The following is a 144,179-nucleotide window of genomic DNA, read 5'->3' as shown; positions in this document are numbered from 1 at the left end:
ATCTGAGGTACTGAACACAATTACATCTTTTCTGACATCTAGCGCGAACACACGGTGAACAGCGCTATTTTTAGCCTTTCATTGATAAAACTAAAGCGGCTGATCTCCGCAGTTTCATTTTGCAAGCATATGAAATGAAAAATCCTATTTCATCAATTGCACTGAAAATTTAGAGAAAGCTCTAACATTTACATGTACAAAACACTGTGCAGCATGTTTACTTAAACACAAGCAGTTTGCGTCCATATAAACTCAACATTACTCCCGCTCGCGTTTAAATGACAGCTGAGAATTATATAATTATATATATATACTGTCAGAAAAAAAGGTACAAAACTGTACCTTTTTTGTCGCTGGGGTGGTACCCCAAGGTACCGTTTTGTACCTTTACAGGTATATAAACATGATACAATGTTGTACCTTTTGGGGTACATTACTGTTCCAGTGCCATTGTGAATGCCTTCCTGATTTACAAGCATATACCTAAAGGTAAAGGGGAGGTGCCAATGCACCAGAAGGCATTTAGTGAGACACTAGTGAGTTGCTGGTAGCAGCTGCTGACATGCCCGCTCCATCGCCCACTTCACACAGAGCACATCACAAGCCTTTGCATATTAGTGGAGACCACAGGTCGTCTAAGGTGCAGGCACTGCCATGCAAAGACAATTGTAAAAAGTTCTTCATGTGATGTGCCTTTGTGCTTTTTGAAAAGCCGTGAGTGTAATAACGAGTGGCATGTTGCCAATAACCTGTAATATTATTGTAAAATTTCTAAATAGTTTTTTATATACATTGATATATTTAGATTGTGTTTTTTCTAATATTAAAAGTATTTTATTACTATAGAACTTGTTTTGTATCTTTATTTTTACAAGTATAGTTTCAAGAATATAGTTTTTTTCAACACTATAAAGTGTTTATGCTTCATTTACTATGTGTCAGCAATTATTGACAGTAAATTTGGACATGAAATAGAGTAGCTCTAAGTGTAACCTTTCATTAGAGCCCAAAAATATGATTGTACATTGAAGCATTCAAGAAAAACAGCATTTTATGTCAATGGTTACGAAGGGCCATTTGGTGTCTCCAAGTGCCCTTTATAGAAGGCCGCCTAGACATAAACTTGGATAAACATGTGAAAAAGACACATTTTCTAAGATATTGTAATCAAATTTGCTTGGTAAAGCTTTGTAAGGCTTCATGCTATGATCTGAATGGGTTTTCCAGCTAAAAGCTCCCCATTATTAGTCATCTGCAGGCAACTGTTTACAAAAAAAAGTAGGCGGAATATTTTTTTCCCCTCTTTCAGTGTGTTTAAAATTCTATTACTTTATAACAGTAAGACTTGCAGTGAATCTGACTGTATAGGAACAAACTTCAGAGTCTTACCTTTCAAAAGACATCAAAATCATGCATATACCCCAAATACTTCAAGAACAGTATGCAATTTACTTTGGGTATGTTTTTTTTAGGCGTTTTTGCAAAATATAGCAGGATTGCAAAGGGGTTAAGGATCTATTTTGTACATTTAAAGGTACAGTTAACTGTTTTGTACCCATAAAATTTAACTGGTACAAAACTGTTCCTTAAGGTACACAATTGGTCCTTATGGGGTACGATATTATGTGCAAGGTTCTAAGGTACAACATTTCAATGTGTTTTATACCCATAAAGGTACAAAAAGGAACAACTTTGTATCTTTTTTTCTGACAGTGTATATTTGTAGGGAACAGCGTACAACAAAGCATTTCAGACCCCTCCCTATAGGGTTAACATAAAGTGTCCAGTTCGATCATATAAGACAACTGACTAACATCTTTTATGGCCGACCTCCGTGCCAAAGCAGAGAAGGAGAGGACGTTTTGATTGGCACACACCATCTTTGCTTCTCATCCTATCAAACCCCCCTTTCCCCATCGGAAGGCAGGTCGATCGTAAATTCCTTAAAGCACACAGCAAGGCTTTACAAGGTATTGGCTAAATCAAAGGACAAATCTGTACATCCTTCCACCACCAAAATGGACTTAAAACCATCACCCATTGACTTCATACTAGTTTAAAGACACTATCATTTTGAATTACATCTCTTTGTTATGAAACTGTTCAAATAATCACAGTTAATAACATATGAATTAATTAATTAATAAATGCATGTTTGATATGGTAACATTTGGCTGTCATGTTTATACTTTTAACACTCAGGACAGTGCCAATGGTATTTCAGAAAGGGTTTGGTAAGTGGAAAATGCATATTTGCATGTTTATAATATGCATAAGAGCAATACTTGATCCCTGATGGTTATTATTTACTGAGGGATGTGCATTCATTTTGACCTTATCATTGGCATTATATCCACTACAATGTAAATCCATTGGTTTCCATATCGCATTAACGTTGTCATTTAGGAGTGTTATCACTCTATTTTTGTCATGGTCCCCACACAGATGTTTGTGCTGGAAAGCGCGCGTGTCATTTCGTGCACGATTGCACGCACATATGAATGCAAATTCACGCACTGCGTGGTTATCGAGCTGCCGTTTATAAACACCACTGCTCTTGGGCGTTTATTCATGCGAATATTCACACAATAAATTGTTGTGTAACAGACAGGCTAAGAGATGCACTGGCAATGCTACACAGCTAATTTAGCAAGTCAGATTGAGAGAGACAGAATCACATCAACTTAACTTTACTGTTTGCTCTTGCTGACATGACATCAAACTTGAAGAGAACACAAGTTTACCTGATTGCTGTTTTCACGTTTAACTCTCATTTTATTTTATTTTAATTTTTCCATGGCCAGATGGATAGCTCCGCTTCATATTGTCATCTCAGTAAACAGTAACACGTGCTGTAAAATGAGTCAGGAGGAGGCAGGGCCTTACGTAATTTGCGGGGCCCTATGCAGTCTGCGTAGTACGCGTATAGGGCCGATCGGCTCTGTGTGTACTTCTAAAACACAATCGATCAAACAATGGCAGAGGTATGACTTTATGAATCATTTGCAAATGTACCTCGCAAATAATGTCAATACGTGAAGACGTTCAACTCTGTGATATAGCAAATGAAAAGTAATTGCAGGCCTCTGTAAAAAAAACTTTAAAATTATCCAGCGATCCTGGCACCATAATCAAAATAAACTATTTTACTGCAGTAATAATATTTTAACAAGTAGCCTACACTTTTAACGTAGATTTGAAAGGAACCACGTATAGTGCTGTGTCAATTATCATTAAAAGCATATGGTAAATGGGAGTCTCCATGCCTCCGCGCACCGCAGCAATTATTCTGGCATATCTTCTTCTCATCTCCTCCTTTTTTCTTCTGTTTCTTGAACTTGGGGCTCGAGTCCGACCTAAGGTTCAAGCTGCCTTTAAGAACAGCAAGCTAAGTTTGTTTACCGTTAATTATTAAGACTAAATGGGCAGGCAAACTCGTGAAACAGTGAAAGTAAAACAATCAGCCATATTGTTATTTTTTAAATATACTATAAATAAAGCAGTTGTTAATTTTCCTAATGCATGGTTGTTTGACCATTACTTTCGTTTAAAACGTTATACATTTCGCAAAGGAGGTTTTTTAGCACTTCGAACAGCAACTCAGCAACACCCCCCTCCGCTAATTTTTTTAAAAAGCTGAAACGGGTCAGCGGTGTAAAAAAAGCAAAGGTGGGTGATCCCTGCTATAGTGGAATGGATTTTGAATAACAGCGCTTTGATACGTGAACAGTCAAATGCGCTAAATTAGAGAAAAAGTGGGTGGGTCCATTATCATTGGTCTTAAAAAGTGGGTGGGTCCTGTCCCACCCACATATAATGGTTCTGACGCCCATAGGCCCGCCATCTACTGGCTAAAAAAATATTGGCCCGCGACCAAAGTTACTTGCTGACCCCTGCTTTAAAGCATATGTAAAATAGTTTTTTGGCTACTCCTTTTACAAATGTTGTCTATTTTATGCCTGGTTAGGGCCCGAGCACACCGGGGTGTGAGGACCCTATTGTTCTTCAAGGAGTTATTAGGGCCCGAGCACACCGGGGTGTGAGGACCCTATTGTTTTTGCTCCATTTATTATTATTATTATTATTAGGGCCCGAGCACCGAGGAGCAGGCCAGAATGGCCTGCACCGAAAGGTTCGAAGCCCTATTGGTTTTGCTCGGATTTATTATTAGGGCCCGAGCACCGAGGAGCAGGCCAGAATGGCCTGCACCGAAAGGTGCGAAGCCCTATTGTTAGGGCCCGAGCATCAGTCATATTGTTATTTTTTAAAATATACTATAAATAAAGCAGTTGTTAATTTTCCTAATGCATGGTTGTTTGACCTTTACTTTCGTTTAAAACGTTATACATTTCGCAAAGGAGGTTTTTTAGCACTTCGAACAGCAACTCAGCAACACCCCCCTCCGCTAATTTTTTTAAAAAGCTGAAACGGGTCAGCGGTGTAAAAAAAGCAAAGGTGGGTGATCCCTGCTATAGTGGAATGGATTTTGACTAACAGCGCTTTGATACGTGAACAGACAAATGCGCTAAATTAGAGAAAAAGTGGGTGGGTCCATTATCATTGGTCTTAAAAAGTGGGTGGGTCCTGTCCCACCCACATATAATGGTTCTGACGCCCATGGGCCCGCCATCTACTGGCTAAAAAAATATTGGCCCGCGACCAAAGTTACTTGCCGACCCCTGCTTTAAAGCATATGTAAAATAGTTTTTTGGCTACTCCTTTTACAAATGTTGTCTATTTTATGCCTGGTTAGGGCCCGAGCACACCGGGGTGTGAGGACCCTATTGTTCTTCAAGGAGTTATTAGGGCCCGAGCACACCGGGGTGTGAGGACCCTATTGTTTTTGCTCCATTTATTATTATTATTATTAGGGCCCGAGCACCGAGGAGCAGGCCAGAATGGCCTGCACAGAAAGGTGCGAAGCCCTATTGGTTTTGCTCGGATTTATTATTAGGGCCCGAGCACCGAGGAGCAGGCCAGAATGGCCTGCACCGAAAGGTGCGAAGCCCTATTGGTTTTGCTCGAATTTATTATTTTTTTATTTTTAGGGCCCAAGCACCGAGGAGCAGGCCAGAATGCGAAGGCCAGAATGGCCTGCACCGGATGGTGCGAAGCCCTATTGTTTTTGCTCGGATTATTTTTTTTTATTTTTAGGGCCCGAGCACCGAGGAGCAGGCCGGAACACTTTTGGCCATTTTGGGTGCCTACACATACTCGAAAACTCTCGTCCGTCAGTGCGACCGGGCAAAGGCTGGAACACGGGCGTGGCACGGGGGCTCTGTAGCGCCCCCTGTAATGCAAAAACAAACAGTGTTGCGCAGATCGGGCAAACATGTACGCACATGTACGAGAGTTGGTACGCATATAGATCTCATCGACCCGAACAACTCTAACAACTCTAACATTTAAGCTCCGCCCAACAGGAAGTCGGCTATTTTGGATTGTTTAAAAAATGCATGCGTTGAACTTTTAAATACTCCTCCTAGAGGATGCATGTGATTGACACCAAACGTGGTGAACATGATGTCGAGACATTGGACTTGCTAAATTGCGAAGGGAATTTTGATATCTCGAACGGTGTTGCCATGGCGAGGCGACAAGTTTATGGCGAATTCAGAGAAACAGGAAGTGTCTAATATCTAAGGCAAAAAATGTCTTATTGTGATGACACACGGGGTGTTTGTTCGTCTGAAGATTCCGATTGCATCGATGTGCCCATTGTGATTCCCGGGTGTAGCGCCACCACCAGGCGCCAGGAAGTGTGTCAGTCACAAAGCTGGATTTTTTTGACAGTTCCATGCGATGTTCTTTTAAATACTCCTTCTAGGATATTCATGCGATTGACACGAGAAGTGGTCAACATGATGCCGAGACATTGTAGATGATAAATTGCGAAGGGATTTTTGATATCTCGAATGCTGTTCCCATGGCAACCTGTCAAACTTTACTTTCAATTTAAAGGCATATTTAAGCCTTTCAGTTGACGCCGATGTTCTTTTAAATACTCCTTCTGAGGAAATAATGTGATTGACTCCAGAAGTGGTCAACATAATGCTGAGACATTGTAGATGATGAATTGCGAAGGGATTTTTGAAATCTCAAACACTGTTCCCATGGCAACGCGTCAAACTTTACTTTCAATTTAAAGGCATATTTAAGCCTTTCAGTTGACGCCGATGTTCTTTTAAATACTCCTTCTAGAATATTCATGCGATTGACACCAGAAGTGGTCTACATGATGCCGAGACATAGTAGATGATAAATTGCGAAGGGATTTTTGATATCTCAAACTCTGTTCCCATGGCAACGCGTCAAACTTTACTTTCATTTTAAAGGCATATTTAAGCCTTTCAGTTGACGCCGATGTTCCTTTAAATACTCCTTCTAGGATATTCATGCGATTAACACCAGAAGTGGTCAACATGATGGTGAGACATTGTAGATGATAAATTGCGAAGGGATTTTTGATATCTCAAACGCTGTTCCCATGGCAAACGCGTCAAACTTTACTTTCATTTTAAAGGCATATTTAAGCCTTTCAGTTGACACCGATGTTCCTTTAAATACTCCTTCTAGGATATTCATGCGATTGACACCAGAAGTGGTCTACATGATGCAGAGACATTGTAGATGATAAATTGCAAAGGGATTTTTGATATCTCGAACGCTGTTCCCATGGCAACGCGTCAAACTTTACTTTCATTTTAAAGGCATATTGAAGCCTTTCAGTTGACGCCGATGTTCTTTTAAATACTCCTTCTAGGATATTCATGCGATTAACACCAGAAGTGGTCAACATGATACAGAGACATAGTAGATGATAAATTGCAAAGGGATTTTTGATATCTCGAACGCTGTTCCCATGGCAACGCGTCAAACTTTACTTTCATTTTAAAGGCATATTGAAGCCTTTCAGTTGACGCCGATGTTCTTTTAAATACTCCTTCTAGGATATTCATGCGATTAACACCAGAAGTGGTCAACATGATACCGAGACATAGTAGATGATAAATTGCGAAGGGATTTTTGATATCTCAAACGCTGTTCCCATGGCAACGCGTCAAACTTTACTTTCATTTTAAAGGCATATTTAAGCCTTTCAGTTGACGCCGATGTTCCTTTAAATACTCCTTCTAGGATATTCATGCGATTAACACCAGAAGTGGTCAACATGATGGTGAGACATTGTAGATGATAAATTGCGAAGGGATTTTTGATATCTCAAACGCTGTTCCCATGGCAAACGCGTCAAACTTTACTTTCATTTTAAAGGCATATTGAAGCCTTTCAGTTGACGCCGATGTTCTTTTAAATACTCCTTCTAGGATATTCATGCGATTAACACCAGAAGTGGTCAACATGATACAGAGACATAGTAGATGATAAATTGCAAAGGGATTTTTGATATCTCGAACGCTGTTCCCATGGCAACGCGTCAAACTTTACTTTCATTTTAAAGGCATATTGAAGCCTTTCAGTTGACGCCGATGTTCTTTTAAATACTCCTTCTAGGATATTCATGCGATTAACACCAGAAGTGGTCAACATGATACCGAGACATAGTAGATGATAAATTGCGAAGGGATTTTTGATATCTCAAACGCTGTTCCCATGGCAACGCGTCAAACTTTACTTTCATTTTAAAGGCATATTTAAGCCTTTCAGTTGACGCCGATGTTCCTTTAAATACTCCTTCTAGGATATTCATGCAATTGAAACAAAAAGTGGTCAACATGATGCTGAGGCATAGTAGATGATAAATTGCAAAGGGATTTTTGATATCTCGAACGCTGTTCCCATGGCAACGTGTCAAACTTTACTTTCATTTTAAAGGCATATTTAAGCCTTAAAGTTGCATGCAGTGAACTTTTATATACTCCTTCTACAATAATCATGCAATTGACACCAAAAGTGGTCAACATGAAGCCGAGATATTGTAGATGATAAATTGCGAAGGGATTTTTGATATCTCCAACGCTGTTCCCATGGCAACGCCGCAAACTTTACTTTAATTTCTGGCATATTTAAGGCTCTTGACGTGCTTAGATTAAACTAAAAATTGGCACACACATCAGAGTTGTCGGCTGTTAAGTGTGCACAAAAAGGTGAGACATAGGCGTGTCTCTTAAGTGGCTCACTAGTGCCCCCTTTTGTCTAAAATGTGGGGTTTCTTTTCCCTACAGTCCCCAAATGGGTCAGTGTTGGACTTTAAGGCGTCCATTTGCATGTTCATAATTTAGATGAAAGGCACAAGATACAAATCTCTAAGTTCAAATATTTATTGATCAGATTTGAAAAAGTTTAACAGCGCTGGGTCCTCTCAAGTAGCGAACAACCAGCTCAGGAAGTAACATGCTTATTTATAAAATATGTGACGTCGATCTTTCTTCAGAAAATCTCCACCCACAAAGGCTGCTCTTCCTCGTGAATCTGACTCCATCACCACACCCAATTTTAGCCTGTAGGCAAAGATGGACACACATAGACAAAGAAAAAAAAACTGTTCTCCTCTCATCCCTGGGAGCCCTGCAGTTCTTCTCCAGTACTCCTCCACTTTGAATAGCATGTTATAATGCTTTCTTAGAAACAAATCATTAATAAAACATTCATTTATAAAAAACATAAGCTGTAAGATGAAAGTGATTATTATGTAAAACATATTTCAATATCATGACATCATTTCATTATTTGTAAAATTGGTTATATGAATATGGCACACATTAACTTCTTTAGATAGATAAACACATATTAAATCTTTTACTGCAATACTACTTCTAAGCAAACACTTTAATCATTATTAAAAACCATCTGTTAGGAAAGAAAACACACACACACACACACACACACACACACACACACACACACACACACACACACACACACACACACACACACACACAGGAGATTCTGTTCTTCAAGGTTGAGCTGCCCTGCCCTCATTAAGTTATTCTGTATGCAACCTTCATTTCATTGGTTAATACACATTTATCAAAGACAACATCTTATATTTATTACATCAATTATTCAATGATTAATACTGATTAAGTAAGAAATACATTGCATATTTTATCCTGTGAATATTAAAGCATTAGTTAATAACATCATTAAATACTTTTCCCCCTCAGACCTCTCTCTTATCTTGATCCATGCCAGATGTAAATTCCTAGTTAATCCTCCTTGCAGCACACACACAAAAGCTGGTAACTTTCCACTCTCAAACACAAACACCTCATTTCTACATAATAGCTCAGTGCATATATAAAACACACAATGTTTATAGAATAAAATGTTTAATTAAAGAAATATAACATGGAACAAAATCAATTTCCACAGTCCTTATTTGGACATCTTTGTAACTTTAACACTTTTAGCAATCAGCATGAAATGTAGGCAGTAAATATGTAAAACATAATTATTCAACAACACAACAGTACTCCATTGTTCATGAATTGGTTAAATGCATTCATTAGTTAAACATACTAATTTTCACTTTCTCTAAATATAACATAGTTATAAAGCAAACAACTTGTTTATTGAAACCATCTGTTCTGCGTGTTTTCTCTTCAGGGCTTTGTTATCAGCGTTTGCTGGTCTCTCCCCCAACCGAAACCACAGCCTCTCAACTTTACACACAGACATTTACTCACATATCTCAGCACAGAAAACCTAATGGTACATATGAATTATAACATAACATACTGATTAATAAAACAACATAAAAATCCCACAATTCCCTCTCTTGACCTCTGAAAGAGGTCACACATTTTCTCCTCATCATCCTCCAGGTTCTGTAGGCCTAATAGCGGCATGCTGTATTTGGGTGGATTTTCTTTTTTCTCTATTGCAGACACTATCAGTCTGTTACACAGGGATCTCCATTGTTTATGCCAAATATTATGGTGATTATAATTGCAGTTATACCTCCTAGGGCCCACAGAACCTTCCAATTTCCATATAGCTTCATCTCTGTGGAAAAAATACACTTATGCCTATTGGCTAATACTCAAATAACAATCGTAAATTCAAAAAGGAAAAGAAAAAATGAAATATGAAATTAATACTGTAGAATTGTATAAGAAACTTAAGAAATTCAAAGATCAAAATTCAAAGGTCAATACGGTATGTAGTTACCCAGGTTATAATGAATATATGGTAATTGTGATATTCAGGTCTCTAAACACTTCTGTCAGGATTTCCAGCACTTTGTGGAAACCAATTTATCCAGGCCACACCCCAGCCGGGGAGTGGATACACTTGTTATGTTTTCTTTCTCACACCACTCTCTCATACATCTGAGGCTGTAGGTAAAATTCTCATATGTTGGTAAATCAGTACAATTTTGTTTTGTTATTAAATGAAAAATCAATCTGCCGTCATCCTCGTGGGTAACTGCACATTCACCTGTGTGTTTGTTCTGTCTTACAACCTTTTGTGTACCGTATTTCGCTTTGAACTGTACGGCTATACCTGCTCCATAGGCACAATCTGTGCTTACACAGTGTGCTAGGGGTTCTGTTACTGGGCTGGAAAAAATGTCACCTTTTTTATGCACAATTTTACAGTGTGTTTATTGACTTTGTTCTTGGTGTTGTGTGAGTGTTACCACTGATGTGTTACCACTTCCTGTTTGTCCTCTCTGTATTCCAGCTGATTCACTTTCACTTTCAACACTCTCCCTCTCTTGGACCTGAGTCCTCAGGTCCACACCTGTGTCTGTTAGAAACCCAACCATCATTTTTAACAGCTGGGTCATTCTCACAATTTCGTTGTTTGGTAGCCTGGCAAGAAAAATGTTCAATCATAGCAGTTAGTTTGTCAGATGAAACGTCATGTGTTATAGGCAGGATGGGATCCTGCACCACGTCATGCCTTGGACCTGGAAACTGTCGACCTGTAAGCAATTCAAAGGTTGTGAAACCAGAAATCCTGTTAACAGAATAACGAATAGACATTAATGCAATTGGTAATGCCTCAAGCCATGTTATTTTTGTCTGTGCACATAGTTTGTCAAGTCAAGTTTTAATGTCAAAGTCAGGTTCATTATTTCATCTTTGCTCTAACATTGGGGTGATAAGCAGCCCCGAAACTATATGTCAATTCCATTGCGTGTTTGTCAGTATGTCAGATCTAACTTTGTCTTGGGAAACCATGGTTGGGGATTTAAGTGGTTTATTAGGCAGTTGACAACAGCCACTTCATTAGGTACCTTCACAGCCTGTAGTATGTGTCAGGCTTTGCTAGCATTTACTATAGGCCGGCCTTTCCTGGTTTCAAACCCACCTATCTGCCATATGGCAGTTCAATATATACTGCACCAATCACATATGCAGATTCACTATAAACAATCACCCTCTCTTCACCAGTGTAGTGCAAGGCTTTGATAACAGCTGTCATTTGAGCTCTCTGTGCTGACTGTTTACCTTTCAATCTACCACTCAGTCGTGTTACAAAATCACCCTCAACTTGCTCAACCACAGCAAAGCCTGCCTTGAATGTGTCATCTGCTGCTCTGAAACAACAACCATCTGTAAACATTGTGATTAACGGTGGGGGAGTTGTCAGTGGTACCGCGAACAAACCATCTCTCAATTTATTTGCTTTTTCAGTCAATGGTATAACAATTATAATTAATTACAATAATAATAATTTGTATATCAGTCAATGGTATCCAATCATTTGGCTCACCCTCAGTGATTAGATCTGCCATGTGAACACCTTCATGCACATATATGATGTCTGGGCTGGCAATTTCCTTAAATACAAAGTTTGTTACAATAATCAGTTATTTTTCTATTGTCACAGCTTTTCTTGTTTACCTTTTATAGTGTTCTATGGTGTTCTTTTTTCTTTTTCAATTTATTTCTTTTATCTATTTTAATATCCTTTCTGCCATAGCTGTTCTATGCCATATATATTTACTTTTTAGCTCAGTACCATCAGTGGAGTTCTGACGTCCTCTGTAGATACCAAATTCAACTATGCATTTCTTCCTGTCAGATTAATAGGAGTCTGATTTGATTTCAGAACAGGTAGTCACACCTAACAACAAAGTTCTTGATCAGCCTTTAAATTTGTCTAGCTGATTTTCTCATAAAGATTGTCTGTGTCCCTATAGTAACAAGGTCTTTACTAAACATTGAACGGCTGTTTACTCTTTCCCCTTTTTCACTCAAAGGCCCGTATGAAGATGAAAAAGTTCAGTGTCCAGTGAAATATTGTCCAGTTTCTCTTGCCTCCAAGAACATTATTGTCTTCGTGAGTCTTTCTGGATTCCACTCAGTCTTTTTGGTGTTTCATCCTTGTAAATGTCTCTGACCATATGCAGTGCCCCCTTCACCGCTTGAGTTCAAGTATAGTCCCATTCAAATAGAATGTGTTCTCAGTCCAGTTTATGAGTTACTTCTCTCTTTGCAACTCCAACACTTTGATGTCACACACAGTTTTTGCCACCGTCTTTTCATTGCCAGCTTTTATTCACTTTCTTGAATGTCAAAGGATGGAAATAATCAGCCCACACGGTTTCAGCTTGACCCATGCAAAATATTGCCTTTCAATTTAAAATAAAATTTATCTTGTGACCACCTTCCATCATCAGATGAAGACTCCTCTTCATTTTGTTAAATATTTTGTCCTATATACAATTAATCTGTGTCATTCACCTTTTAACAATTTTCTGTCCTTTTTCAATTGTTCATCTGTATTTCCACATTTAATAACTTGGTCTCTACTCTTTTCTCTAATTTGTTGTTTTTCTTTCAAAGCTTCGCCTCAGTCTTTCTGCTAGATTTTGCTTAATCCCATTTATGGTTTTAACAGACTCATTATATCACAGACACACTACATTTTCACACAAATAAAATCTGCATCTACATTTAATTCACCACTATTGATTTGAAAAACAGGCTGTTTCATTTGGGCTTTGGCTTTCTCATAAGGAGTAGGTGTGTGCAAGGAGGAGTAGATCGATTTCACTGGGGGTGGAGCTGCAGGAGGAGCCGTAGGTGTCATACTTGAGTCTGGCTGACTGTTTCCTTGTTTAACTTCCTTTGGCTTTGCAGCTGCACCACTGTCAACTTCCCCTAACTAATGCAACCTCTTTCTGTCTTTTCCTAACATCTTTAGGATCAGTTTGGGCCAACATTAATTTGATTATCTTTTGCCATTGCGAATACACCGGTAAACACACATATTCATCACACTCTTTCTGAAATTCAGCCATAATATATATCAACGTTCAATACACGGTACAAATACTATTACAATACAATTTCTCAGACAAAACCACAACAATAACAGTAAGACGTCAATTTTCTTTTCCAGTATTCGTAGGCCTTACACCTCACGGGCTGCTGTACACCCCCTACGGCTACAACCGAGTCGGTATTTTATAACACCTAATGTATTAAAGGAATCCTCAACCTTATATTTAATTCTGTTAACTTACACCGCCATTAACAGTATTTATGGACCTTTCATCCAAGAGCCTTTCACTCCTTACGGCTACAACCGAGTCGGTATTTTATAACGCCTAATGCGTTAAAGGAATCCTCAACCTTATATTTAATATCAAAATTCAAAAATTTCAAAAAGTTTTTCACTCTGATCAATTTTGCAATAAATGTAAATTTGTAATTCAGTTCGGATCTCCTTATCAACACAAGTAATTTGGTATATCCAAATAGCAGAATTCGATAAAACAGGCTTCTGCTTACCTTATTTTAGTAGAGCGCTCATTTTGTGTTGAAATGGAGCCCTCCCTTACTCTGGCTTCTTCAATGTGAAACCCTCCTTCCTCTCACTCTCTCCTTTCCCTCCACAAAACGTCGGCGGTCACCAATTGTTGGACTTTAAGGCGTCCATTTGCATGTTCATAATTTAGAGGAAAGGCACAAGATACAAATCTCTAAGTTCAAATATTTATTGATCAGATATGAAAAAGTTTAACAGCGCTGGGTCCTCTCAAGTAGCGAACAACCAGCTCAGGAAGTAACATGCTTATTTATAAAATATGTGACGTCGATCTTTCTTCAGAAAATCTCCACCCACAAAGGCTGCTCTTCCTCGTGAATCTGACTCCATCACCACACCCAATTTTAGCCTGTAGGCAAAGATGGACACACATAGACAAAGAAAAACAAACTGTTCTCCTCTCATCCCTGGGAGCCCTGCAGTTCTTCTCCAGTACTCCTCCACTTTGAATAGCATGTTATAATGCTTTCTTAGAAACAAATCATTAATAAAACATTCATTTATAAAAAACATAAGCTGTAAGATGAAAGTGATTATTATGTAAAACATATTTCAATATCATGACATCATTTCATTATTTGTAAAATTGGTTATATGAATATGGCACACATTAACTTCTTTAGATGGATAAACACATATTAAATCTTTTACTGCAATACTACTTCTAAGCAAACACTTTAATCATTATTAAAAACCATCTGTTAGGAAAGAAAACACACACACACACATACACACACACACACACATACACACACACACACACACACACACACACACACACACACAGGAGATTCTGTTCTTCAAGGTTGAGCTGCCCTGCCCTCATTAAGTTATTCTGTATGCAACCTTCATTTCATTGGTTAATACACATTTATCAAAGACAACATCTTATATTTATTACATCAATTATTCAATGATTAATACTGATTAAGTAAGAAATACATTGCATATTTTATCCTGTGAATATTAAAGCATTAGTTAATAACATCATTAAATACTTTTCCCCCTCAGACCTCTCTCTTATCTTGATCCATGCCAGATGTAAATTCCTAGTTAATCCTCCTTGCAGCACACACACAAAAGCTGGTAACTTTCCACTCTCAAACACAAACACCTCATTTCTACATAATAGCTCAGTGCATATATAAAACACACAATGTTTATAGAATAAAATGTTTAATTAAAGAAATATAACATGGAACAAAATCAATTTCCACAGTCCTTATTTGGACATCTTTGTAACTTTAACACTTTTAGCAATCAGCATGAAATGTAGGCAGTAAATATGTAAAACATAATTATTCAACAACACAACAGTACTCCATTGTTCATGAATTGGTTAAATGCATTCATTAGTTAAACATACTAATTTTCACTTTCTCTAAATATAACATAGTTATAAAGCAAACAACTTGTTTATTGAAACCATCTGTTCTGCGTGTTTTCTCTTCAGGGCTTTGTTATCAGCGTTTGCTGGTCTCTCCCCCAACCGAAACCACAGCCTCTCAACTTTACACACAGACATTTACTCACATATCTCAGCACAGAAAACCTAATGGCACATATGAATTATAACATAACATACTGATTAATAAAACAACATAAAAATCCCACATCAGTAACAACATTAAATAGCCCACTGATATTTACCCACTTGATGCCCTTGCCCACAGTGCATCGTTTTCTCGGACGCACCGTGTAGCGGTAAAAAAAACGTGCGAGGGCCCGCCATCGCTGCTTGCACCTATATATATATATGTATTTTTTTTTAACACTTTTGGACTTTTTGGGTGCCTTAACATACTCAAAAACTCTTGAAATTTGGCACAGACGTCAGAGTCGTCCGTCATCGCAGAAAACCAAAGGCTGGAACACGGGCATGGCACGGGGGCTCTGAAGCGCCCCCTGTGATGCAAAAAAAACATTGATGCACAGATCGGGCAAAAATGTACGCACATGTACGAGAATTGGTACGCTTATAGATCTCATCGACCCGAACAACTTTCGCCCTCTAAGATTTAAGCTCCGCCCAACAGGAAGTCGGCTATTTTGGATTTTTTTTAAAAATGCATGCGTTGAACTTTTAAATACTCCTCCTAGTGGATTCATGGGATTGACACCAAACGTGGTGATCATGATGCCGAGACATTGTATTTGTTAAATTGCGAAGGGATTTTTGATATCTCAAACGGTTCTGCCATGGCAACGCCGCAAACTTTACTTTTATTTCAGGCATATTTTAGGCTCTTGACGTGCTTAGATTAACCTTAAAGTTAGCACACACATCAGAGTTGTCGGCTGTTAAGTGTGCACAAAAAGGTGAGACATAGGCGTGTCTCTTAAGTGGCTCACTATTGCCCCCGTTTGTCTAAAATGTGGGGTTTTTTTAGCTATAGTCCCCAAATGGCTCAGTAACAACATGAAATAGCCCACTGGTATTTACCCACTTGATGCCCTTGCCCACCGTGCATCGTTTTCTCGAACGCACCGTGTAGCGGTAAAAAAACGTGCGAGGGCCCGCCATTGCTGCTTGCAGCTATATTTAGGGCCCGAGCACCGAGGAGCAGGCCAGAATGGCCTGCACCGACAGGTGCGAAGCCCTATTGTTTTTGCTCGGATTATTATTATTTTTTTATTTTTTATTAGGGCCCGAGCACTGAGGAGCAGGCCAGAATGGCCTGCACCGAATGGTGCGAAGCCCTATTGGTTTTGTTAGAATTTATTATTTTTTTATTAGGGCCCGAGCACCGAGGAGCAGGCCAGAATGGCCTGCACCGAAAGGTGCGAAGCCCTATTGTTTTTGCTCAGATTTATTTATTTATTTATTTTTTTTTTATTTTTTTTTTACGTTTCAGGGCAATTTGGGGGCCTTAACATACTCAAAAACTCTTGAAAATTGTCAGAGATGTCAGAGTCGTCGGCCATTAGGACCCGGCAAAGGCTGGAATTCGGGCGTGGTAAGGGAGCTCTGTAGCGCCCCCTGTAATGCAAAAACAAACATTGGGGCACAGATCGGGCAAAAATTTACGCACATGTACGAGAGTTGGTACGCATATAGATCTCATCGATCCGAACAACTTTCACCCTCTAACATTTAAGCTCCGCCCAACAGGAAGTCGGCTATTTTGGATTGTTTAAAAAATGCATGCATTGAACTTTTAAATACTCCTCCTAGAGGATGCATGCGATTGACACCAAACGTGGTAAACATGATGCTGAGACATTGTACTTGCTAAATTGCGAAGGGATTTTTGATATCTCGAACGGTTCTGCCATGGCGAGGCGACGAATTTATGGCGAATTCAGAGAAACAGGAAGTGTCTAATATCTAAGGCAAAAAATATCTTATTGTGATGCCATGCAGGGTGTTTGTTCGTCTGAAGATTCCGATCGCATCGATGTGCCTATTGTGACTCCCGGGTATAGCGCCACCACCAGGCGCCAGGAAGTGTGTCAGTCACAAAGCTGGATTTTTTTGACAGTTCCATGCGATGTTCTTTTAAATACTCCTTCTAGGATTTTCATGCGATTGACACAAGAAGTGGTCAACATGATGCCGAGACCTTGTAGATGATAAATTGCGAAGGGATTTTTGATATCTCGAACGCTGTTCCCATGGCAACCTGTCAAGCTTTACTTTCATTTTAAAGGCATATTTATGCCTTTCCGTTTCATGCAGTTAACTTTTAAATACTCCTTCTAGGATTTTCATGCGATTGACACAAGAAGTGGTTAACATGATGCCAAGACATTGTAGATGATAAATTGCGAAGGGATTTTTGATATCTTAAACGCTGTTCCCATGACAACGTGTCAAACTTTTTACTTTCATTTTGAAGCCATATTTAAGCCTTTCAGTTGATGCCGATGTTCTTTAAAATACTCCTTCTAGGATATTCATGCGATTGACACCAAACGTGGTGATTATGATGCCAAGACATTGTAGATGATAAATTGCGAAGGGATTTTTGATATCTCAAACGCTGTTCCCATGGCAACGCGTCAAACTTTACTTTCATTTTAAAGGCATTTTTAAGCCTTTCAGTTGATGCCGATGTTCCTTTAAATACTCCTTCTAGGATATTCATGCGATTAACACCAAAAGTGGTCAACATGATGCTGAGGCATAGTAGATGATAAATTGTGAAGGGATTTTTGATATCTCAAACACTGTTCCCATGGCAACGTGTCAAACTTTACTTTCATTTTAAAGGCATATTTAAGCCTTACAGTTGCATGCAGTGAACTTTTATATACTCCTTCTAGAATAATCATGCAATTGACACCAAAAGTGGTCAACATGAAGCCGAGATATTGTAGATGATAAATTGCGAAGGGATTTTTGATATCTCAAACGCTGTTCCCATGACAACGTGTCAAACTTTTTACTTTCATTTTGAAGCCATATTTAAGCCTTTCAGTTGACGCCGATGTTCCTTTAAATACTCCTTCTAGGATATTCATGCGATTAACACCAGAAGTGGTCAACATGATGCCGAGACATTGTAGATGATAAATTGCGAAGGGATTTTTGATATCTCAAACGCTGTTCCCATGGCAACGCGTCAAAGTTTACTTTCATTTTAAAGGCATATTTAAGCCTTTCAGTTGACGCCGATGTTCCTTTAAATACTCCTTCTAGGATATTCATGCGATTAACACCAGAAGTGGTCAACATGATGCCGAGACATTGTAGATGATAAATTGCTAAGGGATTTTTGATATCTTGAACGCTGTTCCCATGGCAACGCCACAAACTTTACTTTCATTTCAGGCATATTTAGGACTCTTGGCGTGCTTAGATTAACCTAAACGTTGGCACACACATCAGAGTTGTCGGATGTTCAGAGTGGACAAATAGGTCAGGCAAAGGCGTGTCTCTTTAGTGGCTCACTAGCGCCCCCATTTGTCTAAAATGTGCGGTTTTCTTTTACCTACAGTCCCCAAATGGCTCAGTAACAACATTAAATAACCCACTGATATTTACCCACTTGATGCCCTTGCCCATTGTGCATCGATTTCTCGGACGCACCGTGTAGCGGTAAAAAAACGTGCGAGGGCCCGCCATTGCTGCTTGCAGCTATATTTTTTTATTTTATTTTTTATTATTTTTTTAACACTTTTGGACTTTTTGGGGGCCTTAACATACTCGAAAACTCTTGAAATTTGGCACAGACGTCAGAGTCGTCCGTCATCACAGAAATCCAAAGGCTGGAACACGGGCGTGGCACGGGGGCTCTGTAGCGCCCCCTGTAATGCAAAAAAAACATTGATGCACAGATCGGGCAAAAATGTACGCACATGTACGAGAATTGGTACGCTTATAGATCTCATCGACCCGAACAACTTTCGCCCTCTAACATTTAAGCTCCGCCCAAAAGGAAGTCGGCTATTTTGTATTGTTTCAAAAATGCATGCGGTGAACTTTTAAATACTCCTCCTAGGGGATACATGCAAATGACACCAAACGTGGTGATCATGATGCCGAGACATTGTACTTGCAAAATTGCGAAGGGATTTTTGATATCTCGAACGGTTCTGCCATGGCGAGGCGACGAATTTATGGCGAATTCAGAGAAACAGGAAGTGTCTAAAATCTAAGGCAAAAAATATCTTATTGTGATGCCATGCGGAGGGTTTGTTCGTCTGAAGATTCCAATCGCATCGTTGTGCCTATTGTGACTCCCGGATATAGCGCCACCACAAGGCGCCAGGAAGTGTGTCAGTCACAAAGCTGGATTTTTTTGACAGTTCCATGCTATGTTCTTTTAAATACTCCTTCTAGAAAAATCATGCAATTGACACCAAAAGTGGTCAACATGATGCCGAGAGATTGTAGATGATAAATTGCGAAGGGATTTTTGATAACTCAAACGCTGTTTCCATGGCAACGCGTCAAACTTTACTTTCATTTTAAAAGCATATTTAAGCCTTTCAGTTGACGCCGATGTTCCTTTAAATACTTCTTCTAGGATATTCATGCGATTGACACCAGAAGTGGTCAACATGATGGCAAGACATTGTAGATGATAAATTGCGAAGGGATTTTTGATATCTCAAACGCTGTTCCCATGGCAACGCTTCAAACTTTACTTTCATTTTAAAGGCATTTTTAAGCCTTTCAGTTGACGCCGATGTTCCTTTAAATACTTCTTCAAGGATATTCATGCGATTGACACCAGAAGTGGTCAACATGATGGCAAGACATTGTAGATGATAAATTGCGAAGGGATTTTTGATATCTCGAACGCTGTTCCCATGGCAACGTGTCAACTTTACTTTCATTTTAAAGGCATATTTAAGTTGACGCCGATGTTCTTTTAAATACTCCTTCTAGACTATTCATGCGATTGACACCAAAAGTGTTCAACATAATGCCGAGACATAGTAGATGATAAATTGCAAAGGGATTTTTGATATCTTGAACGCTGTTCCCATGGCAACGCGTCAAACTTTACTTTAATTTTAGGCATGTTTAAGGCTCTTGGCGTGCTTAGTTGAACTTTAAATGTGGCACACACATTAGAGTTGTTGGCTGTTAAGTGTGCACAAACAGGTCAGACATAGGCGTGTCTCTTAAGTGGCTCACTAGTGCCCCCGTTTGTCTAAAATGTGGAGTTTCTTTTACCTACAGTCCCCAAATTGCTCAGTAACAACATTAAATAGCCCACCGATATTTACCCACTTGAGGCCCTTGCCCACCGTGCATCGTTTTCTCGGACGCACCGTGTAGCGGTAAAAAAACGTGCGAGGGCCCGCCATTGCTGCTTGCAGCTATATTTATTATTATTATTTATTTATTTTTTTTAACACTTTTGGGCATTTTGGGTGCCTTAACATACTCTAAAACTCTTAAAATTTGGCACAGCCGTCAGAGTCGTCCGTCATTGCGAACGGGCAAAGGCTGGAACACGGGCGTGGCACGGGGGCTCTGTAGCGCCCCCTGTAATGCAAGAAAAAACATTGGTGCACAAATCGTGCAAACATGTACGCACATGTACGAGAGTTGGTATGCATATAGATCTCATCGACGCGAACAACTTTCGCCCTCTAACATTTTAGCTCCGCCCAACAGGAAGTCAGCCATTTTGGATTGTTTAAAAAATGCATGCAAAGAACTTTTAAATACGCCTTCTAGGGGATTCATGGGATTGACACCAAACGTGGTGATCATGATGTCGAGACATTGTACTTGCTAAATTTTGATATCTCGAACGGTTCTGCCATGGCGAGGCGACAAAGTCATGGCAAATTCAGAAAAACAGGAAGTGTCTAATCTAAGGTAAAAAATGTCTTATTGTGATGCCATGCGGTGTGTTTGTTCTTCTGAAGATTCCGATCGCATCGATGTGCCTATTGTGACTCCCGCGTATAGCGCCACCACCAGGCGCCAGGAAGTGTGTCAGTCATGAACTTTTAAATACTTCTCCTAGGGAATTCATACGATTGACACCAATCGTGGTGAACATGATGCTGAGACATTGGACTTGCTAAATTGCGAAGGGATTTTTGATATCTCGAACGGTGTTGCCATGGCGAGGCGACAAATTTATGGCGAATTCAGAGAAACAGGAAGTGTCTAATATCTAAAGCAAAAAATGTCTTATTGGGATGAAACGCATTGTGTATGTTCGGCCAAGGATTCCGATCGCATCGATGTGCCTATTGTGAGTCTCGGGTATAGCGCCACCACCAGACACCAGGAAGTGTTGCAGTCACAAAAGGTGGATTTCTTGACAGTTCCATGCGGTGTTCTTTTAAATACTCCTCCTAGGATGTTCATGCAATTGACACCAAAAGTGGTCAACATGATGCTGAGGCATTGTAGATGATAAATTGCGAAGGGATTTTTGATATCTCGAATGCTGCTCCCATGGCAACACGTCAAACTTTACTTTCATTCTCAGGCATATTTAAGCACTTGGCATGCACTTTGGGTGCCTTAACATGCTTGAAAACACTGGGAATTTGGCACAGACCTCAAAGTTGTCGGCCATTAGGACCGGGCAAACGCTGGAACACGGGCGTGGCAGTAGGGCTCTGTAGTGCCCCCTGTAATGCAAACAAAATATTGGTGCACAAATCGGGCAAACATGTACGCACATGTACGAGAGTTGGTACGTATATAGATCCTATCGACCCGAACAACATTCACAATCAAACCTATTAGCTCCGCCCAACAGGAAGTCGGCCATTTTGGATGGTTTCAAAAATGCATACGGTGAACTTTTGAATACTCCTTCTAGAGGATTCATGGGATTGACACCAAACGTGGTGATCATGATGCCGAGACATTGTACTTGCTAAATTGCAAAGGGATTTTTGATATCTCGAACGGTTCTGCCATGGTGAGGCGACAAATTCATGGCGAAATCAGAGAAACAGGAAGTGTCTAATATCTAAGGAAAAATGTGTCTTATTGTGATGACACACTGGGTGTTGGTTCGTCTGAAGATTCTGATTGCATCGATGTGCCTATTGTGAGTCTCGTGTATAGCGCCACCACCAGACGCCAGGAAGTGTTGCATTCACAAAGGTTGATTTTTTTGACAGTTCCATGTGATGTTCTTTTAAATACTCCTCCTAGAATGTTTTTGCGATTGACACCAAAAGTGGTCAACATGATGCTGAGACATTGTAGATGCTAAATTGCGAAGGAATTTTTGACATCTCGAACGCTGTTGCCATGGCAACGCTTCAAACTTTACTTTAATTTCAGGCATATTTATGGCTCTTCGCCTGCTTAGATTAACTTTAAATTTGGCACACACATGAGAGTTGTCGGCTGTTAAGTGTTGACAAAAAGGTCAGATAAAGGCGTGTCTATTTAGTGGCTCACTAGTGCCCCCGTTTGTCTAAAATGTTGGGTTTCTTTTACCTACAGTACCTAAATGGGTCAGTAGCAACATGAAATAGTCCACTGATATTTACCCACTTGATGCCCTTGCCCACCCTGCATCGTTTTCTTGGAGGCACCGTGTAGCGGTAAAAAAACGTGCGAGGGCCCGCCATTGCTGCTTGCAGCTATATTTATTTATTTTATTTATTTATTTATTTTTTTACGTTTCAGGGCAATTTGGGGGCCTTAACATACTCAAAAACTCTTGAAAATTGGCAGAGATGTCAGAGTCGTCGGCCATTAGGACCCGACAAAGGCTGGAATTCGGGCGTGGTAAGGGAGCTCTGTAGCGCCCCCTGTAATGCAAAAACAAACATTGGGGCACAGATTGGGCAAAAATTTACGCACATGTACGAGAGTTGGTACGCATATAGATCTCATCGACCCGAACAACTTTCACCCTCTAACATTTAAGCTCCGCCCAACAGGAAGTCGGCTATTTTGGATTGTTTAAAAAATGCATGCATTGAACTTTTAAATACTCCTCCTAGAGGATGCATGCGATTGACACCAAACGTGGTGATCATGATGCCGAGACATTGTACTTGCTAAATTGCGAAGGGACTTTTGATATCTCGAACGGTTCTGCCATGGCGAGGCGACGAATTTATGGCGAATTCAGAGAAACAGGAAGTGTCTAATATCTAAGGCAAAAAATATCTTATTGTGATGCCATGCTGGGTGTTTGTTCGTCTGAAGATTCCGATCGCATCGATGTGCCTATTGTGAGTCCCGGGTATAGCGGCACCACCAAGCGCCAGGAAGTGTGTCAGTCACAAAGCTGGATTTTTTTTACAGTTCCATGCGATGTTCTTTTAAATACTCCTTCTAGGATTTTCATGCGATTGACACAAGAAGTGGTCAACATGATGCCGAGACATTGTAGATGATAAATTGCGAAGGGATTTTTGATATCTCGAACGCTGTTCCCATGGCAACGCCGCAAACTTTACTTTTATTTTAAAGGCATATTTAAGCCTTTCAGTTGACGCCGATGTTCCTTTAAATACTCCTTCTAGGATTTTCATGCGATTGACACCAAAAGTGGTCAACATGATGCCGAGACATTGTAGATGTTAAATTGCGAAGGGATTTTTGATATGTTGAACGCTGTTCCCATGGCAACGCGTCAAACTTTACTTTCATTTTAAAGGCATATTTAAGCCTTTCAGTTGACGCCGATGTTCTTTTAAATACTCCTTCTAGAATATTCATGCGATTGACTCCAGAAGTGGCGTACATGATGCCGAGACATTGTAGATGATAAATTGGGAAGGGATTTTTGATATCTCGAACGCTGTTCCCATGGCAACGCGTCAAACTTTACTTTCATTTTAAAGGCATATTTAAGCTTTTCAGTTGACGCCGATGTTCTTTTAAATACTCCTTCTAGAATATTCATGCGATTGACTCCAGAAGTGGTCAACATGATGCCGAGACATTGTAGATGATAAATTGCGAAGGGATTTTTGATATCTCGAACACTGTTCCCATGGCAACGCCGCAAACTTTACTTTTATTTCAGACATTTTTAAGGCTCTTGACGTGCTTAGATTAACTTTAAATTTGGCACACACATCAGAGTTGTCGGCTGTTTAGTTTGCACAAAAAGGTCAGACATAAGGGTCTCTCTTAAGTGGCTCACTAGTGCCCCTGTTTGTCTAAAATGTGGGGTTTCTTTTACCTACAGTCCCCAAATGGCTCAGTAACAACATTAAATAGCCCACTGATATTTACCCACTTGATGCCCTTGCCCACCGCGCATCGTTTTCTCGGAGGCACCGTGTAGCGGTAAAAAAACGTGCGAGGGCCCGCCATTGCTGCTTGCAGCTATATTTTTAGGGCCCGAGCACCGAGGAGCAGGCCAGAATGGCCTGCACCGAAAGGTGCGAAGCCCTATTGTTTTTGCTCGGATTTATTATTATTATTATTTTTTTTTTTTTTTTACGTTTCGGGGCAATTTGGGGGCCTTAACATACTCAAAAACTCTTGAAAATTGGCAGAGATGTCAGAGTCGTCGGCCATTAGGACCCGGCAAAGGCTGGAACTCGGGCGTGGCAAGGGAGCTCTGTAGCGCCCCCTGTAATGCAAAAACAAACATTGTTGCACAGATCGGGCAAACATGTACGCACATGTACGAGAGTTGGTACGCATATAGTTCTCATCAACCCGAACAACTTTCGCCCTCTAACATTTAAGCTCCGCCCAACAGGAAGTCGGCTATTTTGGATTGTTTAAAAAATGCATGCGGTGAACTTTTAAATACTCCTCCTAGGGGATTCATGCAAATGACACCAAACGTGGTGATCATGATGTCGAGACATTGGACTTGCTAAATTGCGAAGGGATTTTTGATATCTCGAACGGTTCTGCCATGGCGAGCCGACAAATTTATGGCGACATCAGAGAAACAGGAAGTGTCTAATGTCTAAGGCAAAAAATATCTTATTGTGATGCCATGCGGGGTGTTTGTTCGTCTGAAGATTCCGATCGCATCGATGTGCCTATTGTGACTCCCGGGTATAGCGCCACCACCAGGCGCCAGGAAGTGTGTCAGTCACAAAGCTGGATTTTTTTGACAGTTCCATGCGATGTTCTTTTAAATACTCCTTCTAGGATTTTCATGCGATTGACACAAGAAGTGGTCAACATGATGCCGAGACATTGTAGATAATAAATTGCGAAGGAATTTTTGATATCACGAACGCTGTTCCCATGGCAACCTGTCAAACTTTACTTTCATTTTAAAGGCATATTTAAGCCTTACAGTTCCATGCGATGCTCTTTTAAATACTCCTTCTAGGATTTTCATGCGATTGACTCCAGAAGTTGTCAACATGATGCTGAGACATTGTAGATGATAAATTGCGAAGGGATTTTTGATATCTCAAACGTTGTTCCCATGGCAACGAGTCAAACTTTGCTTTCATTTTCCAGCATATTTAAGGCTGACAGTTACATGCTGTGAACTTTTGAATACTCCTCGTATGGGATTCATGCGATTGACACCAGAAGTGGTCAACATGATGCTGAGACATTGAAGACGTTAAATTGCAAAGGAATTTTTGACACATCGAAAGCTGTTCCCATGGCAACGCGTCAAACTTACTTTTATTTCAGGCATATTTCAGGCTCTTGGCAGCGTAGATTAAGTTTAAATTTGGCACACACATCTGATTTGTCGGCTGTTAAGTATTGACAAAAACGTCAGATAAAGGCGTGTCTATTTAGTGACTGACTAGCGCCCCCGTTTGTCTAAAATATGGGGTTTCTTTTACCTACTGTACCTAAATGGGTCAGTAGCAACATGAAATAGTACACTGATATATACCCACTTGATGCACATGCCCACCGTGCATCGTTTTCTCGGAGGCACCGTGTAGCGGTAAACAAACGTGCGAGGGCCCGCCATCGCTGCTTGCAGCTATATTTTTATTATTTTTTTACGTTTCGGGGCAATTTGGGGGCCTTAACATACTCAAAAACTCGGCAGAGATGGCAGAGATGTCAGAGTCGTCGGCCATTAGGACCTGGCAAAGGCTGGAACTCGGGCGTGGCAAGGGAGCTCTGTAGCGCCCCCTGTAATGCAAAAACAAACATTGTTGCACAGATCGGGCAAACATGTACGCACATGTACGGGAGTTGATACGCATATAGCTCTCATCAACCCGAACAACTTTCATCCTCTAACATTTAAGCTCCGCCCAACAGGAAGTCCGCTATTTTGGATTGTTTAAAAAATGCATTCGTTGAACTTTTAAATACTCCTCCTAGTGGATTCATGGGATTGACACCAAACGTGGTGATCATGATGCCGAGACATTGCACTTGCTAAATTGCGAAGGGATTTTTGATATCTCGAACGGTTCTGCCATGGCGAGGCGACGAATTTATGGGGAATTCAGAGAAACAGGAAGTGTCTAATATCTAAGGCAAAAAATATCTTATTGTAATGCCATGCGGGGGGTTTGTTCGGCTGAAGATTCCGATCGCATCGATGTGCCTATTGTGACTCCCGGATATAGCGCCACCACCAGGCGCCAGGAAGTATGTCAGTCACAAAGCTGGATTTTTTTTGACAGTTCCATGCGATGTTCTTTTAAATACTCCTCCTAGAATGTTTATGCGATTGACACCAAAAGTGGTCAACATGATGCCGAGACATTGTAGATGATAAATTGCGAAGGGATTTTTGATATCTCGAACGCTGTTGCCATGGCAACGCGTCAAACTTTACTTTCATTTTTAAGGCATATTTAAGCCTTTCAGTTGATGCCGATGTTCTTTTAAATACTCCTTCTAGGATATTCATGCGATTGACACCAAAAGTGGTCAACATGATGCTGAGACATTGTAGATGATAAATTGCGAAGGGATTTTTGATATCTCGAACGTTGTTTCTATGGCAACGCCTCAAATTTTACTTTCATTTTAAAGGCTTATTTAAACCTGACAGTTGCATGCGATGTTCTTTTAAATACTCCTTCTAGGGAAATAATGTGATTCACACTAGAAGTGGTCAACATGATGCCGAGACATTGTAGATGCTAAATTGCAAAGGAATTTTTGATATCTCAAACGCTGTTCCCATGGCAACGCCTCAAATTTTACTTTCATTTTAAAGGCTTATTTAAACCTGACAGTTGCATGCGATGTTCTTTTAAATACTCCTTCTAGGATATTCATGCGGTTGACTCCAGAAGTTGTCAACATGATGCCGAGACATTGTAGATGCTAAATTGCAAAGGGATTTTTGATATCTCGAACGCTGTTCCCATGGCAACGCTGCAAACTTTACTTTTATTTCAGGCATATTTAAGGCTCTTGACGTGCTTAGATTAACCTTAAAGTTGGCACACACATCAGAGTTGTCGGCTGTTAAGTGTGCACAAAAAGGTCAGATAAAGGCGTGTCTATTAAGTGGCTCACTAGTGCCCCCGTTTGTCTAAAATGTGGGTTTTCTTTTAGCTACAGTCCCCAAATGGCTCAGTAACAACATTAAATAGCCCACTGATATTTACCCACTTGATGCCCTTGCCCACCGTGCATCGTTTTCTCGGATGCACCGTGTAGCGGTAAAAAATTGTGCGAGGGCCCGCCATTGCTGCTTGCAGCTATATTTATTATTAGGGCCCGAGCACCGAGGAGCAGGCCAGAATGGCCTGCACCGAATGGTGCGAAGCCCTATTGTTTTTGCTCGGATTTATTATTATTATTTTATTTATTTTTATTTTTATTTTTTTTTAACACTTTTGGGCATTTTGGGTGCCTTAACATACTCGAAAACTCTTGAAATTTGGCACAGCCGTCAGAGTCGTCCGTCATTGAGAACGGGCAAAGGCTGGAACACAGGCGTGGCACGGGGGCTCTGTAGCGCCCCCTGTAATGCAAGAAAAAACATTGGTGCCCAGATCGTGCAAACATGTACGCACATGTACGAGAGTTGGTATGCATATAGATCTCATCGACCCGAACAACTTTCGCCCTCCAACATTTTAGCTCCGCCCAACAGGAAGTCAGCCATTTTGGATTGTTTAAATAATGCATGCAGTGAACTTTTAAATACTCCTTCTAGGGGATTCATGGGATTGACACCAAATGTGGTGATCATGATGTCAAGACATTGGACTTGCTAAATTGCGAAGGGATTTTTGATATCTCGAACGGTGTTGCCATGGCGAGGCAACAAATTTATGGCGAAATCAGAGAAACAGGAAGTGTCTAATATCTAAGGTAAAAAGTGTCTTATTGTGATGACACACTGGGTGTTGGTTCATCTGAAGATTCTGATTGCATCGATGTGCCTATTGTGAGTCTCGGGTATAGCGCCACCACCAGACGCAAGGAAGTGTTGCAGTCACAAAGGTTGGTTTTTTTGACAGTTCCATGCTATGTTCTTTTTAATACTCCTTCTAGAAAAATAATGCAATTGACACCAAAAGTGGTCAACATGATGCCGAGAGATTGTAGATGATAAATTGCGAAGGGATTTTTGATATCTCAAACGCTGTTCCCATGGCAACGCGTCAAACTTTACTTTCATTTTAAAGGCATATTTAAGCCTTTCAGTTGACGCCGATGTTCCTTTAAATACTCCTTCTAGGATATTCATGCGATTAACACCAGAAGTGGTCAACATGATGCCGAGACATTGTAGATGATAAATTGCAAAGGGATTTTTGATATCTCAAACGCTGTTCCCATGGCAATGCGTCAGACTTTACTTTCATTTTAAAGGCATATTTAAGCCTTTCAGTTGACGCCGATGTTCTTTTAAATACTCCTTCTAGGATATTCATGCGATTAACACCAGAAGTGGTCAACATGATGCCGAGACATTGTAGATGATAAATTGCGAAGGGATTTTTGATATCTCAAACGCTGTTCCCATGGCAACGCGTCAAACTTTACTTTCATTTTAAAGGCATATTTAAACGTTTCAGTTGACGCCGATGTTCTTTTAAAATTCTCCTTCTAGACTATTCATGCGATTGACACCAGAAGTGGTCAACATGATGCCGATACATAGTAGATGATAAATTGTGAAGGGATTTTTGATATCTCGAACGCTGTTCCCATGGCAACGCCCCAAACTTGACTTTTATTTCAGGCATATATAGGGCTCTTGGCGTGCTTAGATTAACATAAAAGTCGGCACACACATCAGAGTTGTCGGCTGTTAAGTGTGCACAAACAGGTCAGACATAGGCGTGTCTCTTAAGTGGCTCACTAGCGCCCCCATTTGTCTAAAATATGGGGTTTCTTTTACCTACAGTCCCCAAATGGCTCAGTAACAACATTAAATAGCCCACTGATATTTACCCACTTGATGCCCTTGCCCACCGTGCATTGTTTTCTCGGACGCACCGTGTAGTGGTAAAAAAACGTGCGAGGGCCCGCCATTGCTGCTTGCAGCTATATTTATTATTTATTTTTTTTTTTAACACTTTTGGACTTTTTGGGAGCCTTAACATACTCGAAAACTCTTGAAATTTGGCACAGACGTCAGAGTCGCTCGTCATCGCAGAAATCCAAAGGCTGGAACACGGGCGTGGCACGGGGGCTCTATAGCGCCCCCTGTAATGCAAGAAAAAACATTGATGCAGAGATCGGGCAAAAATGTACGCACATGTATGAGAGTTGGTACACATATAGATCTCATCGATCCGAACAACTTTCGCCCTCTAACATTTAAGCTCCGCCCAACAGGAAGTCCGCTATTTTGGATTGTTTAAAAAATGCATTTGTTGAACTTTTAAATACTCCTCCTAGTGGATTCATGGGATTGACACCAAACGTGGTGATCATGATGCCGAGACATTGTACTTGTTAAATTGCGAAGGGATTTTTGATATCTCGAACGGTTCTGCCATGGCGAGGCGACGAATTTATGGCGAATTCAGAGAAACAGGAAGTGTCTAATATCTAAGGCAAAAAATATCTTATTGTGATGCCATGCGGAGGGTTTGTTCGTCTGAAGATTCCGATCGCATCGTTGTGCCTATTGTGACTCCCGGATATAGCGCCACCACCAGGCGCCAGGAAGTGTGTCAGTCACAAAGCTGGATTTTTTTTGACAGTTCCATGCTATGTTCTTTTAAATACTCCTTCTAGAAAAATCATGCAATTGACACCAAAAGTGGTCAACATGATGCCAAGAGATTGTAGATGATAAATTGCGAAGGGATTTTTGATATCTCAAACGCTGTTTCCATGGCAACGCGTCAAACTTTACTTTAATTTTAAAGGCATATTTAAGCCTTTCAGTTGACGCTGATGTTCCTTTAAATACTCCTTCTAGGATATTCATGCGATTAACACCAAAAGTGGTCAACATGATGGCGAGACATTGTAGATGATAAATTGCGAAGGGATTTTTGATATCTCAAACGCTGTTCCCATGGCAACGCTTCAAAATTTACTTTCATTTTAAAGGCATTTTTAAGCCTTTCAGTTGACGCTGATGTTCCTTTAAATACTCCTTCTAGGATATTCATGCGATTGACACCAGAAGTGGTCAACATGATGGCGAGACATTGTAGATGATAAATTGCGATGGGATTTTTGATATCTCGAACGCTGTTCCCATGGCAACGTGTCAAACTTTACTTTCATTTTAAAGGCATATTTAAGCCTTACAGCTGCATGCGGTAAACTTTTAAATACTCCTCCTGAGGAAATAATGCGATTGACACCAAAAGTGGTCAACATAATGCTGAGACATTGTAGATGATAAATTGCAAAGGGATTTTTGATATCTTGAACGCTGTTCCCATGGCAACGTGTCAAACTTTACTTTAATTTTAAAGGCATGTTTAAGCCTTTCAGTTGACGCCGATGTTCTTTTAAATACTCCTTCTAGGATATTCATGCGATTGACTCCAGAAGTGGTCAACATGATGCTGAGGCATAGTAGATGATAAATTGCGAAGGAATTTTTGACATCTTGAACGCTGTTCCCATGGCAACGCGTCAAACTTTACTTTAATTTTAGGCATGTTTAAGGCTCTTGGCGTGCTTAGTTGAACTTTAAATGTGGCACACACATTAGAGTTGTTGGCTGTTAAGTGTGCACAAACAGGTCAGACATAGGCGTGTCTCTTAAGTGGCTCACTAGTGCCCCCGTTTGTCTAAAATGTGGAGTTTCTTTTACCTACAGTCCCCAAATTGCTCAGTAACAACATTAAATAGCCCACTGATATTTACCCACTTGAGGCCCTTGCCCACCGTGCATCGTTTTCTCGGACGCACCGTGTAGCGGTAAAAAAACGTGCGAGGGCCCGCCATTGCTGCTTGCAGCTATATTTTTTTTAACACTTTTGGACTTTTTGGGGGCCTTAACATACTCAAAAACTCTTGAAATTTGGCACAGACGTCAGAGTCGTCCGTCATCGCAGAAATCCAAAGGCTGGAACACGGGCGTGGCACGGGGGCTCTGTAGCGCCCCCTGTAATGCAAAAAAAACCATTGATGCACAGATCGGGCAAAAATGTACGCACATGTATGAGAATTGGTATGCTTATAGATCTCATCGACCCGAACAACTTTCGCCCTCTAACATTTAAGCTCCGCCCAACAGGAAGTCGGCTATTTTGGACTGTTTAAAAAATGCATGCGTTGAACTTTTAAATACTCCTCCTAGGGGATTCATGCGAATGACACCAAACGTGGTGATCATGATGTCGAGACATTGTACTTGCTAAATTGCGAAGGGATTTTTGATATCTCGAACGGTTCTGCCATGGCGAGGCGACAAAGTTGTGGCAAAATCAGAGAAACAGGAAGTGTTTAATACCTAAGGTAAAAAATTTCTTATTGTGATGCCATGCGGGGTGTTTGTACGTCTGAAGATTCCGATCCCATCGATGTGCCTATTGTGACTCCCAGGTATAGCGCCACCACCAGGCGCCAAGAAGTGTGTCAGTCATAAACTTTTAAATGCTAATCCTAGGTAATTCATACGATTGACACCAAACGTGGTGAACATGATACTGAGACATTGGACTTGCTAAATTGCGAAGGGATTTTTGATATCTCAAACGGTGTTGCCATGACGAGGCGACAAATTTATGGCGAATTCAATGAAACAGGAAGTGTCTAATATCTAAAGCAAAAAATGTCTTATTGGGATGAAACGCAGTGTGTATGTTCGGCCAAGGATTCCGATCGCATCGATGTGCCTATTTTGAGTCTCGGGTATAACGCCACCAACAGGCACCAGGAAGTGTGGCAGTCACAAAAGGTGGATTTCTTGACAATTGCATGTGGTGAACTTTTAAATACTCCTCCTAGGATTTTCATGCGATTGACACCAAAAGTGGTCAACATGATGCTGAGACATTGTAGATGATAAAATGCGAAGGGATTTTTGATATCTCGAACGCTGTTCCCATGGCAACACGTCAAACTTTACTTTCATTTTCAGGCATATTTAAGCTCTTGGCGTGCACTTTGGGTGCCTTAACATGCTCGAAAACAACGGACATTTGGCACAGATGTCAAAGTCACGTGCCACTAGGCTCATGCAAATGCTGGAATATGGGCGTGGCAAGGGAGCTCTGTAGCGCCCCCTGTAATGCAAAAACAAACATTGGGGCACAGATCGAGCAAACATGTACGCACAAGTACGAGAGTTGGTACGCATATAGATCGCATCGACCTAAACAACTTTCACACTCAAACATTTTAGCTCCGCCCAACAGGAAGTCGGCTATTTTGGATTGTTTAAAAAATGCATGCGGTTAACTTTTAAATACTCCTCCTAGGGGTTTCGTGCGAATGACACCTAACGTGGTGAACATGATGCCGAGACCTTGTAGATAATAAATTGCGAAGGGATTTTTGATATCTCGAACGGTTCTGCCATGGCATGGCGACAAAGTTGTGGCGAAATCAGAAAAACAGGAAGTGTCTAATATCTAAAGCAAAAAATGTCTTCTTGTGATGCCATGCGGGGTGTTTGTTCGTCTGAAGATTCCGATCGCATCGATGTGCCTATTGTGACTCCCGGGTATAGCGCCACCACCAGGCGCCAGGAAGTGTGTCAGTCAAAAAGGTGGATTTTTTTTTGACAGTTTCATGCTATGTTCTTTTAAATTCTCCTTCTAGAAAAATAATGCAATTGACACCAAAAGTGGTCAACATGAAGCCGGGAGATTGTAGATGATAAATTGCGAAGGGATTTTTGATATCTCAAACGCTGTTCCCATGGCAACGCGTCAAAGTTTACTTTCATTTTAAAGGCATATTTAAGCCTTTCAGTTGACGCTGATGTTCCTTTAAATACTCCTTCTAGGATATTCATGCGGTTAACACCAGAAGTGGTCAACATGATGCTGAGGCATAGTAGATGATAAATTGCGAAGGGATTTTTGATATCTCAAACGCTGTTCCCATGGCAACGCGTCAAACTTTACTTTAATTTTAAAGGCATATTTAAGCCTTTCAGTTGACGCCAATGTTCCTTTAAATACTACTTCTAGAATATTCATGCGATTGACTCCAGAAGTGGTCAACATGATGCTGAGGCATAGTAGATGATAAATTGCAAAGGGATTTTTGATATCTCGAACGCTGTTCCCATGGCAACGTGTCAAACTTTACTTTCATTTTAAAGGCATATTTAAGCCTTTCAGTTGACGCCAATGTTCCTTTAAATACTCCTTCTAGAATATTCATGCGATTGACTCCAGAAGTGGTCAACATGATGCTGAGGCATAGTAGATGATAAATTGCAAAGGGATTTTTGATATCTCGAACGCTGTTCCCATGGCAACGCCGCAAACTTTAATTTTATTTCAGGCATATTTAAGGCTCTTGAAGTGCTTAGATTAACCTTAAATTTGGCACACACATCAGAGTTGTCGGCTGTTAAGTGTGCACAAAAAGGTCAGACATAGGCATGTCTCTTAGGTGGCTCACTAGTGCCCCCGTTTATCAAAAAGAGTGGGGTTTCTTTTACCTACAGTCCCCAAATGGGTCAGTAACAACATTAAATAGCCCACTGATATTTACCCACTTGATGCCCTTGCCAACCGTGCATCGTTTTCTCGGACGCACCGTGTAGCGATAAAAAAAAACGTGCGAGGGCCCGCCATTGCTGCTTGCAGCTATATTTAGGGCCCGAGCACCGAGGAGCAGGCCAGAATGGCCTGCACCGAAAGGTGCGAAGCCCTATTGTTTTTGCTCGGATTTATTATTAGGGCTCGAGCACCGAGGAGCAGGCCAGAATGGCCTGCACCGAAAGGTGCGAAGCCCTATTGGTTTTGCTCGAATTTATTTTTAGGGCCCGAGCACCGAGGAGCAGGCCAGAATGGCCTGCACCGAAAGGTGCGAAGCCCTATTGTTTTTGCTCGGATTTATTATTTTTTATTTATTTATTTATTTATTTATTTTTACGTTACGGGGCAATTTGGGGGCCTTAACATACTCAAAAACTCTTTAAAATTGGCAGAGATGTCAGAGTCGTCGGCCATTAGGACCCGGCAAAGGCTGGAACTCGGGCGTGGCAAGGGAGCTCTGTAGCGCCCCCTGTAATGCAAAAACAAACATTTTTGCACAGATCGGGCAAACATGTACGCACATGTACGAGAGTTGGTACGCATATAGTTCTCATCAACCCTAACAACTTTCGCCCTCTAACATTTAAGCTCCGCCCAACAGGAAGTCGGCTATTTTGGATTGTTTAAAAAATGCATGCGGTGAACTTTTAAATACTCCTCCTAGGGGATTCATGCAAAAGACACCAAACGTGGTGATCATGATGCCGAGACATTGTACTTGCTAAATTGCGAAGAGATTTTTGATATCTCGAACGGTTCTGCCATGGCGAGCCGACAAATTTATGGCGAAATCAGAGAAACAGGAAGTGTCTAATATCTAAGGCAAAAAATATCTTATTGTGATGCCATGCGGGGTGTTTGTTCGTCTGAAGATTCCGATCGCATCGATGTTCCTATTGTGTCTGCCGGATATAGCGCCACCACCAGGCGCCAGGAAGTGTGTCAGTCACAAAGCTGGATTTTTTTGACAGTTCCATGCGATGTTCTTTTAAATACTCCTTCTAGGATTTTCATGCGATTGACACAAGAAGTGGTCAACATGATGCCGAGACATTGTAGATGATAAATTGCGAAGGGATTTTTGATATCTTGAACGCTGTTCCCATGGCAACGCGTCAAAGTTTACTTTCATTTTAAATGCATATTTAAGCCTTTCAGTTGACGCCGATGTTCCTTTAAATACTCCTTCTAGGATATTCATGCGATTAACACCAGAAGTGGTGAACATGATGCTGAGACATTGTAGATGATAAATTGCGAAGGGATTTTTGATATCTCAAACGCTGTTCCCATGGCAACGCGTCAAACTTTACTTTCATTTTAAAGGCATTTTTAAGCCTAACAGTTGCATGCAGTGAACTTTTATATACTCCTTCTAGAATAATCAGGCAATTGACACCAAAAGTGGTCAACATGAAGCCGAGATATTGTAGATGATAAATTGCGAAGGGATTTTTGATATCTCAAACGCTGTTCTCATGGCAACGCGTCAAAGTTTACTTTCATTTTAAATGCATATTTAAGCCTTTCAGTTGACGCCGATGTTCCTTTAAATACTCCTTCTAGGATATTCATGCGATCAACACCAGAAGTGGTCAACATGATGCCGAGACATTGTAGATGATAAATTGCGAAGGGATTTTTGATATCTCGAACGCTGTTCCCATGGCAACGCCGCAAACTTTACTTTTATTTCATGCATATTTAAGGCTCTTGGCGTGCTTAGATTAACCTTAAAGTTGGCACACACATCAGAGTTGTCGGCTGTTAAGTGTGCACAAAAAGTTCAGATATAGGCGTGTCTCTTAAGTGGCTCACTAGCGCCCCCGTTTGTCTAAAATGTGGGGTTTCTTTTACCTACAGTCCCCAAATGACTCAGTAACAACATTAAATAGCCCACTGATATTTACCCACTTGATGCCCTTGCCCACCAAGCATTGTTTTCTCGGACGCACCGTGTAGTGGTAAAAAAACGTGCGAGGGCCCGCCATTGCTGCTTGCAGCTATATATATATATATATATATATATATATATATATATATATATATATATATATATATATATATATATATTTTTTAACGTTTCGGGGCAATTTGGGGGCCTTAACATACTCAAAAACTCTTGAAAATTGGCAGAGATGTCAGAGTCGTCGGCCATTAGGACCTGGCAAAGGCTGAAACTCGGGCGTGGCAAGGGAGCTCTGTAGCGCCCCCTGTAATGCAAAAACAAACATTGTTGCACAGATCGGGCAAACATGTACGCACATGTACGGGAGTTGGTACGCATATAGCTCTCATCAACCCGAACAACTTTCATCCTCTAACATTTAAGCTCCGCCCAACAGGAAGTCCGCTATTTTGGATTGTTTAAAAAATGCATTCGTTGAACTTTTAAATACTCCTCCTAGTGGATTCATGGGATTGACACCAAACGTGGTGATCATGATGCCGAGACATTGTACTTGCTAAATTGCGAAGGGATTTTTGATATCTCGAACGGTTCTGCCATGGCGAGGCGACGAATTTATGGGGAATTCAGAGAAACAGGAAGTGTCTAATATCTAAGGCAAAAAATATCTTATTGTAATGCCATGCGGGGGGTTTGTTCGGCTGAAGATTTCGATCGCATCGATGTGCCTATTGTGACTCCCGGATATAGCGCCACCACCAGGCGCCAGGAAGTATGTCAGTCACAAAGCTGGATTTTTGCGATTAGCAACCCTGTAACTTTGTTTTGGTAAGGCTCTCTCTGCAAGCATGTGAATATATAGGTCATTCGGATTTCGCTCCCCCCATGACGTAGGTAGGGGCTCTTTTTATAATGATACCGCCCCTTCATCAGCACTATCCAACCATGAACGGCCTCACGAGTGCGATAGACAGTGAGAAAGAATGACTGACAGCATGATGCGTTTGTATTCCCTCAAACACAAACAGGAGCCTACAATCTTATAACTTATAGTTTTAATAATCTTTCTAAAGATTGAATTAACGTTCTAAAGGATTAACCTTACCTTAGTGCAAGAGAGAGAGCGAGTAAGTGAGAGAGAGCGAGTGAGCAAACGAACAAGAAAGAGAGAGAGAGAGAGAGAGAGAGAGAGAGAGAGAGAGAGAGAGAGAAAGCAACGCGACGGTTCCCTTTCAAGTATGTTGTTTAATATGTTTCTGTGAAGTTTATATGAATGAACACGAGGATTAATGCACTGCACGAGACAGAGTGAGAGAACAACGCGTATTCACTATCATACACAATAAGTAAATATGTTGTTTAATGTTTCTCTGAAGTTTCAAATGAATACGAGGAGTTACAAGATAGATGAGAGACTGACAGAAACGCGAATGTGTTCAATATGTGTACACAATAAACGTAAACATGTCATTTGATCTTTTTCTGTAAAGTTTAAGCATTAAAAGTGTTGTTTTATTACAGATCATTTAAATGTGCTCGTGTGGTTTGGTCAAAATGTAAACTTCTGAGTGTTTGTGGACGTGTATTTTATTTGTAACATGCTGAAAATCATTGTGCCTGTTTAAAACACTGGCAGCATGAGACCTTAAAATCTTTATTTTTATTCCACAATGTTGCCCATCTGCTGATAAACATGTATTTAGTATGCATAAAACAGATGATTGACTTTTTAAACTTGTTCAAATATATAATGCTGAACATCGCTCAATAACTTCTTTCGTGAGAATCTTCCTCGATGCTCTGTCATGTCTACAGCGCGAGCGCTTGAGACTCCGCCCACCTGAGCAGCTCGTTTGGATTTAAAGGGATACACACAAAAATGGTGCATTTTTGCTCAGACCCATAAAGTGCCTATTTCAACATGCCACAATAAATTACCTATAAGGGACATATGTACTCTGGGGACATCAAAGATTTATTTAATATCTTAAAAATGTCTTGTGGAATGTCCCCTTTAAGCCTTTCAGTTGACGCCGATGTTCCTTTAAATACTCCTTCTAGGATATTCATGCGATTAACACCAGAAGTGGTCAACATGATGCTGAGACATAGTAGATGATAAATTGCGAAGGGATTTTTGATATCTCAAACGCTGTTCCCATGGCAACGCGCCAAACTATGTCAACATAATGCTGAGACATAGTAGATGATAAATTGCGAAGGGATTTTTGATATCTCGAACGCTGTTCGTCTAAAATGTGGGGTTTCTTTTAGCTACAGTCCCCAAATGGCTCAGTAACAACATTAAATAGCCCACTGAAATTTACCCACTTGATGCCCTTGCCCACCGTGCATCGTTTTCTCGGACGCACCGTGTAGCGGTAAAAAAACGTGCGAGGGCCCGCCATTGCTGCTTGCAGCTATATATTTTTTTTTTTTTTTACGTTTCGGGGCAATTTGGGGGCCTTAACATACTCAAAAACTCTTGAAAATTGGCATAGATGTCAGAGTCGTCGGCCATTAGGACCCGGCAAAGGCTAGAACTCGGGCGTGGCAAGGGGGCTCTGTAGCGCCCCCTGTAATGTAAAAAAAAACATACATTAGGGCAGAGATCAGGCAAAAATTTACGCACATGTACGAGAGTTGGTACGCATATAGATCTCATCGACCCAAACAACTTTCGCCCTCTAACATTTAAGCTCTGCCCAACAGGAAGTCGGCTATTTTGGATTGTTTAAAAAATGCATGCGTTGAACTTTTAAATACTCCTCCTAGAGGATTCATGGGATTGACACCAAACGTGGTGAACATGATGTCGAGACATTGAGATTGCTAAATTGCGAAGGGATTTTTGATATCTCGAACGGTTCTGCCATGGCGAGGCGACAAATTTATGGCGAATTCAGAAAAACAGGAAGTGTCTAATATCTAAGGCAAAAATGTCTTATTGTGATTACACGCGAGGCATTTGTTCGTCTGAAGATTCCGATCGCAACGATGTGCCTATTGTGACCCCCGGGTATAGCGCCACCACCAGGCGCCAGGAAGTGTGTCAGTCACAAAGGTGGATTTTTTTGACAGTTCCATGCTATGTTCTTTTAAATACTCCTTCTAGAAAAATCATGCAATTGACACCAAAAGTGGTCAACATGATGCCGAGAGATTGTAAATGATAAATTGCGAAGGGATTTTTGATATCTCAAACGCTGTTCCCATGGCAACGCGTCAAAGTTTTCTTTTATTTTAAAGGCATATTTAAGCCTTTCAGTTGACACCAATGTTCCTTTAAATACTCCTTCTAGAATAATCATGCAAATGACACCAAAAGTGGTCACCATGATGCCGAGACATTGTAGATGATAAATTGCGAAGGGATTTTTGATATCCCAAACGCTGTTCCCATGGCAACGCGTCAAACTTTACTTTCATTTTAAAGGCATATTTAAGCCTTTCAGTTGACGCCGATGTTCCTTTAAATACTCCTTCTAGGATATTCATGCGGTTAACACCAGAAGTGGTCAACATGATGCTGAGGCATAGTAGATGATAAATTGTGAAGGGATTTTTGATATCTCGAACGCTGTTCCCATGGCAACGTGTCAAACTTTACTTTCATTTTTAAGGCATATTTAAGCCTTACAGTTGCATGCAGTGAACTTTTATATACTCCTTCTAGAATAATCATGCAATTGACACCAAAAGTGGTCAACATGATGCTGAGGCATAGTAGATGATAAATTGCGAAGGGATTTTTGATATCTCAAATGCTGTTCCCATGGCAACGCCCCAAACTTTACTTTTATTTCAGGCATATATAAGGCTCTTGACGTGCTTAGATTAACCTTAAAGTTGGCATACACATCAGAGTTGTCGGCTGTTAAGTGTGCACAAAAAGGTCAGATATAGGCGTGTCTCTTTAGTGGCTCACTAAACTCTTGAAATTTGGCACAGACGTCAGAGTCTTCCGTCATCGCAGAAATCCAAAGGCTGGAACACGGGCGTGGCACGGGGGCTCTATAGCGCCCCCTGTAATGCAAAAAAAAACATTGATGCACAGATCGGGCAAAAATGTACGCACATGTACGAGAGTTGGTACGCATATAGATCTCATCGACCCGAACAACTTTCGCCCTCTAACATTTAAGCTCCGCCCAACAGGAAGTCTGCTATTTTGGATTGTTTAAAAAATGCATTCGTTGAACTTTTAAATACTCCTCCTAGTGGATTCATGGGATTGACACCAAACGTGGTGATCATGATGTCGAGACATTGTACTTGCTAAATTGCGAAGGGATTTTTGATATCTCGAACGGTTCTGCCATGGCGAGGCGACGAATTTATGGCGAATTTAGAGAAACAGGAAGTGTCTAATTTCTAAGGCAAAAAATATCTTATTGTGGGGTGTTTGTTCGTCTGAAGATTCCGATCGCATCGATGTGCCTATAACTCCCGGTTATAGCGCCACCACCAGGCGACAGGAAGTGTGTCAGTCACAAAGCTGGATTTTTTTTGACAGATCCATGCTATGTTCTTTTAAATACTCCTTCTAGAAAAATCATGCAATTGACACCAAAAGTGGTGAACATGAAGCTGAGAGATTGTAGATGATAAATTGCGAAGGGATTTTTGATATCTCAAACGCTGTTCCCATGGCAACGCGTCAAAGTTTACTTTCATTTTAAAGGCATATTTAAGCCTTTCAGTTGACGCTGATGTTCCTTTAAATACTCCTTCTAGGATATTCATGCGATTGACACCAAAAGTGGTCAACATGATGCGGAGACATTGTAGATGATAAATTGCGAAGGGATTTTTGATATCTCAAACGCTGTTCCCATGGCAACGTGTCAAACTTTACTTTCATTTTAAAGGCATATTTAAGCCTTTCAGTTGACGCCGATGTTCCTTTAAATACTCCTTCTAGGATATTCATGCGATTGACACCAAAAGTGGTCAACATGATGCGGAGACATTGTAGATGATAAATTGCGAAGGGATTTTTGATATCTCGAACGCTGTTCGCATGGCAACGTGTCAAACTTTACTTTCATTTTAAAGGCATATTTAAGCCTTTCAGTTGACGCCGATGTTCCTTTAAATATTCCTTCTAGGATATTCATGCGATTGACACCAAAAGTGGTCAACATGATGCGAAGACATTGTAGATGTAAATTGCGAAGGGATTTTTGATATCTCGAACGCTGTTCCCATGGCAACGTGTCAAACTTTACTTTCATTTTAAAGGCATATTTAAGCCTTTCAGTTGACGCCGATGTTCCTTTAAATACTCCTTCTAGGATATTCATGCGATTGACACCAAAAGTGGTCAACATGATGCGGAGACATTGTAGATGATAAATTGCGAAGGGATTTTTGATATCTCGAACGCTGTTCGCATGGCAACGTGTCAAACTTTACTTTCATTTTAAAGGCATATTTAAGCCTTTCAGTTGACGCCGATGTTCCTTTAAATACTCCTTCTAGGATATTCATGCGATTGACACCAAAAGTGGTCAACATGATGCGAAGACATTGTAGATGTAAATTGCGAAGGGATTTTTGATATCTCGAACGCTGTTCCCATGGCAACGTGTCAAACTTTACTTTCATTTTCAAGGCATATTTAAGCCTTACAGTTGCATGCAGTAAACTTTTATATACTCCTTCTAGAATAATCATGCAATTGACACCAAAAGTGGTCAACATGATGCCGAGACATTGTAGATGATAAATTGCGAAGGGATTTTTGATATCTCGAATGTTGTTCCCATAGCAATGCCACAAACTTTACTTTTATTTCTGGCATATTTAAGGCTCTTGACGTGCTTAGATTAACCTAAAAATTGGCACACACATCAGAGTTGTCGGCTGTTAAGTGTGCACAAAAAGGTGAGACATAGGCGTGTCTCTTAAAGTGCCCATCTTATGACTGCTTTTCCAGAAGTTATATAGGTGTATGAGTTCCATAAAGCATGTTTCAAAAGTTGTTTGCTCGAAATAGCTTGTAGGAAAAGATTGTTACCAATCTCTAGTAGCCTCTTTTTCAGGGCAGTTCAGATTGTGCCGTTTTGAGCTAGTCTTACATATTTATGAGCTGCTCCTTTGATCACGCCCCACTACTAACGTCATGTGCCCGTGCGCATGCTCAGTGGTATCGTCAGCAGTACAGACCATACTGTGTTATTATTTTATATATTATTATTATTAACGGTTTATGTTGCCAACAGACAAATCAATGCAGAAAAGTTTCACTAATAAGTACAATACAGGAGAAGAAACTCATGACACACAATGATTCCAGAGTAAATTGTGATGTTACGTTAGCAGTCACAACAATAAACTCGTTTTCCCAGGACAATGCTAACATATTCCCATTATAAAACATTTTCAAACGCATTATTTTTGCAAATTACAGAAATTAAGATCCGGCAGGGGATGTATACTGCTTGTGGTCCGCGTGCTAATTGCCTAGAAGCTAGCGGGAGGTCCGGACCGTTCGGGGGTTAGCCTCGTCAGAAAAGCCGGGGCGGTAAGGCCCGGTCTCGGTGTGTCAAACTCATCATGACACACAAAGATTCCAGCGTAAATTGTGATGTAGCAGTCTGAACATTACACTCGTTTTCCCTTGACAATACTAACATATTCCCGTTATAAACATTTTCAAACGCATTATTTTCGCAAATTACAGAAATTAAGACCCGGCGGGGGATGTATACTGGACCGCGTGCTAATTGCTAGAAGCTAGCGGGAGGTCCGGACCGTGTAACTTATATATCTATGCGGACCGTAAAGTTATTAGAGGCTCGCCTCGTCAGAAAAGCCGGGGCGTAGGGTCTCGGTTAGTTTGGCAAAAAGCTTTTAGCTCTAGCATCATAAATGTAGTATTTTGTGACAGAAGATGACAACATGCAACGTGACTTTTTACCTTAAACAACGCGATCGCGAATCGAATCCAGTCTGTTTCAGATGTGTGAATGATCCATGAAAGTCCAATAAAATACATCCAATTACCATTTTTGTCCACAAATGCTTATAATCCGTGAAATATAGATACATAGTCTGTTGTTTACATCAGATTTCGCATGAAGGTCTTATCGCCTACAATCTGAGGACTGTTTGCGTCGTAACACACTGTATATAAGATTACTCCGGGTTCCAATAACCACGAGTTAAAACTTTGTTTTTAAAAGTAGGTGGGAGTATAATCCATAATATCCAAATAGCGCTGTTATTTCCGTGAGAGATGATAACAGCACAGAGGGTCTCATTCAAGTGACTGCTCTATGCTCTCTAGCTACCTGGTGGGTGGAGACCTGCGAGTGGGGTGGTGGGCAGGAAAATTCAAACTGAATGTGACAAAACTTTTTGTTACGTCACAACGGAGCTGAGTTTTAACTGGCGCAATCTGAGACTCAAGGCAGAGGACATTCAGAAACCTGTATCTCACTCAAAACAGCATGGATGGATTTTATTCCAAGTTTGTATGCGTGTGGGAGCATCAGAGACACAAAATAACACCCCAAAACCCAGAAAAAGTGAGTTTTTCATAATACGGGCACTTTAAGTGGCTCACTAGTGCCCCCGTTTGTCTAAAATGTGGGGTTTCTTTTACCTACAGTCCCCAAATGGGTCAGTAACAACATTAAATAGCCCATTGATATTTACCCACTTGATGCCCTTGCCCACAGTGCATCGTTTTCTCGGACGCACCGTGTAGCGGTCAAAAAACGTGCGAGGGCCCGCCATTGCTGCTTGCAGCTATATTTAGGGCCCGAGCACCGAGGAGCAGGCCAGAATGGCCTGCACCGAAAGGTGCGAAGCCCTATTGTTTTTGCTCGGATTTATTATTAGGGCTCGAGCACCGAGGAGCAGGCCAGAATGGCCTGCACCGAAAGGTGCGAAGCCCTATTGTTTTTGCTCGGATTATTATTTTTATTATTATTATTATTATTATTTTTTTTTTTTTTTCAACACTTGAGTTAATTTGGGTCCCTTAACATACTCGAAAACTCTTGAAACTTGGCACACATGTCAGTGTCTCGTACCACTAGGCTCATGCAAAGGCTGGAACATGGGCGTGGCACTGGGGCTCTGTAGCGCCCCCTGTAATGCAAAAACAAACATTGGTGCACAGATCGGGCAAGCATGTACGCACATGTACGAAAGTTGGTACGCATATAGATCTCATCGACCCGAACAACTTTCGCCCTCTAACATTTAAGCTCCGCCCAACAGGAAGTCGGCTATTTTGTATTGTTTCAAAAATGCATGTGGTGAACTTTTAAATACTCCTCCTAGAGGATTCATGGGATTGACACCAAACGTGGTGAACGTGATGTCGAGACATTGTACTTGCTAAATTGCGAAGGGATTTTTGATATCTCGAACGGTGCTGCCGTGGCGAGTCGACAAAGTTGTGGCGACATCAGAGAAACAGGAAGTGTCTAATATCTGAGGCAAAAAAATTCTTATTGTGATGCCAAGCGGGGTGTTTGTTCGCCTGAAGATTCCGATCGCAACGATGTGCCTATTGTGAGTCTCGGGTATAGCGCCACCACCAGGCGCCAGGAAGTCTGTCAGTCACAAAGGTGGATTTTTTTGACAGTTCCATCCGATGTTCTTTTAAATACTCCTTCTAGGATATTCATGCGATTGACACCAAAAGTGGTCAACATGATGCTGAGACATTGTAGATGATAAATTGCGAAGGGATTTTTGATATCTCGAACACTGTTGCCATGGCAACGCGTCAAACTTTACTTTCATTTTAAAGGCTTATTTAATCCTGACAGCTGCATGCAATGTTCTTTTAAATACTCCTTCTAGGGAAATAATGTGATTCACACCAGAAGCGGTCAACATGATGCCGTGACATTGTAGATGATAAATAGTGAAGGGATTTTTTATATCTCAAACGCTGTTCCCATGGCAACGCGTCAAACTTTTTACTTTCATTTTAAAGGTTTATTTTAGCCTGACAGTTGCATGCAATGTTCTTTTAAATACTCCTTCTAGGGAAATAATGCGATTCACACCAGAAGTTGTCAACATGATGCTGAGACATTGTAGATGATAAATTGCGAAGGGATTTTTGATATCTCAAACGCTGTTCCCATGGCAACGCGTCAGACTTTACTTTCATTTTAAAAGCATATTTAAGCCTTTCAGTTGACGCCGATGTTCTTTTAAATACTCCTTCTAGAATATTCATGCGATTGACTCCAGAAGTGGTGTACATGATGCCGAGACATTGTAGATGATAAATTGCAAAGGGATTTTTGATATCTCAAACGCTGTTCCCATGGCAACGCGTCAGACTTTACTTTCATTTTAAAGGCATATTTAAGCCTTTCAGTTGACGCCGATGTTCTTTTAAATACTCCTTCTAGAATATTCATGCGATTGACTCCAGAAGTGGTGTACATGATGCCGAGACATTGTAGATGATAAATTGCGAAGGGATTTTTTATATCTCAAACGCTGTTCCCATGGCAACGCATCAAACTTTGCTTTCATTTTCCAGCATATTTAAGGCTGACAGTTACATGCTGTGAACCTTTAAATACTCCTCGTATGGGATTCATGCGATTGACTCCAGAAGTGGTGTACATGATGCTGAGACATTATAGACGCTAAATTGCGAAGGGATTTTTGATATCTTAAATTCTGTTCCCATGGCAACGTGTCAAACTTTACCTTTAAATACTCCTCGTATGGGATTCATGCGATTGACACCAGAAGTGGTCAACATGATGCTGAGACATTGTAGATGATAAATTGTGAAGGAATTTTTGACATCTCGAACGCTGTTCCCTTGGCAACGCGTCAAACTTTTCTTTTATTTCAGGCATATTTAAGGCTCTTGGTGTGCTTAGATTGACTTCAAATTTGGCACACACATCAAATTTGTCGGCTGTTAAGTGTGCACTAAAAGGTCAGATATAGGCGTGTCTCTTAAGTGGCTCACTAGTGCCCCAGCTTGTCTAAAATGTGGGGTTTCTTTTACCTACAGTCCCCAAATGGCTCAGTAACAACATTAAATAGCCCACTGATATTTACCCACTAGATGCCCTTGCCCACCGTGCATCGTTTTCTTGGACGCACCATGTAGCGGTAAAAAAAACGTGCGAGGGCCCGCCATCGCTGCTTGCAGCTATATTTATTATTATTATTTTTTTTTTTTTTACGTTTCGGGCCAATTTGGGGGCCTTAACATACTCAAAAACTCTTGAAAATTGGCAGAGATGTCAGAGTCGTCGGCCATTAGGACCCGGCAAAGGCTGGAACTCGGGCGTGGCAAGGGGGCTCAGTAGCGCCCCCTGTAATGCAAAAACAAACATTGGGGCACAGATCGGGCAAAAATTTACACACATGTACGAGAGTTGGTACGCATATAGATCTCATCGACCCAAACAACTTTCGCCCTCTAACATTTAAGCTCTGCCCAACAGGAAGTTGGCTATTTTGGATTGTTTAAAAAATGCATGCGTTGAACTTTTAAATACTCCTCCTAGAGGATTCATGGGATTGACACCAAACGTGGTGAACATGATGTCGAGACATTGGACTTGCTAAACTGCGAAGGGATTTTTGATATCTCGAACGGTTCTGCCATGGCGAAGCGACAAATTTATGGCGAAATCAAAGAAACAGGAAGTGTATAATATCTACAGCAAAAAATGTCTTATTGTGATGACACGCGGGGTGTTTGTTCGTCTGAAGATTCCGATCGCATTGATGTGCCTATTGTGACTCCCGGGTATAGCGCCACCACCAGGCGCCAGGAAGTGTGTCAGTCACAAAGGTGGATTTTTTTGACAGTTCCATTCGATGTTCTTTTAAATACTCCTCCTAGGATTTTCATGCAATTGACATGAGAAGTGGTCAACATGATGCCAAGACATTGTAGATGATAAATTGCGAAGGGATTTTTGATATCTCAAACGCTGTTACCATGGCAACCTGTCAAACTTTACTTTCATTTTTAAGGCATATTTAAGCCTTTCAGTTGACGCCGATGTTCTTTTAAATACTCCTTCTAGAATATTCATGCGATTGACTCCAGAAGTAATTTACATGATGCCGAGACATTGTAGATGATAAATTGCGAAGGGATTTTTGATATCTCAAACACTGTTCCCATGGCAACCTGTCAAACTTTACTTTCATTTTTGAGGCATATTTAAGCCTTTCAGTTGACGCCGATGTTCTTTTAAATACTCCTTCTAGAATATTCATGCGATTGACTCCAGAAGTAATGTACATGATGCCGAGACATTGTAGATGATAAATTGCGAAGGCATTTTTGATATCTCAAACGCTGTTCCCATGGCAACGCGTCAAACTTTTCTTTCATTTTAAAGGCATGTTTAAGCCTTTCAGTTGACGCCGATGTTCTTTTAAATACTCCTTCTAGAATATTCATGCGATTGACTCCAGAAGTGGTGTACATGATGCCGAGACATTGTAGATGATAAATTGCGAAGGGATTTTTGATATCTCGAACGCTGTTCCCATGGCAACGCGTCAAACTTTACTTTCATATTAAAGGCATATTTAAGCCTTTCAGTTGACGCCGATGTTCTTTTAAATACTCCTTCTAGAATTTTCATGCGATTGACACGAGAAGTGGTCAACATGATGCCAAGACATTGTAGATGATAAATTGCAAAGGGATTTTTGATATCTCGAACGCTGTTCCCATGGCAACGCGTCAAACTTTACTTTCATTTTAAAGGCATATTTAAGCTTTTCAGTTCCATGCAATGTTCTTTTAAATACTCCTTCTAGGATTTTCATGCGATTGACACCAAACGTGGTCAACATGAAGCCGAGATATTGTAGATGATAAATTGCGAAGGGATTTTTGATATCTCGAACGCTGTTGCCATGGCAACGCGTCAAACTTTACTTTCATTTTAAAGGCTTATTTAATCCTGACAGCTGCATGCAATGTTCTTTTAAATACTCCTTCTAGGGAAATAATGTGATTCACACCAGAAGCGGTCAACATGATGCCGTGACATTGTAGATGATAAATAGTGAAGGGATTTTTTATATCTCAAACGCTGTTCCCATGGCAACGCGTCAAACTTTTTACTTTCATTTTAAAGGTTTATTTTAGCCTGACAGTTGCATGCAATGTTCTTTTAAATACTCCTTCTAGGGAAATAATGCGATTCACACCAGAAGTTGTCAACATGATGCTGAGACATTGTAGATGATAAATTGCGAAGGGATTTTTGATATCTCAAACGCTGTTCCCATGGCAACGCGTCAGACTTTACTTTCATTTTAAAAGCATATTTAAGCCTTTCAGTTGACGCCGATGTTCTTTTAAATACTCCTTCTAGAATATTCATGCGATTGACTCCAGAAGTGGTGTACATGATGCCGAGACATTGTAGATGATAAATTGCAAAGGGATTTTTGATATCTCAAACGCTGTTCCCATGGCAACGCGTCAGACTTTACTTTCATTTTAAAGGCATATTTAAGCCTTTCAGTTGACGCCGATGTTCTTTTAAATACTCCTTCTAGAATATTCATGCGATTGACTCCAGAAGTGGTGTACATGATGCCGAGACATTGTAGATGATAAATTGCGAAGGGATTTTTTATATCTCAAACGCTGTTCCCATGGCAACGCATCAAACTTTGCTTTCATTTTCCAGCATATTTAAGGCTGACAGTTACATGCTGTGAACCTTTAAATACTCCTCGTATGGGATTCATGCGATTGACTCCAGAAGTGGTGTACATGATGCTGAGACATTATAGACGCTAAATTGCGAAGGGATTTTTGATATCTTAAATTCTGTTCCCATGGCAACGTGTCAAACTTTACCTTTAAATACTCCTCGTATGGGATTCATGCGATTGACACCAGAAGTGGTCAACATGATGCTGAGACATTGTAGATGATAAATTGTGAAGGAATTTTTGACATCTCGAACGCTGTTCCCTTGGCAACGCGTCAAACTTTTCTTTTATTTCAGGCATATTTAAGGCTCTTGGTGTGCTTAGATTGACTTCAAATTTGGCACACACATCAAATTTGTCGGCTGTTAAGTGTGCACTAAAAGGTCAGATATAGGCGTGTCTCTTAAGTGGCTCACTAGTGCCCCAGCTTGTCTAAAATGTGGGGTTTCTTTTACCTACAGTCCCCAAATGGCTCAGTAACAACATTAAATAGCCCACTGATATTTACCCACTAGATGCCCTTGCCCACCGTGCATCGTTTTCTTGGACGCACCATGTAGCGGTAAAAAAAACGTGCGAGGGCCCGCCATCGCTGCTTGCAGCTATATTTATTATTATTATTATTTTTTTTTTTTACGTTTCGGGCCAATTTGGGGGCCTTAACATACTCAAAAACTCTTGAAAATTGGCAGAGATGTCAGAGTCGTCGGCCATTAGGACCCGGCAAAGGCTGGAACTCGGGCGTGGCAAGGGGGCTCTGTAGCGCCCCCTGTAATGCAAAAACAAACATTGGGGCACAGATCGGGCAAAAATTTACACACATGTACGAGAGTTGGTACGCATATAGATCTCATCGACCCAAACAACTTTCGCCCTCTAACATTTAAGCTCTGCCCAACAGGAAGTTGGCTATTTTGGATTGTTTAAAAAATGCATGCGTTGAACTTTTAAATACTCCTCCTAGAGGATTCATGGGATTGACACCAAACGTGGTGAACATGATGTCGAGACATTGGACTTGCTAAACTGCGAAGGGATTTTTGATATCTCGAACGGTTCTGCCATGGCGAAGCGACAAATTTATGGCGAAATCAAAGAAACAGGAAGTGTATAATATCTACAGCAAAAAATGTCTTATTGTGATGACACGCGGGGTGTTTGTTCGTCTGAAGATTCCGATCGCATTGATGTGCCTATTGTGACTCCCGGGTATAGCGCCACCACCAGGCGCCAGGAAGTGTGTCAGTCACAAAGGTGGATTTTTTTGACAGTTCCATTCGATGTTCTTTTAAATACTCCTCCTAGGATTTTCATGCAATTGACATGAGAAGTGGTCAACATGATGCCAAGACATTGTAGATGATAAATTGCGAAGGGATTTTTGATATCTCAAACGCTGTTACCATGGCAACCTGTCAAACTTTACTTTCATTTTTAAGGCATATTTAAGCCTTTCAGTTGACGCCGATGTTCTTTTAAATACTCCTTCTAGAATATTCATGCGATTGACTCCAGAAGTAATTTACATGATGCCGAGACATTGTAGATGATAAATTGCGAAGGGATTTTTGATATCTCAAACACTGTTCCCATGGCAACCTGTCAAACTTTACTTTCATTTTTGAGGCATATTTAAGCCTTTCAGTTGACGCCGATGTTCTTTTAAATACTCCTTCTAGAATATTCATGCGATTGACTCCAGAAGTAATGTACATGATGCCGAGACATTGTAGATGATAAATTGCGAAGGGATTTTTGATATCTCAAACGCTGTTCCCATGGCAACGCGTCAAACTTTTCTTTCATTTTAAAGGCATGTTTAAGCCTTTCAGTTGACGCCGATGTTCTTTTAAATACTCCTTCTAGAATATTCATGCGATTGACTCCAGAAGTGGTGTACATGATGCCGAGACATTGTAGATGATAAATTGCGAAGGGATTTTTGATATCTCGAACGCTGTTCCCATGGCAACGCGTCAAACTTTACTTTCATATTAAAGGCATATTTAAGCCTTTCAGTTGACGCCGATGTTCTTTTAAATACTCCTTCTAGAATTTTCATGCGATTGACACGAGAAGTGGTCAACATGATGCCAAGACATTGTAGATGATAAATTGCAAAGGGATTTTTGATATCTCGAACGCTGTTCCCATGGCAACGCGTCAAACTTTACTTTCATTTTAAAGGCATATTTAAGCTTTTCAGTTCCATGCAATGTTCTTTTAAATACTCCTTCTAGGATTTTCATGCGATTGACACCAAACGTGGTCAACATGAAGCCGAGATATTGTAGATGATAAATTGCGAAGGGATTTTTGATATCTCAAACGCTGTTCCCATGGCAACGCGTCAAACTTTACTTTCATTTTAAAGGCATTTTTAAGCCTTTCAGTTGATGCCGATGTTCCTTTAAATACTCCTTCTAGGATATTCATGCGATTAACACCAAAAGTGGTCAACATGATGCCGAGACATTGTAGATGATAAATTGTGAAGGGATTTTTGATATCTCAAACGCTGTTCCCATGGCAACGTGTCAAACTTTACTTTCATTTTAAAGGCATATTTAAGCCTTACAGTTGCATGCAGTGAACTTTTATATACTCCTTCTAGAAAAATCATGCAATTGACACCAAAAGTGGTTAACATGAAGCCGAGACATTGTAGATGATAAATTGCCAAGGGATTTTTGATATCTCAAACGCTGTTCCCATGGCAACGCGTCAAAGTTTACTTTCATTTTAAAGGCATATTTAAGCCTTTCAGTTGACGCCGATGTTCATTTAAATACTCCTTCTAGGATATTCATGAGATTGACACCAGAAGTGGTCAACATGATGCCGAGATATTGTAGATGATAAATTGCGAAGGGATTTTTGATATCTCGAACGCTGTTCCCATGGCAACGCCGCAAACGTTACTTTTATTTCAGGCATATTTAAGGCTCTTGGCGTGCTTAGATTAACCTTAAAGTTGGCACACACATCAGAGTTGTCGGCTGTTAAGTGTGCACAAAAAGGTCAGACATAGGCGTGTCTCTTAAGTGGCTCACTAGCGCCCCTGTTTGTCTAAAATGTGGGGTTTCTTTTACCTACAGTCCCCAAATGGCTCAGTAACAACATTAAATAGCCCACTGATATTTACCCACTTGATGCCCTTGCCCACCGTGCATTGTTTTCTCGGACGCACCGTGTAGCGGTAAAAAAACGTGCGAGGGCCCGCCATTGCTGCTTGCAGCTATATTTATTATTAGGGCCCGAGCACCGAGGAGCAGGCCAGAATGGCCTGCACCGAATGGTGCGAAGCCGGATTGTTTTTGCTCGGATTATTAGGGCTCGAGCACCGAGGAGCAGGCCAGAATGGCCTGCACCGAAAGGTGCGAAGCCCTATTGGTTTTGTTAGAATTTATTATTTTTTTATTTTTTATTTTTTTATTAGGGCCCGAGCACCGAGGAGCAGGCCAGAATGGCCTGCACCGAATGGTGCGAAGCCCTATTGTTTTTGCTCGGATTATTATTTATTTATTTTTTTATTTTATTTTTATTTATTTTTTTTAACACTTTTGGCCATTTTGGGTGCCTAAACATACTCGAAAACTCTTGCAATTTGGCACACACGTCAAAGTCGTCCGTCATTGCGACCGGGCAAAGGCTGGAACACGGGCGTGGCACGGGGGCTCTGTAGCGCCCCCTGTAATGCAAAAACAAACATTGTTGCGCAGATCGGGCAAACATGTACGCACATGTACGAGAGTTGGTACGCATATAGATCTCATCGACCCGAACAACTTTCGCCCTCTAACATTTAAGCTCCGCCCAACAGGAAGTCGGCTATTTTGGATTGTTTAAAAAATGCATGCGTTGAACTTTTAAATACTCCTCCTAGAGGATGCATGCGATTGACACCAAACGTGGTGAACATGATGTCGAGACATTGGACTTGCTAAATTGCGAAGGGATTTTTGATATCTCGAACGGTGTTGCCATGGCGAGGCGACAAATTTATGGCGAATTCAGAGAAACAGGAAGTGTCTAATATCAAAGTCAAAAAATGTCTTATTGTGATGACACGCGGTGTGTTTGTTCGTCTGAAGATTCCGATCGCATCGATGTGCCTATTGTGACTCCCGGGTATAGCGCCACCACCAGGCGCCAGGAAGTGTGTCAGTCACAAAGGTGGATTTTTTTTACAGTTCCATGCGATGTTCTTTTAAATACTCCTCCTACAATGTTTCTGCGATTGACACCAAAAGTGGTCAACATGATGCCAAGACATTGTAGATGATAAATTGCGAAGGGATTTTTGATATCTCGAACGCTGTTCCCATGGCAACCTGTCAAACTTTACTTTCATTTTTAAGGCATATTTAAACCTTACAGCTGTATGCGGTAAACTTTTAAATACTCCTCCTGGGGAAATAATGTGATTGACTCCAGAAGTGGTCAACATAATGCTGAGACATTGTAGATGATAAATTGCGAAGGGATTTTTGATATCTCAAACGCTGTTCCCATGGCAACGCGTCAGATTTTACTTTCATTTTAAAGGCATATTTAAGCCTTTCAGTTGACGCCAATGTTCTTTTAAATACTCCTTCTAGAATATTCATGAGATTGACACCAGAAGTGGTCAACATGATGCCGAGACATTGTAGATGATAAATTGCGAAGGGATTTTTGATATCTCAAACGCTGTTCCCATGGCAACGCGTCAAACTTTACTTTCATTTTAAAGGCTTATTAAAGCCTTTAAGTTGACGCCGATGTTCTTTTAAATACTCCTTCTAGAATATTCATGAGATTGACACCAGAAGTGGTCAACATGATGCCGAGACATTGTAGATGATAAATTGCGAAGGGATTTTTGATATCTCAAATGCTGTTCCCATGGCAACGCGTCAAACTTTACTTTCATTTTAAAGGCTTATTTAAGCCTTTAAGTTGACGCCGATGTTCTTTTAAATACTCCTTCTAGAATATTCATGAGATTGACACCAGAAGTGGTCAACATGATGTCGAGACATTGTAGATGATAAATTGCGAAGGGATTTTTGATATCTCGAACGCTGTTCCCATGACAACGCGCCAAACTTTACATTTATTTCAGGCATATTTAGGAATCTTGGCGTGCTTAGATTAACCTAAAAGTCGGCACACACATCAGAGTTGTCGGCTTTTAAGTGTGCACTAAAAGGTCAGATATAGGCGTGTCTCTTAAGTCGCTCACTAGCGCTCCTGTTTTTCTAAAATGTGGGGTTTATTTTACCTACAGTCCCCAAATGGGTCAATATCAACATTAAATAGCCCACTGATATTTACCCACTTGATGCCCTTGCCCACCGTGCATCGTTTTCTCGGACGCACCGTGTAGCGGTAAAAAAACGTGCGAGGGCCCGCCATTGCTGCTTGCAGCTATATTTTTTTTATTTTTATTTTTTTTTAAAACTTTTGGACTTTTTGGGTGCCTTAACATACTCAAAAACTCTTGAAAATTGGCACAGACGTCAGAGTCGTCCGTCATCGCAGAAATCCAAAGGCTGGAACACGGGCGTGGCACGGGGGCTCTGTAGCGCCCCCTGTAATGCAAAAAAAAACATTGATGCACAGATCGGGCAAAAATTTACGCACATGTACGAGAGTTGGTACGCTTATAGATCTCATCGACCCGAACAACTTTCGCCCTCTAACATTTAAGCTCCGCCCAACAGGACGTCAGCTATTTTGGATTGTTTAAAAAATGCATGCGGTGAACTTTTATATACTCCTCCCAGGGGATTTATGGGATTGACACCAAACGTGGTGAACATGATGTCGAGACATTGGACTTGCTAAATTGCGAAGGGATTTTTGATATCTCGAACGGTTCTGCCATGGCGAGGCGACAAATTTATGGCGACATCAGAGAAACAGGAAGTGTCTAATATCAAAGGCAAAAAATGTCTTATTGTGATGACACGCGGTGTTTTTGTTCGTCTGAAGATTCCGATCGCATCGATGTGCCTATTGTGACTACGGGGTATAGCGCCACCACCAGGCGCCAGGAAGTGTGTCAGTCACAAAGGTGAATTTTTTTTGACAGTTCCATGCGATGTTCTTTTAAATACTCCTCCTAGAATGTTTATGCGATTGACACCTAAAGTTGTCAACATGATGCCAAGACATTGTAGATGATAAATTGTGAAGGGATTTTTGATATCTCAAACGCTGTTCCCATGGCAACCTGTCAAACTTTGCTTTCATTTTTAAGGCATATTTAAACCTTACAGCTGCATGCGGTAAACTTTTAAATACTCCTCCTGAGGAAATAATGTGATTAACTCCAGAAGTGGTCAACATAATGTTGAGACATTGTAGATGATAAATTGCGAAGGGATTTTTGATATCTCAAACGCTGTTCCCATGGCAATGCGTCAGATTTTACTTTCATTTTAAAGGCATATTTAAGCCTTTCAGTTGACGCCGAAGTTCTTTTAAATACTCCTTCTAGAATATTCATGAGATTGACACCAGAAGTGGTCAACATGATGCCGAGACATTGTAGATGATAAATTGCGAAGGGATTTTTGATATCTCGAACGCTGTTCCCATGGCAACGCGTCAAACTTTACTTTCATATTTAAGGCATATTTAAGCCTTTCAGTTGACGCCGATGTTCTTTTAAATACTCCTTCTAGAATCTTCATGCGATTGACACGAGAAGTGGTCAACATGATGCCAAGACATTGTAGATGATAAATTGCAAAGGGATTTTTGATATCTCGAACGCTGTTCCCATGGCAACGCGTCAAACTTTACTTTCATTTTAAAGGCATATTTAAGCCTTACAGTTGCATGCAGTTAACTTTTAAATACTCCTTCTAGAATAATCATGCAATTGACACCAGAAGTGGTCAACATGATGCCGAGACATAGTAGATGATAAATTGCGAAGGGATTTTTGATATCTCAAACGCTGTTACCATGGCAACAAGTCAAACTTTACTTTCATTTTCAAGGCATATTTAAGCCTTACAGTTGCATGCAGTAAACTTTTATATACTCCTTCTAGAATAATCATGCAATTGACACCAAAAGTGGTCAACATGATGCCGAGACATTGAAGATGATAAATTGCGAAGGGATTTTTGATATCTCGAATGTTGTTCCCAACTTTACTTTTATTTCTGGCATATTTAAGGCTCTTGACGTGCTTAGATTAACCTAAAAAATGGCACACACATCAGAGTTGTCGGCTGTAAAGTGTGCACTAAAAGGTCAGACATACGCGTGTCTCTTAAGTGGCTCACTAGTGCCCCCGTTTGTCTAAAATGTTGGGTTTCTTTTACCTACAGTCCCCAAATGGGTCAGTAACAACATTAAATAGCCCACTGATATTTACCCACTTGATGCCCTTGCCCACCGTGCATCGTTTTCTCGGACGCACCGTGTAGCGGTAAAAAAATGTGCGAGGGCCCGCCATTGCTGCTTGCAGCTATATTTATTAGGGCCCGAGCACACCAGGGTGTGAGGACCCTATTGTTTTTGCTCCGTTTCTTCTTCTTCTTCTTCTTCTTCTTCTTCTTCTTCTTCTTCTTCTTCTCCGAAATGGATCGCATTTTTGAGATTTTATCAGATTGTCATCATATTTGGCCAATCTCATCCAAAGGCCTTTGCGATGTTAAATCGCGGAGCTTTTGACTTTTCATTGGAGGGTGTGTCCGTGGCGGCCTGACAAAGTTCAGCATTTTCGCCATGAAACAGGAAGTTGTTATAACTAAGGCATACAATGTCCAATCTGCCACACACTTCACACGTTTGATAAGAGTCTTGGCCTGAACACATTTCAATGCCAATATTCAGCTTCAGTCATAGCGCCACCTAGAGGTAGCAGGAAATGCCATGTTTTACGCTGTGATTTGCTGCTCTTAGAGATTTAATAAAATCATCATCATATTTGGTCAGACTGATCTTAAGCCCTTTGCAATGCTAAATTGCGAAGATCTCGACTTTGAAGGGCGTGTCCGTGGCAGCCTGGCAAAGTGTGATGTTTTGCCATGAAACAGGAAGCTGTTGTAATTCAGGCATACATTGTCAGATCTGCCCCCGACTTCACATGTTTGATAAGGGTCCCGGCCTGAACACATCAACATTGCATAATTCAGTAACAGTCATAGCGCCACCTAGAGGCAGCAGGAAATGCCATGTTTAACGCTGTGACTTACTGCTCTTAGAGATTTAACCATATCAACATCATATTTCATCAGTCTAATCTCAAGACCTTGTGTGATGATAAATAGCAACGACCTTGACTTTTCATTAAAGGGCGTGTCCATTGCGGCCTCGCAAAGTATCGCTAAATGAATCGCATTTTTGACAGCCTAAATAAGCTCAAAAAGTCATGAAACGTTGCACACGTATCAGAGGTGGTGAAAATGTTAATGTGATATAGGCTTCAGAACTTGAGGTGTTAAAATGGCTTTTTAGCGCCACCTAAAAAAATTCAATAGAGCAGCCCCCCCCCGCTACGTTAATCGTACAGATAAGAAATGCGGTAGGATCATATATCACCCCAAGACCTACAAAAAAGTCTCTTGGAGCAAAGCTCTAAACCCCACAGGAAGTCAGCCATTTTGAATTTTCTCTGTAGTTTGAGTGCAAATTTTGCCATTTCTGGCCTTCATATTTTAACGAGCTCCACCTAGCAGTTTTATCAGATAATCATCATATTTGATCAGTGTCATCTAAAGGGCTTTGCAATGCTAAATTGCAGAGATCTTGACATTTCAATGGAGGGTGTGTCTGTGGCGGCTTGCCAAATTTTTGTGTTTCTCAATGAAACAGGAAGTTGTTCTAACTCATGTTTAAAATGTCCAAACTGACCCACGCTTCACAAGTTTGATAAGTGTCCTGGCCTGAACACATCTACATGGCAATATTCAGTAAAAGTTATAGCGCCACCTGCTGGAAGCAGGAAATGACATGTTTTACACTGTGATTTACTGCTCATAGAAATGTATTCAGATCATCTTCATATTTGGTCAGTCTGCACTTTCAATTCAATTCAATTCAATTCAATTTTATTTATATAGCGCTTTTCACAATTTGTGATTGTTTCAAAGCAGCTTTACAATAATAGAAGCAGTGGAAAGCATAGAAAAATGACAGGTAGCACAACATAATACACGATAGCAGCTAAATTTGCTGCGGCTATGAATCAACATTATAAGCGTGCGTATTGCTAATGTAACGTCTAGAAGTACAGTGTATGACACAAGGTAATGGTCAGAAACTGCATCACTCTGAGGTGATATTTCGATGTCATTAATATTGAGTCCAAGTGACAGAATTAAGTCTAATGTGTGCTTACGAGTATGCGTGGGCCCTGACACGTTTTGTTTAATACCGAGAGAATTTAGAACATCCATAAATGCATGTCCTAATGCATCTTTTGAGTTATCCACATGGATATTAAAATCACCAACGATAAAAGCTTTATCTACAGTTACTACAAGCTCAGACAGGAAATTTGCTATTTCTTTAAGGAAATCTGCATGGTGGCCCGGAGGTCTATAGATTGTAGATAAGACAAAAGAAAGCTGTTTGTTGTTACGATCAGTTATTTCCATATTTAATAACATTAGTTCAAATGAGTTAAATTTTAGTTCAGATTTCTGGTTAACTTTAAAAATGTTGTTGTATATTGTAGCTACACCACCCCCTCTCCCCTTTAATCGAGGTTCGTGTTTATAATAATAGTCTTGTGGGGTGGATTCGTTTAAACTAGTGTAGTCATCTGCTTTAAGCCAGGTTTCTGTTAAACAGAGTGCATCTAAGTTTTGGTCATTAATTATTTCATTAACAATAGGTTCTTTATCGGTAAGCGATCTAATGTTAAGAAGGCCGAATTTTAACATTCGAGGTTCATCTTGTAATGTATTGTTTTCTAATGTTATGTTGATCAAATTTGTACGTGATGTGGCAAGCGGTGCTCTGTATTTGCTTGTTCGGGGAACAGATACAGTTGAAATGTGTTGATATTCTGGTAAGATCGACTCGAAGTGCTGGGATATATGTGATCTTGACATATCATGCCAGCTAACAGACGGACAGTTAAGCTGATCCGTCTGTTTCCTGACCTGGGCCCTGGATAGTCATACTATATCAGAATTAAGACTATTAATCAGATTTCTGGTGAGTATAGCACTTCCTTCTGATGTCGGATGAAGGCCATCTCGGGTTAGGAGGAATTGTCTACCCCAGAAATGCTTCCAATTGTCTATAAACCCTACATTATGCTGAGGGCACCACTTTGACATCCAGCCATTGAGAGACACTAATCTACTATGTGTTTCATTTCCCCGGTAGGCGGGGAGGGGACCAGAGCATATTACATTGTCTGACATTGTTTTTGCAATTTCACACATCTCCTTAATAGTATCTTTGGTGATTTCCGACTGTCGGAGTCTGGTGTCATTTGTTCCGGCGTGAATAACAATCTTAGAAAACTTCCGTTTAGCATTAGCCAGCACTTTAAGTTTGGATCTAATGTCAGACGTTCTGGCTCCCGGTATACAGTCGACTATAGTGTTTGGTGCCACAATGTTAGTGTTCCTGAGTATAGAATCTCCAATGACCAGGGCACTTTTAACAGGTGTTTCAGCTAGTGTATTCCTTAGGGGATTGAATCTGTTAGAAAGTGCCGTAACGTTATGGGTCTTAGAAGGACGCCGTTTATGACTATGCCGCCTGACAGTCACCCAGTTAGACCGCCGACTTGACTCTGATGTCGGAACCGAGCCATGTGTATTATGATAAACACTATGCGCGCTCGATACAGTATTTGTAATGTTTACATTAGCATCTGATGTCGGAACACTATGCACGCTCGATACAGTATTTGTAATGTTTACATTAGCATCTGATGTCGGAACCGAGCCATTAGTCTTTTCGCTCGATACAGTATTTACAACAGTAACATTAGCGGTTTTGCTTTCCTCAACTAGCGTTCGGATGCGCGATTCTAGTTCAGCAACCTTCTCAGTTAACCTTAATACTTCAATACACTTAGTGCATGTAAACCCCTCTATGCTAACAGCAGAAGCTAAACTATACATGTGGCAAGTAGTACATGTTACAATAACAAGCGGAGTCTTACCGCTTTCTTGCTGGGCGATGGAGTCTTCGTTTACCCGAACGCGGTCCCCGGAGCTGCATCGCGTGGGGTGTTCGGTTGTGACACGCCTCGGTCGCCTGCGAACGTCTGGGGCCAGGGTGATGTTTGGCTTGCTGAATCTGCGAAGGCCGGGCAGCGGTTCCTCCACAGCTTCCCGATCGCTTTCATGTCGTTCACGGTCCGTGAAGCTGCATCGCGTGGAATGCTCGTTTGTTGCGCGCCTCGATCGCTTGTGGACGTCGGAAGGCAGGGTGAAGTGGGCGCTGTACCTCGCCTTGGATCTGCTAAAACCGGGAAACAACTCCTCCACAGCTTCCCGCTCAGGTGAGGACAGGTCAGAAAAGCATATATCAGATGAATCCGCCATTAGATCGGAAAATGCTAGCTTCAGCCTCCCCTTAAGGACTTCACAATGATAAATTGTGAAGATCTTGACATTTCGTTAAAGGGGCATGTCCGTGGTGGCCTGGCAAAGTTTGATGTTTCGCCATGAGAAAGCTGTTGTAACTCAGGCATGCAATGTCCGACCTTTCACAGACATCATACGTTTGACAAGGGTCCTGGCCTCAACACATCAATGTTACAACAATCAATTACAACCATAGCGCCACCTGCTGCACAAATGAGGTGTGGCACTTCAAAGTTCCTTTGAATATCCACCTATATTTACCCACTTAAATTTCAATCTCCCTGGTTCATTGCTTTTCTAAGGCCATAGAGTGGCGGTGCACATGCGTGCGAGGGCCCTTCCATCACTGCTTGCAGTTTTAATTATTATTATTATTAGGGCCCGAGCACACCAGGGTGTGAGGACCCTATTGTTTTTGCGCCGTTTATTATTAGGGCCGAGCACACCGGGGTGTGAGGACCCTATTGTTTTTGCTCCGTTTATTCTTCTTCTTCTTCTTCTCCTTCTTCTCCGAAATGGATCGCATTTTTGAGGGCCTAAACATACCCGAAAACTCATGAAAATTTGCACACGCGTCAGAAGTGGCGAAAATTAACATGTAGTATAGGCGTCAGAAGTGGGAGTGTAAAAATGGCTCGATAGCGCCACCTGCAAAATTTCAAGAGAACAGCCCCCCCCACTACGAAAAACTTACAGATACGAAATTTGGTAGGATCATCTATTACTCCAAGACCTACAAAAAAGTCTATTGGAGCTAAGCTCTAAACCCCACAGGAAGTCAGCCATTTTGAATTTTCTCTGTCATTTTTTGACATTTCCAAGCGTCGTACTTTAACGAACTCCTCCTAGAGATTTAATCCGATCATCATCATATTTGGTCAGTATCATCTAAAGGCCTTTGCGATGCTAAATTGCGGAGCTTTTGACTTTTCATTTTTAGGGCGTGTCCGTGGCGGCCTGGCAAAGTGTAATGTTTCGCCATGAAACAGGAAGCTGATGTAATTCAGGCATACATTGTCCGATCTGCCCCTGACTTCACACGTTTGATAAGGGTCCAGGCCTGAACACATCAACATGGCATAATTCAGTAACACTCATAGCGCCACCTAGAGGCAGCAGGAAATACCATGTTTGACGCTGTGACTTACTGCTCCTAGGTATTTAACTATATCAACATCATATTTCACCAGTGTAATCTCAAGACCTTGTGTGATGATAAAAAGCAACGACCTTGACTTTTCATTAAAGGGCGTGTCCGTGGCGGCCTGGCAAAGTATCGCTAATTGAATCGCATTTTGACAGGCTAAACAACCTCAAAAAGTCATAAAACGTTGCACACACGTCAGAAGTGGCAAAAATTTACATGTGGCATAGGCGCCAGAAGTGGGCGTGCAGAAATGGCTCGATAGCGCCACCTGCAAAATTTCAAGAGAACAGCCCCGCCACTACGAAAATCCTACCACAACGAAATTTGGTAGGGTCATATATCACCCCAAGACCTACAAAAAAGTATCTTAGAGTGAAGCTCTAAACCTCACAGGAAGTCAGCCATTTTGAATTTTTGCTGTGATTTCTGTGCAAATTTTGTCATTTCCAGGCTTCGTACTTTAACGAACTCCTCCTAGAGATTTTGTCAGATCGTCATCATATTTGGTCAATCTCATCTAAAGGCCTTTGCGATGTTAAATTGCGGAGTTTTTGACTTTTCGTTGGAAGGTGTGTCCGTGGCGGCCTGACAAATTTCAGCGTTTTCGCCATGAAACCGGAAGTTGTTATAACTAAGGCATACAATGTCCAATCTGCCCCACACTTCACATATTTGATAAGAGTCTTGGCCTGAACACATTTCAATGCCAATATTCAGCTTCAGTCCTAGCGCCACCTAGAGGTAGCAGGAAATGCTTTGTTTTACGCTGTGATTCACTGTTCTCAGAGATTTAATCAAATCATTATCATATCAGGTGAGACTGATCTTGTGGACGTCGGAAGGCAGGGTGAAGTGGGCGCTGTACCTCGCCTTGGATCTGCTAAAACCGGGAAACAACTCCTCCACAGCTTCCCGCTCAGGTGAGGACAGGTCAGAAAAGCATATATCAGATGAATCCGCCATTAGATCGGAAAATGCTAGCTTCAGCCTCCCCTTAAGGACTTCACAATGATAAATTGCGAAGATCTTGACTTTTCGTTGAAGGGCGTGTCCGTGGCGGCCTCGCAAAGAGTGATGTTTCTCCATGAGAAAGCTGTTGTAACTCAGGCATGCAATGTCCGACCTGTCACAGACATCATACGTTTGACAAGGGTCCTGGCCTCAACACATCAATGTTACAACAATCAAATACAATCATAGCGCCACCTGCTGCACAAAGGAGGTGTGGCACTTCAAAGTTCTTTTGAATATCCGCCTATATTTACCCACTGAAATTTCAATTGTAGGACAGGTGGACAAGTTTTGGTTTTGGAGCTGGACCATAAAACAATAAAAAACACATTCTGTGTCTATTTTTGAGAGACGTGTTGTCTCTCTCCACAGGGGTCACGGATACCCAGGAACTGATCTGTATTTCACCCCCTCTCTCTTCTCCTTTAAGGGTTTGGTTACTGGAAATATACTAAACACATGTAACATTGGATATATCATATGTTGTGATGCTACAAAGGTTTCATCTTCATGTTTGGTTTCGTTTTAAAGGTGATGGTGCAATGGTTAAAAAGGTCTAATTTCTATAATACTAAGAGAAAGTGTATTAAAGTTTAAAACTTAAAGACATAATCTGTACTCCTGCATGGGGTGTCACATCATGAGAAGATCTAGATTACAGATGGTTAACCGTCCCATTTGGTGCTCCTTCAGGTCACGAGAACCGACCAACCAAATACTGATTTGAGATTTTATTATTCTTTGTCTCGTTCTGTGTATATAAGGTGGCTTGGCAAGAGACTCTGGGAAGTATTCTTTAGCAAGAATCTTCCCCACACTTTGGGTGTGTGTATTCAAACATCATGGAAGAAACCTTTAGCAAGAATCTTCCTACACAATTTTAGGTGTATTATATTCTAACACAGTCTCACCCCATGTCGTCAATATTTGACGACACTTGACCATTCGTCATATATATATTTTTTGACGAACTGGGGACTTCAATACTATTACGTCCGTTGCATTCTCTTTCCTATTTTCTTACCATTTTCGCGTCGGTTTAGGGTTAGATTACGCGAAATTAAACAGTCTACGCGAAATTAAACAGTTGTCACCTGGCGTTGGGGTTAGAGAGTTAGGTACGCGAAATGAAACAGTTGTCACCTGGCGTTGGGGTTAGAGTTAGGTTTGGGTAGGGATGTCATTATGTAAATCTAACCCTAAACCGACGCGGAAATGGTAAGAAAATAGGAAAGAGAATGCAACTGACGTAATAGTATTGAAGTCCCCAGTTTGTCAAAAAATGATGCGAAAGGTATACCCTTCGCGTCAACATATGACGAATGGTCAAGTGTCGTCAAATATTGACGACATGGGGTGAGACTGGGTTCATGATAGAAGTACTCTGTAGCCAGAGTATCTATTGCCAGGTATGACTTTGTAACTTTTGCAACTGTTGATCATTTTAATTGGAATTGAATCATATTCTGTATTATATGATTTTCTTTAAGCTGGAACCTGCCTGGTATAATAAATTGTTATAATTGATTCATTTTAATTCTTCCGAAATTGTATTGATTTATTTTAATTCTTTCAGAAATTATTATGACTAGTAGATTAGAAGGAGTCTGGTATTACCGCAAGATTATTCTGTTAGGATATGAACACACTGGTGTTTTGATGGTCGAATGGAGCATGGGGCACATTCATTAAAACTCTCAGATTTATGTCTATCACCTGCCTTAGCAAGTTGCATGAGCGCTAAACTAAAGTAACTATTTTTATGATCGGAGCAAGCATGGAGTGTCACTGACAGAAGACTACGGAGGCAGAGATATAAAATATAACAGAGTTTATTGAATGATGTATGGAACATGCAAAGTTGAAATGGATGATGTTGATCCTCAGAAGGTAATAACAGACACACAGACACACTGGGGAAGAAGTAATCCACAAGACGATGATGATGATGATGAGAAGTTCTGAAAAGACACAGAAATTAGTAAGTCTGGTAATCACATGAACAGTAGTACTTGTGACGAGACCGGACGATGACTGTGTGATTGTGAGTGGTATATAAAGGGAAGTCTTGATGAGAGGTGACAGGTGCAGCTGATTAGTATTCAGGTGATTGTGATCGGTGTTGATGAGGAGTGTATGTGGAAGGACCTGGCAAATCCGTGACAGTACCCCCCCCCTGAGGGTCCGCTCCTGAGGACCCTTGAGCTCTAGGACGCCGAGGAGGACGGCCTCTGGGTCTGGGAGCTGGTTTGTCTGGATGAGCTTGATGGTAATCACTGAGGAGTTCTGGGTCCAGAATGTCATCACGAGGAACCCAGGATCTCTCTTCTGGTCCATATCCCTCCCAGTCCACCAGGTATTCAAGCCGCCCACCTCGCCGTCTGGAGTCCAGGAGCTGCCTGACGGTGTAGATGGTCTCATCTTCATCAAGAGGGGGGGCTTCTTCACCAGGTCCTGTGGGAGGAACAGAAGTGACAGGTGAGTGAAATGGTTTCAATTGAGAAACATGGAAAACAGGGTGAATCCGGTAGTGTGCAGGGAGACGGAGTTGAAAGGCTACCGGATTGACCTCCTTGATGATGGTAAATGGACCAATGTACCTGGGACTCAGCTTTTTGCAGGGTAGTTTGAGACGGATATTTTGAGTAGACAACCAAACCTTATCTCCAACTTGAAAGTTCGGAGTTGGAGCCCTTCTGGTATCTGCCTGCTGCTGATGACGACGGATAGCGGATTGAAGGTGATGGTGAGCTGAGTCCCAGACCCTCTCGCTCTCTTGGAACCAGTGCTGCACTGATGGTACGTCGCAGGGTTCTTCAGTCCAAGGAAACATTTGTGGCTGGTAACCGAGTACGCACTGGAAAGGCGTGAGACCTGTAGCCTGCTGATTTAGAGAATTCTGTGCGTACTCGGCCCAGGGTAGAAACTGGCTCCAAGAGTTCTGGTGGTTATGGCAGAAGGTTCGGAGGAAACGGCTAACTTCCTGGATCTTGCGTTCCGTTTGACCATTTGTTTGAGGGTGATACCCTGAAGAGAGACTTACAGTCACATCTAATAGTTTAAAGAATTCTTTCCAGACTCTAGATATAAACTGGGGACCTCTGTCCGAGACGATGTCTTCTGGGAGGCCGAAATATCTGAAGACGTGCTGGAAAAGAATTTCTGCAGACTCCATCGCTGTAGGTAGACCTTTTAGAGGGATTAATCGCAGCATCTTTGAAAAGCGATCTACCACAACAAAGATACAGGTGTTACCTTTGGATGGAGGAAGATTGGTGGCGAAATCCACTCCTAGATGTGACCATGGACGATGAGGGACAGGAAGAGGACGTAATTTACCATGGGGTAAATGCCTGGGGGTCTTAGCCATGGCGCACTCCTTACATCCTCTCACGAACCTTCTGATATCTTCTGCCATATTAGACCACCAGAAGCGATGTTTAAGCAGCGAGAGGGTTTGTTGAGCACCCGGATGACCAGTACCAGCGGAGGTATGAGCTTTTGTGATGATAGGTGTTCGATGTTGCAAGGGTACATACTTCATTCCTGGGGGACAGCCCGGCGGAACATTTGTGGTTTCGGGGATCTCGTCTTCCTGACTCCAGTCAATTGGACACACGAAGATTTTCTCAGGGAGAATAGTCTCTGGAGGTGAGAGATCTTCATCTGCAACGAACATCCTTGACAATGCATCTGCTTTACAATTCTTAGTACCTGGACGATAGGAGATGACAAAATGGAAACGAGTGAAGAAAAGAGCCCACCTTGCTTGTCTTGGATTTAATTTTTTTTGCCTCACGTAGATACTGAAGATTCTTGTGGTCTGTTAACACGGTGAAAGGATGACGCGCACCTTCTAGCCAGTGGCGCCACTCTTCAAGAGCCAGCTTGATGGCCAACAATTCCCGATCTCCGATGTCGTAATTCTTCTCCGCCGGGCTGAACTTGTGAGAGTAGTACGCACAAGGACGAACGTCAGATGTTTTCCCCTGTTGCTGAGATAAAACGGCTCCGACCCCTGTTGATGATGCATCCACTTCTACAATGAAAGGTTTATTAGGGTTTGGATGAACAAGAATGGGTGCTTCACAAAAGGTTTTCTTCAGTAGTTGGAAAGCTTTGGCAGTATCATCATTCCAAGGCAAAACTTTGGGTTTACCTTTTAAAGCAGATGTCAAGGGAGTAACAATTTGGCTGAAGTTTTTAATGAATCGACGGTAAAAGTTTGCAAAGCCTAGAAATCTTTGTAATTCCTTTACCGTCTTGGGTTGGGGCCATGTTTTGATTGCTGCTACCTTTCCGTCGTCCATACTCACTCCGTTAGATGAGACATCATATCCCAGGAATTGTATCTGTGACTGATGGAATTCACATTTCTCCGCTTTGACGAAGAGTGAGTGTTGGCGAAGTCTTTGTAGTACCTCCTTGACATGTTGTACATGAATCTTGGGATCACTGGAATAAATCAGAATGTCATCAATATAGACAATCACAAACCGATGAAGAAGATCTCTGAAAATTGTATGCATGAAGTCTTGGAATACGGAAGGAGCGTTTCCTAGACCATATGGCATCACTAAATATTCCCAGTGACCAGTAGGGGTCACAAAAGCGGTCTTCCATTCATCACCAGCTCGAATTCTGACCAGATTATATGCACTTCTGAGATCGAGTTTGGTGAAGATGGTTGCCCCACGGAGCTGTTCTAATGCAGTAGGAACAAGAGGAAGAGGGTAGCGAAACTTCCGAGTGATGTTATTAAGACCACGGTAATCAATACAGGGTCGGAGACCGCCGTCCTTCTTGGTTACGAAGAAAAAGGGAGAAGCAGCAGGGGAGTTAGACGGTTGTATGTACCCTTGTTCTAACGCCTCCGCGATGTATTTTTCCATGGCTTCTTGTTCAGGTATGGATAATGAATAAATTTTACCTTTAGGTACTGGTTCACCCGGGAGGAGGTCAATCGCACAGTCCCATGGCCGGTGAGGTGGTAATTTAGAAGCTCTCTTGGGACAAAAGACATCCTCAAATTCTTTGTACTCTGGAGGAATAGATACCGAAACATTCTTGTTAGGGCTTTCAATGGATGTGCTGCATACCTGAAGTTTTTCACGATGATGAGGAGGTTTTGGAAGGTTTGGAAAACATCTTGGAAAGCAATGATCACTCCAACGTTTAATTTCTCCTGTGTCCCAAGAGAGCTCCGGATGGTGTTCCATCAACCATGGTCTTCCAAGAATCACATCCGCTGTGGAATTCTCCAGGACCAGAAATTTAATTCTCTCCTGATGTAAGATTCCCACTGTCAGAGTGATTTCCCCAGATCGTTGACGGATATCAGAGCGGTTAAGAGGTTTTCCGGTGATTGACTGTACCTTTAATTTTTGCTCGATGGATTCTTTCTTGATGTGGTACTGTCTGCATAACTGAGAAGAGATGAAGTTCCCGGCCGACCCTGAATCAAGGAGTGCAGATACTATAATAGAGACATTACGGTAGGACAGTTTCACTTGTGTAGTAAGAGGAGTGTAAATGTGCTTTTCTGGTTGGACAGTACTCACCAATGCTCTTGGTGGACGGATGGGACATTCGGAGATGAGATGTCCTTTACTGGCACAGTATAAGCACAAACCTTCTTTGATACGCCGTTGTCTCTCTGACAGTGGGATACGAGTGGAATCCAACTGCATAGGTTCTGGTCCTGGAGGGGACGGTTCTGGTGAGCGGTAGAGTGCAAATTGAGAGGGATTACATGCCAGCATGCGGTTTTCAGTTCGGATTGCTCTTTGAATGAAACTTTCGAGCCCAATGTTGTCATCAAAAGTGGCTAATTGTAGTCGAAGATTGGCTTTTAAACCATTACGATAGGTAGTGATGAGTGCTCGTTCATCCCAACCACTAGCAGCCGCTAGTGTGCGAAAACGCAAAGAAAACTCTGCTGCCGATTCATTACCTTGTTTCATATTATACAGTTCATCACAGATGGAATTGTCACCTACTGGAAATCCGAAAACTTCCCGAAAATGTGCACTAAAGGCTCGGTAGGATTGGAGAACGGATCCGTTTTGCTCTCTGATGGAGACTGCCCAATGCAACGCTTTTCCGGTAAGTAGAGACATGATGAAAGCGATCTTACTGCTGTCTGTGGGAAAACGGTTAGGTTGCATCTCAAAGATAAGCTCACATTGCAAAATAAATCCTTTGCACTCACTCGCTTCACCAGAATATGGATTTGGATGGGCCATGGGAACTGTGTTAGCGGTAGCCTGAGGAGTAGCAGTGGTCTGGTGTGTCTGTCGCAATTCGTTGCGTATGGTTCCACAAGGCTCTGGAAAGCGTCCTGTTGAGACATGGTGTTAGTTTTGTATGGTCCGGTCTTCTGTCACTGACAGAAGACTACGGAGGCAGAGATATAAAATATAACAGAGTTTATTGAATGATGTATGGAACATGCAAAGTTGAAATGGATGATGTTGATCCTCAGAAGGTAATAACAGACACACAGACACACTGGGGAAGAAGTAATCCACAAGACGATGATGATGATGATGAGAAGTTCTGAAAAGACACAGAAATTAGTAAGTCTGGTAATCACATGAACAGTAGTACTTGTGACGAGACCGGACGATGACTGTGTGATTGTGAGTGGTATATAAAGGGAAGTCTTGATGAGAGGTGACAGGTGCAGCTGATTAGTATTCAGGTGATTGTGATCGGTGTTGATGAGGAGTGTATGTGGAAGGACCTGGCAAATCCGTGACATGGAGCGGCCAGACATAAAAATATTAGTTTTCCCGGCAACCTCTGACTAAGATCAGACTGACAATTTTGTGCCCGTGAGATGTACGCAACGGCCAGCGTATATCCTGTGCGATATCGGGTCCCTAATGAACGAATAACTAAGACTATGGGAATTTATAAATAATTAAATATCTAAATTATGATCAACAGATAATTGGAACAATGCACTAAATTGTTACTTTATTAAATTGGAGTCAGATTATAATTTAAATACAGGGGTCAAAAGAATTTTAATTAATCCTGATATGGAATTATTCTTCTAGAAGCGCTGAGGAAGGAACGAATACGAGACCCCTTCACCCACTCCACTTGTATCTGTCGTTGGGCTTGTGGGTGGTACCTTACAGCTTGGTGACCCCGACGTGATGACGTATACCACAGGCGACGTGACGTGATTCAGGTGACGTAGTACACCCGAACGAGTGACGTGGTACTCCAGGAAGCTTTCCAGCGCGACATTTCAACCAAAACAGAGTATTCCATTCATCGCAAAATATGAGGTTTAAACGTCTACTTTTCTGTCTGCAGCTGTGTTGGTAAGTTGATTATATTTGCCTATTAGAATTGTTGAGGGTGAGCATAAACGCACCCGTATGTTGTAGAATGGGACGGGAAACTCCCATTGAAAGTCCGGAGAAATCCGGTTAGGCATGAAAATTAGAATAACAACACAGCTGTCAGAGAAATAATAACATTGCGGATAAGGAAATAATATATTTCCTCGCGCTCCGAATCAAACATCTTCTCCTGCGTTTACACTCAGTAGGAGTGAATATTACATGGACTAATGTCTACATGTTATCGCGGTACATTACGAAAAGTCGTAACTTTGAGTCTAAAAGTGGAAACATTGCCGTGGCGATTATCTATTTGCTTCGTAAAAGGATCTCGCAACTATATCGGAAACCCGTAAAGTATTAGCGAATATCCGTGAATAATAAAAGTCCAGTCGGATGAGATGAGAAAACTCCGTGCCCAAGTCGATGCGTCCATGTATGTAAACAAATCTGCGCGACACAGGCGATAATAACTCTGTTAATGGAAATAACGTTACACAGCGTGACAACAGCAGTGTAGATGAGGACAAACTCTCTTTTCAGCAAATCAAAGTTCTTTTGTTTGTTAAAGCAACAAAAGATTAACTTAAAATGGAGTAACATCTTCCAAAAAAAAAAAATTCTGGTTCTCACATAAAGGGTAAACATTGAATTAATACAGTAATAACAACATTTGAACTCCCTGTATGAGATTTTATGTTGTTCACAGCACATGTGCAACATTTACAGGAACAAAATCCTTCAAAGCAAGAATTAACTTAAATAAAGGGATGTTATACATTTAAATTACAGTGTAAGTTAAGGTGTTTGCATATGAGAAGTGAATTTCAGGTTTACATGATTGATATGACAAGAGCAAATGTTTGTATTAATTTTTATAGGATCATTAAATGCAGCAAACTATACAGTTTACATACTATACATAATGAGTTAAGGAGATAATTGTAATTATGGAGAAGGAAGGAGAGATTAAAGTATATAAATGATTGAAGGCAGCATTGTTGGGGTTAGAGGTACAGTGCATGCAGAGTGGAACTAAATGTTGGATATTAAGCAAGTAGGGAGATAGAGATTTGTAACAAATCGATTGATATTGATTGATTAGGAGTGATTGTGTTAAAGAACACTCAGAACTGGATAAGTGTAGATAGAATGGAACCAGGAAGTTTTATTACAATTTCTTAATTAATGCAGGATTTCTCATTGTGAAAATAAGGTAAATTGAGCTAAAGCTTTGACTAATGCACAGCAAGATAATGATGAAACTGCTAAAATGGTCAATAAAACACCTGTGATCTTATCTCACTGAGAAAGTTTCACCACTGAGACCCTCTCAGAAAAGATCTGCTGTTTCTCCTTGTTTCAATGGAAATATTTTAGCTTGGTTGTAACAAATAAAATACATCATTATTTTCTGTGAATCAATCAAAGTGATTTAAGGCAATGATTAACAACATGATATACAGTACAGCGGTGTTAAGAGTTCTAGGCTTAGTCCTTTCTTTATGAGATTATGGGAATTGTCAAATAAACAATTTAGTCCAGTTGTCTAGAGATTGTTGAAGCTGAGTCTTTGTTTCTCTATGAGATTGTGGAATTTGTTAAAGAGCAATTTGTTGTCTAATTGTCTAAAGATTGTGAAAGTCATAAAAATAGAGCTTATAGCTGAGTCCTGAAATCACTGCAGGAATATAGAATTCCTGTTTAAAGTGAATCAGTGGGAGCTAGTAAAAGTGTTTTTAGACTTCGGTATGTCTTCAGGCTAAAAGTTTAAGACTTTAAAATCTATAACAAAATTTGTGCCTTACTCTCCAAAGTAAGTTTGTGCCAAAATTCATTGATTACTTTTCATATTCAAATAGAATATCATCTAAATAAGACTTAATGAGACCTCAGCTAAAAACATGAGAATATTGTGCCAATTCCAGAGTGTCACAAAAAACTCCAGCTGAGCAATGAGTTAAGTCCTGTACCCAGCATGTGCTGCAGTTTATTGCATGCTAGAAACAACAGAGAGCAGTTGGTGTTAGTGGACATGTTTAATGCAGCTGCTACTGCAGGGTCAATTCACAGAAATGTGTTCTCAATTTTGCAAATTTACTATCATTCTAGAAGCCCTTGAGACCAGTTATAACATTTATTTTAATCAATATTATTTTTAATATAATGTAATTTATATTATAATGACAATATGATATATATTATATTATAATGGCCAGACAGGCCTAAAATGGTGAAAAATAATGCATTACATGCATTTCAAACTTACATGATTAAGACCCACAAAAAGGCCCAGGGAATATTTAGATTCAGATTTATTTGGTCCACTATCTCGTGCCAAAACGGGGGTATGTGTATGCTTTTGCTTGTTGTTCGTTTTGTTGTTTATTGTTGTTTGTTTGTTGTTGTTTATTGTTGTTTGTTTGTTTGTTGTTGTTTGGTTTTTTTTGCTTTGCAGGAACACTGATAATATCATGGCACAAGATAGCAAACCAAACAACTCTTTTATAAGTTTGAAACATCAATTTAAACTGAATCTGATCAGTCAATGTACTTTTATAGTTGGTTAAAACTGTGGGAAATGTTAAATCATCAAAAATGACAGTCCTGTAGGTCACAGAGATTGAAAAGTTTAATAGTGTGTACCATAAACAGACATCACAGCAGTTAAACATATGAGCTGACGGTACTGAGGACAACTCAGAATAAAGCCATTTAAGATTAAAATTAAAGTTAATCCAAAAATTTTCCCAGCAAAACTGGGACTTCTTATGCTCACAGTTTAAATGCAAGTGCAGTTTATGGTGCTATACACACTCAGACTGAAACAACATAGTCAAATATAACAGAAAATTCCCAACTTAATCTGGCCTCTGAAATTAATTTGCAGAAAGTAATGATACAAATCGTCTTAACAGGAAGAATTTACACCCTAATGCATTGCTGTCATTGACAGCTGTGTGGTAGTGACATCAGTAGAAACTAAAGATGATGCCATGTCTTAATGCAAATTGACCAAAGTTTAGAAATGTATGTTTCTTTGTCTGTTATCTTAACATCTTCCCTTTCAGGTGGATTTCTGTGACTCCTTAAGAGTCCAGACACTAGAGACGTGTCTGAGCCTAAATACAGGCACAAACCTGAAATGCAGGAGATGGGTGTGATAATTCTTTAAGGGGTCATACCATCTCACAGAAATAAACTACTATATTAATTATATGACCTCCCGATGTAGCATCGGAACTAAAATTGTGCAACACAGATTGTTTTAGGTTAGAATCCACCCACTCCCAGGCATGAACTTATAATGCACATATTTTCACCATTGAAACAACATAACACTGCGACCTGGTATAAGTTTTAAAACTATCCAGGCTGAAAAAAAACACACATATGTATGATTAATGACTAAGAATCCAAACTCTAGAGTTTGTCATACATGCAAAACCATTTAGCATCTCACACATAGGAAATCAGAGAACTACTCATGATGCTAATTTTATTTTTAATATAAAAACTATGTTTGCATTTTTCTTTTGAACTACGTGAAATTTTACAGTGTACGTAGGACATATGCATGGTTATAGTCACAAATTAAGGTTTTGTCTCTGATTGAATAAATAAAAGGTAGAAACTCTACCTGAAAACTCTAAATAAGACCTATTTGAGAATAAGATAAGTGAAGAATTAAGGGCGATTTATAGTCGTGCGTAGGTCCTACGGCGTAGCTACGGCGTAGGCTATCCGTAGCCTGTGCGTAGCTCTGCGTAGCCTGACGCGCACCTCACAAAATTTCTAACAGTGCGTCGGCTCTACGCGGACCGTAAGCGCTGTGATTGGTCCACCAGAACCCCTCCCGTCAGGTAAAAAAAACTGCGTCATAGGTATTTCCGTTTGAGACGGTGAAAACAAAGATGAGCCAAGTTGAGGAGTGATTTAACTCAAACTGCAACATTAGTCGCTGTTTATTTACTTCCATCATTGCTGGTCTTCTCAAATTATACACAACAAGTTGCTATTTCTTCTTCGTTTGTGGGTTAACTTGCTTAGCTTCTTCTTCTGTGACGACTTCTGCTGCTACTGTGGTTACACGCGTGATTACTGCCAACCAGCGGTTTCGCGTGTGTTTGCACGTCGACGCGGACGGCGACGCACAAGTATAAATGAAAACCGACGCGGAACCTACGCCGTCGCTGCTACGCCGTAGGACCTACGCACGACTATAAATCGCCCTTTAATTTGATGTGGTTGCAAACATGTCTAATGACATTCCAAACTTAAAAAAATGGTTAGATCTGAAGTGCTGGCATTTCTATTAACCAACTGATTCTCAATCAGACCTCTAACCATTGAATGTGACTTTGCCAACGTATATGTATAGAATTTGTGAACAATGGTTAAATAAGAAATTCAGAATCTGTTTGTGTATGTTTTTTTAAGGTATGTTTTAATTTGCTTTACTGAAATCTTAGATCTACATGGTTAATTTGCATTTCAGTGTTCTAAACTAATAATATGGTGATTAAAATATAGTCATATATCATATAAATATATCATATTATATATACCTTAGTATAATATTTGTATTTATATACATATAAGTACATGTATTTGTATTATATTTGAATACTATTGTTATTATATGCTTTAATGATGTATACCACTGGTAAATATGTCAGTTAAAAACTTTTGCCACTCTTCCTTTAAAATACACAGATTATATCAAAATTCCACTCTATGTTCAATATGCATAGTAGTGAAGAGTTTGGTAATTAAATGGGATCACCTTTTGGGACAAATTACTTTGAAAAAGGAAATGAGACCTTATTTACCATTCGCACCAATATCAAGAAACATCTAATAATGTCATGTGTTGTTGTAATCCTTCACAACTATTTCCTTTCAAGTTCATCAGTGTTCAGTCATTTCATGGTCATGTGTATTATATTCCAATTCCCTCTCATACAGTGGTGCATTCTCAGTGTGAGGAATTCCTTCACCTACGGAGGTCTGACTTTTCTATCAAAAAATACCTTCTGCCAATAGGTAACAGAGGACTGTTCAAAAGGTCAGAAAAATATCCAGGGGAGGACCCCATTAGAGACAAATGCTTCTAAATGGTGAGAGGAGACAGCTTCCATGAACAGAGCACATGCATTTGGCTGACACAATGGACTTTGTACAACAAATATCAACCAGATCCATTTGGGAGATTATCTAACCATGCAAACCACAGAGATTCTGTCCATCACAGACACCTGTTCATCACAGTTAAGTTCCTGCTTTGATATCTGCAGGCATTGTTTAACATTACAGGTGTTCATCTGGAAAAGAATGTTACAATTACAGAGGACGTATGGAGACCAAAGAAGTCCACCCAAAATGACCCCTTAGGTACTCTGACAGTGACCCAAGGGGGTCAGGGGAGGAGTTGTAGGACAGGTGGACAAGTTTTGGTTTTGGAGCTGGACCATAAAACAATAAAAAACACATTCTGTGTCTATTTTTGAGAGACGTGTTGTCTCTCTCCACAGGGGTCACGGATACCCAGGAACTGATCTGTATTTCACCCCCTCTCTCTTCTCCTTTAAGGGTTTGGTTACTGGAAATATACTAAACACATGTAACATTGGATATATCATATGTTGTGATGCTACAAAGGTTTCATCTTCATGTTTGGTTTCGTTTTAAAGGTGATGGTGCAATGGTTAAAAATGTCTAATTTCTATAATACTAAGAGAAAGTGTATTAAAGTTTAAAACTTAAAGACATAATCTGTACTCCTGCGAGGGGTGTCACATCATGAGAAGATCTAGATTACAGATGGTTAACAGTCCCATTTGGTGCTCCTTCAGGTCACGAGAACCGACCAACCAAATACTGATTTGAGATTTTATTATTCTTTGTCTCATTCTGTGTATATAAGGTGGCTTGGCAAGAGACTCTGGGAAGTATTCTTTAGCAAGAATATTCCCCACACTTTGGGTGTGTGTATTCAAACATCATGGAAGAAACCTTTAGCAAGAATCTTCCTACACAATTTTAGGTGTATTATATTCATGATAGAAGTACTCTGTAGCCAGAGTGTCTATTGCCAGGTATGACTTTGTAGCTTTTGCAACTGTTGATCATTTTAATTGGAATTGAATCATATTCTGTATTATATGATATTCTTTAAGCTGGAACCTGCCTGGTATAATAAATTGTTATAATTGATTCATTTTAATTCTTCAGAAATTGTATTGATTTATTTTAATTCTTTCAGAAATTATTATGACTAGTAGATTAGAAGGAGTCTGGTATTACCGCAAGATTATTCTGTCAGGATATGAACACACTGGTGTTTTGATGGTCGAATGGAGCATGGGGCACATTCATTAAAACTCTCAGATTTATGTCTATCACCTGCCTTAGCAAGTTGCATGAGCGCTAAACTAAAGTAACTATTTTTATGATCGGAGCAAGCATGGAGCGGCCAGACATAAAAATATTAGTTTTCCCGGCAACCTCTGACTAAGATCAGACTGACAATTTTGTGCCCGTGAGATGTACGCAACGGCCGGCGTATATCCTGTGCGATATCGGGTCCCTAATGAACGAATAACTAAGACTATGGGAATTTATAAATAATCAAATATCTAAATTATGATCAACAGATAATTGGAACAATGCACTAAATTGTTACTTTATTAAATTGGAGTCAGATTATAATTTAAATACAGAGGTCAAAAGAATTTTAATTAATCCTGATATGGAATTATTCTTCTAGAAGCGCTGAGGAAGGAACGAATACGAGACCCCTTCACCCACTCCACTTGTATCTGTCGTTGGGCTTGTGGGTGGTACCTTACACAATCCCCCTGGTTCATTGCTTTACTAAGGCCATAGAGTGGCGGTGCACATGCGTGTGAGGGCCCTTCCATCACTGCTTGCAGTTTTAATTCTTCTTCTTCTTCTCCGAAATGGATCGCATTTTTGAGGGCCTAAACATACCCGAAAACTCATGATAATTTGCACACGCGTCAGAAGTGGCGAAAATTTACATGTGGTATAGGCGTCAGAAGTGGGCGTGTAAAAAATGGCTCGATAGCGCCACCTGCAAAATTTCAAGATAACAGCCCCCCCACTACAAAAACTTACAGATACGAAATTTGGTAGGATCATCTATCACTCCAAGACCTACAAAAAAGTCTCTTGGAGCGAAGCTCTAAACCCCACAGGAAGTCGGCCATTTTGAATTTCCTTTGTCATTTTTTGACATTTCCAAGCGTCGTACTTTAACGAACTCCTCTTAGAGATTTAATCCGATCATCATCATATTTGGTCAGTATCATCTTTGCGATGCTAAATTGTCCTTGGCGGCCTGGGAAAGTGTGATGTTTCGCCATGAAACAGGAAGCTGATGTAATTCAGGCATACATTGTCCGATCTGCCTCTGACTTCACACGTTTGATAAGGGTCCAGGCCTGAACAGATATACATGGCATAATTCAATAACAGTCACAGCGCCACCTAGAGGCAGCAGGAAATACCATGTTTTACCCTGTGACTTACTGCTCTTAGGTATTTAACCATATCAACATCATATTTTACCAGTGTAATCTCAAGACCTTGTGTGATGATAAAAAGCAACAACCTTGACTTTTCATTAAAGGGCGTGTCCGTGGCGGCCTTGCAAAGTATCGCTAAATGAATCGCATTTTTGACAGGCTAAACAAGCTCAAAAAGTCATAAAACGTTGCACACGTTACCAATGTTACTAACGTTACTAACATGTTACCAATTTTCTGTAGAGAATATGATGTGGTGCATGCCATGGCAAGATTTGTCACACAAAAGGTTTCAAAAATTGTTAACAAGAGACAAAACAGCTCTGTCATGTTAAATTGTCAAATAGTGGTATAGCTCTGCAATCATTGGTATGTGATTTTAGGCTGGGCCAATACATAACTGATCCAACTATGTTTTCAATATCAAATTGTGTCAATAACAAATGTCATGCCATTTAGTAGACTTGCAGCATATTTGCTGGTGAGCATTTGTCTGTGGTCACTTTCATAAAGTGCAGCCATTTAGTTGGGTTCTGGCAGGTCATTTGTGTGAATAATATCCAAATGCATTATTACGTGAAGTTTTGGGCTGCAATATTTTAAAAAGAAGGTATAAAAATGTAACTACTTTGTATTATACATCATGTCATGACACGTTTATGTCATGGAAGGTAGAATAGAATCCTAATGCTACTGATACAGCCAGACATATATCATCTTGATAGCAGCAATTCATTTCCTTTAAACATGCGCACTGCAATTCAGTCGTACAAATGGCACCTACACCACTGTGTGACATCACATGAAATCTATGCATACAACAGCAGGTATTCAAATTCATTACATTTTGTACTTGATAAATCTTTACACACAGAGGACAGAAAAAATGTACTACACTGATTTTATTTTTGTTGACTGAAAAACCTAGGAGTAGTTTTGAAAAATTGTTTTTGTAATTCAAAATTAAACAACTAAAGGAATAAGACTTACAATTGGTGATCAAAATTTGGCATTTATATTGGCTCACAGACTACAGGAAATTGTACAGGATTGGCTTTACTGTTGTTGAATGAAAAACCAAGTATTTAAAGCAGGTGTGTTGAGAACCATTGATCTGTTTACTTTGCACACATTGTGTTAAACGCAAAGATTTTCAGAAAGATGAACTAAAAATCCTCACAGACACTTGAGAACATAAGACAAACAGGCCCATCAGTTTAGTTGTAATCGCACACCATTAAACTGGACTCGTATATGGTTAATGCTGGCTGGCTGTTGGTCTCATGTTTTCTAAGATATGTAATTATCCTAATAGACCCTTATAAGAATCTAAAAGCAGTTGTTATGTGCAAAATAACAAGTAGGTCAGACAAATATTTATGTGTAGTATACATACGCTATAGTCATCGTTCTTTGTTCTTAGGTTATAGCGCCACCTAGTGGACAATCTCTGCAATTGTTTGCATGTGACCTCGGCCTAGGTCTATACATATGTGTACCAAGTTTCGTGTTGATATCTTATTCCTATCATAAATGATAGCCATTTAAGTATTTGTGGCACCGCCTCTTTGTACTTTTAAATGTGGTGCTGCGACGACGAGTGCAAAGTTCAACTTTTTTTTGATAATTATTGATATTCAGTGTCTAAGGAATATTCCAGCACTGGATTGGTTCAGATTGGTTAAAAAACCTAGGACTAAACACTGAAAAAACGTGATAGCGCCGCCCGGAGGCCGATTTTTTTCTTACTCTGCACAGACCTTCATGGCCAAGAGACAAACAGGCCCACCGCGTTTCATTTCAATCGGCCTCCGTTAACCCTGTCTAATAGCTGCTTTTTCTTGATTGGCCGATGGCGGCCATGTTTTTTGATCTACGCGAAATTCCTTTCAGACATAGATAGTACCCTAGACCAAGAGCACCCGTGCCAAATCTCAAGTTGATCGGCCCCATATTTCTCTAGTTACAGACCTTCAAAGTTGAGGTGGTGTTATAGCGCCAACTAGTGGTCAAGCTGCGCAATTTTTTGCAGGTGACCCCAGAATAGTCCCCCGTATATGTGTACCAAATTTGGTGTCGATACCTCCTTCCCTTCCTAAGTTATAGCCATTTAAGATCAAGAGGCTCCGCTCATTGGGGCGTTTGGGCGTGGCTTGACGACGGCGAGTCGAAAGTTCAATTTTTTTTGATAACTTTTGATATTAACACTCCAAGGAATATTACGGCACTGGAACGGTTCCGATCGGACGAAAAACCTAGGACGAGTTCGTTTTTATTTTTTTTGACAAAATCGAAAATAGCGAAAAAAATTTCATGACGGAAATGAAATCGGAGATATACGTTTTGTTCGCCTTGACGCAAGGAATCCAGGGATATAAGACACTTGACATTTGGATAAGATTTGTGGAAGTTATGACCATCAACGCGTTTGTTATCGCTATAGCGCCACCTATGGGCCAATCGGGTTGATACTCTATCAACCTCTCCCCAAATTGGGTCCTACCATTTGGCCAAGTTTTAAGTCTCTAGGCCTTACGGTTTGGTCTGCACGTTCCGTTTTACGGCAGAATAATAATAACTAATAATAATAATAATAAATATAGCTGCTAGCAGCGATTATCGGGGTTCAAGCCATTTAGATCACAAGACATTTAAGGACATGGCCATATAGATATTCTGCATTGTATATTGTACACACACACGTTTACCTGAGAAAGGAGAAACAAGACTATTACAGAACAAGACTTAATATTGACATGGTTATACACTCATTTGGTATGTAGTTTTTTTTTTATAAAAAACAAAAAATATATATAATTCTTACTGCAAATGTCGTGTAAGTGCCTCCAAAATTATGTTCATGTTTCACAGCTATCATAAAATGACATGAGTGTTAAAACTGATAACTCAGAACAATTGAAGTGGTAGTCTTTCACTAAATGTGATTTTAATATTATAACAGTAAAATCATGAAGTTAAAGGTGCAGTGTGTACATTTTAGCGGCACCTAGTGGTGAGGTCACAAATTGCAACCAATGGCTTAGTCCACTGCTCACCCCTCGCTTTTGAAACACATAGAGAAGCTACAGGAGCCGCCACCAGACAAAGATGTCATCGTCGGAGACAACTTAGTAAAAAAATTGTCCGTTAAGGGCTTCTGTAGAAAAATGGCGGCACAAAATGGTGACTTCTATGTAAGGGGACCCTCAGTGTATGTAGATAAAAAGGTCTCGTTCTAAGGTAATAAACACATTCCTTATGAAAGGTCTTTATACACCCCTGATAATATAGTTTTGTATATCATTTTGCATTTTCGTCAAGAGATCCTTCTAAAAATTACACACTGCACCTTTAAATGTGTACAGAGTTCTATTAATAGTAGACTTAGTTAAAGAGTAATCATCTTCTGTGTTTTCTGTGAGTGCAAATGTCAGCCAGTGATTGATCCTCTACAGCCATCTAGTGGACATAACGGAAAATTGCACCTAAAAACCACAATAAGGAATTTGAGTATATTGCCTGATCTCAATAATACTTGTATGCTTTGTCATAAGCTTTAGGGGCCGTTCGTCAGGGCCGTTTTCAAAATGACTGTGTGATAGCTATACTTCTGCAAAGTTGTTTTTGTATTTGTATTATACAGTGTAGAAAAAATTGTACTGCACTGGCTTTACTGTTGTTGAGTGTAAGAACTGAAACAATTTAATAAAACAAAACCAGATACGTTATCTGAATGGTGGATGGTGTTATTAAATTGTGTCAATAACAAATATCATTTCATTTAGCAGATTCATGTTCATGTCCTTTAATCGAGTACCATGAAGGCTTTCTGTTTTAATTAGGTAAATAAAGTGAGGTATGCAAGTTATTAAACCGTATATATCTTTATGGACAAAAGGAACATATACACAAACATGCTCTGCACATTTTGTATGTTTCTCTCATCTGAAACAGTCATTTTAATTCATAGAGATCTAGGTCTTACTAAATGGTTGCTTGTTTAAATCTTTTAGACTATTTTTTAAACAAAAGTAATTGTTCTTATAGAACATATATATTCTTTGACATAGATATGATGTGCAAACATACAAGTTTTTCAGATGACAGCCTCTGTCATATTATACTAGGCCTAAGAATAGTACTAAAGCTGTACATTTTTTATATTTAACAACTGGCTATGTCCATACATAACTGATCCTGATGTGTTGTTTATATCAAATGGAGTTAATAACAAATATGATGTCATTAAGCAAATGTCAGTCAGATTTGCTATTAAGCACTTATTTGTAAATAGAAAATAGATTAGAATACTAACTTTTAAATCTAGATTAAAAACACATCTGTTTAACTCTGCATTTACTGAATGAGCACTGTGCTGCTTTACACTGACTGCACCTTTAACTCAAGCCACTTTTACTCCTGTTTTATTCTTTTTAACATTTTAAACTGTTTTTATTAAAATCACATTCATTTTCTTTAATTGTTATTCAAAATTCTCATGTATCTTTTTTTATTGTGATTTTATTGTGTATCTATTATTTTTACATTTTCTTTTTTCTCTTTTATATATTGTTTTCTCATTTCTATGTAAAGCACTTTGAATGACTTCTGTGTATGAAATGTGCTATACAAATAAACTTGCCTTGCCTTGCCTTGTGTTCACACACGTGCTGTGCTAGAGTAAGTTTTCAGTAAACATTTATATTTAAAATAACCAATTGTATCATAACATTACAATTTCATTGCAATAATTCTATAAACAATTATTGAAAACTTTATAAGACACAGCATGACGTGTTTATGTTATGGAAAATAGATTAGAATACTAAAGCTACTGATAACCAAATATTTATTCTCTTTATGTGTGATTATTAGTTATTATTTCTAATGTTGGCCTATTATTGTTCTTTAAGGATCCACATATTTACAGCAATCTTTTTCATACCTTTAAGGCCAGTTCACACTGGTCAGACAACTACCAACTCCAACAGACACCAACAGACACCAACAGACAACCACATTCTAAAGTCTCATTTACTTTGATCCAACAACTTCCAACAGGGGTTTCACACTGGTCAGACAGACTCCAACAGACGCGTCTGTTGGAGTCTGTCTGACCAGTGTGAAGTGGCCTTTAGGATTTGAAGAATTCTAAGACAACATTTGAAGCTTTATAACTTCATAGGGTTGTTTCCCACAGGTTTAAATTGATGCATGACTAGCCATTAGTTATGTAAAAACATTTAGGTACTTTTTACAAACAAACCTTATAAAAAACATTACTGGTGTACATCTTAAGACAAAACTATGGCCCAGATATATTTAAAGGTAGGCCAGTGTAAGCTATTTTCAAGTAAGATAGCTAAAACTTAAGCCTTAATTTTAGTCTGTAACTACACTTAAACCAATGGTCAGTAACATTAATCTCTAAGACTAGTATTCAAAGTTAGTCATACATTTTTGTCTTCATGGTTGAACATAACTGCTTTAAGTATCATGTGAAAAAATATTTAAATTATTTTAATTATATTTAAATCCAAATAGTAAGACTGATTAGCCCTAACTAACTACTAGTTCTTCAGACTAGTCCTTAAAACACAGTCTTTACTTAATGGCTACTGTATGTTTATTCAACCAGCCCTAGTCTTGGAAAGACATATATTGTCTGATCTTAATAAAACTGTTAATATTTTGTCATAAGCTTCACATTACTAGTTAATAAGTTAGATATACTTAGTCTGGCCCATTTTGAAAATGTCACATTTCAAAATGCTTGAATTGATTACCTCAAGTCTTTTAGTTTTAATGAGGTAAATGACTGCAAATCATTAAATCTTATAATAATTTTCATGCAGATGCAAACCCATGGACAAAAGGAACATAACAGCAGCTACAAATGAAATAAAGAATACAGGTTACAAATGGTGCCCACCTCACTATGTGACATCACATCAAATCCAGTAATACAACAGCAAAATTTTATTTTATGTTTCATATTGATATTTGCCCAGATAGTACAGCAAATTCATAAAATTGTTTTTCATATAAACATAAACATCTAGAGCAGTACTTTCAACTCAGTGAACCGCAGTGGTTTCTCGAGACCCAATGCTCGGCACATTTTGTATGTTTCTGTCATCTGACACAATCAGTTCAGTTCATACAAATCTCTACTGATGATTAAAGTAAATTTGTTTAAAATAGAAGACTTTCGTATATGTGCAGAGCAGTGGGCCTCCAGGAATAATTTTGAGAACCATTGATCTAGGGCACAGTTAACGTAACTCCCGTTATTCTAGATGCAAATATTTCCGGAATGATGAGCCAAAAATCATCAAAGACACTTGAGAACATAAGACAAACAGGCCCATCAGTTTAGTTGTAATGGCACACCATTACGCTGGACTCGTACATGGTTAATGCTGGCTGGCTGTTGGTCGGCATGTTTTCTAAGATATGTAATTATCCTAAAAGACCCTTATAAGAATCTGAAAGCAGATGTTATGTGCAAAATAAAAAGTAGGTCAGACAAATATTTATGTGTTGTATACATATGCTATAGTTACCGTTATTTTTTCTTAGGTTATAGCGCCACCTAGTGGACAATCTCTGCAATTTTTTGCATGTGACCTTGGCCTGGGTCTATACATATGTGTACCAAGTTTCGTGTTGATATCTCATTCCTATCATAAATGATAGCCATTGTAGTATTTGTGGCACCGCCTCTTCGTACTTTTGACCGTGGTGTTGCGACAATGAGTGCAAAGTTCAACTTTTTTTTATAGTTATTGATAATCAGTGTCTAAGGACTATTCCAGCACTGGATCGGTTCAGATCGGTCAAAAAACCTAGGACTAGTTTGCAAAAGTAGGTTTCAAAGAAAATGATGAATATCTAACAAACGATTCGACTGAGACAAGTGCTGCTTGAGGAAAAGTTGTTCATTTTAAGTACCTCTATTAAATGATATGAGGATCTTGTTGATATCTGAAACACTGCATAATACACAATTACTTAAACACTGAAAAAACGTGATAGCGCCCTCCGGAGTCCGAATTTTTTCTTACTCTGCACAGACCTTCATGGCCAAGAGACAAACAGGCCCACCGCGTTTCATTTCGATCGGCCTCCGTTAACCCTGTCTAATAGCTGCTTTTTATTGATTGGCCGATGGCGGCCATGTTTTTTGAGTTACGCAAAATTCCTTTTAAACATAGATAGTACCCCAGACCAGGAGCACACCTGTCAAATGTCAAGTTGATCGGTCCCATATTTCCGTAGTTACAGCCCTTCAAAGTTGAGGTGGTGTTATAGCGACAACTAGTGGTCAAGCGGCGCAATTTTTTGCACCTGACCTCAGAATAGTCCCCTGTATATGTGTACCAAATTTGGTGTCGATACCTCCTTCCCTTCCTAAGTTATAGCCATTTAAGATCAAGAGGCTCCGCTCATTGGGGGCGTTTGGGCGTGGCTTGACGACGGCGAGTCGAAAGTTCAACTTTTTTTGATAACTTTTGATATTCACACTCCAAGGAATATTACGACACTGGAACGGTTCCGATCGGACGAAAAACCTAGGACGAGTTTGTTTTTATTTTTTTTGACAAAATCGAAAATAGCGAAAAAAAATTCATGACGGAAATGAAATCGGAGATATACGTTTTGTTCGCCTTGACGCAAGGAATCCAGGGATATAAGACACTTGACATTTGGATAAGATTTGTGGAAGTTATGACCATCAACGCGTTTGTTATCGCTATAGCGCCACCTATGGGCCAATCGGGTTGATACTCTATCAACCTCTCCCCAAATTGGGTCCTACCATTTGGCCAAGTTTCAAGTCTCTAGGCCTTACGGTTTGGTCTGCACGTTCCGTTTTACGGCAGAATAATAATAACTAATAATAATAATAATAATAAATATAGCTGCTAGCAGCGATTACCGGGGTTCAAGCCATTTAGATCACAAGACGTTTAAGGACATGGCCATATAGATATTCTGCATTGTATATTGTACACACACACGTTTATCTGAGAAAGGAGAAACAAGACTGTTAAAGAACAAGACTTAATATTGACATGGTTACACCCTCATTTGGTATGTTTTTTTTAATAAAAACTTAAAAATATATAATTCTTACTGCAAATGTCGTGTAAGTGCCTCCAAAATTATGTTCACGTTTCACAGCTTTCATAAAATGACATGAGTGTTAAAACTGATAACTCAGAACAATTGAAGTGGTAGTCTTTAACTAAATGTGATTTTAATATTATAACAGTAAAATCATGAAGTTAAAAGTGCAGTGTGTACATTTTAGCGGCGTCTAGTGGTGAGGTCACGAATTGCAACCAATGGCTTAGTCCACTGCTCACCCCTCGCTTTTGAAACACATAGAGAAGCTACGGTAGCCGCCACCAGACAAACATTTCATCGTCGGAGACAACTTAGTAAAAAAATGTCCGTTAGGGGCTTCTGTAGAAAAATGGCGCCACAAAATGGTGACTTCCATGTAAGGGGACACTCGGTGTATGTAGATAAAAAGGTCTCGTTCTAAGGTAATAAACACATACCGGTTCATTATGAAAGGTCTTTATACACCCCTGATAATATAGTTTTTTATATCATTTTGCATTTCTGTCAAGAGATCCTTCTAAAATTTACACACTGCACCTTTAAATGTGAACAGATTTCTATTAATAGTAAACTTAGATGATGATTACTCTTTAACTGTGTTTTCTGTGAGTGCAAATGTCAGCCAGTGATTGATCCTCTTCTACCATCTAGTGGACATAACGGAAAATTGCACCTAAAAACCACAATAAGGAATTTGAGTATATTGCCTGATCTCAATAATACATTGTATGCTTTGTCATAAGCTTTAGGGGCCGTTCGTCAGAGCCGTTTTCAAAATGACTGTGTGATAGCTATACTTCTGCAAAGTTGTTTTTGTATTTGATATATATATATTTATACAGTGTAGAGAAAATTGTACTGCACTGGCTTTACTGTTGTTGAGTGTAAGAACTGAAACAATTTAATAAACATAACCAGATACTTTATCTGAATGGTGGATGATGTTATTAAATCGTGTCAATAACAAATATCATTTCATTTAGCAGATTCATGTTCATGTCCTTTAATCGAGTACCATGAAGGCTTTCTGTTTTAATTAGGTAAATAAAGTGAGGTATGCAAGTTATTAAACCGTATATATTTTTATGGACAAAAGGAACATATACACAAACATGCTCTGCACATTTTGTATGTTTCTCTCATCTGAAACAGTCATTTTAGTTCATAGAGATATATTCTGTAGGTCTTACTAAATGGTTGCTTGTTTAAATCTTTTAGACTATTTTTTTTATTAACAAACGTAATTGTTCTTAAAGAACATATATATTCTTTGACATAAATATTATGTGCAAACATACAAGTATTTCAGATGACAGCCTCTGTCATATTATAGTAGGCCTAAACATAACAAATCCAGATGTGTTGTTTATATCAAATGGAGTTAATAACAAATATGATGTCATTAAGCAAATGTCAGTCAGATTTGCTATTAAGCACTTATTTGTGTTCACACATGTGCTGTGCTTGAGTAAGTTTTCAGTAAATCATTTACATTTAAAACAACCAATTATATCATAACATTACAATTTCATTGCAATAATTCTATAAACAATTATTAAAAACTTTATAAGACACATCATGACATGTTTATGTCATGGAAAATAGATTAAAATACTAAAGCTACTGATAACCAAATATATATTCTCTTTATGTGTGATTATTAGTAATTATTTCTAATGTTGGCCTGTTCTTTAAGGATCCACATATTTACAGCAATCTTTTTCATACCTTTAGGATTTGAAGAATTCTAAGACAACATTTGAAGCTTTATAACTTTATTGGGTTGTTTCCCACAGGTTTAAATTGATGCATGACTAGCCATTAGTTATTTAAAAACATTTAGGTACTTTTTACAAACAAACCTTTTTAAAAACATTACTGGTGTACATCTTAAGACAAAACTATGGCCCTGATATATTTAAAGATAGGCCATTGTAAGCTATTTTCAAGTAAGACAACTAAAACATAAACCTAAATTTTAGTCTGTAACTACACTTAAACCAATGGTCAGTAACATTAATCTCTAAGACTAGTCTTAAAAGTTAGTCATACATTTTTGTCTTCATGACTGAACATAACTGCTTTAAGTATCATGTGAAAAAATATTTAAATTTTTTAAATTATATTTAAATCCAAATAGTAAGACTGATTAGCCCTAACTAACTACTAGTTCTTCAGACTAGTCCTTAAAACACAGTTTTAACTTAATTATTCAACCAGCCCTAGTCTTGGAAAGACATATATTGTCTGATCTTAATAAAACTATTAATATTTTGTCATAAGCTTCACATTACTAGTTAATTGGTTAGATATACTTAGTCTGGCCCATTTTGAAAATGTCACATTTCAAAATGCTTGAATTGATAACCTCAAGTCTTTTAGTTTTAATGAGGTAAATGACTGCAGATCATTGAATCTTATAATAATTTTCATGCAGATGCAAACCCATGGACAAAAGGAACATAACAGCAGTTACAAATGAAATAACGAATACAGGTTAGAAATGGTTCCCACATCACTGTGAGACATCATATCAAATCTAGGAATACAACGGCAAAAGTTTATTTTATGTTTCATATTGATATTTGCCCAGATAGTACAGCAAATTCACAAAATTGTTTTTCATATAAACATAAACATCTAGAGCAGTACTTTCAACTAAGTGAAACACAGTGGTTTCTCCAGACCCAATGCTCAGCACATTTTCTATGATTCCCTCATCTGACACAATCAGGTCAGTTCATACAAATCTCTACTGATGATTAAAGTGGATTTGTTTAAAATAGAAGACTTTTGTATATGTGCAGAGCAGTGGGCTTCCAGGAATACTTTTGAAAACCACTGATCTAGGGGACAGTTAACGTTACACCCATTGTTCTAGATGCAAATATTTCCGGAATGATGAGCCAAAAATCCTCACAGACACTTGAGAACATAAGACAAAAAAGCCCATCAGTTTAGTTGTAATCGCTGGACTCGTACATGGTTAATGCTGGCTGGCTGTTGGTCGGCATGTTTTCTAAGATATGTAATTATCCTAATAGACCCTTATAAGAATCTGAAAGCAGATGTTATGTGCAAAATAGTAGGTGAGACAAATATTTATGTGTCGTATACATATGCTATAGTCATCGTTCTTTGTTCTTAGGTTATTGCGCCACCTAGTGGACAATCTCTGCTATTTTTTGCATGTGAACTCAGTCTAGGTCTATACATATGTGTACCAAGTTTCGTGTTGATATCTCATTCCTATCATAAATGATAGCCATTTAAGTATTTGTGGCACCGCCTCTTCGTACTTTTGACCGTGGTGTTGCGACGACGAGTGCAAAGTTCAACTTTTTTTTGATAATTATTGATATTCAATGTCTAAGGAATATTCCAGCACTGGATTGGTTCAGATTGGTCAAAAAACCTAGGACTAGTTTGCAAAAGTAGGTTTAAAAGAAAATGATGAATATCTAACAAACGATTTTACTGAGACAGTTGCTTCTTGAGGGAAAGTTGTTCATTGTAAGTACCTCTATTAAATGATATGAGGATCTTGTGGATATCTAAAACACTACATAATACACAATAATTTAAACACTAAAAAAAACGTGATAGCGCCCCCCGGAGGCCGAATTTTTTCTTACTCTGCACAGACCTTCATGGCCAAGAGACAAACAGGCCCACCGCGTTTCGTTTCGATCGGCCTTCGTTAACCCTGTCTAATAGCTGCTTTTTCTTGATTGGCCGATGGCGGCTATGTTTCTTGAGCCATGCAAAATTCCTTTTAGACATTAATAGTACCCTAGACCAAGAGCAACCGTGCCAAATTTCAAGTTGATCGGTCCCACACTTTTGTAGCTACAGCCCTTCAAAGGTTGAGGTGGTGTTATAACGCCAACTAGTGGTCAAGCGGCGCAATTATTTGAACGTGAGCCCAGAATAGTCCCCTGTATATATACACCAAATTTGGTGTCGATACCTCTGTCTAATCCCAAGTTATAGCCATTTAAGACCTAGAGGCTCCGCCCATAGGGGGCGTTTGGGCGTGGCTTTACGACGGTGAGTCGAAAGTTCAACTTTTTTTTGATAACTTTTGATATTCACGCTCCAAGGAATATTACAGCACTGGAATGGTTCCGATCGGTCGAAAAACCTAGGACTAGTTCGTTTTTATTTTTTTCGACAAAATCGAAAATAGCGAAAAAAAATTCTAGGCGCAAATAAAATCGGAGATATACGTTTTGTTCGTCTTGACGCAAGGATTCCAGTGATATAAGACACTTGACATTTGGACAAGATTTCTGGGAGTTATGAGCATAAACGTGATTTCCGTCGTTATAGCGCCACCTATAGGCCAATCGGGTTGATACTCTGTCAACCTCTCCCCAAATTGGGTCCTACCATTTGGCCAAGTTTCAAGTCTCTAGGCCTTACGGTTTGGTCTGCACGTTCCGTTTTACGGCAGAATAATAATAATAAAAATCTTAACAATTACAATAGGGTTTCAGCGCTTCGCGCTTGAACCCCTAAATATAGCTGCTAGCAGCGATTACCGGGGTTCAAGCCATTTAGATCACAAGACGTTTAAGGACATGGCCATATAGATATTCTGCATTGTATATTGTACACACACACGTTTATCTGAGAAAGGAGAAACAAGACTGTTAAAGAACAAGACTTAATATTGACATGGTTACACACTCATTTGGTATGTTTTTTTTATAAAAAACTAAAAATATATAATTCTTACTGCAAATGTCGTGTAAGTGCCTCCAAAATTATGTTCACGTTTCACAGCTTTCATAAAATGACATGAGTGTTAAAACTGATAACTCAGAACAATTGAAGTGGTAGTCTTTAACTAAATGTGATTTTAATATTATAACAGTAAAATCATGAAGTTCAAAGTGCAGTGTGTACATTTTAGCGGCGTCTAGTGGTGAGGTCACGAATTGCAACCAATGGCTTAGTCCACTGCTCACCCCTCGCTTTTGAAACACATAGAGAAGCTACGGTAGCCGCCACCAGACAAACATGTCATCGTCGGAGACAACTTAGTAAAAAAATGTCCGTTAGGGGCTTCTGTAGAAAAATGGCGCCACAAAATGGTGACTTCCATGTAAGGGGACACTCGGTGTATGTAGATAAAAAGGTCTCGTTCTAAGGTAATAAACACATACCGGTTCATTATGAAAGGTCTTTATACACCCCTGATAATATAGTTTTTTATATCATTTTGCATTTCTGTCAAGAGATCCTTCTAAAATTTACACACTGCACCTTTAAATGTGAACAGATTTCTATTAATAGTAAACTTAGATGATGATTACTCTTTAACTGTGTTTTCTGTGAGTGCAAATGTCAGCCAGTGATTGATCCTCTTCTACCATCTAGTGGACATAACGGAAAATTGCACCTAAAAACCACAATAAGGAATTTGAGTATATTGCCTGATCTCAATAATACATTGTATGCTTTGTCATAAGCTTTAGGGGCCGTTCGTCAGAGCCGTTTTCAAAATGACTGTGTGATAGCTATACTTCTGCAAAGTTGTTTTTGTATTTGATATATATATATTTATACAGTGTAGAGAAAATTGTACTGCACTGGCTTTACTGTTGTTGAGTGTAAGAACTGAAACAATTTAATAAAACAAAACCAGATACTTTATCTGAATGGTGGATGATGTTATTAAATCGTGTCAATAACAAATATCATTTCATTTAGCAGATTCATGTTCATGTCCTTTAATCGAGTACCATGAAGGCTTTCTGTTTTAATTAGGTAAATAAAGTGAGGTATGCAAGTTATTAAACCGTATATATTTTTATGGACAAAAGGAACATATACACAAACATGCTCTGCACATTTTGTATGTTTCTCTCATCTGAAACAGTCATTTTAGTTCATAGAGATATATTCTGTAGGTCTTACTAAATGGTTGCTTGTTTAAATCTTTTAGACTATTTTTTTTATTAACAAACGTAATTGTTCTTAAAGAACATATATATTCTTTGACATAAATATTATGTGCAAACATACAAGTATTTCAGATGACAGCCTCTGTCATATTATAGTAGGCCTAAACATAACAAATCCAGATGTGTTGTTTATATCAAATGGAGTTAATAACAAATATGATGTCATTAAGCAAATGTCAGTCAGATTTGCTATTAAGCACTTATTTGTGTTCACACATGTGCTGTGCTTGAGTAAGTTTTCAGTAAATCATTTACATTTAAAACAACCAATTATATCATAACATTACAATTTCATTGCAATAATTCTATAAACAATTATTAAAAACTTTATAAGACACATCATGACATGTTTATGTCATGGAAAATAGATTAAAATACTAAAGCTACTGATAACCAAATATATATTCTCTTTATGTGTGATTATTAGTAATTATTTCTAATGTTGGCCTGTTCTTTAAGGATCCACATATTTACAGCAATCTTTTTCATACCTTTAGGATTTGAAGAATTCTAAGACAACATTTGAAGCTTTATAACTTTATTGGGTTGTTTCCCACAGGTTTAAATTGATGCATGACTAGCCATTAGTTATTTAAAAACATTTAGGTACTTTTTACAAACAAACCTTTTAAAAAACATTACTGGTGTACATCTTAAGACAAAACTATGGCCCTGATATATTTAAAGATAGGCCATTGTAAGCTATTTTCAAGTAAGACAACTAAAACATAAACCTAAATTTTAGTCTGTAACTACACTTAAACCAATGGTCAGTAACATTAATCTCTAAGACTAGTCTTAAAAGTTAGTCATACATTTTTGTCTTCATGACTGAACATAACTGCTTTAAGTATCATGTGAAAAAATATTTAAATTATTTAAATTATATTTAAATCCAAATAGTAAGACTGATTAACCCTAACTAACTACTAGTTCTTCAGACTAGTCCTTAAAACACAGTTTTAACTTAATTATTCAACCAGCCCTAGTCTTGGAAAGACATATATTGTCTGATCTTAATAAAACTATTAATATTTTGTCATAAGCTTCACATTACTAGTTAATTGGTTAGATATACTTAGTCTGGCCCATTTTGAAAATGTCACATTTCAAAATGCTTGAATTGATAAGTCTTTTAGTTTTAATGAGGTAAATGACTGCAGATCATTGAATCTTATAATAATTTTCATGCAGATGCAAACCCATGGACAAAAGGAACATAACAGCAGTTACAAATGAAATAACGAATACAGGTTAGAAATGGTTCCCACATCACTGTGAGACATCATATCAAATCTAGGAATACAACGGCAAAAGTTTATTTTATGTTTCATATTGATATTTGCCCAGATAGTACAGCAAATTCACAAAATTGTTTTTCATATAAACATAAACATCTAGAGCAGTACTTTCAACTAAGTGAAACACAGTGGTTTCTCCAGACCCAATGCTCAGCACATTTTCTATGATTCCCTCATCTGACACAATCAGGTCAGTTCATACAAATCTCTACTGATGATTAAAGTGGATTTGTTTAAAATAGAAGACTTTTGTATATGTGCAGAGCAGTGGGCTTCCAGGAATACTTTTGAAAACCACTGATCTAGGGGACAGTTAACGTTACACCCATTGTTCTAGATGCAAATATTTCCGGAATGATGAGCCAAAAATCCTCACAGACACTTGAGAACATAAGACAAACAGGCCCATCAGTTTAGTTGTAATCGCTGGACTCGTACATGGTTAATGCTGGCTGGCTGTTGGTCGGCATGTTTTCTAAGATATGTAATTATCCTAATAGACCCTTATAAGAATCTGAAAGCAGATGTTATGTGCAAAATAGTAGGTGAGACAAATATTTATGTGTCGTATACATATGCTATAGTCATCGTTCTTTGTTCTTAGGTTATTGCGCCACCTAGTGGACAATCTCTGCTATTTTTTGCATGTGAACTCAGTCTAGGTCTATACATATGTGTACCAAGTTTCGTGTTGATATCTCATTCCTATCATAAATGATAGCCATTTAAGTATTTGTGGCACCGCCTCTTCGTACTTTTGACCGTGGTGTTGCGATGACGAGTGCAAAGTTCAACTTTTTTTTGATAATTATTGATATTCAATGTCTAAGGAATATTCCAGCACTGGATTGGTTCAGATTGGTCAAAAAACCTAGGACTAGTTTGCAAAAGTAGGTTTAAAAGAAAATGATGAATATCTAACAAACGATTTTACTGAGACAGTTGCTTCTTGAGGGAAAGTTGTTCATTGTAAGTACCTCTATTAAATGATATGAGGATCTTGTGGATATCTAAAACACTACATAATACACAATAATTTAAACACTAAAAAAACGTGATAGCGCCCCCCGGAGGCCGAATTTTTTCTTACTCTGCACAGACCTTCATGGCCAAGAGACAAACAGGCCCACCGCGTTTCGTTTCGATCGGCCTTCGTTAACCCTGTCTAATAGCTGCTTTTTCTTGATTGGCCGATGGCGGCTATGTTTCTTGAGCCATGCAAAATTCCTTTTAGACATTAATAGTACCCTAGACCAAGAGCAACCGTGCCAAATTTCAAGTTGATCGGTCCCACACTTTTGTAGCTACAGCCCTTCAAAGGTTGAGGTGGTGTTATAACGCCAACTAATGGTCAAGCGGCGCAATTATTTGAACGTGAGCCCAGAATAGTCCCCTGTATATATACACCAAATTTGGTGTCGATACCTCTTTCTAATCCCAAGTTATAGCCATTTAAGACCTAGAGGCTCCGCCCATAGGGGGCGTTTGGGCGTGGCTTTACGACGGTGAGTCGAAAGTTCAAGTTTTTTTTGATAACTTTTGATATTCACGCTCCAAGGAATATTACAGCACTGGAATGGTTCCGATCGGTCGAAAAACCTAGGACTAGTTCGTTTTTATTTTTTTCGACAAAATCGAAAATAGCGAAAAAAAATTCTAGGCGCAAATAAAATCGGAGATATACGTTTTGTTCGTCTTGACGCAACGATTCCAGTGATATAAGACACTTGACATTTGGACAAGATTTGTGGGAGTTATGAGCATAAACGTGATTTCCGTCGTTATAGCGCCACCTATAGGCCAATCGGGTTGATACTCTGTCAACCTCTCCCCAAATTGGGTCCTACCATTTGGCCAAGTTTCAAGTCTCTAGGCCTTACGGTTTGGTCTGCACGTTCCGTTTTACGGCAGAATAATAATAATAAAAATCTTAACAATTACAATAGGGTTTCAGCGCTTCGCGCTTGAACCCCTAAATATAGCTGCTAGCAGCGATTACCGGGGTTCAAGCCATTTAGATCACAAGACGTTTAAGGACATGGCCATATAGATATTCTGCATTGTATATTGTACACACACACGTTTATCTGAGAAAGGAGAAACAAGACTGTTAAAGAACAAGACTTAATATTGACATGGTTACACACTCATTTGGTATGTTTTTTTTATAAAAAACTAAAAATATATAATTCTTACTGCAAATGTTGTGTAAGTGCCTCCAAAATTATGTTCACGTTTCACAGCTTTCATAAAATGACATGAGTGTTAAAACTGATAACTCAGAACAATTGAAGTGGTAGTCTTTAACTAAATGTGATTTTAATATTATAACAGTAAAATCATGAAGTTAAAAGTGCAGTGTGTACATTTTAGCGGCGTCTAGTGGTGAGGTCACGAATTGCAACCAATGGCTTAGTCCACTGCTCACCCCTCGCTTTTGAAACACATAGAGAAGCTACGGTAGCCGCCACCAGACAAACATGTCATCGTCGGAGACAACTTAGTAAAAAAAATGTCCGTTAGGGGCTTCTGTAGAAAAATGGCGCCACAAAATGGTGACTTCCATGTAAGGGGACACTCGGTGTATGTAGATAAAAAGGTCTCGTTCTAAGGTAATAAACACATACCGGTTCATTATGAAAGGTCTTTATACACCCTTGATAATATAGTTTTTTATATCATTTTGCATTTCTGTCAAGAGATCCTTCTAAAATTTACACACTGCACCTTTAAATGTGAACAGATTTCTATTAATAGTAAACTTAGTTAAAGAGTAATCATCATCTGTGTTTTCTGTGAGTGCAAATGTCAGCCAGTGATTGATCCTCTTCTACCATCTAGTGGACATAACGGAAAATTGCACCTAAAAACCACAATAAGGAATTTGAGTATATTGCCTGATCTCAATAATACATTGTATGCTTTGTCATAAGCTTTAGGGGCCGTTCGTCAGAGCCGTTTTCAAAATGACTGTGTGATAGCTATACTTCTGCAAAGTTGTTTTTGTATTTGATATATATATATATTTATACAGTGTAGAGAAAATTGTACTGCACTGGCTTTACTATTGTTGAGTGTAAGAACTGAAACAATTTAATAAAACATAACCAGATACTTTATCTGAATGGTGGATGATGTTATTAAATCGTGTCAATAACAAATATCATTTCATTTAGCAGATTCATGTTCATGTCCTTTAATCGAGTATCATGAAGGCTTTCTGTTTTAATTAGGTAAATAAAGTGAGGTATGCAAGTTATTAAACCGTATATATTTTTATGGACAAAAGGAACATATACACAAACATGCTCTGCACATTTTGTATGTTTCTCTCATCTGAAACAGTCATTTTAGTTCATAGAGATATATTCTGTAGGTCTTACTAAATGGTTGCTTGTTTAAATCTTTTAGACTATTTTTTTATTAACAAACGTAATTGTTCTTATAGAACATATATATTCTTTGACATAAATATTATGTGCAAACATACAAGTATTTCAGATGACAGCCTCTGTCATATTATAGTAGGCCTAAACATAACAAATCCAGATGTGTTGTTTATATCAAATGGAGTTAATAAAAAATATGATGTCATTAAGCAAATGTCAGTCAGATTTGCTATTAAGCACTTATTTGTGTTCACACATGTGCTGTGCTAGAGTAAGTTTTCAGTAAATCATTTACATTTAAAACAACCAATTGTATCATTACATTACAATTTCATTGCAATAATTCTTTAAACAATTATTAAAAACTTTATAAGACACATCATGACATGTTTATGTCATGGAAAATAGATTAGAATACTAAAGCTACTGATAACCAAATATATATTCTCTTTATGTATGATTATTAGTTATTATTTCTAATGTTGGCCTGTTCTTTAAGGATCCACATATTTACAGCAATCTTTTTCATACCTTTAGGATTTGAAGAATTCTAAGACAACATTTGAAGCTTTATAACTTAATTGGGTTGTTTCCCACAGGTTTAAATTGATGCATGACTAGCCATTAGTTATGTACTGACATTAAAAAGTCAATTATAAGCAATCCAGTTGAGGAAGGAGGTTAAAATGTACTAGATTTTAAAAACTGTTTTTAAAAATAAGTGGATAAAAAGTAACTGAAGTTGGAAAGGTAGTATATGGAACATCATACTAGAAATGATTTTTAAGAAATTGGGTGGTTTGGAATTTTTTTTGCGATTCAATTTTGATATAAACAAGGTTCCCATAAAACTGTCAGGTTTCCATAAACAGGTTTGTTTATCTTGGATGCTCATATATAAACATAACTTTTCTCCACATAGATCTGTTATTTGGAATAACAAGAATATTCTATACAAAAACAAATCCTTATTTTATAGAAATTGGTATGATAATAATATAATATTAGTGAGGCAGTTATTTAAAGATGATGGTCACCTCTTTAATTATTGTGAAATTCCTCAATCACTATAAGATTCCAGTAACTGCTAAGGAATTTGCAGTTGTATTTGATGTCATACCTAGTGGAATTATTCAACTCTTTCAAGGTTATACATCTTATGATTGTAACTCCTTACATAATGCTCAGTTATGTATTAATGGAGTAAATATTCTAGAAAAAAAATGTAATAACTTATAAGAACACTATGTAGAAATGAATATTTGCCTAGATGTAAACCATACTGGAACTCCTTATATAGTCAACTTGTATGGAAAGAGGTTTGGAGTTTATTAAATATATACTGTCTCACGAATAAGGTTAAAGAAATTATGTCACGACCGGGAACATGAGATCAGGAAGTAGGACGCATGTGCAGAGTTCGAGATGAATAAATAACATTTAATAATAACCAAGAAACAAAACACTAGAATCAAACAACAGGCAGGTAAATAAACACAGGAACACTAAAACGTAGAACACAGGAACAGACAGGGAATCAGCGACAATCATCCGGCAAGTGAACATACAACAGGCAGGGGTAAATATACAAACAGACTAACGATACACAGGTGTGATGAGGCAGGTAATTAATTAACAAGAGTCCAGGTGACGACAATCGGAACAGACACAAAACATGACACGGATTCCACCGTGACAAATTACTTATAAATTGGTTCATTTAATGTATCCAGTTAAACAAGTAGTCTCCAGATTTTTAAGAGATATGGAGGTTACTTGTATTTGCAATTTGGAAGTAGAATCCATAAAACATTTATTTTATCAATGTATATTTACTCAATCTTTTTGGATTGATGTGGAATGCTTGATATTTAAACTCACAAAATAATAATTCAGTTATCTGGTAAGGATATATTTTTGTATTATAAAAGTAAATGTGTGGAGAAAGACTTGTTAATCAACTTATTGATTATATATGGAAAATTTCACATCCATAAACAAAAATGGGCAAATAATAAACCCAATAGCATTTTATTTAGAACGGAATTAAGAAATTATTTTGAAACTGTTAAAAGTCAAAAAAAGCAAAGCAAATATATAACATTTTTGAAACCTTTTGTTTTATTGAATTATTGTAGAATATCCCCATGTTATTGTTAATTTATTTTTTTATTTTTATTTTATTTGATCCATTGTTATGTTAAATGTTAAATAAGCACATTGTAATCCTCTTGTATGTATGCAATGTTCTTGTTCTTGAAATGAATAATGAAAAAAGCTAAATAGTACTAAAGCTCTACATATTTTTATATTTAACTCTTTCCCCGCCATTGACGAGATATCTCGTCAATTAAGAGAAAACGCTTCCCCGCCAATGACGAGATCCGTCTTTCCGCAATACCGCTATTATCCACCAGTTGGCGCCCTTCCGCAACTTTTTAAAACCGGAAGTATTGCCCTATGCCAAGCTGCTGCATGTCCGTGTCTGTTTTAAAGATCGCTCTGAATGGGATCTCTATGAAAAGTCCGTCAAAAAAATGAAATTGTCTCTGCTTTTTGCTCAAAATATGGTGTTTTTGCAAAAACCTACCCATATTCAAAAGCTGATTGCAAAAGAACCACTAAAGGTAAGATGAAACGTTTTTTTCTGTTTGAAAGCAGAGGGTCTGTTCTTTCATTTGGTATATTATATGTTTATATATTTAACCTCTTCAACCCTGAGGACCCTGTCCCGGGTCCAGAATTTTGTATTTTGACTTAATATAAAATATTCTTTTAATCTTTGATGCTCCGTCATGGACCCCAGTAACACATATGAGATACTGTTTGAAAGCTTAGAGTCTCTACTTTCTGCAGATATGCATCACTTTGACACATCTTTTACTGTAAGAAAGTTATTTACACTTAATTTACACTATCACCCCCCCAATATTTTATTATATCATTTAATATTTACATATTTCATATTTTTCAAAAATGACAAACATGGGCAAGTATTATATCAAATGAAAGCTCTCATTCTCAGGAATAAGGCTACAGTGTTATTTTTGCTCTATTATTAACACATATCCAACAATCGCTGAATGAATAATAAGGTAAAAAATGGTCTTTTGTAAACATATGTGAAACTTGAGTGTGGACTGCCTCAGATAGCACATATAGCCACAAATGATACACCATCTTTTATTTTAGGTCCTACTCTAAACAATGAGTCCATTCACAGCATTTTCTTTGGTTGTGTGCATATATAATCCCTTGCTATTTATTATATGTGCAAAACAAAAAAATTAATATTTATATGAAAAATGTATTTTCACACCCTTTAGTAAAATGAGAATAACTTTTGAATGCGACATGCTAAAGAGTTCATTCTTTTTTTGGGTGTTTACTGTCTGCTGCTGCTAACAACCAGAATTGTCTGCAGTCTGCTAGAGCACCCAGAACCAGAGTTATACACTATCAAAACAGTATTTACAACATAAAAAAGAAAATTTGGTGTTTCATCATATGAAAAACAACATAAATAACAAAATTTGTCACAAACAGCAGCTTTTTATGTAACTTCAAAGGGTTTTCTTTAAAATGATATAAAGAAATTGCATTTATTCCACTGTATGTGGTTATGGGGGACACTTCAAATGTTCTTAGGCAGAAATTGTATACAAAAAGGGTATTATTCCTCCCTTCAGTTGGAGTAAAATAAACTTTTGCATAGATTAGGATAGAGAAAAAATTCCTTTTTCCTCTGTAAGCTGACAATTGTTGGAATCAAACAAAACTGTCTTCAGGGACCTGAGATACCCAGGGCCAGAGTTATATACTTTCAAATAAAAACTTTAGAAAAAAACATCAAAAAGCGCCTATTTATTTTTGTGTTTATTAGAGGCCTGACATCACATACAACGATGTTGAGCACTTTCAACAGTGTTTTATGTAATTTCAAAGGGTTACCTGTAAAATGATACCAAACTTTTGTATGTAAACCTCTGCATGTGGGTATGGGATGCTTTTGAAATTGGGTAGGCCAAATCCAGGCGAAAATCCCCAAAATAGCTTCAGGGTGTAAGAAGTTAAAGAAGAACATTTTCTGGAAGGCAATAAACTTTGGTGAAAATCATGAAAAACGCTGGCGCTGGCTGGCAACTTTTTTTAAAAACGCTGGCGGTGAAAGAGTTAACCACTGGCTATGCCCATACATAACTGATCCAGATGTGTTGTTTATATCCAATGGAGTTAATAACAAATATGATGTCATTAAGCAAATGTCAGTCAGATTTGCTATTAAGCACTTATTTGTGTTCACACATGTGCTGTGCTTGAGTAAGTTTTCAGTAAATCATTTACATTTAAAACAACCAATTATATCATAACATTACAATTTCATTGCAATAATTCTATAAACAATTATTAAAAACTTTATAAGACACATCATGACATGTTTATGTCATGGAAAATAGATTAAAATACTAAAGCTACTGATAACCAAATATATATTCTCTTTATGTGTGATTATTAGTAATTATTTCTAATGTTGGCCTGTTCTTTAAGGATCCACATATTTACAGCAATCTTTTTCATACCTTTAGGATTTGAAGAATTCTAAGACAACATTTGAAGCTTTATAACTTTATTGGGTTGTTTCCCACAGGTTTAAATTGATGCATGACTAGCCATTAGTTATTTAAAAACATTTAGGTACTTTTTACAAACAAGCCTTTTAAAAACATTACTGGTGTACATCTTAAGACAAAACTATGGCCCTGATATATTTAAAGATAGGCCATTGTAAGCTATTTTCAAGTAAGACAACTAAAACATAAACCTAAATTTTAGTCTGTAACTACACTTAAACCAATGGTCAGTAACATTAATCTCTAAGACTAGTCTTAAAAGTTAGTCATAGATTTTTGTCTTCATGACTGAACATAACTGCTTTAAGTATCATGTGAAAAAATATTTAAATTATTTAAATTATATTTAAATCCAAATAGTAAGACTGATTAGCCCTAACTAACTACTAGTTCTTCAGACTAGTCCTTAAAACACAGTTTTAACTTAATTATTCAACCAGCCCTAGTCTTGGAAAGACATATATTGTCTGATCTTAATAAAACTATTAATATTTTGTCATAAGCTTCACATTACTAGTTAATTGGTTAGATATACTTAGTCTGGCCCATTTTGAAAATGTCACATTTCAAAATGCTTGAATTGATAACCTCAAGTCTTTTAGTTTTAATGAGGTAAATGACTGCAGATCATTGAATCTTATAATAATTTTCATGCAGATGCAAACCCATGGACAAAAGGAACATAACAGCAGTTACAAATGAAATAACGAATACAGGTTAGAAATGGTTCCCACATCACTGTGAGACATCATATCAAATCTAGGAATACAACGGCAAAAGTTTATTTTATGTTTCATATTGATATTTGCCCAGATAGTACAGCAAATTCACAAAATTGTTTTTCATATAAACATAAACATCTAGAGCAGTACTTTCAACTAAGTGAAACACAGTGGTTTCTCCAGACCCAATGCTCAGCACATTTTGTATGATTCCCTCATCTGACACAATAAGTTCAGTTCATACAAATCTCTACTGATGATTAAAGTGGATTTGTTTAAAATAGAAGACTTTTGTATATGTGCAGAGCAGTGGGCTTCCAGGAATACTTTTGAAAACCACTGATCTAGGGGACAGTTAACGTTACACCCATTGTTCTAGATGCAAATATTTCCGGAATGATGAGCCAAAAATCCTCACAGACACTTGAGAACATAAGACAAAAAAGCCCATCAGTTTAGTTGTAATTGCTGGACTCGTACATGGTTAATGCTGGCTGGCTGTTGGTCGGCATGTTTTCTAAGATATGTAATTATCCTAATAGACCCTTATAAGAATCTGAAAGCAGATGTTATGTGCAAAATAGTAGGTGAGACAAATATTTATGTGTCGTATACATATGCTATAGTCATCGTTCTTTGTTCTTAGGTTATTGCGCCACCTAGTGGACAATCTCTGCTATTTTTTGCATGTGAACTCAGTCTAGGTCTATACATATGTGTACCAAATTTCGTGTTGATATCTGATTCCTATCATAAATGATAGCCATTGTAGTATTTGTGGCACCGCCTCTTCGCACTTTTAACTGTGGTGTTGCGACGACGAGTGCAAAGTTCAACTTTTTTTTGATAATTATTGATATTCAGTGTCTAAGGAATATTCCAGCACTGGATTGGTTCAGATCGGTCAAAAAACCTAGGACTAGTTCGCAAAAGTAGGTTTATAAGAAAATGATGAATATCTAACAAACGATTCGACTGAGACAAATGCTTCTTGAGAAAAAGTTGTTCATTATAAGTACCTCTATTAAATGATATAAAGATCTTGTTGATATCTGAAACACTGCATAATACACAATCACTTAAACACTGAAAAAACGTGATAGCGTCTCCCGGAGGCCGAATTTTTTCTTACTCTGCACAGACCTTCATGGCCAAGAGACAAACAGGCCCAACGCGTTTCGTTTTGATCGGCCTCCGTTAACCCTGTCTAATAGCTGCTTTTTCTTGATTGGCCGATGGCGGCCATGTTTTTTGAGCTACGCGAAATTCCTTTCAGACATAGATAGTACCCTAGACCAGGAGCATCGGTGCCAAAGGTCAAGTTGATCGGTCGCATATTTCTATAGTTACAGACCTTCAAAGTTGAGGTGGTGTTATAGCGCCAACTAGTGGTCAAGCGGCGCAATTTTTTTCACGTGACACCAGAATAGTCCCCTGTATATGTGAACCAAATTTGGTGTCGATACCTCTTTCCAATCCCAAGTTATAGCCATTTAAGTCCAAGAGGCTCCGCCCATTGGGGGCGTTTGGGCGTGGCTTTACGACGGTGAGTCGAAAGTTCACATTTTTTTGATAACTTTTGATATTCACACTCCAAGGAATATTACAGCACTGGAACGGTTCCGATTGGACAAAAAACCTAGGACTAGTTCGTTTTTCTTTTTTTCGACAAAATCGAAAATAGCGAAAAAAAATTCATGACGGAAATGAAATCGGAGATATACGTTTTGTTCGTCTTGACGCAAGGATTCCAGTGATATAAGACACTTGACATTTGGAAAAGATTTGTGGGAGTTATGATCATCAACGCGTTTGTTATCGCTATAGCGCCACCTATAGGCCAATCGGGTTGATACTCTATCAACCTCTCCCCAAATTGGGCCCTACCATTTGGCCAAGTTTCAAGTCTCTAGGCCTTACGGTTTGGTCTGCACGTTCCGTTTTACGGCAAAATAATAATAATAATAAAAATCTTAACAAATACAATAGGGTTTCAGCCCTACGGGCTTGAACCCCTAATAAAAACCTTGGCAATTACAATAGGGTTTCAGCACTTCGTGCTTGAACCCCTAAATATAGCTGCAAGCAGCGATTAGCGGGGTTCAAGCTATTTGGGATCACAAGACGTTTAAGGACATGGCCATATAGATATTCTGCATTGTATATTGTACACACACACGTTTACCTGAGAAAGGAGAAACAAGACTGTTAAAGAACAAGACTTAATATTGACATGATTACACACTCATTTTGTATGTAGTTTTTTTTTATAAAAAACATAAAAATATAATTCTTACAGCAAATGTCGTGTAAGTGCCTCCAAAAATATGTTCACGTTTCACAGCTATCATAAAGTGACATGAGTGATAAAACTGACAACTCAGAACAATTGAAGTGGTAGTCTTTCACTAAATTTGATTTTAATAGTATAACAGTAAAATCATGAAGTTAAAGGTGCAGTGTGTACATTTTAGTGGCATCTAGTGGTGAGGTCACAAATTGCAACCAATGGCTTAGTCCACTACTCACCCCTCGCTTTTGAAACACATAGAGAAGCTACGGTAGCCGCCACCAGACAAACATGTCATCGTCGGAGACAACTTAGTAAAAAATTTGTCCGTTAGGGGCTTCTGTAGAAAAATGGCGCCACAAAATATTGACTTCCATGTAAGGGGACCTTGGTGTATGTAGATTAAAAGGTCTCGTTCTAAGGTAATAAACACATACCGGTTCATTATGAAAGGTCTTTATACACCCCTGATAATATAGTTTTGTATATCATTTTGCATTTCTGTCTAGAGATCCTTCTAAAAATTACACACTGCACCTTTAAATGTGAACAGATTTCTATTAATAGTAGAATTAGTTAAAGAGTAATCATCATCTGTGTTTTCTGAGAGTTCAAATGTCAGCCTGTGATTGATCCTCTTCTGCCATCTAGTGGACATAACGGAAAATTGCACCTAAAATCCACAATAAGAAATTTGAGTATATTGCCTGATCTCAATAATACATTGTATGCTTTGTCATAAGCTTTAGGGGCCGTTCGTCATGGCCATTTTCAAAATGACTGTGTGATAGCTATACTTTTGCAAAGTTGTTTTTGTATTTGATATATATATATATATATATATATATATATATATATATATATATATATATATATATATATATATATATATATATATATAATTTATACAGTGTAGACAAAATTGTACTGCACTGGCTTTACTGTTGTTGAGTGTAAGAACTGAAACAATTTAATAAAACAACAGATACGTTATCTGAATGGTGGATGGTGTTATTAAATCGTGTCAATAACAAATATCATTTCATTTAGTAGATTCATGTTCATGTCCTTTAATCGAGTACCATGAAGGCTTTCTGTTTTAATTAGGTAAATAAAGTGAGGTATGCAAGTTATTAAACCGTATATATTTTTATGGACAAAAGGAACATATACACAAACATGCTCTGCACATATTGTATGTTTCTCTCATCTGAAACAGCCATTTTAGTTCATAGAGATCTATTCTGTAGGTCTTACTAAATGTTTGCTTGTTTAAATCTTTTAGACATTTTTTTAACAAAAGTAATTGTTCTTATAGAACATATATATTCTTTGACATAGATATTATGTGCAAACATACAAGTATTTCAGATGACCGCCTCTGTCATATTATAGTAGGCCTAAAAGTAGTACTAAAGCTCTACATTGTTTTATATTTAACCGCTGGCTATGTCCATACATAACTGATACAGATGTGTTGTTTATATCAAATGGAGTTAATAACAAATGATGTCATTAAGTAAATGTCAGTCAGATTTGCTATTAAGCACTTATTAGTGTTCACACATGTGCTGTGCTAGAGTAAGTTTTCAGCAAATCATTTACATTTAAAATAACCAATTGTATCATAACATTACAATTTCATTGCAATAATTCTATAAACAATTATTAAAAACTTTATAAGATACATCATGACATGTTTATGTTCTGGAAAGTAGATTAGAATACTAAAGCTACTGATAACCAAATATATATTCTCTTTATGTATGACTATTAGTTATTATTTCTAATGTTGGCCTATTATTGTTCTTTAAGGATCCACATATTTACAGCAATTTTTTCATACCTTTAGGATTTGAAAAATTCTAAGACAACATTTGAAGCTTTATAACTTTATTGGGTTGTTTATATAGTAGTTTTTGTTGGGTAAATTACTGATCATATGCTGTATTAATATTATATTAGGCCTAAGGCCTGTTGTTTCTACACAAGGCTATAAGACACCCAGTTAAACTTTCGTTTTCTCAGTTAACTTTCGTTTCCCAATTAAAAGAGTCCAGGTGCGATCCTGCGACTATACCCTGATTGTTCTCGCCACGATTATCTTGAGAAGCAAGGTCGAAACAACTGATAAACAAGAGTACGTCATTTTAGATTAGAGAATTCGTCCAGCTGTACTTCGCTACATTAACAATAAGGTATCTGTGCAAGCTAGGCCAAGGCCATGAAAACCAATAAGCAGAATATATCATTTTAGATATGAGGCAGGATGAATCTGCACTTTTGCTACATCAAACAAATAAAATTTATTGTGGCAGACCGAGACCAATGAGAAGAATATACGTCATCTCAGATAAGAAGTGTTTGATCTTACTGTATAAAAATGGAGTCAGATGTTGGGAGGGCAGATGATCTTTGAGCACCTCTTTGAGGGGTATTGATTGTCTCACTTTGTTGGCTTGAGCGAATAAAGTAATTTTTGTTTGGCACCTGGAACCTTTGTCTCCTGAGTATTTTTCTTATGAAGATTCAAGCTAAGACTTTTTGCCACAACATTTCCCACAGGTTTAGATTGATGCATGACTAGCCATTAGTTATGTAAAAATATTTATGTACTTTTTACAAACAAACCTTATAAAAAACATTACTGGTGTACATCTTAAGACAAAACTATGGCCCAGATATATTTAAAGGTAGGCCAGTGTAAGCTATTTTCAAGTAAGACAACTAAAACTTAAGCCTAAATTTTAGTCTGGAACTACACTTAAACCAATGGTCAGTAACATTAATCTCTAAGACTACTATTCAAAGTTAGTCATACATTTTTATCTTCACGATTTAACACAACTGTTTTAATTATCACGTGAAAAAATATTTAAATTATTTAAATTATATTTAAATCCAAATAGTAAGACTGATTAGCCCTAACTAACTACTAATTCTTCAGACTAGTCCTTAAAACACAGTCTTAATTATGTTTTTTATATTATATAGTTTTTTAAATAACATTACTAAAATATTAAATGTATCATTTTTTATAACAAGTTGAATTTGAATCCAGAGCAGTTTTAACCTTACGGACATGTTACTATAACAACAACTCTAGGATGACCTTCGAAGAAACAAATAATTCAACATGAAGCTAAATCGTCAACAATGAAATCCAGCTAACTGAGTAATCCACGTATGAACGACAGACCGAGCAGTGAAGCACTACATTAAAAAGTCAATTCTATGCAATCCAGTTGAGAAAGGAGGATACATTTTTTTTTACTAGATTTTAATACTGCTAACTGTGTTTTTAAAAATAAGTGGATAAAAAGTTACTGAAGTTGCAAAGGTAGTTTATGGAACATCATACCAGAAATGATTTTTAAGAAATTGGGTGGTTTGGAATTTTTTTTGTGATACAATTTTGATATAAACAAGTTTCCCATAAAACTGTCAGGTTTCCATAAACAGGTTTGTTTTTCTTGGATGCTCATATATAAACATAACTTTTCTCCACATAGATCTGTTATTTGGAATAACAAGAATATTCTATAGAAGAAACAGATCCTTATTTTATAGAAATTGGTATGATAATAATATAATATTAGTGAGGCAGTTATTTAAAGATGATGGTCACCTCTTTAATTATTGTGAATTCCTCAATCACTATAAGATTCCAGTAACTGCTAAAGAATTTGCAGTTGTATTTGATGCCATACCTAGTGGACTTATTCAACTCTTTCAATGTTATACATCTTATGATTGTAACTCCTTACATAATACTCAGTTATGTATTAATAGAGTAAATATTATACAACCCCAAAACAGAAAAAGTTGGGACACTGTAGAAATTGTGAATAAAAAAGGAATGGAATAATTTACAAATCTCATAAACTTATATTTTATTCACAATAGAATATAGATAACATATCAAATGTTGAAAGTAAGATATTTTGAAATGTCATGCCAAATATTGGCTCATTTTGGATTTCATGAGAGCTACACATTCCAAAAAAAGTTGGGACAGGTAGCAATAAGAGGCCAGAAAAGTTAAATGTGCATATAAAGGAACAGCTGGAGGAGGACCAATGTTTAGGAATGGGAATGTTGTCCTATTCTTGTCCAATACAGACTTCTAGTTGCTCAACTGTCTTAAGTCTTCTTTGTCGCATCTTCCTCTTTATGATGCACCAAATGTTTTCTATGGGTGAAAGATCTGGACTGCAGGCTGGCCATTTCAGTACTCAAATCCTTCTTCTATGCAGTCTTGATGTTGTAATTGATGCAGTATGATGTCTGGCATTGTCATGTTGGAAAATGCAAGGTCTTCCCTGAAAGAGACGACGTCTGAATGGGATCATATGTATCTAGAACTTGGATAAACCTTTCAGCATTGATGGTGCCTTTCCAGATGTGTAAGCTGCCCATGCCACATGTATTCATGCCACCCAAAACCATCAGTGATGGAGGTTTCTGAAATGAGCGCTAATAACAACTTGGGTTGTCATTGTCCTCTTTAGTCCGGATGAAATGGCATCCCAGTTTTTCAAAAAGAACTTCAAATTTTGATTCGTTGGACCACAGAACAGTTTTCCACTTTGCCAAAGTCCATTTTAAATGAGCCTCGCCCAGGGAAAACGCCTGCACTTCTGGATCATGTTTAGATATGGCTTCTTTTTTGACCTACAGAGTTTTAGCTGGCAACAGCGAATGACACGGTGGATTGTGTTCACTGACAATGTTTTCTGGAAGTATTCCTGAGCCCATGTTATGATTTCCATTACAGTAGCATTCCTGTATGTGATGCAGTGCCGTCTAAGGGCCCGAAGATCACAGGTATCCAGTATGGTTTTCCAGCCTTGACCCTTACACACAGAGATTGCTCCAGATTCTCTGAATCTTTGGATGATATTATGCACTGTAGATGATGATAACTTCAATCTCTTTGCAATTTTTCTCTGAGAAACTCAGAAAACTATTTTTTGCTGCAGCATTGGGGGAATTCGTGATTCTCTGCCCATCTTGACTTCTGAGAAACACTGCCACTCTGAGAGGCTCTTTTTATACCCAATCATGTTGCCAATTGACCTAATAAGTTGCAAATTGGTCCTTCAACTGTTCCTTATATGTACATTTAAATTTTCTGGCCTCTTATTGCTACCTGTCCCAACTTTTTTTGGAATGTGTAGCTCTCATGATATCCAAAATGAGCCAATATTTGGCATGACATTTCAAAATATCTTCCTTTCAACATTTGATATGTTATCTATATTCTACTGTGAATAAAATATAAGTTTATGAGATTTGTAAATTATTCCATTCATTTTTTACTCACAATTTCTACAGTGTCCCAACTTTTTCTGTTTTGGGGTTGTAGAAAAAAAATTAATAACTTTTTTATAAGAACAGAAATGAATGTAGAAATGAATATTTGCCTAGATGTAAACCATACTAATCTGCATTTCAACCTTTAAACAAGTTTTAATTTAAACTATTTGATTGTAATATTATAGTAATGAGTTTCTAAAATTAATATATATATATATATACATTTTTCATATTTTAATTTGAAAACAGAAGTGGAGATAATTAGATTTTAATTAGTTTTAATACATTTTGATGATTTGATTATAAAATAAAATAGATATAGTACAGTAAATTCACAAAATAGTTTTTCATATAAACATAAACATCTAGAGAAGTACTTTCAACTCACTGAAACGCAGTGGTTTCTCGAGACCCAATGCTCGGCAAATTTTGTATGATTCTCTCATCTGACACAATCAGTTCAGTTCATACAAATCTCTACTGATGATTAAAGTAGATTTGTTTAAAATAGAAGACTTTTGTATATGTGCAGAGCAGTGGGCCTCCAGGAATAATTTTGAGAACCACTGATCTAGGGGACAGTTAACGTAACACCCGTTGTTCTAGATGCAAATATTTCCGGAATGATGAGCCAAAAATTCTCACAGACACTTGAGAACATAAGACAAACAGGCCCATCAGTTTAGTTGTAATCGCACACCATTACACTGGACTCGTACATGGTTAATGCTGGCTGGCTGTTGGTCTCATGTTTTCTAAGATATGTAATTATCCTAATAGACCCTTATAAGAATCTGAAAGCAGATTTTAAGTGCAAAATAAAAAGTAGGTCAGACAAATATTTATGTGTCGTATACATATGCTATATTCATCGTTCTTTGTTCTTAGGTTATAGCGCCACCTAGTGGACAATCTCTGAAATTTTTTGCATGTGACCTCGGCCTAGGTCTATACATATGTGTACCAAATTTCGTGTTGATATCTGATTCCTATCGTAAATGATAGCCATTTAATTATTTGTGGCACCGCTTCTTCGTACTTTTGACCGTGGTATTGCAACGACGAGTGCAAAGTTCAACTTTTTTTTGATAATTATTGATATTCAGTGTCTAAGGAATATTCCAGCACTGGATTGGTTCAGATCGGTCAAAAAACCTAGGACTAGTTCGCAAAAGTAGGTTTATAAGAAAATGATGAATATCTAACAAACGATTCGACTGAGACAAATGCTTCTTGAGAAAAAGTTGTTCATTATAAGTACCTCTATTAAATGATATAAAGATCTTGTTGATATCTGAAACACTGCATAATACACAATCACTTAAACACTGAAAAAACGTGATAGCGCCTCCCGGAGGCCGAATTTTTTCTTACTCTGCACAGACCTTCATGGCCAAGAGACAAACAGGCCCAACACGTTTCGTTTTGATCGGCCTCCGTTAACCCTGTCTAATAGCTGCTTTTTCTTGATTGGCCGATGGCGGCCATGTTTTTTGAGCTACGCGAAATTCCTTTTAGACATAGATAGTACCCTAGACCAGGAGCACCGGTGCCAAAGGTCAAGTTGATCGGTCGCATATTTCTATAGTTACAGACCTTCAAAGTTGAGGTGGTGTTATAGCGCCAACTAGTGGTCAAGCGGCGCAATTTTTTGCACGTGACACCAGAATCGTCCCCTGTATATGTGTACCAAATTTGGTGTCGATACCTCTTTCCAATCCCAAGTTATAGCCATTTAAGTCCAAGAGGCTCCGCCCATTGGGGGCGTTTGGGCGTGGCTTTACGACGGTGAGTCGAAAGTTCAATTTTTTTTTGATAACTTTTGATATTCACACTCCAAGGAATATTACAGCACTGGAACGGTTCCGATCGGACAAAAAACCTAGGACTAGTTCGTTTTTCTTTTTTTCGACAAAATCGAAAATAGCGAAAAAAAATTCATGACGGAAATGAAATCGGAGATATACGTTTTGTTCGTCTTGACGCAAGGATTCCAGTGATATAAGACACTTGACATTTGGACAAGATTTGTGGGAGTTATGATCATCAACGCGTTTGTTATTGCTATAGCGCCACCTATAGGCCAATCGGGTTGATACTCTATCAACCTCTCCCCAAATTGGGTCCTACCATTTGGCCAAGTTTCAAGTCTCTAGGCCTTACGGTTTGGGCTGCACGTTCCGTTTTACGGCAAAATAATAATAATTAATAATAAAAATCTTAACAATTACAATAGGGTTTCAGCCCTACGGGCTTGAACCCCTAATAAATATAGCTGCAAGCAGCGATTAGCGGGGTTCAAGCTATTTGGGATCACAAGACGTTTAAGGACATGGCCATATAGATATTCTGCATTGTATATTGTACACACACACGTTTACCTGAGAAAGGAGAAACAAGACTGTTAAAGAACAAGACTTAATATTGACATGATTACACACTCATTTTGTATGTAGTTTTTTTTTATAAAAAACATAAAAATATAATTCTTACAGCAAATGTCGTGTAAGTGCCTCCAAAAATATGTTCACGTTTCACAGCTATCATAAAGTGACATGAGTGATAAAACTGACAACTCAGAACAATTGAAGTGGTAGTCTTTCACTAAATTTGATTTTAATAGTATAACAGTAAAATCATGAAGTTAAAGGTGCAGTGTGTACATTTTAGTGGCATCTAGTGGTGAGGTCACAAATTGCAACCAATGGCTTAGTCCACTACTCACCCCTCGCTTTTGAAACACATAGAGAAGCTACGGTAGCCGCCACCAGACAAACATGTCATCGTCGGAGACAACTTAGTAAAAAATTTGTCCGTTAGGGGCTTCTGTAGAAAAATGGCGCCACAAAATATTGACTTCCATGTAAGGGGACCTTGGTGTATGTAGATTAAAAGGTCTCGTTCTAAGGTAATAAACACATACCGGTTCATTATGAAAGGTCTTTATACACCCCTGATAATATAGTTTTGTATATCATTTTGCATTTCTGTCTAGAGATCCTTCTAAAAATTACACACTGCACCTTTAAATGTGAACAGATTTCTATTAATAGTAGAATTAGTTAAAGAGTAATCATCATCTGTGTTTTCTGAGAGTTCAAATGTCAGCCTGTGATTGATCCTCTTCTGCCATCTAGTGGACATAACGGAAAATTGCACCTAAAATCCACAATAAGAAATTTGAGTATATTGCCTGATCTCAATAATACATTGTATGCTTTGTCATAAGCTTTAGGGGCCGTTCGTCATGGCCATTTTCAAAATGACTGTGTGATAGCTATACTTTTGCAAAGTTGTTTTTGTATTTGATATATATATATATATATATATATATATATATATATATATATATATATATATATATATATAATTTATACAGTGTAGACAAAATTGTACTGCACTGGCTTTACTGTTGTTGAGTGTAAGAACTGAAACAATTTAATAAAACAACCAGATACGTTATCTGAATGGTGGATGGTGTTATTAAATCGTGTCAATAACAAATATCATTTCATTTAGTAGATTCATGTTCATGTCCTTTAATCGAGTACCATGAAGGCTTTCTGTTTTAATTAGGTAAATAAAGTGAGGTATGCAAGTTATTAAACCGTATATATTTTTATGGACAAAAGGAACATATACACAAACATGCTCTGCACATTTTGTATGTTTCTCTCATCTGAAACAGCCATTTTAGTTCATAGAGATCTATTCTGTAGGTCTTACTAAATGTTTGCTTGTTTAAATCTTTTAGACATTTTTTTAACAAAAGTAATTGTTCTTATAGAACATATATATTCTTTGACATAGATATTATGTGCAAACATACAAGTATTTCAGATGACCGCCTCTGTCATATTATAGTAGGCCTAAAAGTAGTACTAAAGCTCTACATTGTTTTATATTTAACCGCTGGCTATGTCCATACATAACTGATACAGATGTGTTGTTTATATCAAATGGAGTTAATAACAAATGATGTCATTAAGTAAATGTCAGTCAGATTTGCTATTAAGCACTTATTAGTGTTCACACATGTGCTGTGCTAGAGTAAGTTTTCAGCAAATCATTTACATTTAAAATAACCAATTGTATCATAACATTACAATTTCATTGCAATAATTCTATAAACAATTATTAAAAACTTTATAAGAAACATCATGACATGTTTATGTTCTGGAAAGTAGATTAGAATACTAAAGCTACTGATAACCAAATATATATTCTCTTTATGTATGACTATTAGTTATTATTTCTAATGTTGGCCTATTATTGTTCTTTAAGGATCCACATATTTACAGCAATTTTTTCATACCTTTAGGATTTGAAAAATTCTAAGACAACATTTGAAGCTTTATAACTTTATTGGGTTGTTTATATAGTAGTTTTTGTTGGGTAAATTACTGATCATATGCTGTATTAATATTATATTAGGCCTAAGGCCTGTTGTTTCTACACAAGGCTATAAGACACCCAGTTAAACTTTCGTTTTCTCAGTTAACTTTCGTTTCCCAATTAAAAGAGTCCAGGTGCGATCCTGCGACTATACCCTGATTGTTCTCGCCACGATTATCTTGAGAAGCAAGGTCGAAACAACTGATAAACAAGAGTACGTCATTTTAGATTAGAGAATTCGTCCAGCTGTACTTCGCTACATTAACAATAAGGTATCTGTGCAAGCTAGGCCAAGGCCATGAAAACCAATAAGCAGAATATATCATTTTAGATATGAGGCAGGATGAATCTGCACTTTTGCTACATCAAACAAATAAAATTTATTGTGGCAGACCGAGACCAATGAGAAGAATATACGTCATCTCAGATAAGAAGTGTTTGATCTTACTGTATAAAAATGGAGTCAGATGTTGGGAGGGCAGATGATCTTTGAGCACCTCTTTGAGGGGTATTGATTGTCTCACTTTGTTGGCTTGAGCGAATAAAGTAATTTTTGTTTGGCACCTGGAACCTTTGTCTCCTGAGTATTTTTCTTATGAAGATTCAAGCTAAGACTTTTTGCCACAACATTTCCCACAGGTTTAGATTGATGCATGACTAGCCATTAGTTATGTAAAAATATTTATGTACTTTTTACAAACAAACCTTATAAAAAACATTACTGGTGTACATCTTAAGACAAAACTATGGCCCAGATATATTTAAAGGTAGGCCAGTGTAAGCTATTTTCAAGTAAGACAACTAAAACTTAAGCCTAAATTTTAGTCTGGAACTACACTTAAACCAATGGTCAGTAACATTAATCTCTAAGACTACTATTCAAAGTTAGTCATACATTTTTATCTTCACGATTTAACACAACTGTTTTAATTATCACGTGAAAAAATATTTAAATTATTTAAATTATATTTAAATCCAAATAGTAAGACTGATTAGCCCTAACTAACTACTAATTCTTCAGACTAGTCCTTAAAACACAGTCTTAATTATGTTTTTTATATTATATAGTTTTTTAAATAACATTACTAAAATATTAAATGTATCATTTTTTATAACAAGTTGAATTTGAATCCAGAGCAGTTTTAACCTTACGGACATGTTACTATAACAACAACTCTAGGATGACCTTCGAAGAAACAAATAATTCAACATGAAGCTAAATCGTCAACAATGAAATCCAGCTAACTGAGTAATCCACGTATGAACGACAGACCGAGCAGTGAAGCACTACATTAAAAAGTCAATTCTATGCAATCCAGTTGAGAAAGGAGGATACATTTTTTTTTACTAGATTTTAATACTGCTAACTGTGTTTTTAAAAATAAGTGGATAAAAAGTTACTGAAGTTGCAAAGGTAGTTTATGGAACATCATACCAGAAATGATTTTTAAGAAATTGGGTGGTTTGGAATTTTTTTTGTGATACAATTTTGATATAAACAAGTTTCCCATAAAACTGTCAGGTTTCCATAAACAGGTTTGTTTTTCTTGGATGCTCATATATAAACATAACTTTTCTCCACATAGATCTGTTATTTGGAATAACAAGAATATTCTATAGAAGAAACAGATCCTTATTTTATAGAAATTGGTATGATAATAATATAATATTAGTGAGGCAGTTATTTAAAGATGATGGTCACCTCTTTAATTATTGTGAATTCCTCAATCACTATAAGATTCCAGTAACTGCTAAAGAATTTGCAGTTGTATTTGATGCCATACCTAGTGGACTTATTCAACTCTTTCAATGTTATACATCTTATGATTGTAACTCCTTACATAATACTCAGTTATGTATTAATAGAGTAAATATTATACAACCCCAAAACAGAAAAAGTTGGGACACTGTAGAAATTGTGAGTAAAAAAGGAATGGAATAATTTACAAATCTCATAAACTTATATTTTATTCACAATAGAATATAGATAACATATCAAATGTTGAAAGTAAGATATTTTGAAATGTCATGCCAAATATTGGCTCATTTTGGATTTCATGAGAGCTACACATTCCAAAAAAAGTTGGGACAGGTAGCAATAAGAGGCCAGAAAAGTTAAATGTGCATATAAAGGAACAGCTGGAGGAGGACCAATGTTTAGGAATGGGAATGTTGTCCTATTCTTGTCCAATACAGACTTCTAGTTGCTCAACTGTCTTAAGTCTTCTTTGTCGCATCTTCCTCTTTATGATGCACCAAATGTTTTCTATGGGTGAAAGATCTGGACTGCAGGCTGGCCATTTCAGTACTCAAATCCTTCTTCTATGCAGTCTTGATGTTGTAATTGATGCAGTATGATGTCTGGCATTGTCATGTTGGAAAATGCAAGGTCTTCCCTGAAAGAGACGACGTCTGAATGGGATCATATGTATCTAGAACTTGGATAAACCTTTCAGCATTGATGGTGCCTTTCCAGATGTGTAAGCTGCCCATGCCACATGTATTCATGCCACCCAAAACCATCAGTGATGGAGGTTTCTGAAATGAGCGCTAATAACAACTTGGGTTGTCATTGTCCTCTTTAGTCCGGATGAAATGGCATCCCAGTTTTTCAAAAAGAACTTCAAATTTTGATTCGTTGGACCACAGAACAGTTTTCCACTTTGCCAAAGTCCATTTTAAATGAGCCTCGCCCAGGGAAAACGCCTGCACTTCTGGATCATGTTTAGATATGGCTTCTTTTTTGACCTACAGAGTTTTAGCTGGCAACAGCGAATGACACGGTGGATTGTGTTCACTGACAATGTTTTCTGGAAGTATTCCTGAGCCCATGTTATGATTTCCATTACAGTAGCATTCCTGTATGTGATGCAGTGCCGTCTAAGGGCCCGAAGATCACAGGTATCCAGTATGGTTTTCCAGCCTTGACCCTTACGCACAGAGATTGCTCCAGATTCTCTGAATCTTTGGATGATATTATGCACTGTAGATGATGATAACTTCAATCTCTTTGCAATTTTTCTCTGAGAAACTCAGAAAACTATTTTTTGCTGCAGCATTGGGGGAATTCGTGATTCTCTGCCCATCTTGACTTCTGAGAAACACTGCCACTCTGAGAGGCTCTTTTTATACCCAATCATGTTGCCAATTGACCTAATAAGTTGCAAATTGGTCCTTCAACTGTTCCTTATATGTACATTTAAATTTTCTGGCCTCTTATTGCTACCTGTCCCAACTTTTTTTGGAATGTGTAGCTCTCATGATATCCAAAATGAGCCAATATTTGGCATGACATTTCAAAATATCTTCCTTTCAACATTTGATATGTTATCTATATTCTACTGTGAATAAAATATAAGTTTATGAGATTTGTAAATTATTCCATTCATTTTTTACTCACAATTTCTACAGTGTCCCAACTTTTTCTGTTTTGGGGTTGTAGAAAAAAAATTAATAACTTTTTTATAAGAACAGAAATGAATGTAGAAATGAATATTTGCCTAGATGTAAACCATACTAATCTGCATTTCAACCTTTAAACAAGTTTTAATTTAAACTATTTGATTGTAATATTATAGTAATGAGTTTCTAAAATTAATATATATATATATATACATTTTTCATATTTTAATTTGAAAACAGAAGTGGAGATAATTAGATTTTAATTAGTTTTAATACATTTTGATGATTTGATTATAAAATAAAATAGATATAGTACAGTAAATTCACAAAATAGTTTTTCATATAAACATAAACATCTAGAGAAGTACTTTCAACTCACTGAAACGCAGTGGTTTCTCGAGACCCAATGCTCGGCAAATTTTGTATGATTCTCTCATCTGACACAATCAGTTCAGTTCATACAAATCTCTACTGATGATTAAAGTAGATTTGTTTAAAATAGAAGACTTTTGTATATGTGCAGAGCAGTGGGCCTCCAGGAATAATTTTGAGAACCACTGATCTAGGGGACAGTTAACGTAACACCCGTTGTTCTAGATGCAAATATTTCCGGAATGATGAGCCAAAAATTCTCACAGACACTTGAGAACATAAGACAAACAGGCCCATCAGTTTAGTTGTAATCGCACACCATTACACTGGACTCGTACATGGTTAATGCTGGCTGGCTGTTGGTCTCATGTTTTCTAAGATATGTAATTATCCTAATAGACCCTTATAAGAATCTGAAAGCAGATTTTAAGTGCAAAATAAAAAGTAGGTCAGACAAATATTTATGTGTCGTATACATATGCTATATTCATCGTTCTTTGTTCTTAGGTTATAGCGCCACCTAGTGGACAATCTCTGAAATTTTTTGCATGTGACCTCGGCCTAGGTCTATACATATGTGTACCAAATTTCGTGTTGATATCTGATTCCTATCGTAAATGATAGCCATTTAATTATTTGTGGCACCGCTTCTTCGTACTTTTGACCGTGGTATTGCAACGACGAGTGCAAAGTTCAACTTTTTTTTGATAATTATTGATATTCAGTGTCTAAGGAATATTCCAGCACTGGATTGGTTCAGATCGGTCAAAAAACCTAGGACTAGTTCGCAAAAGTAGGTTTATAAGAAAATGATGAATATCTAACAAACGATTCGACTGAGACAAATGCTTCTTGAGAAAAAGTTGTTCATTATAAGTACCTCTATTAAATGATATAAAGATCTTGTTGATATCTGAAACACTGCATAATACACAATCACTTAAACACTGAAAAAACGTGATAGCGCCTCCCGGAGGCCGAATTTTTTCTTACTCTGCACAGACCTTCATGGCCAAGAGACAAACAGGCCCAACACGTTTCGTTTTGATCGGCCTCCGTTAACCCTGTCTAATAGCTGCTTTTTCTTGATTGGCCGATGGCGGCCATGTTTTTTGAGCTACGCGAAATTCCTTTTAGACATAGATAGTACCCTAGACCAGGAGCACCGGTGCCAAAGGTCAAGTTGATCGGTCGCATATTTCTATAGTTACAGACCTTCAAAGTTGAGGTGGTGTTATAGCGCCAACTAGTGGTCAAGCGGCGCAATTTTTTGCACGTGACACCAGAATCGTCCCCTGTATATGTGTACCAAATTTGGTGTCGATACCTCTTTCCAATCCCAAGTTATAGCCATTTAAGTCCAAGAGGCTCCGCCCATTGGGGGCGTTTGGGCGTGGCTTTACGACGGTGAGTCGAAAGTTCAATTTTTTTTTGATAACTTTTGATATTCACACTCCAAGGAATATTACAGCACTGGAACGGTTCCGATCGGACAAAAAACCTAGGACTAGTTCGTTTTTCTTTTTTTCGACAAAATCGAAAATAGCGAAAAAAAATTCATGACGGAAATGAAATCGGAGATATACGTTTTGTTCGTCTTGACGCAAGGATTCCAGTGATATAAGACACTTGACATTTGGACAAGATTTGTGGGAGTTATGATCATCAACGCGTTTGTTATTGCTATAGCGCCACCTATAGGCCAATCGGGTTGATACTCTATCAACCTCTCCCCAAATTGGGTCCTACCATTTGGCCAAGTTTCAAGTCTCTAGGCCTTACGGTTTGGGCTGCACGTTCCGTTTTACGGCAAAATAATAATAATTAATAATAAAAATCTTAACAATTACAATAGGGTTTCAGCCCTACGGGCTTGAACCCCTAATAAATATAGCTGCAAGCAGCGATTAGCGGGGTTCAAGCTATTTGGGATCACAAGACGTTTAAGGACATGGCCATATAGATATTCTGCATTGTATATTGTACACACACACGTTTACCTGAGAAAGGAGAAACAAGACTGTTAAAGAACAAGACTTAATATTGACATGATTACACACTCATTTTGTATGTAGTTTTTTTTTATAAAAAACATAAAAATATAATTCTTACAGCAAATGTCGTGTAAGTGCCTCCAAAAATATGTTCACGTTTCACAGCTATCATAAAGTGACATGAGTGATAAAACTGACAACTCAGAACAATTGAAGTGGTAGTCTTTCACTAAATTTGATTTTAATAGTATAACAGTAAAATCATGAAGTTAAAGGTGCAGTGTGTACATTTTAGTGGCATCTAGTGGTGAGGTCACAAATTGCAACCAATGGCTTAGTCCACTACTCACCCCTCGCTTTTGAAACACATAGAGAAGCTACGGTAGCCGCCACCAGACAAACATGTCATCGTCGGAGACAACTTAGTAAAAAATTTGTCCGTTAGGGGCTTCTGTAGAAAAATGGCGCCACAAAATATTGACTTCCATGTAAGGGGACCTTGGTGTATGTAGATTAAAAGGTCTCGTTCTAAGGTAATAAACACATACCGGTTCATTATGAAAGGTCTTTATACACCCCTGATAATATAGTTTTGTATATCATTTTGCATTTCTGTCTAGAGATCCTTCTAAAAATTACACACTGCACCTTTAAATGTGAACAGATTTCTATTAATAGTAGAATTAGTTAAAGAGTAATCATCATCTGTGTTTTCTGAGAGTTCAAATGTCAGCCTGTGATTGATCCTCTTCTGCCATCTAGTGGACATAACGGAAAATTGCACCTAAAATCCACAATAAGAAATTTGAGTATATTGCCTGATCTCAATAATACATTGTATGCTTTGTCATAAGCTTTAGGGGCCGTTCGTCATGGCCATTTTCAAAATGACTGTGTGATAGCTATACTTTTGCAAAGTTGTTTTTGTATTTGATATATATATATATATATATATATATATATATATATATATATATATATATATATATATATATATAATTTATACAGTGTAGACAAAATTGTACTGCACTGGCTTTACTGTTGTTGAGTGTAAGAACTGAAACAATTTAATAAAACAACCAGATACGTTATCTGAATGGTGGATGGTGTTATTAAATCGTGTCAATAACAAATATCATTTCATTTAGTAGATTCATGTTCATGTCCTTTAATCGAGTACCATGAAGGCTTTCTGTTTTAATTAGGTAAATAAAGTGAGGTATGCAAGTTATTAAACCGTATATATTTTTATGGACAAAAGGAACATATACACAAACATGCTCTGCACATTTTGTATGTTTCTCTCATCTGAAACAGCCATTTTAGTTCATAGAGATCTATTCTGTAGGTCTTACTAAATGTTTGCTTGTTTAAATCTTTTAGACATTTTTTTAACAAAAGTAATTGTTCTTATAGAACATATATATTCTTTGACATAGATATTATGTGCAAACATACAAGTATTTCAGATGACCGCCTCTGTCATATTATAGTAGGCCTAAAAGTAGTACTAAAGCTCTACATTGTTTTATATTTAACCGCTGGCTATGTCCATACATAACTGATACAGATGTGTTGTTTATATCAAATGGAGTTAATAACAAATGATGTCATTAAGTAAATGTCAGTCAGATTTGCTATTAAGCACTTATTAGTGTTCACACATGTGCTGTGCTAGAGTAAGTTTTCAGCAAATCATTTACATTTAAAATAACCAATTGTATCATAACATTACAATTTCATTGCAATAATTCTATAAACAATTATTAAAAACTTTATAAGAAACATCATGACATGTTTATGTTCTGGAAAGTAGATTAGAATACTAAAGCTACTGATAACCAAATATATATTCTCTTTATGTATGACTATTAGTTATTATTTCTAATGTTGGCCTATTATTGTTCTTTAAGGATCCACATATTTACAGCAATTTTTTCATACCTTTAGGATTTGAAAAATTCTAAGACAACATTTGAAGCTTTATAACTTTATTGGGTTGTTTATATAGTAGTTTTTGTTGGGTAAATTACTGATCATATGCTGTATTAATATTATATTAGGCCTAAGGCCTGTTGTTTCTACACAAGGCTATAAGACACCCAGTTAAACTTTCGTTTTCTCAGTTAACTTTCGTTTCCCAATTAAAAGAGTCCAGGTGCGATCCTGCGACTATACCCTGATTGTTCTCGCCACGATTATCTTGAGAAGCAAGGTCGAAACAACTGATAAACAAGAGTACGTCATTTTAGATTAGAGAATTCGTCCAGCTGTACTTCGCTACATTAACAATAAGGTATCTGTGCAAGCTAGGCCAAGGCCATGAAAACCAATAAGCAGAATATATCATTTTAGATATGAGGCAGGATGAATCTGCACTTTTGCTACATCAAACAAATAAAATTTATTGTGGCAGACCGAGACCAATGAGAAGAATATACGTCATCTCAGATAAGAAGTGTTTGATCTTACTGTATAAAAATGGAGTCAGATGTTGGGAGGGCAGATGATCTTTGAGCACCTCTTTGAGGGGTATTGATTGTCTCACTTTGTTGGCTTGAGCGAATAAAGTAATTTTTGTTTGGCACCTGGAACCTTTGTCTCCTGAGTATTTTTCTTATGAAGATTCAAGCTAAGACTTTTTGCCACAACATTTCCCACAGGTTTAGATTGATGCATGACTAGCCATTAGTTATGTAAAAATATTTATGTACTTTTTACAAACAAACCTTATAAAAAACATTACTGGTGTACATCTTAAGACAAAACTATGGCCCAGATATATTTAAAGGTAGGCCAGTGTAAGCTATTTTCAAGTAAGACAACTAAAACTTAAGCCTAAATTTTAGTCTGGAACTACACTTAAACCAATGGTCAGTAACATTAATCTCTAAGACTACTATTCAAAGTTAGTCATACATTTTTATCTTCACGATTTAACACAACTGTTTTAATTATCACGTGAAAAAATATTTAAATTATTTAAATTATATTTAAATCCAAATAGTAAGACTGATTAGCCCTAACTAACTACTAATTCTTCAGACTAGTCCTTAAAACACAGTCTTAATTATGTTTTTTATATTATATAGTTTTTTAAATAACATTACTAAAATATTAAATGTATCATTTTTTATAACAAGTTGAATTTGAATCCAGAGCAGTTTTAACCTTACGGACATGTTACTATAACAACAACTCTAGGATGACCTTCGAAGAAACAAATAATTCAACATGAAGCTAAATCGTCAACAATGAAATCCAGCTAACTGAGTAATCCACGTATGAACGACAGACCGAGCAGTGAAGCACTACATTAAAAAGTCAATTCTATGCAATCCAGTTGAGAAAGGAGGATACATTTTTTTTTACTAGATTTTAATACTGCTAACTGTGTTTTTAAAAATAAGTGGATAAAAAGTTACTGAAGTTGCAAAGGTAGTTTATGGAACATCATACCAGAAATGATTTTTAAGAAATTGGGTGGTTTGGAATTTTTTTTGTGATACAATTTTGATATAAACAAGTTTCCCATAAAACTGTCAGGTTTCCATAAACAGGTTTGTTTTTCTTGGATGCTCATATATAAACATAACTTTTCTCCACATAGATCTGTTATTTGGAATAACAAGAATATTCTATAGAAGAAACAGATCCTTATTTTATAGAAATTGGTATGATAATAATATAATATTAGTGAGGCAGTTATTTAAAGATGATGGTCACCTCTTTAATTATTGTGAATTCCTCAATCACTATAAGATTCCAGTAACTGCTAAAGAATTTGCAGTTGTATTTGATGCCATACCTAGTGGACTTATTCAACTCTTTCAATGTTATACATCTTATGATTGTAACTCCTTACATAATACTCAGTTATGTATTAATAGAGTAAATATTATACAACCCCAAAACAGAAAAAGTTGGGACACTGTAGAAATTGTGAGTAAAAAAGGAATGGAATAATTTACAAATCTCATAAACTTATATTTTATTCACAATAGAATATAGATAACATATCAAATGTTGAAAGTAAGATATTTTGAAATGTCATGCCAAATATTGGCTCATTTTGGATTTCATGAGAGCTACACATTCCAAAAAAAGTTGGGACAGGTAGCAATAAGAGGCCAGAAAAGTTAAATGTGCATATAAAGGAACAGCTGGAGGAGGACCAATGTTTAGGAATGGGAATGTTGTCCTATTCTTGTCCAATACAGACTTCTAGTTGCTCAACTGTCTTAAGTCTTCTTTGTCGCATCTTCCTCTTTATGATGCACCAAATGTTTTCTATGGGTGAAAGATCTGGACTGCAGGCTGGCCATTTCAGTACTCAAATCCTTCTTCTATGCAGTCTTGATGTTGTAATTGATGCAGTATGATGTCTGGCATTGTCATGTTGGAAAATGCAAGGTCTTCCCTGAAAGAGACGACGTCTGAATGGGATCATATGTATCTAGAACTTGGATAAACCTTTCAGCATTGATGGTGCCTTTCCAGATGTGTAAGCTGCCCATGCCACATGTATTCATGCCACCCAAAACCATCAGTGATGGAGGTTTCTGAAATGAGCGCTAATAACAACTTGGGTTGTCATTGTCCTCTTTAGTCCGGATGAAATGGCATCCCAGTTTTTCAAAAAGAACTTCAAATTTTGATTCGTTGGACCACAGAACAGTTTTCCACTTTGCCAAAGTCCATTTTAAATGAGCCTCGCCCAGGGAAAACGCCTGCACTTCTGGATCATGTTTAGATATGGCTTCTTTTTTGACCTACAGAGTTTTAGCTGGCAACAGCGAATGACACGGTGGATTGTGTTCACTGACAATGTTTTCTGGAAGTATTCCTGAGCCCATGTTATGATTTCCATTACAGTAGCATTCCTGTATGTGATGCAGTGCCGTCTAAGGGCCCGAAGATCACAGGTATCCAGTATGGTTTTCCAGCCTTGACCCTTACGCACAGAGATTGCTCCAGATTCTCTGAATCTTTGGATGATATTATGCACTGTAGATGATGATAACTTCAATCTCTTTGCAATTTTTCTCTGAGAAACTCAGAAAACTATTTTTTGCTGCAGCATTGGGGGAATTCGTGATTCTCTGCCCATCTTGACTTCTGAGAAACACTGCCACTCTGAGAGGCTCTTTTTATACCCAATCATGTTGCCAATTGACCTAATAAGTTGCAAATTGGTCCTTCAACTGTTCCTTATATGTACATTTAAATTTTCTGGCCTCTTATTGCTACCTGTCCCAACTTTTTTTGGAATGTGTAGCTCTCATGATATCCAAAATGAGCCAATATTTGGCATGACATTTCAAAATATCTTCCTTTCAACATTTGATATGTTATCTATATTCTACTGTGAATAAAATATAAGTTTATGAGATTTGTAAATTATTCCATTCATTTTTTACTCACAATTTCTACAGTGTCCCAACTTTTTCTGTTTTGGGGTTGTAGAAAAAAAATTAATAACTTTTTTATAAGAACAGAAATGAATGTAGAAATGAATATTTGCCTAGATGTAAACCATACTAATCTGCATTTCAACCTTTAAACAAGTTTTAATTTAAACTATTTGATTGTAATATTATAGTAATGAGTTTCTAAAATTAATATATATATATATATACATTTTTCATATTTTAATTTGAAAACAGAAGTGGAGATAATTAGATTTTAATTAGTTTTAATACATTTTGATGATTTGATTATAAAATAAAATAGATATAGTACAGTAAATTCACAAAATAGTTTTTCATATAAACATAAACATCTAGAGAAGTACTTTCAACTCACTGAAACGCAGTGGTTTCTCGAGACCCAATGCTCGGCAAATTTTGTATGATTCTCTCATCTGACACAATCAGTTCAGTTCATACAAATCTCTACTGATGATTAAAGTAGATTTGTTTAAAATAGAAGACTTTTGTATATGTGCAGAGCAGTGGGCCTCCAGGAATAATTTTGAGAACCACTGATCTAGGGGACAGTTAACGTAACACCCGTTGTTCTAGATGCAAATATTTCCGGAATGATGAGCCAAAAATTCTCACAGACACTTGAGAACATAAGACAAACAGGCCCATCAGTTTAGTTGTAATCGCACACCATTACACTGGACTCGTACATGGTTAATGCTGGCTGGCTGTTGGTCTCATGTTTTCTAAGATATGTAATTATCCTAATAGACCCTTATAAGAATCTGAAAGCAGATTTTAAGTGCAAAATAAAAAGTAGGTCAGACAAATATTTATGTGTCGTATACATATGCTATATTCATCGTTCTTTGTTCTTAGGTTATAGCGCCACCTAGTGGACAATCTCTGAAATTTTTTGCATGTGACCTCGGCCTAGGTCTATACATATGTGTACCAAATTTCGTGTTGATATCTGATTCCTATCGTAAATGATAGCCATTTAATTATTTGTGGCACCGCTTCTTCGTACTTTTGACCGTGGTATTGCAACGACGAGTGCAAAGTTCAACTTTTTTTTGATAATTATTGATATTCAGTGTCTAAGGAATATTCCAGCACTGGATTGGTTCAGATCGGTCAAAAAACCTAGGACTAGTTCGCAAAAGTAGGTTTATAAGAAAATGATGAATATCTAACAAACGATTCGACTGAGACAAATGCTTCTTGAGAAAAAGTTGTTCATTATAAGTACCTCTATTAAATGATATAAAGATCTTGTTGATATCTGAAACACTGCATAATACACAATCACTTAAACACTGAAAAAACGTGATAGCGCCTCCCGGAGGCCGAATTTTTTCTTACTCTGCACAGACCTTCATGGCCAAGAGACAAACAGGCCCAACACGTTTCGTTTTGATCGGCCTCCGTTAACCCTGTCTAATAGCTGCTTTTTCTTGATTGGCCGATGGCGGCCATGTTTTTTGAGCTACGCGAAATTCCTTTTAGACATAGATAGTACCCTAGACCAGGGCTGCGTTCAGCCCCGACAAAACGTTGCACAACGTTTATTAAACTGAAACGGTGATGCATTGAACACCCTGTTGTGATGACGCAAGAGTTGCAACTACGGTAGCTGAGAGGCCATTCTTTGTGTTCTTTTTTAAATGTTTCTAAAGCCTGATGAAATCGTTATAAATGTGTGTTTAATACTGTAAAATACCCTCGATGTTACAATCACTGACCTTGCTGTCCAAAATGAAATACAACATTCCAACTTGAACCCATTGAGAGAGCTGTCTCTTTACTATCGCGTGGTTTTATACATCTTGCCGCTGATTGGGCTGACATTTCTGACACACCCACCAAACAAGAGAAAACGCTTCTAAAACCTGTTGCATTCCGTTGCACACCGTTTCCAGGAAACGTGTCGTTCAACCCGGAAACCGTAGCAAAACGTTGCGCACCGGTGTGAGATTGAACATGCCCCAGGAGCACCGGTGCCAAAGGTCAAGTTGATCGGTCGCATATTTCTATAGTTACAGACCTTCAAAGTTGAGGTGGTGTTATAGCGCCAACTAGTGGTCAAGCGGCGCAATTTTTTGCACGTGACACCAGAATCGTCCCCTGTATATGTGTACCAAATTTGGTGTCGATACCTCTTTCCAATCCCAAGTTATAGCCATTTAAGTCCAAGAGGCTCCGCCCATTGGGGGCGTTTGGGCGTGGCTTTACGACGGTGAGTCGAAAGTTCAATTTTTTTTTGATAACTTTTGATATTCACACTCCAAGGAATATTACAGCACTGGAACGGTTCCGATCGGACAAAAAACCTAGGACTAGTTCGTTTTTCTTTTTTTCGACAAAATCGAAAATAGCGAAAAAAAATTCATGACGGAAATGAAATCGGAGATATACGTTTTGTTCGTCTTGACGCAAGGATTCCAGTGATATAAGACACTTGACATTTGGACAAGATTTGTGGGAGTTATGATCATCAACGCGTTTGTTATTGCTATAGCGCCACCTATAGGCCAATCGGGTTGATACTCTATCAACCTCTCCCCAAATTGGGTCCTACCATTTGGCCAAGTTTCAAGTCTCTAGGCCTTACGGTTTGGGCTGCACGTTCCGTTTTACGGCAAAATAATAATAATTAATATAGCTGCTAGCAGCGATTATCGGGGTTCAAGCCATTTAGATCACAAGACGTTTAAGGACATGGCCATATAGATATTCTGCATTGTATATTGTACACACACACGTTTACCTGAGAAAGGAGAAACAAGACTGTTAAAGAACAAGACTTAATATTGACATGGTTATACACTCATTTGGTATGTAGTTTTTTTTTATAAAAAACAAAAAATATATAATTCTTACTGCAAATGTCGTGTAAGTGCCTCCAAAATTATGTTCACGTTTCACAGCTATCATAAAATGACATGAGTGTTAAAACTGATAACTCAGAACAATTGAAGTGGTAGTCTTTCACTAAATGTGATTTTAATATTATAACAGTCAAATCATGAAGTTAAAGGTGCAGTGTGTACATTTTAGCGGCACCTAGTGGTGAGGTCACGAATTGCAACCCATGGCTTAGTCCACTGCTCACCCCTCGCTTTTGAAACACATAGAGAAGCTACAGTAGCCGCCACCAGACAAACATGTCATCGTCGGAGACAACTTAGTAAAAAAAATGTGTCCGTTAAGGGCTTCTGTAGAAAAATGGCGGCACAAAATGGTGACTTCTATGTAAGGGGACCCTCAGTGTATGTAGATAAAAAGGTCTCGTTCTAAGGTAATAAACACATACCGGTTCATTATGAAAGGTCTTTATACACCCCTGATAATATAGTTTTGTATATAATTTTGCATTTTCGTCAAGAGATCCTTCTAAAAATTACACACTGCACCTTTAAATGTGTACAGAGTTCTATTAATAGTAGGCTTAGTTAAAGAGTAATCATCTTCTGGGTTTTCTGTGAGTGCAAATGTCAGCCAGTGATTGATCCTCTACAGCCATCTAGTGGACATAACGGAAAATTGCACCTAAAAATCACAATAAGGAATTTGAGTATATTGCCAGATCTCAATAATACTTGTATGCTTTGTCATAAGCTTTAGGGGCCGTTCGTCAGGGCCGTTTTCAAAATGACTGTGTGATAGCTATACTTCTGCAAAGTTGTTTTTGTATTTGTATTATACAGTGTAGAGAAAATTGTACTGCACTGGCTTTACTGTTGTTGAGTGTAAGAACTGAAACAATTTAATAAAACAAAACCAGATACGTTATCTGAATGGAGGATGGTGTTATTAAATTGTGTCAATAACAAATATCATTTCATTTAGCAGATTCATGTTCATGTCCTTTAATCGAGTACCATGAAGGCTTTCTGTTTTCATTAGGTAAATAAAGTGAGGTATGCAACTTATTAAACCGTATATATTTTTATGGACAAAAGGAACATATACACAAATATGCTCTGCACATTTTGTATGTTTCTCTCATCTGAAACAGTCATTTTAATTCATAGAGATCTAGGTCTTACTAAATGGTTGCTTGTTTAAATCTTTTAGACTATTTTTTTAAACAAAAGTAATTGTTCTTATAGAACATATATATTCTTTGACATAGATATGATGTGCAAACATACAAGTTTTTCAGATGACAGCCTCTGTCATATTATAGTAGGCCTAAAAATAGTACTAAAGCTGTACATTTTTTATATTTAACAACTGGCTATGTCCATACATAACTGATCCAGATGTGTTGTTTATATCAAATGGAGTTAATAACAAATATGATGTCATTAAGCAAATGTCAGTCAGATTTGCTATTAAGCACTTATTTGTAAATAAAAAATAGAAAATAGATTAGAATACTAACTTTTAAATCTAGATTAAAAACACATCTGTTTAACTCTGCATTTACTGAATGAGCACTGTGCTGCTTTACACTGACTGCACCTTTAACTCAAGCCACTATTACTCCTGTTTTATTCTGTTTAACATTTTAAACTGTTTTTATTAAAATCACATTCATTTTCTTTAATTGTTATTCAAAATTCTCATGTATCTTTTTTTATTGTGATTTTATTGTGTATCTATTATTTTTAAATTTTCTTTTTTCTCTTTTATATATTGTTTTCTCATTTCTATGTAAAGCACTTTGAATGACCTCTGTGTATGAAATGTGCTATACAAATAAACTTGCCTTGCCTTGCCTTGCCTTGTGTTCACACACGTGCTGTGCTAGAGTAAGTTTTCAGTAAACATTTATATTTAAAATAACCAAGTGTATCATAACATTACAATTTCATTGCAATAATTCTATAAACAATTATTGAAAACTTTATAAGACACAGCATGACGTGTTTATGTTATGGAAAATAGATTAGAATACTAAAGCTACTGATAACCAAATATTTATTCTCTTTATGTGTGATTATTAGTTATTATTTATAGAGAGACGCTGAGGCAACGTCATCAGAGAGAGACGCTGAGAGAAAGACGAAGAGAGGAGTCGCAAGCCCGAAGCTCCGTTGAGCTTATCAGCTAAATCCTATTTTTTCACTATCTTATTCCTATCTATATAATATAACTTATTAGTTTATCTTAGGAATACTTTACCTTGACGATTACTGAATTGTATTACTAAGCGAAACGATTTTATCACTTGTAACACCCAGTTTTAGCATATAGCCCTCTAGCATTTCTTACCGTCTGTTTACTTAAACCTGCCGCCTTTGGCGATCTAATGGCGGATTCATCCGAGGTATGCTTTTCTGATCTGTCCACACCAGATCGGGAAGCTGTGAAGGAGGTGCTGCCCGGCCTTCGCAGAGTCAGCGTGCCTCACATCACCCTGACCACAGACACTCGTAGGCGGCCGAGGCGTACTGCGAGCCAGCACCCGTCTCGATGCAGCTTCTCGGACCGCGTTCAGACGAACGGAGACGCCATCGCCCAGCATGAACACGGTAAGACTCCGCTTGTCATTGTAACCTGCACTACTTGCCACATGTACAGTTTAGCTTCTTCCGTCAGCATAGAGGGGTTTACATGTGCTAAGTGTATTGAAGTAGTAAGGCTGACGGAGAAGGTTGCTGAACTAGAAGCGCGCATCCGAACGCTAGTTGAGGACAGTAAGACCGCTAATGTTATTGTTACAAACACTGTTTCGGGTGCGCCTAGTGTTAAGCGTAATACACATGGCTCGGTTCCGACTTCAGAGTCAAGGCGGCTGACTAACTGGGTGACTGTCAGGCGGCATAGTCACATTCGGCACCCAAATCACGCTCCTGTTTTAATATCAAACAGATTTTCTCCACTCAGCAATACACCGGCTGAGACGTCTGTTAAAAGTGCCCTGGTTATTGGAGATTCTATACTCAGGAACGTTGACATTGAGGCACCAGCCACCATAGTCGATTGTATACCGGGAGCCAGAGCGTCTGACATTAGATCCAAATTAAAAGTGCTGGCTAATGCTAAACGTAAGTTTTCTAAGATTGTTATTCACGCCGGCACGAATGACACCAGACTCCGCCAGTCGGAGATCACCAAAGATACTATTAAAGAGGTGTGTGAAATTGCAAAAACAATGTCAGACAATGTAATTTGCTCTGGTCCCCTCCCCGCCTACCGGGGAGATGAAACTTACAGTAGATTAGTGTCTCTTCATGGCTGGATGTCAAAGTGGTGCCCTCAGCATAACGTAGGGTTTATAGACAATTGGAAGCATTTCCGGGGAAGACCTGACCTGCTAAAGAGAGATGGCCTCCATCCGTCTCCGGAAGGTAGTGCTATACTCTCTAGAAATCTGACCAATAGTCTTACTTTTGATATAGTCTGACTATCCAGGGCCCAGGTCAGGAAACAGACAGATCGGCTTACCCATCAGTCTGTTAGCTGCCTTGACATGTCAAGATCACATATATCCCAGCACATAGAGCCTTTTTTACCAGAGTACCAACACATCTCGACTGTGTCTGTTCCTCGAACAAATAAATACAGAGCACCGTCTACCTCGTCTCGTACAAATCTTATTAACATAAAATTAGAACACAATACACTAAAAGATGAAACTCAAATGTTAAAATTCGGCCTTCTTAACATTAGATCGCTTACCAATAAAGAACCTATTATCAATGAAATAATTACTGACCAAAACTTAGATGCACTCTGTTTAACAGAGACCTGGCTTAAAGCAGACGATTACATCAGTTTAAACGAATCCACCCCACAAGACTATTATTATAAACACGTTCCTCGCCTAAAAGGGAGAGGGGGTGGTGTAGCTACAATATACAACAAAATGTTCAAAGTAAACCATAAATCAGAACTAAAATTTAATTCATTTGAAATAATACTGTTAAACATGGAAATAACTGATCGTAACAACAAACAGCTTTCGTTCATTTTAGCTACCATATATAGGCCTCCGGGCCACCACACAGATTTTCTTAAAGAAATAGCAGACTTCCTATCTGAGCTTACAGTCACTGTAGACAAAGCTCTTATCGTTGGTGATTTTAACATCCATGTGGATAACTCAAAAGATGCATTAGGACGTGCGTTTATGGATGTTCTAAATTCTCTCGGTATTAAACAAAACGTGTCTGGACCCACGCATACTCGTAAGCACACATTAGACTTAATTCTGTCACTCGGACTCAATATTAATGACATCGAAATATCACCCCAGAGCGATGCCGTTTCAGACCATTGCCTTGTGTCATACACAATACTTCTAGATAGGACCGCTCAGTCTACAACATGCTACAGATTAGCCAGAACAATAATTTCCACCACTAAAGATAGCTTTATTAGCACTCTTCCAGACCTGTCTCAAATGAAACATGTAGCAGATAACCGTGAAGATCTGGATATTATAATAGAAAACCTGAACAACGTTTGCTCTAGCACGATGGATGCCGTTGCTCCCATACGAAAAAAGAGAATCAAAGGAAAAACGCCAGCTCCATGGTATGACCATCATACTGCAGCCCTTAAAAAAGTAGCTAGAAAAATGGAAAGAAACTACCGAAACACAAAGTTAGAAGTATGGCGTTCAGCATGGAAAGAGAGTGTTCAACACTACAGACAGGCTATTAAAACCGCCAGATCTACCTATCTCAGTACGCTTATTAAAGAAAATCATAACAACCCTCGTTTCCTCTTTAGCACAGTTGCGAAACTGACTAGAAACAAAGAACAAACAGAAACCAATAGTAAATTCCAACACAATAGTAACGACTTCATGAACTTCTTTACTAACAAAATTATTTCTATTAGGGAAAACATAGAAACTACGCAAGCAGCCACCACTCAACCCAATAGTACATTTACCACTAGATTATCATACGAACATCTTGAGTCATTTAAACCTACTACAATAGAAGAGCTCTCTAAATTAGTAACGTCATCTAAATCATCGTCCTGTATATTAGACCCCATTCCCACAAAATTACTAAAAGAGGTATTTCATGTAGTGTCCGACTCGGTACTAAATATCTTTAACTCATCGCTAGAATTAGGATACGTTCCAACAGCTTTCAAACTAGCAGTTATTAGACCGCTCATTAAAAAACCAAACCTTGACCAGGGAGATCTTAATAACTTTAGACCAATCTCAAATCTACCTTTTCTTTCTAAAATATTAGAAAAAATAGTGGCAAGCCAGCTACGCACATTCATAGCGAATAATAATACATATGAAAAGTTCCAATCAGGATTCAGGCCCCACCATAGCACAGAGACAGCGCTGCTTAGAGTTACAAATGACCTCCTATTAACATCCGATCGTGGTGAAATCTCAATCCTTATATTACTAGACCTTAGTGCAGCCTTTGACACAATAGATCACAGAATCCTACTCAATAGACTAGAAAACTATGTTGGCATCAGTGGTCAGGCGTTAGCCTGGTTTAGATCGTATCTAACCAATCGATATCACTTTGTTTATGTAAATGAGGAAGAGTCACATCACTCCCCCGTTAAATACGGCGTACCTCAGGGATCAGTTCTAGGCCCTATCCTATTCTCGTTATATATGTTACCTCTAGGAGACATTATCAGGAAACATAACATAAGTTTTCACTGCTATGCGGATGATACCCAGCTTTACATCTCGTCACATCCTAGCGAAACCCACCAGTTTGCTAAGCTAACAGACTGCATTAGTGATATTAGGGACTGGATGGCACATAACTTTCTTATGCTAAACTCCAATAAGACAGAGATACTTATTATTGAACCAAATCGCTCCAAACATAATATGTCAGATTACAAGTTGCCCATAGATGGCTGCACGGTGGTGCCATCTTCCACGGTTAAGAATTTAGGCGTAATGTTTGACAGCAATCTATCTTTCGATAGTCATATCTCCAACGTCTGCCGCACAGCATTTTTCCATCTTAGAAATATCTCAAAAATACGCCATATGCTGTCTGCATCAGATGCAGAAAAGCTTATCCATGCTTTTATGACCTCTAGATTAGACTATTGTAACTCGTTACTCGGGGGATGCCATGCAAATCAGGTAAACAAGCTACAGCTGGTTCAAAACGCCGCCGCAAGAGTGCTTACTCGATCTAAAAAGTATGACCACATTAGTCCAATTCTGGCATCTTTACACTGGCTACCAGTTAAATATCGCATACAATTTAAAATATTACTAATCACCTACAAAGCCTTAAATGGCCTAGCGCCCTCGTATATAAAAGAACTACTATCAGAATACAATCCACCACGTAAACTGCGATCACAAAATTCAGGTTACTTAATTATCCCTAGAATATCAAAAGTGTCTAAAGGTGGTAGATCCTTTTCCTATTTAGCCCCTAAGCTCTGGAATGATTTACCAAATAATGTTCGAGTATCAGACACAGTCGATCAATTTAAATCTAAACTTAAGACATTCTTCTTTAACAAAGCATTCACATAGAATGTCCAGTAAATGTACTTTTCCCGCAGTAGTTATTTTGTCTAGAACAAAGCACTCACATACCTCATACGGGTAATTTACTCTTGCCGCAATAGTTAGCCTGTCTGGAACCGAGCTGAATTAAACCACTATAATGTATGACACTTGCATTACATGCGAACGGCCCCTACGCTAATAGAATTCTGTTTTTGTCTCCCTGTCTCGTCCTCGACTCTGAGGACAATGAGACAAACAGACCCAGTTCCTGTTGCTGTGAAGGTCATCGCACCACTAATCAACTGGCTGTCCTTCAACGTGACGCCCAACCGATGCGCGACCAACGGCCACCGGCTGAACCAGTTTAATCCGCTTACACGCTTCCTATCCCTACCGTGTCTATATATTATAAATATAAATACTAATCTCTCCCTAGGGTTTTTTGTCCTTCTAGGATTTTTTCCCATTGGGTTTTCTCCTAGGGGGTTTTTTAGTCCCAGGGAGAGTCAGCCAACTTTGGCTTAACTTAGCACTTTACTGTATACGTTACATTATTAATATGCTCGCTTACACGGTTTTTTATCCTTAGCCGCTATATTCTACTTCTTATACTATGTATTGATTTTCAATGTTCTCCTCTACATCTACTCATGTAAAGCTGCTTTGCAACAATTAACAATTGTGAAAAGCGCTATATAAATAAAATTGAATTGAATTGAATTATTTCTAATGTTGGCCTATTATTGTTCTTTAAGGATCCACATATTTACAGCAATCTTTTTCATACCTTTAAGGCCAGTTCACACTGGTCAGACAACTACCAACTCCAACAGACACCAACAGACACCAACAGACAACCACATTCTAAAGTCTCATTTACTTTGATCCAACAACTTCCAACAGGGGTTTCACACTGGTCAGACAGACTCCAACAGACGCGTCTGTTGGAGTCTGTCTGACCAGTGTGAAGTGACCTTTAGGATTTGAAGAATTCTAAGACAACATTTGAAGCTTTATAACTTCATAGGGTTGTTTCCCACAGGTTTAAATTGATGCATGACTAGCCATTAGTTATGTAAAAACATTTAGGTACTTTTTACAAACAAACCTTATAAAAAACATTACTGGTGTACATCTTAAGACAAAACTATGGCCCAGATATATTTAAAGGTAGGCCAGTGTAAGCTATTTTCAAGTAAGATAACTAAAACTTAAGCCTTAATTTTAGTCTGTAACTACACTTAAACCAATGGTCAGTAACATGAATCTCTAAGACTAGTATTCAAAGTTAGTCATACATTTTTGTCTTCATGATTAAACATAACTGCTTTAAGTATCATATGAAAAAAATATTTAAATTATTTAAATTATATTTAAATCCAAATAGTAAGACTGATTAGCCCTAACTAACTACTAGTTCTTCAGACTAGTCCTTAAAACACAGTCTTTACTTAATGGCTACTGTATGTTTATTCAACCAGCCCTAGTCTTGGAAAGACATATATTGTCTGATCTTAATAAAACTGTTAATATTTTGTCATAAGCTTCACATTACTAGTTAATTAGTTAGATATACTTAGTCTGGCCCATTTTGAAAATGTCACATTTCAAAATGCTTGAATTGATTACCTCAAGTCTTTAAGTTTTAATGAGGTAAATGACTGCAAATCATTAAATCTTATAATAATTTTCATGCAGATGCAAACCCATGGACAAAAGGAACATAACAGCAGCTACAAATGAAATAAAGAATACAGGTTACAAATGGTGCCCACCTCACTATGTGACATCACATCAAATCCAGTAATACAACGACAAAATTTTATTTTATGTTTCATATTGATATTTGCCCAGATAGTACAGCAAATTCATAAAATTGTTTTTCATATAAACATAAACATCTAGAGCAGTACTTTCAACTCAGTGAACCGCATTGGTTTCTCAAGACCCAATGCTCGGAACATTTTGTATGTTTCTCTCATCTGACACAATCAGTTCAGTTCATACAAATCTCTACTGATGATTAAAGTAGATTTGTTTAAAATAGAAGACTTTCGTATATGTGCAGAGCAGTGGGCCTCCAGGAATAATTTTGAGAACCATTGATCTAGGGCACAGTTAACGTAACTCCCGTTGTTCTAGATGCAAATATTTCCGGAATGATGAGCCAAAAATCATCAAAGACACTTGAGAACATAAGACAAACAGGCCCATCAGTTTAGTTGTAATGGCACACCATTACGCTGGACTCGTAAATGGTTAATGCTGGCTGGCTGTTGGTCGGCATGTTTTCTAAGATATGTAATTATCCTAAAAGACCCTTATAAGAATCTGAAAGCATATGTTATGTGCAAAATAAAAAGTAGGTCAGACAAATATTTATGTGTTGTATACATATGCTATAGTTATCGTTATTTGTTCTGAGGTTATAGCGCCACCTAGTGGACAATCTCTGCAATTTTTTGCATGTGACCTTGGCCTGGGTCTATACATATGTGTACCAAGTTTCGTGTTGATATCTCATTCCTATCATAAATGATAGCCATTGTAGTATTTGTGGCACCGCCTCTTCGTACTTTTGACCGTGGTGTTGCGACAATGAGTGCAAAGTTCAACTTTTTTTTGATAGTTATTGATAATCAGTGTCTAAGGACTATTCCAGCACTGGATCGGTTCAGATCGGTCAAAAAACCTAGGACTAGTTCGCAAAAGTAGGTTTCAAAGAAAATGATGAATATCTAACAAACGATTCGACTGAGACAAGTGCTGCTTGAGGAAAAGTTGTTCATTTTAAGTACCTCTATTAAATGATATGAGGATCTTGTTGATATCTGAAACACTGCATAATACACAATCACTTAAACACTGAAAAAACGTGATAGCGCCCTCCGGAGTCCGAATTTTTTCTTACTCTGCACAGACCTTCATGGCCAAGAGACAAACAGGCCCACCGCGTTTCATTTCGATCGGCCTCTGTTAACCCTGTCTAATAGCTGCTTTTTCTTGATTGGCCGATGGCGGCCATGTTTTTTGAGTTACGCAAAATTCCTTTTAAACATAGATAGTACCCCAGACCAGGAGCACACCTGTCAAATGTCAAGTTGATCGGTCCCATATTTCCGTAGTTACAGCCCTTCAAAGTTGAGGTGGTGTTATAGCGACAAATAGTGGTCAAGCGGCGCAATTTTTTGCACCTGACCTCAGAATAGTCCCCTGTATATGTGTACCAAATTTGGTGTCGATACCTCCTTCCCTTCCTAAGTTATAGCCGTTTAAGGTCAAGAGGCTCCGCTCATTGGGGGCGTTTGGGCGTGGCTTGACGACGGCGAGTCGAAAGTTCAACTTTTTTTTGATAACTTTTGATATTCACACTCCAAGGAATATTATGGCACTGGAACGGTTCCGATCGGACGAAAAACCTAGGACGAGTTCGTTTTTATTTTTTTTTACAAAATCGAAAATAACGAAAACAAATTCATGACGGAAATGAAATCGGAGATATACGTTTTGTTCGCCTTGACGCAAGGAATCCAGGGATATAAGACACTTGACATTTGGATAAGATTTGTGGAAGTTATGACCATCAACGCGTTTGTTATTGCTATAGCGCCACCTATGGGCCAATCGGGTTGATACTCTATCAACCTCTCCCCAAATTGGGTCCTACCATTTGGCCAAGTTTCAAGTCTCTAGGCCTTACGGTTTGGTCTGCACATTCCGTTTTACGGCAGAATAATAATAACTAATAATAATAATAATAAATATAGCTGCAAGCAGCGATTACCGGGGTTCAAGCGATTTGGGACATTAAGACCTTTAAGGGCATGGCTGTGTAGATTTGCTGCATTGTACAAAATAAATGATGAAAAATAAGATACCAGACACACGTGTTCAAAGTATCAGCAAAAAAGTGCTATCATTCAGTGAAATGTCTCCCTCTCTTCTCACGGAACATTGACAAATGGAACAATGAAAGAAATGTTTGTGGTGCTTGCATTGGCAAAACTCGGGTCACAAAATGTTAAAATAGTGTTAATGAGTCAAAAGAACTGAACCCCATGTCTCTATGATGTTCTGATACAGAGATACAGCTCTTGCTAAATGGTTGCTAGGGTATTCTCATTGCTTGCTAGGGAGTGACTTGCAATCCACCAATGATTATACTCAAAGTCATGAAAGGAATAATCCATGATGACTCATGATTTTAAAGGTAAGGTTACAGTATTTTTAAGTGAAAATAACAAATTACCACTAGGTGGCGCTATGACAAACTCGTGCATGGAATCTCAGATCATGACTGTGTTACATCTAGCTAGTATCATGGCTGTACACTTTAGTTTATTGAAAAAACAGTTGTATGACCATTGGGTTTGCTCAATGTCATAGGTTTTCTTAAATTATGAGGCCAACTAGTGGTGCAGGCATACCATTTTTTTTGTATTTCCTCAGCTTGTGCTCAGACATCAGCGTATCAAATCTGGTGAAAAAATATCATTTCGTTGCGGAGTTATAACCATTTATGTGTAAAAACACAAAATTTTGAGGTAATTTTTCGTTTTTTGCAATTTTCGGCCATTTCTGATGGAAATTTTAACATAACGCCAATAGAACTTTTTGTTCAGAAGGTAATACAATGTTCTTCCTATGGTCGTTTCGAGTCGATCGGAATAACCCTCGCGGAGTTATTCGCGCTTGTTTTTTAAGCGCTATTTTCCTGTGCAGAACCAACCGTAAAGCAAAACCTGGCATGCTTGGTATCGTTGGACTCGGCAACAATTCAGGACTCCAAAGAAAAAAGTTGCATGAAAATACGTTAAACTCAGCCTAAGTTATAAGCGTTTAAATGATTCGTCTGACCACTAGGTGGCGCTGTGACGAAACAACGCATGCCACCTCAGGCCATGACTGTCATCACAACTACCAAGTGTCGTGTTGATACTTCATTCCTGTCCGCAGTTATAGCCAATAAATCCCTAGTGGCTGCGCACACTTCAGACGTTTGGGCGTGGCATGTCGACCGTGAGTCGAAAGTTCAACTTTTTTTCAATAATTATTGATATTCGAACTCCAAGGAACATTTTAGCACCGAAACGATTCCGATCGAGCGAAAAACCTAGGACTAGTTCGTTTTTATTTTTTTCGACAAAATCGAAAATAGCGGAAAATTTTTAATGACGGAAATGAAATCGGAGATATACATTTTGTTTGTCTTGACGCAGGGAATCCAGGGATATAAGACACTTGACATTTGGACAAGAATTGTGGAAGTTATGAGCATCAACGCGTTTGCCATCGCTGTAGCGCCCCCCATTGGCCGATTGGGATGACACTCTGTCAACTTCGCGCACGAATGAGACCTACCATTTGGCCAAGTCTCAAGTCTCTAGGCCTTACGGTTTGGTCTGCACGATCCGTTTTACGGCAGAAGAAAAATAATAAAAAGAATAATAAAAATCCATACAAATACAATAGGGTTTCAGCCCTTCGGGCTTGAACCCCTAAATATAGCTGCTAGCAGCGATTATCGGGGTTCAAGCCATTTAGATCACAAGACGTTTAAGGACATGGCCATATAGATATTCTGCATTGTATATTGTACACACACACGTTTACCTGAGAAAGGAGAAACAAGACTGTTAAAGAACAAGACTTAATATTGACATGGTTATACACTCATTTGGTATGTAGTTTTTTTTTATAAAAAACAAAAAATATATAATTCTTACTGCAAATGTCGTGTAAGTGCCTCCAAAATTATGTTCACGTTTCACAGCTATCATAAAATGACATGAGTGTTAAAACTGATAACTCAGAACAATTGAAGTGGTAGTCTTTCACTAAATGTGATTTTAATATTATAACAGTCAAATCATGAAGTTAAAGGTGCAGTGTGTACATTTTAGCGGCACCTAGTGGTGAGGTCACGAATTGCAACCCATGGCTTAGTCCACTGCTCACCCCTCGCTTTTGAAACACATAGAGAAGCTACAGTAGCCGCCACCAGACAAACATGTCATCGTCGGAGACAACTTAGTAAAAAAAATGTGTCCGTTAAGGGCTTCTGTAGAAAAATGGCGGCACAAAATGGTGACTTCTATGTAAGGGGACCCTCAGTGTATGTAGATAAAAAGGTCTCGTTCTAAGGTAATAAACACATACCGGTTCATTATGAAAGGTCTTTATACACCCCTGATAATATAGTTTTGTATATAATTTTGCATTTTCGTCAAGAGATCCTTCTAAAAATTACACACTGCACCTTTAAATGTGTACAGAGTTCTATTAATAGTAGGCTTAGTTAAAGAGTAATCATCTTCTGGGTTTTCTGTGAGTGCAAATGTCAGCCAGTGATTGATCCTCTACAGCCATCTAGTGGACATAACGGAAAATTGCACCTAAAAATCACAATAAGGAATTTGAGTATATTGCCAGATCTCAATAATACTTGTATGCTTTGTCATAAGCTTTAGGGGCCGTTCGTCAGGGCCGTTTTCAAAATGACTGTGTGATAGCTATACTTCTGCAAAGTTGTTTTTGTATTTGTATTATACAGTGTAGAGAAAATTGTACTGCACTGGCTTTACTGTTGTTGAGTGTAAGAACTGAAACAATTTAATAAAACAAAACCAGATACGTTATCTGAATGGAGGATGGTGTTATTAAATTGTGTCAATAACAAATATCATTTCATTTAGCAGATTCATGTTCATGTCCTTTAATCGAGTACCATGAAGGCTTTCTGTTTTCATTAGGTAAATAAAGTGAGGTATGCAAGTTATTAAACCGTATATATTTTTATGGACAAAAGGAACATATACACAAATATGCTCTGCACATTTTGTATGTTTCTCTCATCTGAAACAGTCATTTTAATTCATAGAGATCTAGGTCTTACTAAATGGTTGCTTGTTTAAATCTTTTAGACTATTTTTTTAAACAAAAGTAATTGTTCTTATAGAACATATATATTCTTTGACATAGATATGATGTGCAAACATACAAGTTTTTCAGATGACAGCCTCTGTCATATTATAGTAGGCCTAAAAATAGTACTAAAGCTGTACATTTTTTATATTTAACAACTGGCTATGTCCATACATAACTGATCCAGATGTGTTGTTTATATCAAATGGAGTTAATAACAAATATGATGTCATTAAGCAAATGTCAGTCAGATTTGCTATTAAGCACTTATTTGTAAATAAAAAATAGAAAATAGATTAGAATACTAACTTTTAAATCTAGATTAAAAACACATCTGTTTAACTCCGCATTTACTGAATGAGCACTGTGCTGCTTTACACTGACTGCACCTTTAACTCAAGCCACTATTACTCCTGTTTTATTCTGTTTAACATTTTAAACTGTTTTTATTAAAATCACATTCATTTTCTTTAATTGTTATTCAAAATTCTCATGTATCTTTTTTTATTGTGATTTTATTGTGTATCTATTATTTTTAAATTTTCTTTTTTCTCTTTTATATATTGTTTTCTCATTTCTATGTAAAGCACTTTGAATGACCTCTGTGTATGAAATGTGCTATACAAATAAACTTGCCTTGCCTTGCCTTGCCTTGTGTTCACACACGTGCTGTGCTAGAGTAAGTTTTCAGTAAACATTTATATTTAAAATAACCAAGTGTATCATAACATTACAATTTCATTGCAATAATTTTATAAACAATTATTGAAAACTTTATAAGACACAGCATGACGTGTTTATGTTATGGAAAATAGATTAGAATACTAAAGCTACTGATAACCAAATATTTATTCTCTTTATGTGTGATTATTAGTTATTATTTCTAATGTTGGCCTATTATTGTTCTTTAAGGATCCACATATTTACAGCAATCTTTTTCATACCTTTAAGGCCAGTTCACACTGGTCAGACAACTACCAACTCCAACAGACACCAACAGACACCAACAGACAACCACATTCTAAAGTCTCATTTACTTTGATCCAACAACTTCCAACAGGGGTTTCACACTGGTCAGACAGACTCCAACAGACGCGTCTGTTGGAGTCTGTCTGACCAGTGTGAAGTGACCTTTAGGATTTGAAGAATTCTAAGACAACATTTGAAGCTTTATAACTTCATAGGGTTGTTTCCCACAGGTTTAAATTGATGCATGACTAGCCATTAGTTATGTAAAAACATTTAGGTACTTTTTACAAACAAACCTTATAAAAAACATTACTGGTGTACATCTTAAGACAAAACTATGGCCCAGATATATTTAAAGGTAGGCCAGTGTAAGCTATTTTCAAGTAAGATAACTAAAACTTAAGCCTTAATTTTAGTCTGTAACTACACTTAAACCAATGGTCAGTAACATGAATCTCTAAGACTAGTATTCAAAGTTAGTCATACATTTTTGTCTTCATGATTAAACATAACTGCTTTAAGTATCATATGAAAAAAATATTTAAATTATTTAAATTATATTTAAATCCAAATAGTAAGACTGATTAGCCCTAACTAACTACTAGTTCTTCAGACTAGTCCTTAAAACACAGTCTTTACTTAATGGCTACTGTATGTTTATTCAACCAGCCCTAGTCTTGGAAAGACATATATTGTCTGATCTTAATAAAACTGTTAATATTTTGTCATAAGCTTCACATTACTAGTTAATTAGTTAGATATACTTAGTCTGGCCCATTTTGAAAATGTCACATTTCAAAATGCTTGAATTGATTACCTCAAGTCTTTTAGTTTTAATGAGGTAAATGACTGCAAATCATTAAATCTTATAATAATTTTCATGCAGATGCAAACCCATGGACAAAAGGAACATAACAGCAGCTACAAATGAAATAAAGAATACAGGTTACAAATGGTGCCCACCTCACTATGTGACATCACATCAAATCCAGTAATACAACGACAAAATTTTATTTTATGTTTCATATTGATATTTGCCCAGATAGTACAGCAAATTCATAAAATTGTTTTTCATATAAACATAAACATCTAGAGCAGTACTTTCAACTCAGTGAACCGCATTGGTTTCTCAAGACCCAATGCTCGGAACATTTTGTATGTTTCTCTCATCTGACACAATCAGTTCAGTTCATACAAATCTCTACTGATGATTAAAGTAGATTTGTTTAAAATAGAAGACTTTCGTATATGTGCAGAGCAGTGGGCCTCCAGGAATAATTTTGAGAACCATTGATCTAGGGCACAGTTAACGTAACTCCCGTTGTTCTAGATGCAAATATTTCCGGAATGATGAGCCAAAAATCATCAAAGACACTTGAGAACATAAGACAAACAGGCCCATCAGTTTAGTTGTAATCGCACACCATTACGCTGGACTCGTACATGGTCAATGCTGGCTGACTGTTGGTCGGCATGTTTTCTAAGATATGTAATTATCCTAAAAGACCCTTATAAGAATCTGAAAGCATATGTTATGTGCAAAATAAAAAGTAGGTCAGACAAATATTTATGTGTTGTATACATATGCTATAGTTATCGTTATTTGTTCTGAGGTTATAGCGCCACCTAGTGGACAATCTCTGCAATTTTTTGCATGTGACCTTGGCCTGGGTCTATACATATGTGTACCAAGTTTCGTGTTGATATCTCATTCCTATCATAAATGATAGCCATTGTAGTATTTGTGGCACCGCCTCTTCGTACTTTTGACCGTGGTGTTGCGACAATGAGTGCAAAGTTCAACTTTTTTTTGATAGTTATTGATAATCAGTGTCTAAGGACTATTCCAGAACTGGATCGGTTCAGATCGGTCAAAAAACCTAGGACTAGTTCGCAAAAGTAGGTTTCAAAGAAAATGATGAATATCTAACAAACGATTCGACTGAGACAAGTGCTGCTTGAGGAAAAGTTGTTCATTTTAAGTACCTCTATTAAATGATATGAGGATCTTGTTGATATCTGAAACACTGCATAATACACAATCACTTAAACACTGAAAAAACGTG

This window comes from Paramisgurnus dabryanus, chromosome 5 (assembly GCF_030506205.2).
Source record: "Paramisgurnus dabryanus chromosome 5, PD_genome_1.1, whole genome shotgun sequence".
NCBI classification, from domain to species: Eukaryota; Metazoa; Chordata; class Actinopteri; order Cypriniformes; family Cobitidae; genus Paramisgurnus; species Paramisgurnus dabryanus.
Note: the sequence above shows the minus strand (reverse complement) of the source record.